We start from the raw sequence: 140,757 nt of genomic DNA, 5'->3' as shown, positions 1-140,757 counted from the left end.
AAAACCTTTTCCTGAGATCCAGCCTGAGCCTGCCCCGACTCAGCTGCAGCCCTTCCCTCCAGTCCTGTCCCTGGGCACCAGAGGGAAGAGGTTCCCACAGCCCCAGCCAGGGACCCGCTCCCAAGGCTGTTGCCATGGCCAACAGGGCTGGGACCAGCTGGGATGCTCGGTTTCCATGGACCAGGGTTTAGGAATGGGATTCTCCCCCACTCCCAAGGATGTTGCCATGTCCACCAGGGTTGGGACCAGCTGGGATGCTTGGTCTGCACAGGCTGAGGTTTAGGAATGGGATTCATTCACCCCAATGTGAGGAACGCAAGGCTGCTAGAAGTCCCACAGGAAGCCCAGCTCAAGTAGCTAGATTCCTAAATTAGTCCTGAATTCACAGGCTTGGAGACTTTGCCACATGTGAAAATCATAAGTGTCTTCGTCCCTGTCACCTTTGTCACAGCTATACAGAGTTTTTCCTTCCTTTTAATAATCTTGGGCCAAATTTCCATCTTTTTTTTTTTTTTTGGAACCTGCCAGCAGCTGAGCTGGAGCTGTACAGGAACCGATGAAACTTGGAATTGGCACAGAATTGCTTCCATTGTTAGTTTATTAATGTTTGGGATTTGTTTACATTTCCATCACAAGTGACTTGTGGCAAGAGCAAATGTTCCTCAAGGCATTTAACATGGTGTTAAGTTTGATTTCTGCCAAGTTTATTTTGTCCAGTGCCCAGGGGATGCTTGAGGGATTCTTGGGAGGGGCTTGGGGGGATTCTGTCCCTGTCCCTGTCACCTCAGGCCATTCTTGAGGTGGTGTCCATCATTCTCACCCCAGGGAATGCCTGGGGGTCTCCCTCCCTCTCACCCCCATGCCAGGGAGATGCTCGGGGCAGTCTCTGTCCCTCTCAGCCCAGGGGATCCTCGGGAGTCTCTGTCCCCTTGCCCTGGTGGTTGCTCGGTGGTCTCTCCATCCCTCTGGCCTCAGGGAATGCCTGTGCAGGGCTGGGGACCAGGGGCTCTGTGTCCCTCTCACTGCTGAGGGTGCTTGGGGCTGGGGGGCTCTCCGACCTTCCCATCCCTGTGGAGGCTGGGGGGGTCTCTGTCCCTCTCAGCCCTGGTGTGGCCCCACCCAAACATCATCGGGGTCAGAGGGACAGAGACATCCCAAACCCCCAGAAGGGCTGGACCTGGGATCATGCTCCTACCCACATTTGTCTGTTTAGCCCAGAAATGAGTTCTGCACATTTAAGGCTGGTTCTGAGAGCGAAGGGAGGGAGGGAGGAAGAAGTGAGCAGTTTGTTTTACAAACTGCACTCACTCCTCCACATTCCAGCTCCTGGAGGGACAGATGGTGGGACAGGGCTCTCCTTGGCTTTTAGGGGTTTTTTAGCTCTCTGAGGCAGAGAAGTTCCCTGGACTGTGATTTTTCTTTTTCTTTGGAGCTGTTTTAACCTGCTCTGGACTGAACACCCAGAAGGGCACTGGCAGCTCACACCTGTGGCCCATTGGGCTGAGTCTGGGCTGTGGCTTTTCCAGTGATGGAGGAACTGATAAGAGACAGATAAGAGACTGATAAGAGAATGAGTGTGCTGAGCTACAGCCCAGGGAGGAACTTGCTGAGTTTGTCATCTCTTTTGGAGTGGCAAGAGGTTTTGTTGTTTAATATGGGTCATTTGCTCTGCTCGTGAATCCCTTGCCTGTTAAATAAACAGGTTTTTTCTACTTTTCTCCAAGGAAATCTTTTCCCAAACTGGTTGGTGGAGGGGCCGCTTGAATTTGCTTTCTAGTGGAATCCCCTTTTCGAGGTTTTCTCCCAAATTTGCCCTAAACCAGGACAGGGCAGTGGGGAGAGGAGAGAGCCCCAAGTAACTGGATTGGCTGGAGGCTGGAGATGGGGACCCTGGGACCCCAAAGTGTGACATTGTCCCGTGTGTGTGTGGCCTTCTCAGGGTGAGGGTTTTACACCTGAGCCAGTTTGGGTAGGGGGGGTGGTGTTCACCCCCCAAGCAGGGATTACCCCACTGTTTCAGGTTGCAGTGCAAGATGTAACCAAATGCATGTTTTCCATCACCACCTTTAGAAACTGTTATAAACAGGCGGGGCAGTGTTCTTTATCTCTTCCATGACTCAGCCCTGATAACATCCCCAGGGGCTATCTTAGGTTAATGGGCCATTGAGTGTCCCTGCAGGACTGGTAAAATGACATCATCCCATTGTGGGATGCTCCACCCAGGGGGAGGAGCCACACATTCCTACCTGGATATAAGCTGAGACTTGCAGCACCAGGAGCACATTGGCTACTGGATTCCCAGAGGACAAGAGCTCCATCACCTCCACTGGACCTTAAGAGGAAGACCAGACCCTTCTACAGGATCACCGCTTCGACAGAATCACGTTCATCACTGCAACAGGACTGAGGCCACCATCTAATGGGACTGCTACCAGCACCCTGACCAACAGGGTGCCAGGTTATATCCTGACTGTCAGTTTAAGGCAGTGTTTCTGTATCATTGCCTTAATCTTAATTTTCTTCTTAAATTGTAATTCTGTCTTAGACTGTACCCCTTGTTTACCCTCAAACCTGTACATAACTCAATGCACTCATCTCTTGTTTTCCTCCCAAAACAGAACTTCCCATCTCAAAACCACTGCCAGATGGAGGAGAAGGCTGCGAGGAAGAGGAAGATGTCCCAGGACCATCAGGTAGGTGAGGAGGAAGTCACAGCCCCTTTCCCTCTCTCTCCTGCTCCATCTCCCTGCAGAGCACAGCCCAAGGCTGCAGGACAACCCTGCTTCCAAGGCCGTCCTGCCAGGGATGCACGGGGAGAATCTCCTTCCCCTTCCCTCTGGCATGGTGGGAAATCCCATCCTCTCCTTGCCCTGCCTTCCTCAGACAAGGAGATGAGGATGGAGACCAGCGAGGACAAATCTCCGCAGCAGAACCTTGTGGAAGAGGCCGTTTTGAGTGGCTCCATGGTACAGGAATCCAATGGGGAAGAAAATTCCCTGAGATCCTGCAGGAGGAGGTGCTCCAAACCCAGCCCAGGGTGCTCTGAGGAGGAAAGACCCAGCCTGTTGCAGGAAGGTGGACAGAGCTTCAGCCAGAGCTCAGAGCTGATGGTCCATGAGCAGCTTCATGATGGGGAGAAGCCCTACAAGTGCTTGGAGTGTGGGAAGAGCTTCAGGCAGAGCTGCCACCTGATCTGCCACCAGAGGATCCACACCGGGGAATGGCCCTACGAGTGTGGGGAGTGTGGGAAGGGCTTCAGCTACAGATCCACCCTTGTGACCCACCAACGCATCCACACCGGGGACAGGCCCTATGAATGCCTTGAGTGTCAGCAGAAATTTCAGACCTGCTCCACTCTCCTCAGGCACCAGAGGATTCACAGCAAGGAGAGGCCCTTCCTCTGCCCCAACTGCGGGAAGGGCTTCAAGCAAAACTCCCACCTTGTTACCCACCAGCGCATCCACACTGATGAGAGGCCCTTCCTCTGCCCCGACTGTGGGAAGGGCTTCAAGCAAAACTCCCACCTTGTCACCCACCGGCGCATCCACACTGGGGAGAGGCCCTACCAGTGTCCCCAGTGTGGGAAGAGCTTCATCAGCAGCTCTAACTTGACCCAACACCAATGGAGTCATCGGTAAAGGAAGCCCTGCAAATGCCCCTGCTGCAGGAAGAGCTTCATGAACTGCTCCAGCTTCATCCCCCACTGGATGACCCATGCTGGTCAGAGCCCTGGTGATCCATGTTTCCTGTGATCCATGCTGGGAGGACACCTGTCCCTTTTCCTGCCCCTGCCAATGACATGATGTGGAATCGAATAACATGAGGTTGTGGCCATGGCCGTGACATTTCATTCACTCCCACCTCTGGTCATTGCTAAGGGCAGGAAAGGGAGTCTCTCTCTCCCCTCGAGGAGAAGGGTGTCCTTCCCAGGCAGGAGGAAATTGTGGCCGGGAAGAGACAGTCAGCTGAGTTGTAGTTTTCCATTTTTCTTATCCCTTTTGTTATCAATATTGTTGCTGTTCCTGTTTGTTCCTGATCTTGTTGCTGTTCCCAATAAATTCTTCCTATCCTAGCCCAGGATCTTTGCCTTTTGTGCTTTCCATGGGAGGCAGGAGGGCAGCAATCGGCAGCGCGGTTTTAGGGGGAGCAGGAAATTGGGGAATCCCATTCCTGAACCCCGCCCTGTGGAAACCAAGCATCCCAGCTGGTCCCAGCCCTGGTGGCCATGCTAAGGATCAGATTAGTCACAGGCCCACAGAGGGGTTCCATGGGGACTTTCCAAGAGTCTCCAGGCTGTTCAAGAGCTGGAATGTCACAGGCAGAGATGGGGGCTCCATGGACACCTCCCAGGGCTTTCTGGGGATGGTAAAGATCTTCTGTGGTCAGAGACAGTCACAGCCATTCCACGGTGACCTCCCAGGGCACCTTGGGCTGCAAAGGCACCCATCTGTCACAGGCACTCACGGGGGCTCCACGGTGACATCCCAGTGGTCCTCAGGCTGCCAACGAGCCGGGATGTCCCAGACACTCACAGGGGTTCCTGTCATGGGCAAAGTGGGAGCTTCAGGCAAAAGCTTTATTTCTTTATTGGAGAAACTCCTGCTGAGTCATGAGGTGGAGAAATGACACCCAACACCCACCATGGATGCTCAAACCCCTGCAGGGCCTCTACTTCTAAAATTCCTTCTGAAAAAGGAGACTGGGAGCGGCTGGATAGAATCCCACGTCCAGACTTTTTCAAAGGTGTAAAAGATTGGACAGGTAGAATTGAACCTTAATTCAATTTGTCACACAGTATTAACGATGGAATACCAGATATATTTATATAAATATGGCTCTGATTGATTCTGATCATGATTAGATAACATGGCTTATTTACACCACAGAGTAAATTTAAAAAAAAACCAAACTAGTTATTACTCCACAATATGGGAACTATAACAATTATTCGAATATTCTGCTTCAGGAAGCAATTTTGAAGTCAACAATGCCTTGCTGGAGTTGTTGGAGCCCATGGCAGGCAGAGCCTCCTGCTCCAGCAGGAACTGCCTTTCCTGTGCCATCAGCAGGGCAGGTCCCACTGCAGGAAAAGCCCCAGGCCAGTCCCAGCACAGGGAAGGGCTCGGGCACAAGGGCAGAGTGCCGTGCTGGGAGCTGTGCCAGGCAGAGCCTGAGGCAGCAAAGGCACCTTGGCAGCAGCAGCTGCTTGCAGGGCATGGCCAGAAGCCTCCCTTGGCAGCCCGGCCTGGTGGCCAGCACTGCAGAGCTGCTGCCTCAGGGCTCATTTCTGCCTGGGCCCTGAAAAGCCACTTGTGCTCCAGGAGCCTGCCTGGGAAGCCATTGGCCCTAGCACCTTGGGCACAAGATATGAATGACAAAACTCTTCATGCCAGCAGAGACAAGGCAGGGACAGAGGAAAGAGGAGAGCCAGGCCCAGGGCTGCCATGGTGATGGCTGTGAGGTCACTGCCCCTGCAGCAGCCTGGCTGCCCTCAGCAGACATTCTGGCCAGAAGCGTAGTGAGGGCACCCAGCACATCAGAGAACTCACACAACAGGAATTCTGTCCTCGGGGATGAGAGGGTTTCACTGGGTCAGGCTGCACAAAGGTCCTGCTCTTGGAGAAGTCCTGGGGTTGGGAATCCACTTTTCTGGGAAAACAGTTGCAGTTTTGTGCCGCTCTCATAATTGTAAAATATTTCCTCCTTCTAACAAATGTAAATCCACCCTCATTCAGTTTAAAGACATTGACCCTTTTTCTCTCACTGTAGATTTGGGAGAAAATAATTTCGACCACTGTTCTTCTATTTTCACAGACCTTGGAGAGAACCCAAAAATCTCCCAAGATGGGGTTTGGAGGCCTCATCACATAACCAGCGGGAGGAGGCTGCAGGCTCTGGGCTCAGGGGTGTGGAGACTGAGGACAGAACAGGAGTAGTCCGGGAGGGAGTAAAGGGTGGTTTCAGAGAGGCTGGAGCTTCTCTTCATAGTGGGAATGAGCCTGAAGAAGAAATAATTGTGCTAAGGGCAGCTGGGGAGGCCCAGACTGGATAGCAAGAGAAAGGAGTTTCCCTGCCAGGGCAGGGCTGTGGTGCAACACATCCCCCAGAAGGAGCCTGGAGCAGTCCAAGGCTTTGTGTGGGCAGGCAGAGGCAGGCAGGAGGCAGAGCTGTCAGCAAAGGAAGGGGCCAGCCAGGTGGGGCAGCCAGGGGATGACAACAGCCTGCAGGGACAGAAGCGCAGGTTTGCTCAGCATCAGAGACATCTTTTCCTCGCTTCTCCCCCACCTGTCATCACTGCCTCCAGTGTTGTTCTCTGGCTGCAACCTGGGGACACTTTCTCAGTCCTGTCCCTCAGAAGGATTGGTTTAAAGTATGAGAAACTTCTGTGTTTCACTCTCTTTTTGAGTCCCTGAGAAGTTCTCTGAGCACACTCTGAGGGACTGAGTCTGATGCAAAGAGCACCAAAGCCCCAGAGGGTCATTAAAGTCCTGGTGCTGTGTCTGTGCTGCTGAGCTGGGCTGGGCTCCTGGCCCAGAGGCAGCTCCTGGCAAGGGCAGCGCTGCAGAGAGACAGCTCTGGCCAGGAGCAGCTCCCGTGCACAGCCCAGCAGGGCTGGGGCACTGCCAGGGCAGCTCAGGGACACCAGCAGGGCTCAGGCAGAACTGACAGGGGCTCAGCATTGGCAGGGGCTGGGGGATGTCCCAGAGGGGGCTGTGTGACAGCGGCACCTCTGTGGCTGTGTCCTAGAGGCACAGAGCAGCTGTGATGTCAGCAAGGGGCTGTGTGACAGCACAGAGTGGGCTGTGTGAGGTCACAGGTTGGGCTATGACATCACAGAGTTTGTTGTGAGAAGTCACTGAGCAACTACAGCATCATAGAGGGGATTCTGTGACATCACACAGCAGGCTGTTACTTCATGACATGGCTGTGTGATATCATAGATCAAGCTGTGAGGTCAAAGTTTGTGCTGTGACATTAGAGAGTGGCACTATCACATCATAGAGAGGTTTTTGTGACATCACTGAGGGGGTTGTGACATCACAGAGCTGGCTGTGATGTCATAGAATAGGGTGTGAGGCCATGGAGCAAACTCTGCCAACATGGAAAGTGGCTTTGTGACATCAGAGAGTGGGTTGTGACATCGCCGTGTGACTGTGTAACATCACAGAGCAGGCTGTGACATCACAGAGTAGGTGTGTTTCATCTCAGAGTTGCCTTCGACATCGAGGAGTAGGCTCTGTGACATAAATGGCTGGACATCATAGAACGGATTATGCCATCACAGGGTATCTCTCTGACATCACAGAGGGGCTGTGACATCACAGATCAGTTTGTGACATCATTGAATGGCTGTCTGACATCCCAGGACAGGTTGTGTGATATCACAGAAGAATGTGTGACATCATCCTGTGGGCTGTGACATCACATCACTGTATGACATCCCAGGACAGGTTGTGTGATATCACAGAAGAATGTGTGACATCATCCTGTGGGCTGTGACATCACAGTGGGCTGTGTGACATCACAGGGAGCTGTGAGACATCACAGGGGGCTGTGTGACATCACAGATCAGCTGTGTGACATCACAGGGGCTGTGTGAGGTCACTGGGGAGGTCACTCTGCTCCAGCCCCCCTCACAGTTCCCCCAGAGCAGTCCAACGCTGCTCGTGCACAGTGGGGTCCCCTGTCCCCCGGGTACCCCCGCCCCCCATGCTGCAGCCTCCCCCAGAGGATGTTCCACGAGATCGACCCCAGAGTCTGACATGGGGACGGGGGGTCGGGGCTCTGGGGGGTGGGACAGGGGGACAGGGACCCCCCGGCAGCGTCCCCGTGTCCCCCAGGGCCAGAGTCTCAGCGAGGGCTCTTTCATCCTCTTATGCACGAGCACTTGAGAGCGCGCAAAAAATCCCCAGCAAGGGATCAGCAAAAGACAGATTTAATATTAAGGGATAGCAGCCCAAAGTTCCTTGGCAATAGTCACTCTGTTCCTGAATGGGCAATTCAGGCACACAAAGGAAACAAAGAAACAACAAAGCCAAAACAAATCCAGCCAATCAAACCAGAAATGAAACAAGAACTCTCCCTGTGTGTGTGAGTGTGCCAAAAGGGCAGTGAAGGCAAGGGTAAATGGAATATGGCCTAAAAGCTTAACACAGCTCAAACCTAACAGGACTAAACCTTGACTTCTACCTCAAACTTCACAATTTAGCAAAAGAACAAAGATAATAGTATTTCACGTAACTTGCAACCTATGCCATACCAATTTAATAGAGAAATAACAGTATTTAACTCAGCTTATAACTTATATTAAACATAACAACATAGCAAAGGAGCAACTCTTAGCAGCATTTAACCTCACTTAGCCCTGGTGACTTAACCTCATTTACAGGTCTGACTGACTCAACTATCCAAGGCACTCCAACCCCTCTGAGAGCAGCATTTCTGCCACACTTCCCTAGCACAGGCACTCCTGTGTGCACACAGACACAAAGAGGCAGTGCAAGGCACCTGTGACAAATTCCCCTGAGGGCAGGAAATGCTCCCTCTGGATGCTTTGGCATCTCCCCAGCGGGTGAAGGGTTGAGCCTGGAGGAGTGGGGGGATCAGCCCAGGCTCCGTCGTTGTTCAGGATCCCCGAGTGCAGCAAACGGGAGAGTTCCCGGCTGGGAGAGGCCCCACTCAGAGGGAGTCGCTGGCCCAGGAGAGCTCCAAGGGGCTCCTTTTGCGGTGCTGTTTGTAGGGCCCCAAGAGAGGGGCTTCAGTCACAGCAATGGTTCCTCCTCGCCGTACTTGGCATCAACAGCTTTCTTTGGCAGTGTGAGAACAGGGATGTTGTGCCACAGAGAGAACAAAACCAGTTCCCAGGGCTGCTCCTCCAGAAACCAGGAGCTGGTTGGGCAGCAGCAGTGCCTGGGGCAGCCAGTGTTTGTGCTGAGCTGCAGAGGAGCTGAGCCCAGGGGCTGTTGGCCAAGGCCGAGGCCCAAGGAGCATTTCTCAGCTGGCAGGACGGTCTGAGAGCGGCAGCAGCGCCCGGGCCAGGCGGGGCTCCACGGCGCCGGGCCCGGATGGCGCTGCCGGGGCAGCGGGCGGGGCTGGGGCCGAGCTGCGGCGGGCCGGGGAGGGAGCCCGGCCTCGGGGCTCACCCATGAACCTGATGGCCGCCTCTCGCAGGGGCTCCTGGGGGCTCTCCAGGTAGCGCAGGGCCCGGCGCAGCTGCTCGGCCGCTCGGCTCGTGTCCTCTGCCAGCTGCAGAGAGCGGCAGCAGGGAAGGCTCGGCGCGGGCTCAGCCCCTGTGGCAGGCGCTCCCTGCGCCCAGCCCCGGCCTCCCCTGCCCGCACAGCCCTGAGGCGCGGCCAGCAGCCGCTGGCGCCGGGCTCCGCAGGGGGCAGAGGGCCGGCTGCTGCCCGGGGAGCCGCGGGGCCGCCCCGCAGCCCCGCCGCGCCGGGGCTCCATGGGCACCCGGCTCGGGCCCACAGCAGCCTGGAGAAGAGCCCACGCGGCCTCTGGCAAGGGAGCGGCGTGTGGGGTGGAGGCTGGCACCCCTGCATACAGCACTTTACATGGACTGACTCCAGACTTCAGACCTTACAGAACATGGTTTCACAGTTACATTCACACAATAACAGATCTCTAGAGCTTTGGGCAATCACACAGCAGGTTCTTGTTTCCATGTGGCAGGATGGTAGATGCCGGGGTCGGCTGTTACTTGTCTCTGCCCCAGCATGGGAAAAAGTGGTTCTGGGTAGGCCGCGCTCTCAAAGAAGGAGTCTGGACTTTTGCTTTTAGGTCTTCAGTCGAGTTTATTATTTCTTATCTACAAAGATTTTCTGTCTGTCCAGCCGAGGTCTGATCAGCAAGACAGCCAAAGGCACTCTCTCCCGCCGACGAGGCGGTTGTCTCTTTTATAGTGAAAATTACGTATTAGATATTTACCTTTAATTCCCAATACTTTCTGCCCTTGTTGGCAAGTGTAGTCTTTCTATGAACCAATCCACACATGCCAACATCATCCTGAACATGGATGCCAAGGAGAAGAAAGAAGAAGGACAGGGCACGCCCAAATTCTTCCATCTTGGGACTCCTGATCCATGCACAGAATTCTAGACCCCCCTGTACAACGCATAAAACCCCCCTGTACAGTTCATTCTAACTTAAGTTCTTATAAGTGAATAACATCTCCTCACCATTCAGACCTGAAATTCTCTCATCTCCTCACCTTCAGGTGTCATTTCTTAAAAGGATCAAAGTCAAGCCACCAGGTACTTTTGGCAACATTCCAGGGCCTCCGAGCCCCCCAAGGGTTGTCTCGGTAGCTCTGGACATCCGGAGTGATGTACTGAGTTCCCACATCTCCCCCTTCTGTTTGCACCAAAAGCACCCTCTTTGCAACTCGACTCATGACACCCCGCACACACAAAATAATGCATGGAATTACAATCAAGAGGACTATGAGAATCACCAAAATTTGAAACCCTATCTTTAAAAATTCTTTTCCCAAAGGTGAAAGATCAGAAAACTTTGCCATGTCCTCAATCCAAGATCCAGTGATCTCGCCAAGTTTCTTCACACTCTCCTCTATTTTTTCGATATTTTCATGAATTGACCTGGAATGGTCAGAGAGATTCATACAGCACATTCCTTCAAATTCTTTGCACCCATGGCCATGAGCGAGCAAAAGATAATCGATTGCTGCTCTGTTTTGCAGAGTTGCCTGCCTTACACTGTTCATGTCTTGCAACATGTCACTCAGTGCAAGAGAGACTGATTGAGCATGCTTGCTCAGCCAACAACCCATACGATCCAATTGAGTCAAAGCAACCCCTGCTGCTGCCTGAGGTGAGAAAATTGCTGTCGCAATTCTCCTTGCCTTGCTCCAAGTGTAAACCCTGTCATCACAATTCTCATCAAAATGCTGTAAAGATCTTTTTTCTTTATGTTTTTGTTCTCTCTGCATTTTTAAATCTGGTGTCAGCATTGAAATTCTTCCAATGCTGCATGGACCTCCCTTGGCATTCGCAGGAATACCATGCCAAATCCTGTCTCCACAAATCAAAAAGAATCCCCTTGGCAGTTGCACTGGAACTTGGAGTGACCCTTTGTCTGTCACCATGGTGTTGTTGCACCAGGCTGACGCATTTCTGTAGAATTCATGACTGGGAGTGACATCAGTAGTTTTGTTTGGCTTTGCTGTACCTGAATTCTCAAATTTCATGCATACATTCATTGTCATGGACCCGAAAATCTCCAATTCCTGAGGTTCGGAAGAAGCCACAGGAAGAGAATGTGTCCACGTACACCATTCATTCACAGGATCTTTAACAACCTGTGAGATCTCGATTGCAATGTGTCCTGGAATTGGCCATTCATTCACCGGCAATCCAATCATGCATGCTGAAAATGGCCTCCCTGGTCTGGAGTGCGTCAGGCAAATGCTATCTAAATCTGCTGCCTGGGCTAAAACTTCCCAAACATTTTTTCCTGGCTGATTGACTGGCAAATTTGCTTTGTTGTTCAAGACCATTGGCAATGAGACAAAACACATGAACATTGCAAAGTTCATCACCCCACCTTTCTGACTAAATATCACCATTTTTCACCCAAAGTTTCACAGAAAACCCCCCAAAGTCTTTTATTCTTCTGTTTCTTCTAGATTATTGCTTGTAGTTTGAGTCTCCTCCTCCGTCTGAGTACTTGTCTCTCTGTTTTTGGGATCTGTGTTCTTTTGTTCTTGCATTTGAAACGGCTTCACGTGTCGTGCTGACACCCACTTCGGACCTTGCTCTGTGGAAACACAAGCGAAACCCTTGCCCCAAGTGATTAGTTTGAAAGGACCTTCTATCTGTCCTGATTCTGGGTTTCTGATCAAAACTAAAGGATTCTCCCTTAGTCTTGCCTGTGAACTGTTTGAGAAATGTCTCAAAATTGGAGGATTGGGTTCTGAAGATGAACTATTTAGGAAATTCAACACATACAATGCTTTATTTAATTTCATGTGTGGTGTCGCCTCTGGCTCCCCCCTCCTCTGTCTATCTAGAAGGGATTTTAAGGTATGGTGTGTTCTTTCAATGATTGCTTGACCTGTGGGTGTGTGTGGAATACCAAAGGTATGTCTGACACCCCATTTTTTCAAAAATTTGTCAAGCACCCTGCCTGTATAAGTTGGACCATTATCTGTTTTTATTTCCTGAGGCACGCCCAACGACGCAAATGCTTGTAGAAAGTGTCAACAAGCATGGTCTGCCGTTTCCCCTGCATGTGCTGAAGCAAAGACTGCTCCTGAAAATGTATCTACTGAAACGTGAACATTTTTGAGCCTTCCAAATGAGGGATATTTCGTGACATCTGTTTGCCATAGCTGAAGACTTTCCAGTCCTCATGGATTGACCGCTCCTGTTGAGGCTGGCGGCTGTACAAGTTGACAATCTGGACAAGCATTGATGATCTCTCTTGCCTGAGTTTTTGTGAGACGGAAAGATTCCATCAATGCATGTGCATTCTGATGAAAAAAGCTATGACTCAATTTTGCCTGCTCAAAAATGTCTGGGAGTGTCTGTGAAATGGGCATTGTCAACCTGTCTGCTCGAGCATTCCCCTCTGCTAAAAATCCTGGAAGTGTTGTGTGAGCTCTGATGTGTGTGATAAAATATTCATGTTCCCTATTTTCTAACAAAGTTTTCATGCTCACCAAATATGAATACAATATTTCATTGTTGGCCTCTTTCAAGAGTGAACCTTCCAAGCGTCTGACTACCCCCGCGACATATGCGGAATCCGTAATCAAATTGAGAGGTTGTTCAAACAATTGAAATGCTCGAGTGACTGCGGCCAATTCCACAATTTGTGGAGAACCCTGAATCATCCTCACGTCTGAGTCCCATTTCCCTGTCTCTGAGTTCACCCATGTGATCACTGACTTGTGTGTCTTCCCTGAGCCATCAGTGAATACTGTGATCCCGTCCAGAGGTTCTTCACTTATTCTTGGCTTTGCTCTGTAACATATTTGTGACTGCAGCACTCTGTGTTGCGGAAAATGAATTGTGCAAGTTCCTGGGAAAGCTAACAATGCAATTATTAAGTCTTTTGATTTCTGCATTGCCCATTTAAAATAATCTTTTTTCAATGGTAAATGAATGATTGAAAATTCTTGTCCTGCCATTGTCAGCAACATTGTTCTCCCCTTGATGATGATTTGCACCATCATTTCTAGATCTGTAAGAATTGTTTTTGAAGGCCTGTATGGCAGAAAAATCCATTCTATAATTATCAAAGAATCTCTTTGGGATGAATCCCATTGAAAGATCAAACCGTGGAACTGTGTTTTCTCTCCCAGCACTGCCAACTCAAAAGGCAATGATTCAACGAACTGATGTGCTTGACGCTTTTGAATAGCATCTGTGATTTTTTCCAATTCCTTCTTTGTCTCTCGCATGAGTGTTCTGGGAGATCGAATGTCTGTGTCCCCTCTCAAAAGATTGAGCAACGCTGGAATGTCGTTGTTTGTGATCCCTAGAATTGGTCTCATCCAGTTGACTTCTCCCAAAAGTTGTTGCAAATCATGCAGATTGTTGACTTTTGTGCTGATCTCCATCTTTTGGGGTTTTATCATTCTCTCTGAGATTTTCTACCCTAAATATGTCCAAGGTGCAATCTCCTGAATTTTTGAAACACTGATTTCCAAGCCTGCCTTTTGCACCTCTGTGATCGCACAGTCACGAGCTTTTTGCAGCTCCTGTTGTGTTGACGCTGCAATGAGCAAATCGTCCATATAATGAATAATCTTCACCTGTGGGAATTTCTTCTGTGCCGGTGACAAAGCTTGTGCCATGTACCATTGACAAATTGTCGGCGAGTTTTTCAGATCTTGTGGAAGTACCACCCAATGGTATTGTTGCAACGGTGCTTCCTTGTTGATACTTGGAACGGAAAAGGCAAGTCTTGGTGCATCATCTGGATGAAGTGGAATGCTGAAAAAACAATCCTTGAGATCGATGATCACGAGTTGCCAATCTCTGGGAATCATCGAAACCAATGGAAGTCCCAAATGAAGAGGTCCCATATCCTCAATGACTTCATTGATCTTTCTGAGATCATGCAACAGCCTCCATTTACCTGATAGTTTCTTTTTGATGACGAACACTGGAGAATTCCAAGGGCTATTTGTTGGTTTGATGTGTCCCTTCTCCAATTGTTGTTGGACCAGGTTCTTCAACGCACTCAACTTTTCTCGTTCAAGGGGCCACTGATCCACCCAAACCGGATCATTTGTTTTCCAAGTCAGTTTCAGTGTGGCGAGTGCCGCAGTGACCCCAATTAAAAATCCACCTCGATCTTCGTCCCCCACTGAGCCAACAAATCTCTTCCCCAAACTGTGATTGGCTTTTGCACAACAAACGGACGAATGATCGCTGTTTTGTTTCCCGGTCCTGTGACAACAATAGAATTCTCACTCTGCAGACATAGAGAAGCTCCCCCTATGCCTGAGAGAGATCCCAGAGGCACAATCAAATTCCAATCACGGGGCCAAAAGATGTACGATATTACTGTGACATCTGCTCCCGTGTCAAGCATTCCTCTGACCGCTATTGTTCTGTCCCCACAAGTCAACTGACATGTGAGTGTGGGTCGATCTCGACCTATGTGTTTGATCCACGTGGCATGAATTTCAACATTCTCCCTCTTCCTCATCAAAGATTGACAAAACCTGCCCAATGGCATGTGGTGGCAATGCGAAAGCTCTCGCAACTTGAGTATTTTCCGCCACGATCAACGGTGGACGGAGGGCTTTTGCTAGAACTGTTAATTCTGTATTTCTGTCTGCTGATATAACTGATGGATAAACAATGAGTCCCAGGATACTACATCTGTCCTGCCCTACTATTAAAAAATCTTGGTTTTTGTCCGAATGTCCATGGACACCTGTTGGTACCCCCGCATGACTTTCGTTCAAGAAACACACTAATTTGGAAGCTGCCAATGTGCACTGCGCTCCTGGTGGAAGAAGGTCTGGGTCGCTGGAGAGTCTGCTGAGGACTTTGCTGAGGGTGTCTGCTTGATGCTCTCCGATGACTGTCCTGGCTGCTCTTGTGTCATCGCCATCACTTGTGTCGTTGCGCGCTGGCGATTTGTGTGCGCGCTCTTTTTCCCGTTTCCCGGATGTGGTAAAGGATTTCCTTCCACATCCGTCTGAGAATAACATTCTTTCACAGAGTGTCTTCCTCTTCCGCATCGTGCACAAAGTGGTTTTTGCGGTTTTTGCATCTGCGCTTGTGCGTGTGCTTGTGGGCAATTCTTCTTAAAATGTCCAAATGCTCCACATTTGTAGCACTGTCCTCCTGGTGGATTGTTTTTCTTTTGGATGGTTGCAAGAATTTCATTCTGCTGTTGAAATATTTTGTCCAGCATCTCTTCTTCTGATTGTTTTCCCGAGTGTTCTCTCAGCTGGTTTTCCCACTCTCCTCTCAATTCATCTCTCACGATTGATGCAACATGCTGAGGCGTTCCCACCTTGCTGCATGCTTCCACCATCTCTGCCAAGGATGGCCGTCCTGGCATTGCAGTGATGACCCGTTGACAATCCGGATTGGCATTGCCGAATGCGAGACTTTCCAAGAGTGGTCGCTTCGCAGCTTCGATGGTCACCTGCCGATCCACCGCTTGCGTGAGTCGATCTATGAATGATGAATATGGTTCCGTGGGACCTTGCCTGATGGTTGAAAATGGGACATCTGGAACTCCTGCTGGAGCGATCTGCAAGATCGCTTTCCGCGCCGCTTCCTTGATGTCATTCAACACTTGCCTTGGAAGACGTACCACTTGTTCTGCTGGATTGTCATCTGGAGGATCCCCTGCCAACTGTGCTTCAGTGAGGTTCGCGTTTGGCCCGCCTTGATAATTGTTCCTCAACTCTGTGAGATATCTTCGCCATCTTCTTTCCCAGATGAGATTCTGCGTGTCTGTGAGAATCATTGACACAAGGCTTCGAATATCAAATGGCGTCAGGTCATACATGTTAAATGTTCCCCTCAGGAGCTGTTTAAAGTATGGTGAATCCAGTCCATTCTGTTGAACAGCTCTCGCTAAGTCTTTGATCACATCGTGATTCAACCTTTCCCACCTTGGATTCTGCCCCTGCGCATTATATGTCACTGGCATTGTCAGATCTCCTGATCCTTGCAGCAAAGCTTCTTCTGTCAGTTCTTTTTTGACCTGTTTCCAATCCACCATTTTCATTGGTTGTTCCTCTTCCTCCTGTAGAAATTCTTTTGGCAATTGCATGCACAGTGGAGTCTTCGATGTCAACAGTGATTGTTTTTCAAACAGTCTTTGACTCGAGGTCTTTGGTCTCGCTCCTGAACTTAAATAAGGAATTTGAAATTCTTGTGTCTGCATCTTTTTCATCACATCAAATGATGGCATATATCCTTTTCTTGCTTCTGCTGCTGAAAACATCCATGCCGGAATTCCTTCTGATGCTGCAATTTGTATCACGTCTTCTTCTTGCCCTTGATCCTCGTATAATGTATCTTTGAGTTCTAACAGTGGTACTGTTTTCTTTGGCGTTGCCTTCCCTTTATATGTTGTTGGAAAAAACTGCTGCATTGTTGCAGTCCTGCCATGAGATAACGTTGTGGCTCTGCCCTGCATTTCGGTCATCCCCCCACTGGGTTGCCTGGACAGCTGCGATGACGTCACGAGCTCGATCGGCTCCTCAGCCGTATCGATTGGCTGCAGCAGTTGTGTTTGTGGAACCCGAGCCTGCACGGATTTTGGCTGAGCCAGCAATGGAGGTTGAACACCTGAGCACCGCCCTGAGATGGGAGAGGTCTGGACCACAGGGGTTGGAATCGAGGAAACCGGAACCGGAGAGGGGGTGGAGCCCCGGGACACGGAGCCCCGAGATCGGCCCCTCCTCGCCCGAGACGTCACGGAGGATCGGACCCGCCCCCGACCGCGTTCTGCCCGCATTTTCCATGCGTGCGCCTTCTCGGGAATGCCTCCCGTCTCCCCTAGACTGACGTCACTGTCTCCGTCCCGCTCCCCTTCTGATGTCTCCTCCCCAGTGTCTGTCCCTGACTCTCTCTCCTCCCTCTCTGATGCTGTGTCCACACCCTGTCCCCGTGTGTGCGATCCCTGCTTCGCCCGTGCCCGTATTTGCTCCGCGATGCGAGCAGACTGCCGCGGTTCTGTTTCCGGGTCCTGCGTCACCGCCGTGCGTCCCCTACGTGTACTTACGGGTGCTGCTCGGAATTCCGCGGCTGCTCCGAGCTTGTTCCCCGCGTCTGACGTGGACGCTGTGATCTGGGAGCCCTTCCCGGATGTCCCGCGTGTCTCACCCCCCGCGTGCGTCTTTGGCACGGCGCCCGCCAAGGCCGCCACCCCCGGTGTGGGTCCCCCAAAACCCGTGCCAAAACTCGTGTTCCCCACCGCTTCCGCGCCCCCCCCGCCGGTCGCGACCGCCGCCGTCACCGCCGCGCTGCCGCGCCCGCCGCGAGAAAGCGTTTCCCCATCCCCCTTCGATCCCCCTCGGACCCCCCTTCCTGATTCTTCTGCCTCCCCCGCCCCTTCGTTCCCCGAGACTCGAAATTCAGGAGCAATCGTCCCCGACTCCTCGATCTCACTGGGTGAAGATCTCAGCTCTTCTGGGGTTGGGATTGTGTTCGCGTCTGAATCGGAGCCTGAACCCCCCTCAGTTTCTGGGGTTTCAGGGCGTTTTGGAGGTCTCTTGGGACTTTGGGATGACGGGGCTGAAAGCAGTGCCTTTTCCCCTTGCTCCTCTCTCTCGGGAGCCGTCCCCCCCGGGCCAATTGGAACCAGAGCCAATCTCTGCACTGAGCCATGCTCTTTTTTCCCCACCCTTGTGGGAGTTGTGGAACCTAATTCCCTGGCTGATCTCCTACATTTTGCAGAGATAGCCTCTAACATAATTCTTGCTGGAGATAACAGCTTGAAAGCTGTCTCTTCCCTTCTGGCAGCTAAAAAATATAAATGCCTGTTAACTTATTGCCAAAAGCCCACCTCAAACAACACATGTGTTTCTGCAAATGGATAATTATATCTGACCCATAATAATAACTCTTTGAGCTCCTTTCTAGAAACCCCCTCTGCGTACGCTTCTGTCACGCCTTGTAAGGCTGACAATGTTTCTATTTGTTCCTGTGTGAGTGTGTTCCCCATGTTTCTTAATTTTGACCTTCTCACTGAATTTGTGTCGTCAGAGCAGTCTGGAGGCTCCTGGTTCCCATCCAGCAGGTCACAGGAGATGGCTTCGGAGGCGCCTTTCCGATTCCGATCCGGGCTGTTCTGATACGAGGTTTCTTCGGGAGAAGTGGAGTGCGGTGTTCTCTCTTTGGCTGCTGCTTCTTCAGACTCTTCTGGCTGCCTTCCCAAGGAGTTATCAGTGCTCTCCTGGGAACAAGTCCAGCTCCGGGAACTGCCCGCCTGGGAGCTGCCTGCTCGGGTGCTGCCCACCTGGGTGTTCTCTCTGCGGCTCACTCTTCGGCTCTCCGCTCGGGCTGTCCTTTTCGCTTGCCGCTCTTCGTGCTCACCTTCGGGCCCCCCTTCGTGCCCACCCAGGGACACCAGATGCCGGGGTCGGCTGTTACTTGTCTCTGCCCCAGCATGGGAAAAAGTGGTTCTGGGTAGGCCGCGCTCTCGAAGAAGGAGTCTGGACTTTTGCTTTTAGGTCTTCAGTCGAGTTTATTATTTCTTATCTACAAAGATTTTCTGTCTGTCCAGCCGAGGTCTGATCAGCAAGACAGCCAAAGGCACTCTCTCCCGCCCACGAGGCAGTTGTCTCTTTTATAATGAAAACTACGTATTAGATATTTACCTTTAATTCCCAATACTTTCTGCCCTTGTTGGCAAGTGTAGTCTTTCTATGAACCAATCCACACATGCCAACATCATCCTGAACATGGATGCCAAGGAGAAGAAAGAAGAAGGACAGGGCACGCCCAAATTCCTCCATCTTGGGACTCCTGATCCATGCACAGAATTCTAGACCCCCTGGTACAATGCATAAAACCCCCCTGTACAGTGCATTCTAACTTAAGTTCTAACAATTGAATAACATCCCCTCACCATTCAGACCTGAAATTCTCTCATCTCCTCACCTTCAGGTGTCATTTCTTTAAAAGGATCAAAGTCAAGCCACCAGGTACTTTTGGCAACATTCCAGGGCCTCCGAGCCCCCCAGGGGTTGTCTCGGTAGCTCTGGACATCCGGAGTGATGTACTGAGTTCCCACAGGACAGGGCTGCCATGGTGATGGCTGTGAGGTCACTGCCCCTGCAGCAGCCTGGCTGCCCTCAGCAGACATTCTGGCCAGAAGCGTTGTGAGGGCACCCAGCACATCAGAGAACCCACACAACAGGAATTCTGTCCTTGGGAATGAGAGGGTTTCATTGGGTCAGGTTGCACAAAGTTCCTGCTCTTGTATAATTCCTGGGATGAGGAATCCACTTCTCTGGAAAAACAGTTGCAGTTTTGTGCCACTCTCATCATTGTGAAATATTTCCTCCTTCTAACAAATGTAAATCCACCTTCATTCAGTTCAGAGATACTGGCCCTTGTTCTATCACTGCAAGATTTGGGAAAAAATAACTTTGAATACTATTTTTCCATTTTCACAGACCTTGGAGAGGACCCAAAAATCTCCCAAGATGGGATTTGGAGGCCTCATCACATAACCAGCGGGAGGAGGCTGCAGGCTCTGGGCTCAGGGGTGTGGAGACTGAGGACAGAACAGGAGTAGTCCGGGAGGGAGTAAAGGGTGGTTTCAGAGAGGCTGGAGCTTCTCTTCATAGTGGGAATGAGCCTGAAGAAGAAATAATTGTGCTAAGGGCAGCTGGGGAGGCCCAGACTGGATAGCAAGAGAAAGGAGTTTCCCTGCCAGGGCAAGGCTGTGGTGCAACACATCCCCCAGAAAGAGCCTGGAGCAGCCCAAGGCTTTGCGTGGGCAGGCAGAGGCAGGCAGGAGGCAGAGCTGTCAGCAAAGGAAGGGGCCAGCCAGGTGGGGCAGCCAGGGGATGACAACAGCCTGCAGGGACAGAGGCGCAGGTTTGCTCAGCATCAGAGACATCTTTTCCTCGCTTCTCCCCAACTGTCATCACTGCCTCCAGTGTTCTTCTCTGGCTGCAACCTGGGGACACTTTCTCAGTCCTGTCCCTCAGAAGGATTGGTTTAAAGTATGAGAAACTTCTGTGTTTCACTCTCTTTTTGAGTCCCTGAGAAGTTCTCTGAGCACACTCTGAGGGACTGAGTCTGATGCAAAGAGCACCAAAGCCCCAGAGGGTCATTAAAGTCCTGGTGCTGTGTCTGTGTTGCTGAGCTGGGCCGGGTTCCTGCCCCAGAGGCAGCTCCTGGCAAGGGCAGCACTGCAGAGAGACAGCTCTGGCCAGGAGCAGCTCCCGTGCACAGCCCAGCAGGGTTGGGGCACTGCCAGGGCAGCTCAGGGACACGAGCAGGGCACAGACAGAGCTGACAGGGGCTCAGCACTGGCAGGGGCTGGGGGATGTCCCAGAGGGGGCTGTGTCACAGCGGCACCTCTGTGGCTGTGTCCTAGAGGCATAGAGCAGCTGTGATGTCAGCAAGGGGCTGTGTGACAGCACAGAGTGGGCTGTGTGAGGTCACAGGTTGGGCTATGACATCACAGAGTTTGTTGTGAGAAGTCACTGAGCAACTACAGCATCATAGAGGGGATTCTGTGACATCACACAGCAGGCTGTTACTTCATGACATGGCTGTGTGATATCATAGATCAAGCTGTGAGGTCAAAGTTTGTGCTGTGACATTAGAGAGTGGCACTATCACATCATAGAGAGGTTTTTGTGACATCACTGAGGGGGTTGTGACATCACAGAGCTGGCTGTGATGTCATAAAATAGGGTGTGAGGCCATGGAGCAAACTCTGCCAACATGGAAAGTGGCTTTGTGACATCAGAGAGTGGGTTGTGAAATCGCCGTGTGACTGTGTAACATCACAGAGCAGGCTGTGACATCATGGCATGGCTCTATGACACCATAGAGCAGACTGTGAGATCAAAGTGTGTGCTGTGACGTTACAGATTGGCAGTATGACATCACAGAGAGGGTTTTGTGACATCACTGAGGGGGTTGTGACATCACAGAACTGTCTCTGATGTCACAGAGGAGGATGTGAGGCCATGGAGCAGAGTCTGCCATCATGGAGGATGACTCTGTGATATAAGAGAGTGGGTTGTGACATCACTGGTGACGGAGCGACATCATAGAGCAGGCTGTGACATCACAGAACAGACTGTGACATCACAGGGTGAGTTTGTGACATCACCGAATCTTCTGTGACATCACAGAGCAGCTTTATGATATCACAGACTGATATCCCAGCTCTGGCCCTGTGATATCATGAAGGGGCTTTGTGACATCACAGAGCAATTGTGTGTGTCATCAGTGAGTTGCCTGTGACATCATAGAGTAGGTTCTGTGACATCATAGGCTGGACATCATAGAATGGATTCTGCCATCACAGGGTAACTGTGTGACATTACAGAGGGGTTCTGACATCATAGAATGGCTGTGTGACATCCCAGGGTAGGTTGTGTAATATCATAACATTAAATGTGACATCATAATGTGGGCTGTGATATCACAAATGGGCTGGGTGTCATCACAGGGCCTTTGTGACATCACAGGGAGTGTGTGACATCACAGATCAGCTGTGTGACATCACAGGGGCTGTGTGAGGTCACTGGGGAGGTCACTCTGCTCCAGCCCCCCCTCACAGTTCCCCCAGAGCAGTCCAACACTGCTTGTGCACAGCGGGGTCCCCTGACCCCCCAGGTCCCCTCGTCCCCTCTGCTGCAGCCTCCCCCAGAGGATGTTCCACGAGATCGACCCCAGAGCCTGACACGGGGATGGGGGGCCGGGGCCCTGGGGTGGAACAGGGAGACAGGGACCCCCCAGCAGCGTCCTCATGTCTTACGAAAGAGGGCTTGAGAGCGCTGAAAAAATCCCCTGCAAGGGGTTAATATTAAGTGACAGAATGTCGTGGTTTGACCAGGAAGCGAGTTTCTGAGAAAGTTGTGCTCAAACCAATTAGTGGCCAGATTTGAAATTGTCACCTAGTGTGGCCACTGAGAACCTGGATACGCCTCTGTAAACACACAGGGAATAAAAGAAGAGTATTCCCAGAGGGGCTCTCTCTTTTGAGTCCGGCGGTGAGTGGAGTCTGACCTCTCCCCTGCACTTAATAGTATTAACCTAACTTACAACCTATGACTTTGTAATTTAAAAGAGGAATAACACTTAACAGTGTTTAACTTAGCTAATGACTTATATTAAACATAACAACTTAGCCCAACAGCAACTTTTAGAAGCATTTAATTTAGCTTAGACCTCATGATTTAACCTCACTTACAGGCCTGACTAACTTAGCTATACAAGGCACTCCAACCCCACCGAGAGCAGCATTTCTGCCACATTTCCCCAGCACAGGCACTCCTGTGTGCACACAGACACAAAGAGTCAGTGCAAGGCACCTGTGAGAAATTCCCCTGAGGGCAGGAAATGCTCCCTGTGGATGCTTTGGCATCTCCCCAGTGGGTGAAGGGTTGAGCCTGGAGGAGTGGGGGGATTGGCCCAGGCTCCATCCTTGTTCAGGATCCCCGAGCACAGCAAATGGGAGATTTCCCGGCTGGGAGAGGCCCCACTCAGAGGGAGTCGCTGGCCCAGGAGAGCTCCAAGGGGCTCCTTTTGCGGTGCTGTTTGTAGGGCCCCAAGAGAGGGGCTGCAGTCACAGCAATGGTTCATCCTGGCCACAATTGGCATCAACAGCTTTCTTTCCAGTGTGGGAACAGGGATGTTGTGCCACTGAGGGAACACAAACAGTTCCCAGGGCTGCTCCTAGAGAAACCAGGAGCTGGTTGGGCAGCACCAGTGCCTGGAGCAGACAGTGTTTGTGCTGAGCTGCAGAGGAGCTGAGCCCAGGGGCTGTTGGCCAAGGCCGAGGCCCAAGGAGCATTTCTCATCTGGCAAGGCGGCCTGAGAAGGGGAGGGGGGAATGCAGCAGCACAGGGCCCATGGAACCAAGGGACCATGGTGACACTGTGGGGCCCTGTGAGACCAAGGGACCATGGTGACACTGTGGGGCCCTGTGAGACCAAGGGATCATTGTGACACAGTGGGGCCTTCTGGAACCATGGGTCCATTCTGACACTGTGTGACCTCACTGAACCAAGGGGCCAGTGTGACTCTGCTGAACCCCATGGAATCAAGGCATCATTATGACACTGCGGGGCCCCATGGATTCAAGGCATCATTGTGACACTGCAAGGCCTCGTGTAACCAATGTGTCATTGTGACACTATGGGGCTCCACAGAACCAAGGTGACACAGAACAGCTCTGGCTGGTTTGGCCTCCTGTAGACTGCCTGACTGGTCCAGCTGACCTTGGCATGTCACATCTTATCTGCTGCTGAAACACTGGTGCTCTCTGTGGTAAAGAACTCTCCTTCTCCTCCAGGAACAGACAGCCACAATTGGGATTTCACCCCCAAATTTCCTTATATCTAGGCATTGTTCCTATAAGAATATTTCCAGGACAAGTCTGGCTGGCAATGGTTTCATGAGGGTCACCTCTCACCTGTCCCCAAAACACTGGGTAAGGCTCTGTGCTTTATCATAGCATGGGTTCCTGCTGGGTAATTAATAATTAGCATTCACAACTCCATTATTCCAGAAGGCTGATCAATCACTTTAGTATACTATACTACACTATTAAGAAAAACCCATCACCCTTGCAGGCTGTCCAATTCAGCTTTGACCAGATAGGTCAATTGAATTTGTTAAAACATTACCATCAAGTGCCCTCCCCCAACACAACTAAAACCAAACACCTACAAACTAGAACCCATACAAAATAACCCTACAACTAAAATTAAACACAAAAAACACCAAAAACCAACCATAAAACCAGTCCTAACACAACCCAAGCACAACTCCCACCAGAAGTTACCAGCAGGTCAGGTGTTAATCCTTTCAATACTTCAATCCTCCCTCGAGTAAAAAAAAACCAACAAAATACAAGTATATAAAAAAACAACATGAAACCATCAAAGTCAGTAAAGAAGAATTTAAATCCCAAATAAAAAAAAAAAATCCAGAAAAAATACCTTAATCTTAAAAAGAAAATAATCTTATAAACTATGGAGAAAAATCTCTTTTTCTTTATATCCACTTAAAATTTTAAACCTACTTTACCTTTCTCCTAATCCAATTTCACAAAAAATACATCAATAATTAATTGACAATAAAACCCACCACACTCATCAATACATTAACTAAGAAATCTCAAAATTAGAAAATCTTACATTAACAAACCAAAACAACTAATATATGATAATAAACCTTTTGCCAAAGTTTCTCTGATTTTCTAAAGTTGCTAGTAAAGGCTGTTTGGTTGTTTTGAGCTCCTGAGAAACTCTTGTTGGTATTTCTCCAGTGAGTCCAACTCAGAATACACAAAGAATTGTAATTCCTTTTGAATATCTCATTGAGAGAGTTGTTTGGGGGATGGAAGTCAGGGCTTGTCTGTCCTACTTGGCACAGCCCAGGCAGGGCTTTCCCAGCCACGTTCCACTCTCCATTGCCCAGCTGGAGCCGCTGGTGCCTCTGAGTTTTGCTGGCCCAGCCCCAGGGACGCTCTCCTTGTCTGCCCATTCCCCCACGGTCTCTGGGCAGGGATGGCCTCAGTGGGGGCTGCTGACATCCTCAGCAACTTGGAGCCTGCTGCTGGATTTCACTGCTCCAGAGGCTTGTTCAGCCTTCAGCTCTTCAGTGCAGGAATTCAGTGTCCTGGGGCTCATTAACATTCAGAACACCTTAACAAGCCAAGCCTCTGGGAATAATTTGATTTCAGATTTCAAATAATTTGTAGTTAATTAGACAAATTCCAGGAGTGTATTCAAACTGAATATATTCTATATAAAAAGACAGGGAGAAAAGTTTTTTAGGTCCTGTTTAGGTTATTTCTCCTGTAAATTCATTGATATATCCAATCTCCAATTGACATTTAATCCAAGTACCTCCTCATGCAGTTTGAATAGATAGGAAAATCAAGACCCTCCATGGCTGACAATCAATCAGACTCTGTCCCTACGCCCACCCCACCATTTCCCCCATCCAAGCCCTGGCACTCAGAGCAGCCTTGTGCAAATCTCAGCTCCCTCCAGACAAGGTTGGACCTGCAGCTTTCAGCTCCTTGGCTCCAACTCCCACCTGCTTTCCTTGGAGAAGGAGCTGCCCCAGACACAGAGGTATGTTCAGTCCTTGTCAGCCAACAAAGCCAAGGGAAGGCACAGCTCCATCAAATGCAAAAGTCATTCTTCTCCCTGGCTCTGCCCTGGCCCTGATCCCCACAGCCTGTCCTCTTTCCTTCATCCCTCCTTTGCCAGGCACTTTCTGGGACAAGGGAGCTCTGCTCTGGCTATGGAGGGAGGTCCAAGTGCAGCCACTGGAGTGGGAACCACAACTCATCAGGTTTGTGTCCTTTGAGGGACCAGGAATTGGTGAGACTCAGAGGCACAGAAGGGTTTCTCTTGATGGCCAATATAAAAAATGTGAACATGATAAAATTGAATAAATTTAATAAACATGAAAACCCTTCCCTGAGCTCCTTGTGACAGCAACATCTGATATGTCCACTATCGACAAGGGATTGCCATATGGGAAGGATTTAGACAGAGACATAAAGATATAAAAGAGAAAAACACAACTAAGATGCTGACTAAGAAGGTATTTAAAGTTTTGAAAAATTGGGCAACTCCCTGATGCTCAAAGCATGAAGACAGTCAAGGGAGACACATTGGAATAACCAGAGAACAGCTGCAGGAGGAAATCTGGGAGCAAGGGGAAGGGCATAGATCCAGCTGCTCTAAATGAAGAGCTGTCCTTAGGCATGGCCATTTAACCAGGAGAGCTGGAGACACCTAAAGGAAGAGGGGCGTGAAATACTAGACTGAATGTTGCTGGCAAAGGTAGAGGGGAAGATCAGTATTTTTTCTCCTGCCATCAGTAGAAGAATCCATGAGATCCAGGAAATTCCTGTTCCTGGTGGGAATACTTTGCCATTTCTTATAAGTACTCAAGTAATCCAGATAAGAAATATTTTCTGGTATATTGTGAAATTAACAGGTATTAAAACCTGTGCCCCTTTCCAGGCAGACATCAGCTGTGTGCCCAAGAACAGGCAATGCCACTTGTGCCCTGAGGGGCCCAGCTGGGATTGGATCTCTCTGAGAGCACCTGAGGGAGAGCAGAGCACCTTGCAAGCTGCAGGTCCCTGCCAGCCCCCAGGGCTCCTGTCCCATTAACATCTGCTCTGCTGCCAATCACAGCTGGGATAGCACCGCCCCTGCTGTGTGATTGACAGTTCTGCCAGGGCTGGGGGCGGGGCTCTGTCCCACCACAAACCAAGGCCTGACCCGGCCCTGGCCCCACACGGGCATTCTGAGCATCCCGAGGTGTCTCGGGACATCGATCTCATCCAGACTCTGACAGCAACCACGGTGACACTGCTGAACCTCATGGAGCCAAGGGTCACTGTGACAATGCGGGTCCAAGGAAACTATGGTGGGACTGTGGAACTTCATGGAATCAAGGAAACCATTGTGCAATTCAGGGGCCCTGTGGAAGCAAGGGTCAATGATCAAACTGTGGGGCCCATAGAAACAAGGAGCCATTGTGACACAGCAGGGCCGCATGGAGCCAAGGGACCACTGTGACTCTGTTGGAGCTCCTGAAACTAAGAAGCCATTGTGACATTGCCAGACTTCATGGAATCAAGGAGACCATTGTGATGGTGTGGGGACCCATGATATCAGCAAAACATGGAACAGGTCTGCCTGCTTTGGCCTCCTGGGTCCTGTCTGACAGGTCCCGCTGAATTTGACATGTCAAGGTCCACTTCTCATCTGACTGTGAAACACTGGGCTCTGTGCTTTCCTTCCTATGGAAAAGAACTGTCTTTCTTGTCTAGGCTCCCATGGCTTAAATTAGGATTCCACCTCTAAAATTCCCTATATCCAAGGCTTTCTCCCAGATAAAATCTGCCAATACAGTCAGGTCTGGCTAGCCTTGGCCTCTGGTGACTGCCTCTCATCTGCCCCTGGGGCTTGGCTGTTTTCTTCCTGTGGAGACCACTGAGACACTGTGGGGTGTTGTGGAGCCAAAGGGCATTGTTACACTGTAAGAATTTGTGGAACCAAGGGGATCATTGTGACACTTTGGGGTCTTGAGGAACCATGGGATCATTGTGACACTTTGGGGTCTTGAGGAACCATGGGATCATTGTAACACTTTGGGGTCTTGTGAAATGCAGGGCCATTGTGACACTGCAGAGCACCATGGATCCAAGGGACCCTTGTGACACTGTTGAGCCTCACAGAACCAAGGACATAATTGTGGTTCTGTTGAGTGGCATGGTCCCAAGGGGCCAGTGTGAAGCAGCAGGGCTTTGTGGAACCAAGAGGCCATTGTTGCATTTCAGGGCCTCGTGGAGCCAAAGGGCCGTTGTGATCCTGTGGGGCACCGTGGATCCATGGAGACCATTGTGGCACTGCAAGGCCCCATGGAATCATTGTGACACTCTGGGGCCCCAGGGAACCAAAGAGCCATTGTGACCCTGCAGGGCCTCATGGAGGGAAGGGGTCATTGTGACACTGTGGGAAGCTGTGGAACCATTGTTGCACTACTGGGCCCCAACAGAACCAAGGGACCATGGTGACACAGCAGGGCTTCATGGCACACAAAGACCATTATGACACTGTGGGGCCTTTTGGAACCATGGAGACCATTAAGATCCTTAAGGACTTGTGTAACCAAGGGGCCATTATGATGCCACAGGACATCATGGAAGCAAGAGAACCACTGTGATGTTGCAAGACTTCATGGAAGCATAGAGCCATTGTGACACTGCAGGGCCCTATGGAACCAAGAGAACGCAGAATAGGTCTGGCTGCCTTGGCCTCCTAGAAGTCACCTGACAGGTCTGGCTGACCTTGGAATGTGGAAGGCCGCTCCCATCTACCTCTGAAACACTGGGGCTCTGGGCTTTCCATTGTACAGAAAAGAACTGTCCAACTTTTCCAGGCATCCATGGGCAAAATTAGGATTCCACCTCCAAATTTCTGTGTATCCAAGGATTGCTGCCAGAGAAAAGCTGCCAGGACAGACAGGTCTGGATGGTCTTTAACTCCCGAGTGCCAGCACTGACCTGTTTTCCAAACACTGGAGAGGGCTCTATGCTTTTCTCTTTGTGGAAAAAATCCTCCTTCTCCAGGCACAAATGTCTGAAATTAGGATTCCACATTCATAATTTTGAATATCCAAGGGTTGCTCCCAGACAAACCTGCCAGGACAGACAGGTCAGGCTTGCCTTGGCCTCTGGTGGCTGCTGTTCATCAGCTCCTGAAACATGGGGGTTCTGTGGTTTCCTTCTTATGAAGACCAATGTGACACTTTGTGAAATGAAGGGGCCATTGTGACACTGCAGAGCACCATGGATCCAAGGGACCATTGTGACACTGTAGAGCCTCGTGGAACCAAAGACATCACTGTGGCTCTGTTGGGCCCCACGGTCCCAAGGGGCCAGTGCAAAGCAGCAGTGTGGGAGTTAGCCCGGCTGTAACTCAGAGTCAGCCAGATTTTACCCCAAAAGAGCCCAGCATGAGGTTCAAGCCCTGGGAGTCATTTGTTTAACTTAGGATGAGCATGTGAGATCTCCCGTAAGTCTTTAGCCTTGTTGTGCTAAGTTGTCCTAATTCTGCTTCCCTACTGGTTACTTGTTTCCCCTATATGGGTACTGTTCTAGTTCTCTAGCCCCAAGTGTATATGTTGTTGCTTCCCCTTTATCTCAGGTCCTTGGATCCTGCCCTTCGTACTGTGCTCAACTTCTCCATATTTATTGTTTTTTACCCCGTTATTGAAGTTCTTTTTGGGCAACTCCATTGAACCCGCTCCTTTTCCTATTTTGCTTACTTCACTCTTAAGTCAGGGCACCAGTGAGGTTTGTCGCAGCCACCCTCACTGCGACATTTGGCCTCTGAGCAGGGACCCTGACATTCAGTTACGTCAGCTGGGGTAAGCTGAGAGATAGGCCAGGCTCCCCGGGATTGTGGATTGTGCCTGGCCTGGTGGATTTCCCATCACTTCGAGGGACCTGAGCCAGCAATGGTGGGGACGATGACGGTTTCCTCCTGTGGAGGATTGCAGGTGGGTTTGGGAAAATGCAGGACATTTATCACCCATTTTGCCACCGTGTTTTTTAAAATACGAATCCACATCCCATAATTGATTTGGGGCGTTCCGCTGGCTGTTCCCCCCAAAGTGGAGAAGGAGAAAAATGCATGGCCAGTTGTCCAAAGTAGAAAGGAGCTTATATGAATACTTTAAGTTAATTTTCACTGATCATGACAAAATATTTTCAAAGAACAATTTAAAATCAGTTGTGAGGTTGATAATTAAAAATTTTCCAGACACTTATGCTGACGAAATCCATACTACCGAATTCTGTGACTCTGTGGGATTTAAATTGTACAACCTTTCAATCAAAAGGGACCCCATTGCACCCCGTATGCTCCCCTTCTTCTACACCATCCTTGAGACACTTCACCAGCAAGCTGTGTGTTGAAAACTTGATCCATCAGTCACTCCTAACCCGGGACCTCCCCTGAAACCTGCCTTTCTTGGACTTTCCATGATGGTCCAAGATGGCAATGGCCATGCTGTCTTGGAGAATTGTGCCCTGGAGACCCAAGATGGAAGAAGCCCGAATGTGGCTCGGGAGCCTGGCCATCCTCCCTCCATCTTGGCTCCTCCACTTCCTGCTACCACAACCTTCTCTTCCACTCTGAACGAACCTCCAGACTCCACCCCTGTGACTGCAGGTCACGCCTCCACTGTCATTCATTCCACCTCCATCCTGGGCCACAGCTCCAGAAAATGACAAAATGGCAGCGCCCTTTACTCACCCTCCGGCAACAATATAAACCCCATGGTCAAGGATACTAAGCAAAACTGTCACACTATTTCTAATCCAAGTGTTTCTGCTCCAAGTTATTCTTCCTCCCCAGAAGACAGTTTGGATTCCCCAGAGCCACCTCTCCCCTCAACCCTAGGAGATCCCTGGGAAAAGATCTGGAAGGAAGCAGTTCAGGAAGGAGACTGGCAAATAGTCTTGAAACTCCACATTACCCCAGGACATGATGAAAGAAGGGAGCAGAATCCCAGGTATCAGCCATTGGTTTATGGGGAAATCAAAGAGTTTTGTAGGGCAGCTAAAGACTATAGGCAGGACTCACGTTGTTTTAATGGCATAATGAGGGCCATGTTTACAGCACATGTAATCCCCTATGATTTAAAATATATTATGACCATGTTTCTATCACCTACAGAATACACCCTGTGGGAAAGGGGGATGGAAATGTTTACTAAATCAATTAATAGCAGACTATGCTAATAATGGGGCAAGGGCGCAATTGACAATCAACCACCTAGCTGTAAAAAGGACAACACAGCCTGCCAGATGATCAAGCAGCAGGTATCCCCAGAGAAGTATTGGACGATATAAAAGAGATGGCTTTGAAAGCTTTAATCCAGGTACCGGATGGTAGCACCCCCAGTTTGGACTATGTAAATATAAGACAAGAACCCAGAGAGCCCTGCATGGAATTGATTGATCGCCTTAAACAGGCACTAGAGAAACAAGTCCGGGATGAAAAGACTCAAAATGAATTACTAAACTCATTGGGGGTAGCCAATGCCAACCTGGAATGTAAGAAAGGGCTGCGTGTCCTTCCACTAGGGATGGAGCCCACACTCCTGCAGATGATTGAGGCTGTAATTGCCTCAGGACCACAAAAGACAGAGCGGCTGTACAAGCCCAGGCCATTGGGAAAGGAGTTGCAGAGGCCCTAGTGGCCATGCCATTCCCCTTTAAGGGGCCCTAGCAACAGTTACAGGGCCCAAAAATATGTTTCCAGTGTGGTCAACAAGGACATTTTAGAAAATATTGTCTCTGGGGTAGGGGGGTATCCGGTCCCTAACAGAAATCAACGTCAAACTAGGCAGAATTTCGCTTTTTGCAATGGCCCAGTGCAGGTTGGGATGATGATCCACCCTCACAGCTGGCCCAGGGCAGGCCAGGAGTGGCCTTGGTGGCACCTTGGTGGCACCTTGGGCTTGGCACAGCCTTGAGGAGGGTCTATGTTTTCAACAGAGAAACTCAAGAGATTTCGATTGCTTCAAAGCATTAAAAAGACAAAACCCCTCTTTGGCTGTGTGCAGTCAGATCTCCAAGCAAAGCAGATCCCAAGTGAGTGAGGAGAGAGAGGATGGGGTTGGGGAATGTGGAGCAAGGTTGTCCACACTGGGTCAGAGCTCAAGGCACAGCTTCTCTGAGCAGGCCAGAGCTCCTTAGGAGAGTCCCTGCTGGATCAATATCAGTCACTGAATGCTGCAATCACCTCTTGTGTAATAAGAACAGCAATAAAAGACATCCTTGAAAATAGGAATACATATTTCCTAGAAAATCTTTCAAATATTTCTCCAAGAGGAAAACTTCCTGATGAACAGCACTAGACCAGAGGGAAATCAAGGCAGAGCCATGGTTTGTCAGGACTTTTTTGATGTTAATAAGGCCCATGGTGAATTTAGAGCTGAGCACTGGAACCTCAGGCCCTGAGAGGAGATTGTACAAACCTGTCCAGAAGTCAAAGACAGAAGAAAACCCCAATGTGTGTCAAAGCATGAATGGGTCCCACTAAAGTCCATCCCCAACACAGGCTCCTCATGGACTCCTTGGAGGAGAGAATTGGAAGCCAGGATGGCACAAAAACTTCTCAAAGACTCAGTGTGAAAAGGAAAATTCCAAGTATTTTAAAAACCTTGAGTATCTCAAAGTATTAATGAGCCCCACTGAATGTCAGTACAAAGCTCTCAAGGGACTCATTAAAACAGATATTTGGGGCCATGATGGCACAAAACTCTCCCAGAGTCTGTATCAAAAGGGAAACACCAAGTACCTTCAAATAACTGAAGTACCTTGAAGCATTAGTGAGCCCCACTGAGTGCTGTTACTGACAAAGCCTCTCCAGGGACTAATTACAGCAGATAATTGGAGGCCATGATTGCACAAAGCTCTCAGAATCCCCAAGGCAAGAACAAAACCCAAAGTCCTTTGAAAAATCTGCAGTCCCTGGGAGCATTCAGGAGCCCCCAGGGCCATTGCTGAGCAAGGCTCCCCAGGGACTCCTTCCAACAGATCCTTGAGGCCACTGGGATGTGGGCTAGGGGGGGATGCTGAGGGCAGGACAAGGGGCTGACACTGCCCAGCCTGGCTGGGGCTGTGCCAGGAGGCCCCAGGGCCTCAGGACAAGGTGTCTCCTCCCAGCCCTTGCTGGCACAGACCCTGCTGTGCCCCAGGACACCAAGACTTGGCTTCTCTTTGTCCCCACCTGTCATCACTGCCTCCAGTTCTCTGCTCTGCCTGGGGCCTGGGGACATTTTCTCAGTGGTGTCCCTCAGTGGGATCCAGTAAAAGTCCAAGCAACTTTGGAGTTCGATTCTGACTTGGAGTTCTGGAGAGGTTTCTTCAGCTGCCTCTGAGGGACTGATGTTCAGGGCCTGAGCACAAAGCCCCAGAGGCTCATTAAAGTCCTTGTGCTGTGTCTGTGCTGCTGAGCTGGGCCAGGCTCCTGGCACAGAGGCAGCTCCTGGTAACCAAGAAGAGCTTCAAAAGCACATTTCTCTTGATGAGCAGCTCTTCTGCCAGCCCAGCAGGGCTGGGGCACTGCCTGCAGCCAGCCTGGGCACAGCCCAGAGGCACAGAGAGCTTCAATCAGTCAGGGCTGGGAAGGAGCTGAGAAGTGCCTGGGGCAGAATCACTGCCAGCCCTTGGCACAGGAACCTCTGGCTGCAGGACAATGCAGCTGCAGCTCCTGGAGTGATCTCCTAAAGCTGGAACATCCCAATGCCTACAGACTCTGTGAGTACATTCTCTGATTCTCTTTTGTGCAGAGCAGCCAGGGGTGCCCAGGGCTGTCCTGCAGAGCAGGCTCCTGCAGCCCAGGGCGCTGTGCTGGGGCAGGGACTCTGCTGCCTGCCAGGGACAGCTCTCAGCCAGCCCGGGGAGCTGCTCCCAGCACTGGGGGACAAGATCTGGGTGGAGGGAGACAGGTGGTAAGGCTTGGAAGTGTTCTCCTTGTGTGGGGAGGATGCTGCATTTTTCAGGGGTGCTACCAGAACCACATTTAACTGCAGAACATTTCCAATGTAGGTTATATAGAGAGCAGAGCAAGGGAGGGACTGCATAAAAGGGAAAATCCTGCTTTTTTAATCTACTGGTCTGGGTTACATGGATGGGAAATTGCACACAGATATTAATCTCAGTTCAGGGTGAGAAAAACTTTAAAATTTTTTTCTCAGATCTGAGAAAACCACGCAGTGACAGAAATCAGCACAGGACCCCTTAGAGACAGCATCAGTGATACTTTTCCAGCCTCCTCAATGTTGCTCTGATGTTGCTATCAGAGCCTGCAGAGCCAGAGCTGCCCCTGGGCAGTGCCAGAGCTGAGAGGGGTCTGCAGGGCAGAGCTGAGCCCCCAGGGCTGGGCTGGGCTCTTGCAACACTGTCAGGGCCCAGCCCTGGGCACAGGGAAGCAACTGCTGGCAGGGACAGCTCCAGGCAGCAGAGCCCTGGGCAGGCAGTGGGGGAAAGTGCCCCCACGCTGTGCTGGGATAAAGTCCTCTCCAAATGCAACTATTCCATGACTACTTTTTTTACAGATCCCCATGCCAAGGCACCACAAATGTCCAACAGCAGCTGCATCAGCCACTTCCTCCTGCTGGCATTGGCAGACACGTGGCAGCTGCAGCTCCTGCACTTCTGCTTCTTGCTGGGCATCTCCCTGGCTGCCCTCCTGGGCAACGGCCTCATCATCAGCGCCGTAGCCTGCGGCCAGCACCTGCACACGCCCATGTTCTTCTTCCTGCTCAACCTGGCCCTCAGCGACCTGGGCTCCATCTGCACCACTGTGCCCAAAGCCATGCACAATTCCCTCTGGGACACCCGCACCATCTCCTACAAAGGATGTGCTTCTCAGCTCTTTTTTTTGTATTTCTTCCTGTCAGCAGAGTATTTCCTCCTGACCATCATGTGCTATGACCGCTATGTGTCCATCTGCAAACCCCTGCACTACGGGACCCTCCTGGGCAGCAGAGCTTGTGCCCACATGGCAGCAGCTGCCTGGGCCAGTGCCTTTCTCTATTCACTGCTGGAAACAGCCAATTCATTTTCCCTGCCCCTGTGCCATGGCAATGGCCAGTTCTTCTGTGAAATCACCCAGATCCTCAAGCTCTCCTGCACCAAATCCTACCTTAGGGAACTTGGGCTCATTGCAATTAGTGCCTGTTTGATATTTGGCTGTTTTGTGTTCATTGTTTTCTCCTATGTGCAGATCTTCAGGGCTGTGCTTAGGGAGGGCACAAAGCCTTTTCCACCTGCCTCGCTCGCCTGGCTGTGGTCTCTCTGTTTGTCAGCACTGTTATCTTTGCTCACCTGAAGCCCCCCTCCATCTCGTCCCCATCCCTGGATCTCTCAGTCTCTGTTCTGTACTCGGTGGTGTCTCCAGCCCTCAACCCCCTCATCTACAGCCTGAGGAACCAGGAGCTCAAGGATGCCCTGAGGAAAATGATGACTGTATCTTTTCAGAAACATTAAACTTGTCTTCTCCAGAACCTTCAGAATGTAATTCTTGACAATCTTGGCCTTTTTTTCCTATTTGTCCATTTTGTCACTGGGAATTTTTCCTATTATTTTTCTGGTGTTATAATGCTTTTTATAAGATACTGCAGTACTACTCTGAGTATTTCTACATGATATTCTCTTTTTTAACACAAAGGCTTTTAGGTGGCTTGTTCCTTGTGCATGTGAATAAAAAGAAGTGGCTGTCCTGAGCTGTGTGCCCAAGGCATTTCCTCAGCCCTTCTCTGGCTCTGCAGGGGCTGTTCCTGCGAGCAGAGGTGGAGGGAAGGGGCTCCCAGAACAGCAGCATGTCCAGGGACAATGGCCCTGGCTCTTTCCACATCTGCTCCTCCCAGCTCCACACTCCCCTTCCCAGCCCTGCTGTGGGTGCAAGGCCGGAGTGCTCTGGCAGCTTGGTCACTGTCCTGCTGCGTGTCCGTGCTGTGCCCTCAGGCAGGGACAGGCCATGGGCACTGCTGGGACACAGCTGGGCTCCAGCACAGCAGCTCCACCAGCAAAGGGCATCTCCTGAGCGCAGGGCAGGAAGGCTTTGCTCCCCTCCAGAGTCACTCTCAGGACTCTCAAGAGGCTCCTTGTGTTCCTGGTTCTTCCAGGCCTCAGTGGGATGAGATCAGGGTCTCACTGGGGCCTTTGGGGGACTCAAGTCGGGGTCAGGTTTTGCTTGTTGGTGGTCAGTGCCCATCAGATGCTGAATGGTCTGTGCTGAACCTTCCTGGGGCTCTGCAGCTTGTGCCAGGGCTGATGGCAGGAGAAGGTTTATCTGGAGGGCCTTGGGAGCTGCCAGGAGAACACAGGGGACGTGCACGGACAGTGTGTGCCAGGGACCAGCAGGGAGTGGAGCTCACTGGGCACAGGCCTGGCCAGGCTGGGGTAACCCCGAGATCAAGGACTGAATGTCTGCTGTGAGCCAGGAGAGCTCTGCAGCCCAGGGACACAGCAGGCCCAGGGAAAGGAGTCTGGGCACTGCCTGGTCTGACCCTCAGGGAACTCCCCCAGGAGGATCCAGGGCAGCCCCAAGCCCCTCTGGCAGCCCTGGCACAAGGCAGGCAGCTCTGAGCCCCCTCCATCCCCGCAGAGCCTGTGTGGGAGGGGGTCAGTGCAGGGAGCACCAGCAGCTGCCTCTGTGTGCCAGGCTGAGCAGCAGAGCCCAGCAGAGGCAGCCCAGGGCCCCGGGCAGCACAGCCCCCGTGCTCTGCAGAGCAGCAGCCCCAGCTCGGGGCTCTGGGCAGCAGGGCAGGGGCTGCAGCAATGGCTGCTCGGGCCAGCCCAGACGTGTTCCCCTGGGAAGGGCTCTGGGGGCAGCTGGCATGGGCCAGGAGCAGAGCAGGAGCCCGTGGGTGTGCAGAGGAGCCCTGGCAAGAGGCTGCCCTGTCCCTGGGCCAGCAGGAGCTGCCTGAGGAGCCCCGGGGCCAACTCTGCTGCTGGGCTGGGCAGCGGGGCTGGCCCTGGGGCTGCAGGAGCTGCCCGAGCTGAGCATCTGCTGAGCATTCCAGACCCACAGTGGCTGTCCTTGACCTCCAGTGCCTCCAATTCCTGCCACAGGGCCAGACCTGACTCTGCTGCTCTGCTGGGCTGGGTCAGGGGCAGGGAAAGGCTGAACGGGGCAGGGGCAGGGAAAGGCTGAACTGGGCAGTGCCAGGGAGAGGAAAACAATGGACCCTTGTTGCCACGAGTCCCCCGCAGTGTCAGAATGGTCTCCATGGTTCCATGAGGCCCCAGTGTCACAATGGCCCCTTGGTTCCATGAAGCCCCACAGGGTCACCATGGTCCCCTGGTCACATGAGGCCCTGCAGTGTCACAAGGGCCCCTTGCTTCTGTGGAGCCCACAGGGTCAGTTTTGCCAGTGGGCAGGGTCAGCACCAAAGACACAGACACCAACTGAAAGAATTGTGTAATTTATATAAGGTAAATCTACAAAAATTACAAAAGTAAAGCACATAATTATTTGAAAATAATTAAAATAGGAGCAGCTTATCAATGCACTCAATCATCACCACCAAAGACCAAAGATTGCAGCAGTGATTAAGAAAGATCCAGCACCAGTTCCCCTCAGCCTTTACCATCCCCCAGATCCACACAGCAGCTGGGGGAAGCTGTCCCAGCCAAGGGCTGCAGAGCCACTCCTGGACACTGGGAATTCCTGCAGGTGCCTCCAGCCACAGGTGAGGCTCCAACCTCGCTGTGAGAGGGCCCAGCTCTGACAATGCTGAATGAACAAACTGACAGCACTTCTACTGCGGGAACATCTGGTTTCATCCTCCTCTTGGGTTCCTCCCAAAGCCTAGCCAGGGCCCCAGGAGGAACCAAGGAAGGTGACTTTGACCATTCATTCCCAAACAAGGCCAGATGGGGCCTTGTCTGATTTTTAAATACAGAAAGGTAAATTCACATTTCACCAATGAATAGATACAGAGATCATATTGCTAAAAATTATTCATTAATGAGCAGATACAAAGATAATCTTTGGTTGGAAGGTTTATCTAGAGGTCAGCTTTGGCCCAGGGCCTGTTGTTCAGGCCTCAGTCAGGGCCTGGTGTTAAGGACTCAGGACTTTAATTGGGTCCTTTAACCTGCAGATGAACTACAACCTTTATAACAATTCTTTCAATAACACAGTTTAGATTTAGATATTAGGCATACAGGCATTGCCTCTTGTTCTTCAACTAAGTGCTGTTCAAGTTATTTACTCAGAGCTATAATTCACATTCCTTTTAAAACAACCCTCATTAGTTGCTATTCTCCGTTAGTTTATCAAATCCCATTTTTTCTTGAGACTGTGTCTCTATTTAGACAAGTCTCAGTACTCCATTTCCAGCACACAACAGCTCTAACATGGAATCATAACACACCAAGTGCTCACACTGCAATGACAGACACTGTCACAAATTCATTTTGCAGCAGCCTCCAATTTGGCAGCCATGAAGCCAATCCCACCCAAAAGAATTTTCTTCTTTTTTCCCCTCTTCTACTGTTTTTTTCTGTCAAGGTGATTCCTGACTGTTTGACTTGAAACCCAGCACTGATAGCAGTGCAACATCCCTGTACCATTATAACCCAGGTTCCTCCTTGGCCATCAAGCAGATAATCCAAGGCCATGCGGTTCTGTGGAGTCCCCATTCGTGTTTGTTGGGGCTCACAGGATGTGCTATTGGATATTTTCATAGTATCATTTCCTATTTCTTCTAATAATCAATTTATCTTGTTACTGTAAACTCCGCAGTATAAGGCAGTGCCCATGGGGCAGAGCGTGAACTAGAATCTTTGGCTTTCTAGAAAACCAAGGCACTCCTTGGGGGGAAATTCTTCTCTGGGCCCCAGCTCTTCCTTGTGGTTGTTGCTGAAGGACCCTAAATGGTGGCCCTGCAGCTGGGAGTGGTGTGACACTGACATTGACCTGCCCCACCATCCCAAGTTCTACTGACATTGGGAGTGATGGTGAAGCACAGAAATCCTCTCACACTGTGGCCTCTGTAACTAGAACAGGCTTGGGTTTCTCCTGAAGGGAAATCTTAGTGAATCCTGTCAAACTGATCATTGTATTCTTGTGTTCCACAGCACAGTTTTCTGTAACCGTCCCTTGATTGACTCTGTTATGAGGCAGAGCCCATGGACAGAGTTCTGGCCACCCCACACAGTGGGCCCTCCAAGGGAGCCCCATTCCTCCCAGCTGCAGCTGAGAACATACTCAGCAATTAGCAACATTGAGTACTTTGGCTATTTTGATATTGAAATTTTCATAACAATTTTGATGACCAATCCCTTGGTGAAACTCTAGAGATGTTTGTGGCAAACAAAGATTCTGGCTGACTCTCAAGATACAACTTACAGACATCAGCAGTACTTCAGTGACATGGTTATTCATTCTTTTTCCTCAGTCTCATTTGGGATAAGAGCAATAATTCTGTTGTCCATGGAGCTGGCACCCTTTTAATTTCAGAATAATGCCCCCAAGTCCTTTGCTGTTCAGCTTTAGCACGGTGTCTGTGGGTAACAAAGCTTGGTGGGGCCCTTTCCCCTTTGGCAGGAAGGGGGCCAGATCCCAGTCCCTGAGGGCACCCAGGCTCCTGGATGGAATTTGTGTGCAAGTCCCTCAGTGTCACAGCAGCCTTCACATGGAGCCCTGTGGATCAGAGCATTTTCCAAAGGAGCCATTGGGGCAGACAAGGAGATTTGGTCTGGCAGCATGTGTAAAACAACATCATATAATAATATCTGCTTGTTCTCACACAGAATACTTGGCTGCAGGGACATATTCCCATTGTTCCTGCCCAGGTTTCAGGATTCAAACAGTGCTGTCTTTCCCAGGAGCTGTTATTCCTTCAGCTGCCTCAGGAGGCCCTTTTGGCCTCTGGAACCACACTCTGCCTCCATTATTAGGATTGCTGCATCCAAACCCTTTATCTCCACAAATGGTAATGACTGGAGGTGGATGTCCTTTTTTCCCAATTGTTTTAAAACCTGACAATATCAATAATTGTGCTACCCTGCCACAGGATTGAATAATCCAATTTTCTTCACTGTTGTTTAACACATTTCCTTTAATTTCTCCTTGACAATCTGCATCAGTTCCTTCTCCTATGACATGAACATTTTCCAAGGCCAAGGTGCAAGTGGGCAGTTACCAAACTAAAATGTCCTGGAGGAATCTGAATTCCTGTTCCTGTATGGATAACTCTCATTTTCTTCTCATTTATGCTAATTAATTCCAAAGCAGGAAGGTCCAGCCCTGCAGCCTCTGGGCTGGCCCTGCCAGGGGCCATCACACCCACAACAATTTCCCAGGCAGTCCAAGTCTCACTGTCCATGGTTGTAGTTGCAAATTGGGTGCAGCTGTGCACAGCCAGGGGGTTTCCATTTCCCCAGTGGGCCATTGTTAAGGGTATGGAGCACATCTGGGAGATGGGTTCTCCATGGGGACAGGTTCCAATCTCCTCATTTTTTCAACTGCTCTTTTAAGAACCCCTTCACCCGTTCAACCAGTCCTGCAGCTTGAGGATAGTCTGATTCATGAAAAACCCTGCAGGCTTAATCACGGTATTTTTCACAGTAACAGACAAAGCATTCTGCATCACAGTATCAGCAAACCCTGTAAAAATAGACAATTTCATCCCCTCCTCCTTTTTTCATTGTATAAAATCTCACAAAGTTTACCTCTGACATTAGGGTCCTGGCCAATCCTTTTCTGTAGAGTATTTAGTGTTACATCCCTGAGCAGCCAAAGCTACCAAATTAGTATTGTCAGCACTATTTCACATTATTACTATTTTATACATAGATTTAGGTACTGATATAGAAATATAAATATAGACAGATAGGTATAGGCATATATATAAAATATATATATCAATATATATATTAAGGTCTTATTATACTATAAATATGTACATAGTTATTTATGATATTAATATTTCACTTGCACAAATGCATCGAAGCTCAAGATTAAAACCTTCTTCTGTTGCTCCATGTGGGAACATTCCAACAAGAATTGTTCCTTCTGAAGGTTCTGTTTCCAATGTACTGTTAACAAATTCATCTTTGTCTGCCCAAACCCACAAGTTCTTTTCCTTTTCCATATGCAATTTTTGGATACATTTTAAGACATCCAGGGGTTCAGCTTCTTTTAACCAACTGCCCCACTGCTCACACAGTGCTGTGAACTTAGCCCACTCCAGAGCCAGCCAACTCCAGGGAAGGGCTTCCCATCTGGGAATTTCTGATGCCACTGATTCCTCACATTTACATTTAACAAGTGACATTTTGCTGTGATCTGGCCAGACTGTGCCAGTTTTGTTTTACCAGTGGGCAGGGTCATCACCAAAGACACAGACTCCAACTGAAGGAATCAGTATCATTTACTGCAGCTCAAAGCAGCAAAGAATCACAAAAGGAGCAGCTCAGCAATGCAGCCAATCGTCAGCACCAAAGATTGCAGCAGTGATTAAGAAAGATCCAGCACCATTTACCCTCAGCCTTTACCATCCCCCAAATCCACACAGCAGCTGGGGAAGCTGTCCCAGCCAAGGGCTGCAGAGCCACTCCTGGACACTGGGAATTCCTGCAGGTGCCTCCAGCCACAGGTGAGGCTCCAACCTCGCTGTGAGAGGGCCCAGCTCTGACAATGCTGAATGAACAAACTGACAGCACTTCCAGTGTGGGAACATCTGGTTTCATCCTCCTCTTGGGTTCCTCCCAAAGCCTGGCCAGGGCTACAAGGAGGAACCAAGGAAGGTGACTTTGACCATTCATTCCCAAACAAGGCCAGATGTCAGATTTCATGGCCTTGTCTGGCGTCTAAATACAAAAAGACCAATACATGTGTCACTAATGAGTGGCTACATCTATCACAGTGCTAATGACCATGCATATTTCATCAGTGAGCAGATACAAAGATAACCTTTGGTTGCAAGGTTCATCCAGAAGTCACCTTTAGCTCAGGGCCTGGTGTTCAGGCCTTGGCACTTCAGGGACGTGGTTTAGTGCTGGGCTTGGCACTGCTGGGTGAACAGCTGGACTGGATGAGCTCAGTGGTCTTTTCCCACAGAAAGGATGCTGTGATTCCATTATTATATCCGCTGCATTCAGCTAGGTCTATTTGAGCAGCATTACTTTGCTCCAAAAGTTCCCTCTTGTTCAGCTCCTGTGGCCTATGGCTGCAGCTCCTTCAGCTCCTGGTGCTAAGCTGCTCATGCTGAATGAGACGACTCAAAGAGATGAATACAGTCCATGCAATTCCTTCTGGGACACAGAGAGGGGAGGGTGTGGAAACAGGAGCATTTTTCAGTGTGGCCTCCTCTCTGCCTTCCACACCTTTCAGCACTTTGAACCAGCCAAAAGCTTTCTCCAAGAGTGCAGAGAAGCAGCTGTTCCTGGTGCTGGCTCTGGCTCTCTCCAGTCTCTGACCTCGCCTGGTTTTGTCCCTCTTGCTGTGCCCTCTGTTCCCCCAGGGCTCAGTGGCTGCTGCCCAGGACTGTGGGACTGGCACAGATCCAGTGGTCGAGACTCTCCTTTCTCTGCCCTGGGAGCTGCCTGGCCACAGCAGCCTTTCCATCTGGAAGCTCCCCATGGACAGGGAGTTCTCTGTTAAAAACACTGGACAAAAAAGAAAAGAAAAAAATATGAAAGATAAAACAAAAAAACAAATGTGTACTGAAAATCTTCGGTAAGTTTGGATTCAGAGGCAACTGATCTTTTTAAGAAGAGAAATCAGTTACTCTGTAAATGTTCTGATGGCATGGATTCATCTTACTGACCTCAGCATCCCTTTTTAAAAACATTCAGGGTTTTGTTTGCAATATTATGTTATTCTAAATTGTCATTGAATCAATAGGAAATTAAAAGATCTATTATGCATTTATGCATTACTGTGTCTTGAGTGTAAAAATATTGCAGTTTGAAATTTGGATTTAAAGTGTTGCAAATGAAAGTTATAAATCCCAATAGATTGTCTGACAACAGCTTTTCCTAGAGGATGTGCTGCATCACAAAGACTTCATCAGTGGGGTTTGGAGTGCTTGGATCTTTGTCCTGTGCCACTCTGGGATGTAATGGAATGGAACTTCACCTGCCACCAAAGCTCCTTGGACCTTGTGTCCCCCAGGCAGGCACAAAGTGTTTGTGCTGCTCCCCCTTTTACACAAACCCACAGAGAGCTGGGATTTTTCCAAGTCTCATGTCTGCATTGGGCCATATTCCTAGAGAAGCAGCAGCCCATCCCAATGAATATGGCAAGTTATATGGATGGTTGTGAGCTCCACTTCCGGCGTAGAAATCCTGAAACTGCTTCTGAATGCTGCTCCTTCAGCTCTGGGACACCTTCTCACACAGAGCTGGGGAAAAAATCCCCTGGTCTCTGGCTAAAGGGTGAGTTATGCCAAAGTTAGACCTCTGTGCGAAGTCTCTATCCATTCCTATCCTATTGATATACCAATATGTGGGGGTGTGCATGGATTTGTCTTGTGTACAAAGGAAGGAGTGTGCAAGCAACATGACTGACACTTTCACTGTCCATGTTCATCCCATACCCATGGGTACAGAGACATTATGGAAACCCTGGCACAGACAGAGCCTTCTGTCCATGGATACAGAGACATCCAAGAGCCCCTGGCACACACAGACCCTTCAGTCCATGGATGCAGAGACATCCAAGAGCCCTCGCACACACAGATCCTTCTGTCCCTGGATACAGAGACATCCAAGAGCCCCTGGCACACACAGAGCCTTCTGTCCATGGATACAGAGACATCCAAGAGCCCCTGGCACACACAGACCCTTCTGTCCATGGATGCACAGATATCCAAGAGCCCCTGGCACACACAGACCCTTCTGTCCATGGATACAGAGACATCCAAGAGCCCCTGGCACACACAGACCCTTCTGTCTCTGGAGGATGGAGCGTGGTGGGTGGGGGCGGTTGGTGGGCAGCGAGTCCCGGACAGCAGGCCAGACCCGGCTCCAGCCCTGCCAGGCCCTGCCAAGGCTCAGTGCCAGCTCCTCTGGAATGGGAAAGCCCTTCAGCATTGTCCCTGCCCAGAGGGGCAGTGCTGGCCTGGCAGCACAGGTTGTTTTCCCCTCAGGCTGCAGGAGATGAGAACACAACATTTGCCAACACTGAGCACGAGGCACAGCTCCGGGTGCTCCCCATGAACCTCAGCTCTGGGAGCACTGTCTGCCCCAAGCTCCAGGGGCTGCAGTGGGAGCCCGGCTGGGCTCTGCCCCGGGGCCATCCTGCAGGGACAGCTGGAAACAGGGAGCATTCAGCTGCCACAAACAGCCAAGCCAGGGCTGCAGGGCAGCTGCTCCAGCCCGGACTGCACTGCTGTGTGCTGTGCTCTGGGGCTGGGGCTCCCCACACAGGGGACTGGACTGGTGTGCCAGAGGAGACAGAGAAGCTTCAGCTTCAGCCTCACTGAGGTGGCTGCGTGGGCTGGGAAGAGTGGGGAGGCTCAAGGGGATTCACAGAGCTCATCCTGCTGCAAGGATGAAGAAAAGGGAGTGGGAACTCAGCAGTGAAAAGAGCTGAGGGCTGGAGAGTGGCTCTGAATGACACTAAAATCCCACTGGACCTCTGAGACATTGCTGCTCCTCAGCCAGTGACAGCACGAGTCCCTAAACCTGGGGTTCGGCCTTCCTTGTGGTCAGGGGCAACACGGAAGGCCAGCAAGTAAAGGAGACTGCAATGGGCTGGGAATTCACTGGGGGAAAAAAGGGAGCAGTTGAGAAGTAAAAGGCAGGTGGGGGAGAGAACTGTTCAGAGAAGGGCTGAGCTACATCTTGAGCAAGCTGAAAAATGTCATTTGGAGTCATCCCAGATTGATTTGATTTCAAAAGGTATTGAACAATTTTAATTTTTGGGAGGTGTCATGTTTTCCCTTGGAGGTGTCCACGCTGCAAACTTGAGCTGCGTTGTCAAAATGCTCAAGCAAGTCTGTGCTGCAGGTGACACCATTTCTTCTTTGGCTGATGCCAGCCCGGTGCTGAGCTCCAGCAGAGCCCTGGCAGAGCCCAGAGCAGCCTCAGCATCCGCAGAGCCCAGCTGCAAGGAGAGAAAGCAGAAACTGCCCGTCAGCTGAGGGCTCCTGTCCCCTTGTCCCAGCTGCCCGCAGTGCCCAGGCCGTGCTGGCTGTGCCCAGAGCTGTGCCCAGAGCTGCCCATCAGTGCTGCCTTGGGAAGCAGGGCAGGAGGGCAGGACATGTGCCCAGCCTGCAGCCAGCCATGGCACATCCAGCCCTCAGCAGCTGCCCAGAGACAAAAAGCAGCTGGGCAGTCAACCGAAGAATTTGTTGCATCCCTCCCAGCAAAGGGGGGAACCTTTGGTGCCCAGCCAGGCCATGCCATGCCCAGATCTGGGAGCATCCCCCTGGCTGTGGAACTCACCTGCAAATTGGGTGTGGAGTGTGTCTTTAGAGAAGCTGCCAGAATCCAAGTCCATCATCTTCAGCTGGCCAGGCCAAGGAAGAGATTGTCGTCCTTGAGGTTGTCCTTGCGGTCTCCAGCAGCAGCCCCACCTGGTACAGCTTCTCCAGGAGCTCCTTCTCCTTCCCTGGGACCAGACCAGGCTGTCAGGGCTCTGCCCAGGGCCCCAGCCATCCATGAACCAGACAAGCAAAACCAGGGGGGATGGTGGCCACCAGTGCTTGCCACACCAGATCTCCAGCTCAGCTCCAGCCCAAGAGCTGCATGTTCCCTTCTGCTGACCCCTGCTCAGAGCTACAGGCAGGACAAAACCAGTCTGGTTTGCTTTGCCACTGAGTGCCAAGAAATGTGTGGAGCTCCTACCTGCCAGGCCCCTGGATCCAACTGTGCACATGGATCTCTCCCATCTTCTAGGGCTGAGGAGCGCCCTGCACCCAAGGATGGCAGAAAAGCTCTTCTAATGATGGCCTGTCCGAGGGTTGCATGGACAAACACCTCTTAATGACATCTTGGCATTCTGGGGAGACAAACCAGAAATCACCAGTCACTTGGAGAAGTTTCCCCCTGTTCCTGTGCCCAGGCCATACTGGGTGTGCCCAGACCTGGGCCTAAACTTCCCCATGGATTCTCTGTTTAGAGGAGAGCAGGACATGTGCCACCTCCTCAGCAGCTGCCAGAGCAGGATGCCCATCAGCCCGCTGCTGTCTCCCAGCACTGGTATTCCCCCTGTGCCCAGAGATGAGGATCCACCTTGAGAGAGCCGTGGTGGGAACAAGATGCGCCCCCAGATGATCTCCTGGCCCCTCCTGAACGGGTGCTTCCCCACGACCAGCTGGTACAGCAGGAGGCCCAGGGACCAGATCGTCGCTGCCTCGCCATGGTAGCTTTGGTGCTGGGTCCACTCTGGAGGGCTGTAGGCCAGGGTTCCTGTGGAACACAGACACAGCTCAGCAGGGGGATGCTGCTGCTCCCAGAGCCTGGCCCCAGCATCCCTGGGCATGTGGGGGCTGCTCTAGCAACACACGGGGTGACCGCTGCCCTCTCACCATCACCTGGGACTTGTGTACAAACTCAGGGCTGGAAAAGAAGCCACTGGTGCTGGAAGAGGGCAGCAGAAACCCTGGGAAGGCCCAACCATGACACAGAAAGGAAAAACCCACCCACTGGTAGAGAAAACCCACTCTCCTCTTTGCCTGCATGGGCCCCCAAAAAATGTTAATAAGCCAAGGCAAACAAGGGGAGTGGAGCAGTCCAAGCCCCTCCTCCCCTGCACACCAAACCATCCAGGGCATGGGTTCAGACCCCCCTCTCCCATGGGGGAGAAAAACCCCCATGGGGGTTTTTGTCGGGCTGGCTGCACCAGCTCCAGCCCCAGCCCAGGCCACAGTGGGTACTGAAGGCTGTCAGCAGGGCTGGGAGCTGGCCTCCCTCACACCCCAGCCAAATGAACTTGGGTCCAGCATTAATCCCATCCCAGCTGCAGTAGGGGGAAGCCCCGGTGCTACACCCAGGCTGGGCCATGAGATGCCCAGGAGCATCCCCTGCGAGGGCTCACCTGCAAACTGGGTGTAGGCTGTGTCTTGGAGGAAAGCGCCACAGCCAAAGTCGATCAGTTTCAGCTGCCCGCTGGCCAGGTCAAGCACGATGTTCTCGGGCTTGATGTCCCTGTGCAGGACCCCACAGCTGGTGCAGTGCCGCACGGCCTCCAGCACCTGGCGGAACAGCCCCCGCGCCTCCTCCTCCGGCAGGAACCTCCGCTCCGCCAGGAAATCCGACAGCTACTGGCACCGTTCTGGACGCTCCAGCACCATCAAGAAGCTGTCGGGGAGCTCAAGCCACTCCAGGAGCTGAATGACACCAGCACAGCCACAGGACACCTTGGCCAGCAGCACGATCTCCAGGGGCGCGCTGGTGCCGTCGGGCTGCAGGAGGAGCGCGATGCCATCAGTGGAGCTGAGGCCGTGCCAGGGCTCTGGGACCCCTCAGCCAGCCTGGGATGCTCTGCATGCCCTGTTCAGCCCATGCCCGCTCTCCCCGCAGGTCTCCTGGTGGCTCCCACCATGCCAGGCCCCGGCTCCTCACCGCCCGGCACGGCCCGGCTTCTGCCGCTGGCCCTGCTCACTCACCAGCTCGCTCCAGTGCCGGATGCGATCCCGCGGCACGCGTTTGATGGCCACCTATGAGCAAGCGAGAGCAGCAGGCTGAGCTCAACGCCCGTCCCGCCGCACCCTGACCTTCTCCTCCTTGTCCTCCTCCTCCTACTCCGCCCGCCGCCGGCCCTGCCGCTCACCGGGGCACCGTCCGAGAGCCGCGTCGCTGACCAGACGCTGCCGAATCCTCCGCGCCCCAGCAGGGAACCCAGGCGGTAGCGCTCCTGCAGGGCCTCCTGCGCCTTCCCTGCGGGCAGGACGCGGCTGTCGGCGCTCAGCCCGGGGCCAGCAACGGCCCCCGAGCGCCCCTCACCCGCCCCGGCCTGGCCATCCCCCGGCGTTCGCGACACGGGAGGCTCGGGGCCGGCGGCTGCGCTGCCGAGCGGCGGAGCTCGGGCCGGGCAAGCCGCAGCGGAGGCGGCGGGAGAGGCAACGCCGCCTGTGTCCTCCGCGGGCCCCGGGAGGAGCCGGGGCCGGGGTCGGGGCCGGGACTGGACCCTGCGTCGGTGCCGGGGCCGGGCTCGGGCCAGGCGGAGCCAAAAGCCGGCGATGCCGCCCCAGCCCCAGGCATTGACGCCCGCCCAGCAGCGCCAGCGCCAGCACGGCCAGAGCCGGGCTGAGGCCAGGCGGCGGCGGGACGGCCGGGGGCGGGCATGGGGCAGCCCCGCCCGGGGCCGGGGGCGGGCCGGGGGCATGGCCCAGCCCGGCACGGGGAGAGGGAGGCGGGGAGAGGAGAGGGACGGCGGGAAAGGGAGAGAGGGAGAGGTACGGGACAGCGGGAGAGGGAGAGGAGAAGAGACTCTAAAAGTTTCTTCTGTCGCTGCTGCTGCCGCTGCTGCTGCTGCCGCTGCTGCTGCCGCTGCTGCCGCTGCTGCAACTGAAGCTCCGGGACCGTTTGTCCCCGTGTCCGTTTGTCCGTTGCCCGCTCGCCCCCGCCCCGAGCCCCACGTTCCCCGAGGGCAGCCCCTGAGCCTGTCCAAACACGGGAACTTTGCCGAGTTCAGCCCAGACCCAGAGTCTGGACTCCTGCACAGTGGCTCAGGAATCCCCTCGGTCACTGCTGTGCATTGTCCCTGCTGAGGGTCAAACACTCTCAGAGCGCATTCCCTGAATGCAGAATTTGTACCTGACCCAAGCACTGCACTTACCTCTCCAGCATTGATTTCCAAGAAAAACAGGGGAAGCCAAAGTGTGTCTAGGTCATGGTATCTTAAAATGTCTAAAACTTGCCAACTCATGGATCTTAGAAGTGAGATCTGTTTGGAATTAATGGGATGGACAACTAGTGCAAGATGGGAAAGGGGAGCATAAAAATAAATCGAGAAAAACGTCTTGAATTGTTTCAATTTTCATTTAATTTCTTAAAAGCTCTTTCAGTTTTTCCAGAGTCTTCTCCTCAGTCCTGTTTGTTTTTTCCAAGAACCTTTCCCGGAGAATGAGGTGCAGCTTCTTTCACAAGGTGTGCCACCAACTGCAGCTTTCCACACTGTGGGTGCAGCACAACACTTGCAGCAAAGCAGGAGAAATATTTGAAGAATTTGACAGCTTGTTCTTTTCTTTTCCTTGTGGGCTGGGCAGTTGTGCCATTGGTAAGGTTTTCATTGTTACTGTTCTACCCTAAGAAAACGTGAGAGGCTACCAAGAACTCTTAGGGAATGCAAGCCTGACTGAATACAGAGAAACAAACTCTAGAGCCTGCAGCCAGAAGTGGAGAGCTGTGTGATAATCATTCCAACACCCTCAAGGACATCTTGAAAATGATCTAGAAGATGAAAATGGGCTGACAGGGAGTTTGTTTCTGTCTTCAGTCCAGATTCTTCTACATCTGAAAACAATTCCACAGTCTCCATCTAAATCAAGAGTACAATCAGTTCATGAAAAGCACCAGAACAAACTGTAGCTCTCAGGAGATGACTGAAAGAATCTGAAAAGGGAAAATGCAGGAGAAATGCATTTCTCAGCACTGCAGTACTTGCCTACCTGAAACCCTCCTCCATTTCCTCTGCATGCCTGGATCTGTTGGTGTCAGTTCTGTATTCGCTGGTGCCTCCAGCCCTGAATGCCCTCATCTACAGCCTGAGGAACCAGGAGCTCAAGGCTGCAGTGAGGAAACTGATGACTGGACATCTTAGGAAGCATTAAAGTGATTGCCAATTTCGGCAAATCACTTGTAATAAAAGTCATCTTTTATAGCGCTTTCAGTTTGCTTCTTTGATTTCCCTGTCATTTTGCTTTTTTAATATTCTTCCTAAAGCTAGACAATTGTTTCTGCCATCTCTGACTTTGTTTCTCTCCACCTTCCCTGTGGCCACAGACTGTGCCAATGAGGGGCTGCAGTCTCAAAGGTTTTAAAGGAACTAAAGGATCTCCCAGCAAAGTTTTCTGCAGAGATCCCTCTATTCTTGCCTTCTCTGGAGCTGCAGCAGCAATGTCGGTGTGCAGAGCTGGGGCAGAGCAGTGCTGGCACAGCAGCTGTGCCCAGCAGCAGCAGCAGCAGCACTTGGTGTTGCCAGTGCTGCTGCCGTGGCCCTGCCCCGCTGCCCTGGTGGCCCTGGTGTTGCTGCAGGGCCTGAGTGCTCTCGGGGCCGGGCACAGTCCTGGGGGTGGCAGTGCCGGGGCTGCAGCAGGGACAGGCCATGGGCACTGCTGGGGCAGCGCTGACGCCTCAGGCCAGGCCCTGGGGGCTCCAGGCTCCTTGCCCAGGCTCTCTCAAGAACACGGCCAGGCCAATGCTCAGCACAGAAAAGCCCCAGGGTGAGCAGCCCCAGGCTGGCCGTGGGCAGGCTGAGGGCAAACAGCATGGCTGGGGCTCTGCAAGGGCCCTGGGGGAGACGGGAAGGAGCAGCAGAGCAGGGGCTGATCCATCCCCAGGGTGCTGCACAGCCCAGGGCAGCGTCCTAGTGCGTCCTGATGGAGCTGCCAACAACATCCCCCCTCTGCAGCCCTGGCCTCTCCCCCAGCTCACAGAGGTGCCGCATCCTTGCAGGCACAGCCACGGCAGCACTGGCTCAGGAGCCCCTGTTTGCATTGCACAGAGCAGGCAGGAGCACCCCCATGCTGGTGCTGTGGGGACATGAACCTGAGGGAGCACAAATGCCATCAGCCGCTGGGGCCAGGAAGAGCTGGGGGACAGCAGGGAAACCACTCAGCTTTGTCCTGGCCTCTGCAGTCAGCCAGAAACTTTGTTCCCATTAGCTGGGAGATTCCTGTCCCACTGCAGATGCTGTTGCTCAGAGTCAGGGCTGCCTGACAGCCACCCCTGAACTGCCCTGAGCATTTCCTTGGCTTCACCTTTGCTTTTTTTTCCCCCCTTTTTTTTGTACAAATTTCTTCTGTTCCCTCCCCTGCAAAAAGCCCATCCCTGTTTGCCCTTTCCTCTCTGGCCCCACACCCCATTGCAGTTCCTGACTTGGCACCATGGGAACGTCCCTTGGGGAGCAGGATCATCCTCCAAGTGCTGCAGGAATTGTCTGCAGGCTCCTGCAGTGCCTGGTGCTGCTCCCTTGCCAGAGGCACCACAGGCCAGGGGGGCACATCTGGGCTGCTGTGTCTGCCTGTGGGGCTCCCTGTTCTGGGAAATGAGGAGGAGCTGCAGAGGCTCTGCAGGACTGACAGGATGGGCTTTGGAGCTGGGAGGAGAAGCTGAGGCACCTGGGCTGCTGGAGCTTCTGAAGAGGGGGCCCAGGGCTCATCCTGCAACTGCTGCAAGGGTGGTTTCAGAGAATCCCAGAATCAGCAAGGTTGGAAAAGTCCTTGGAGATCATCAAGTTCAACCTCTGCCCTGACACCACCTTGTCTCCCCCGGGCCTCCTCTTCTCCAGGATAAACAACCCCACCTCCCTCAGCCTCTCTTCACAGGATTTTTGCTCCAGACCCTTCACCAGCCTTGTTGCCCTTCTCTGGACACACTCCAGCCCCTCCATGTTCTTGCTAAATTTGAGGCCCCAGAACTGGACACAGCACCCAAAGTGCTGCCCAACCAGCGCCCAGCACAGGGGAAGAATTGCTCTCCTGGTCCTGCTGGTGACACCATTGCTGGTCCATAGGAGTGCCAGGGGTTGGATGAGGGAAACGGTCGGGAGGGGGCAGGAGACACAGTCTGATTGACTCTCAGCCATGAAGGGTCTTGATTTTCATAGCTATTCAGTCTGCATTAGAAGGTGCTGGGGGTCAATATCAACTGGACATTGCTGATATCGATCTATAAACAGGAAAAAACATTAAACAGAACAAACTGTTCTCTCTGCATTGTTTTCAAGACAGTATATACACTTTGAATACACTTCAGATATCTAATTAATTAGAGAAAACTTGAAAACTTCTGTTATTCCAAATGGCTTTTCTGCTTTGGGCATGTTGAACAAATGTTTATGAGCTTTTCTCACTGAATTCCTGAACTGAAGAGCTCAAGAAAGAAGAGGCCTTAGGAGTAGGAAAATTCATCATCAACCTCCAAGTGGCTGAGGATCCATCCCCATCAGAGCAGCAATGAACATCAATGGGCACACCTTTGTGACTGCCCCAGCTTTGGGATGGGCCCTGGGCCTGGAGCAGGAGCAGCTCTTGAGGGCCCCAAGGCCGGGGCTTTTGTGCTGCCCTGGGCACATGGGATGGCAGCAGGGGCTGCAGAGCTCTCAGCACCTGAGCCAGAGGGGAGCAGGGCAGCCAGGGAGCCTCCTTTGGCCTTGGCCCAGCACCTTCCGCCATGGCTGGGGCAGAGTCCTGTGTGAGCTGCAGCTGCTGCTGTGCCCTTGGCAGGGGCTGAGGCCGTGGGGCCAGTGGCCAGAGCAGCCTGGCCTGAGCAGAGCTGTGGGGCCAGAGCCGGCTGGGCTGGGCTGGGGAGAGGCCCTTGGTGTTGCCCAGAGCTCAGGGCAGCTGGCAGAGCTTGCAGGGAGCTGGGCTGGGCTCAGAGAGCCTGCCCCAGAAACCATCAGTGTCCATCTCAGCCTGGCTGAGCGTGCAGGGGCAGGACTCGGGCCAGGCCTTGTGGGGCAGGGCCAGCGCCTGTGCAAGGCATTGAAAACAGGCAAGTGCCCCAGAGAGGAGGCTGCTCTGTGCCCTTGGGGGCATGGACAGAGCAGGGAGGGGGCCCAGGACATTTGTCACCGCCAGCCTCTGTCCCCAGGCCTTGGCAGCCCTGGCTGCTGAGCCCAGCTTTGCCCTGGGCTGAGTTTGGCTGTGGCCCAGCTCCATCATCCTGCGGGGCTCAGGGCCTGTTCCCGGCCATGGCCAGCCCTGGCCAGCCTCTCTGCTGGCTCAGAGGCCGGCAGAGCCCGGGGCAGGGCTGTCTGTGCAGGCCCACAGGTGCCAGGGCATGTGCAGGAGCTGGCAGAGGCTGCCCAGCAGGGAGGCCATGGGGCACAGAGCCCCAAGGCTGCTGTGGGCAGCATGGCACAGGGGCCGTTCCCAGCCGCAATGCTCCTGGCCTGGGCTGGGCCTGCACAGGGGCTGGGCCACCATGGCTGGGCCAGCACAGGGCCACCAAGGGGCCATGCAGCCGCTGCCAGGGCTGACAGCAAGGCCAGGCACACACAAGCAATTGCTGAGCATGGCCTGCGCTGGCCAGGGCTGACTGTGCCACAGGCAGAGCTCAGCTGCCCTTGGGGGCTGCAGGAACAGTCAGGAGCCCAAAGAGCCTCCATGGCTGTGCTGGAGACCAAGGCTGGAGCAGGGAAATGCAGGGCTGCTGCGGGATTGGAAGAGCATTGAATTCCAGCACACACCTCAGCTCTCTGATTATCCCAGCACCATGCTGGACCCCATTTCAGACTGGAGCAGAGCAGATGTTGATGGGACAGGAGCCCCGCGGGGCTCTCAGGGACGTGCAGCTTGCAAGGTGCTCTGCTCTCCCTCAGGTGCTCTCAGAGAGATCCAATCCCAGCTGGGCACCTCAGGGCACAAGTGGCATTGCCTGTTCTTGGGCACACAGCTGATGTCTGCCTGGAAAGGGGCACAGGTTTTAATACCTATTACTTTCATAATATACTTGCAAATCTTTTTTATCTGGGTCATTGGAGTTTTGAAAAAATGGCAAAGTTTTCCTGGGAGGAAGAGGAATTTCCTGGATCTCATGGATTCTTCTGCTGATGTCAGGAGAAGAAATTCTGATCTTCCCCTCTATATGAGCTACCAATATTCAGTCTAATATTTCATGACCCCGTCCTTCAGGTGTTTGCAGCTCTCCTGTTCCAATGGCCCTGTCTAAGGACATCTCTTCATTAGGGCAGCTGGATCTATGTTCTTCCCCTTGCTCCCAGATTATTTCCTGCAGCTGTTCTCAGGTCATTCCAATGTGCATCCCAGGCTTCATGCTTCAAGCTTCAGGGACTTGCCCAATTTCTCTGAAGTTTAAATACCTCTCTAGTCAGCACCTTAGTTGTAGTTTTATCTTTTCTATCACCTCTTCTTAAGTCTCTGTCTAAAATCCTTCCTGTATGGCAATCCCTTGTGAATGGTGGACATGTCAGATGTTGCTGGGATGTCTCAATGAGCTGAGGGAAGGGGTTTGATATTTCTTAAATTTTATCATGTTCACATTTTTTATATTGGCCATCAAGAGAAACCCTTCTGTGCCTCTGAGTCTCACTAGTTCCTGGTCTCTCAAAGGGCACAAACCTGATGAGTTGTGGTTCCCACTCCAGTGGCTGCACTTGGATCTCCCTCCATAGCCAGAGCAGAGGTCCGTTGTCCCAGAAAGTCCCTGGCAAAGGAGGGATGAAGGAAACAGGACAGGCTGTGGGGATCAGGGCTAGGGCAGAGCCAGGGAGAAGAATGACTTCTGCATTTGATGGAGCTGTGCCTTCTCTTGGCTTTGTTGGCTGACAAGAAATGAACATCCCTCTGTGTCTCAGGCAGATCCTTCTCCAAGGAAAGCAGGTGGGAGTTGGAGCCAAGCAGCTGAAAGCTGCAGGTGCAGCCTGGGCTGGAGGGAGCTGAGATTTGCACAAGGCTGCTCTGAGTGCCAGGGCTTGGATGGGGGAAATGGTGGGGTGGGGTAGGGACAGAGTCTGATTGATTGTCAGCCATGAAGGGTGTTGGCTATATCTATTCATATCTATTCAAACTGCATGAGGAGGTACTTGGATTTAGTGCCAATTGGAGATTCTACATATCAATTTATCATCAGGAAAAAAAAAAATTAGGACCTAAAAAATGTTTTCTCACTCTCTTTGTAAATATTCATTCAATTATACATTCACTTTGAATACACTTATGAAATGTGTTGAATTAACCACACAAGATTTGAAAGCTAAAATCAAATTATTCCCAAAGGCTTGGCTTGTTAAGGTGTTTTCAATGTTAATGAGCCCTGGGACACTGAATTCCTGCACTGAAGAGCTGAAGGCTGAACAAGCCTCTGGAGCAGTGAAATCCAGCAGCAGGCTCCAAGTTGCTGAGGATGTCAGCAGCCCCCACTGAGGCCATCCCTGCCCAGAGACCGTGGGGGAATGGGCAGACAAGGAGAGCGTCCCTGGGGCTGGGCCAGCAGAACTCAGAGGCACCAGCGGCTCCAGCTGGGCAATGGAGTGTGGAATGTGGCTGGGAAAGCCCTGCCTGGGCTGTGCCAAGCAAGACAGACAAGCCCTGACTCCCATCCCCCAAACAACTGTCTCAAGGAGACATTTAAAAGGAATTACAATTGTTTGTGTCCTCTGAGTTGGAGGCACTGGAGAAATACCAGTACAAGAGATTTTGAGGAGCTCAAAGCAGCTTTTATTGGCAACTCTAGAAAATCAGAGAAACGATGGCAAAAGGTTTAATATGACATTCAATCAACAAAAAAACATTTCTGAAGCATTAACTTGGCCATTCCACTTGACAAACTCTAAGCCTGATAAACTTTAAGTTCATCAAAATTCGCCAGAGGAGAGAAATAGAAGTAGACATAGAAAGAGAGAAAAATAAGATTTAAGAAGCACACACAGAGATACCAACTCCTGGATTCCAGCAGCATTCAGACAGAAATTCCAAGAGGCTGCAGGGTCAAGATGTGTGCTTGCCTTGTGGTCAGCCTTCAATACCCCTTGGTCTTGCTGGGCCCTTCCCCCAGGTGGGACTTGGGCTCATTTGGTCACTCAGGAGCTGGGCGGGGGCTCCAGAGGTGGCTGTGGAGCATTGCCTGTGCTGTGCCAGGGACTGGCAGCCACTGCTGGGCTGGGATAGAGGCTCTGGGGGGATTGGGGTTCCAGGGCAGGGCAGCGCTGGGGTTTCAGGGCAGGACAAGGTGGACCTGCTTCTTCCTCCCCCACACACAAGATGTTTCCAGCCAACAATCTCCTCCAGCCTGTCACAACAGGGAATGTTTGAGGTGAAACTTCAATTTTGGCAATGATCACCTGGCCAAGAGGGACAGTTCTTTTCCACAGGATTGAAAACCACCTTTTCCATAGGATTTGTTACTCATTTATGGTTTGATTGCCTGGGTTTGGTTTGGTTTTGTTGTTGGATTGTTTCCTCGGTGTGCCTGCAGTGTCCAGTCATGAGCAGTGTGACTCTTGCTGAGGAATTTTTGTGGTGCTGTCACTTAATATTAAATATGTTTTTTGCTGATATCTTTCCTGGGAGTTTTCCAGTGCTCTCATTTGTAACAGGGTGAAGGAGCCCTGGCCCAGGCTCTGGCCCTGGGGGACACAGGGACGCTGCCGGGGGGGTCCCTGTCCCCCTGTCCCACCCCCCAGGGCCTCGGCCCCCCATCCCCGTGTCAGGCTCTGGGGTCAATCTCGTGGAACATCCTCTGGGGGAGGCTGCGGCGCTGGGGGTGGGGAGACAGGGGTCTATTGAGAGTCTCTTGTATCATGTGGTGGAAACCCAGAAAAATAATGGTCAGGAGAAGCCTGGTTTATTGAGAACATTCCTGCATAGCAGACAAGATATAGCCTTGTGCAAATGACTCCATGCAGCATTCACATATTTAATTCCTTCTTTTCCTCTTCCAGGGGAAGCAGAGTTGCTTTATTTACTCCAAGCAATATTTTCTCCCTCCTCCCTGGCAAAGAACAAGCTCCCATCCTGACAAGTGCTCACAGGTTTACTTAAGGCTCATCACACCCATGCTCAAGAGAGTGGAGCAGCTTAATTTATCACTTGTTCCAATGATTAACTTGCCCAGCTGCCAGGTTCAAGAGCCCCAGAGTGCTGCCTCAGGTTGTACGGGATCACAGAAGGAAAAGCTCCATGGAATTAAGCTGCTGCCACACTGGCCCTCTTTGCCTGTCAAACCCATTCAGCTGCTCTTGCTCTGCCCTGTCAAAATCCTCCATAAAATACAAGTGAAAATCCCTCCTCACCTGTGAGAAAAAACAGTTGGGTTCTACTCAGGGCATTTCAAATTACGTGGGGTAGTTGTGACCTCCCCTTACAAAGGCAGCATTTCAGGAAAACCAAAAGTTTCTTTTCAGGGACTCACCAGACTCAGGACACCTTCCGCTAATAAGGTTGCTCCAAGCCCCATCTAACCTGGCCCTGAACACTTCCAAGGGTGACACAGCCACAGCATCTCTGGAACCTGTTTTGCTCCTCCCAGGTCTAAAATCGCACTCAACTTAGCAGCCTCAGAGGTAGATTTCTATTCAATAGCTGCATTTTTCTAGGAAAGAAATATGGCAAACCTTGTTTGCATCTGACTTGGCAAAATCAACACAAGCTCTGAAGAAAGGGCTGCGGCCCACTTTTCTTCCTTTTCCCCATTTGGTGGAAGATTTTCATTCTGTTGTTGTTTGGAGCAGTATTTTAATCGATCTGGCTGAGGATGCTGAAAATAGTACAGCAAGTTACTTGTGTGAGGGGTGGAAAACTGAGCTCTTACACATCCAGTGTTTCTGTTGTTGGAAGTCTTCAATCCCACCCCTCTGCTGGGATGAAATAGGTGCTACTCATCCAATTTCTAAAGTATCACGCATCGAGCTGACACTATTTGAAGACTTAAAAATAAGCGCAAATTTAAACAAACCTCTGATCCCTTCCATTTCCTCTGTTCCACAGTTGATGACAAAAGACAGGAGAGAAAGATTGTTTTGGGAACAATGTTTTCAGGAGTCTAAAAAGAATATCAAACCTGCTCTGCCACACTCTCAGCTGTTACAGCCCCAAAAAGCACCGGCTGTCTTTGCTCACAGAGTCACAGTTGTGATGGGATTTCTACCACACCACAGCACAGCCAATTTTTGGTTGTTTTTTTTTTTTTTTTTTTTTTTTTCCCTGGGAATAACTACAGCACTTCTGGGGAGCAAGGCAGACATGTGCCTCTTCTAATGGCCCTTGAAAAAAGTGGATGTGTGAAATGAGGTAGACAAAGCCAAAGGCCAGCTGAACCTGGGATCTCTGAATGGGTCTTGACATTCTTCCCAGAAAGATGAGTGGCAATCACTGTTCTGCCAGGGAAACGGCATCTGCTGGCAATGTGGTCTAGAAAATATGCTTTCTGCTCCTCTCAGAGCCAAAATTCCTACCCATTTCTTCGAAGTCCTTCTTAGATAAGGACCATGTTCAGCTGAGTGACAGTGAAGCAAAATGGCAAGCCAGGAATACATTGCCCTGCACACAACATCCTCCATTCCCATGGATGGTTTCTCACTGGCACACAGGAGGAAGGGAGGAACCCAAATGCATCGTTGTACACCAAGTCAGACGTGTTGAGGGATGAACAGATCTCACGGGGATATGGAAACCTGCCCTGAAAAGCAGTTCAGAGAAATCCTGAGCTGTTTTGTGCTGCTAGGCATGAAGATGCTCAGGATCTTCCACAGGTGCTCAGCAGGCAGCAGGATTGTGCCTGGATGTCACTCTGGAAATGCCAGTGGCTCTGCTGAGAGCTCTGGGAGTGAGTGACACTGCACTGAGAGGGGCCACAGTCCTGCAAGGGTCTTTCATCAGGAGCAAAGAGCAGCCTGGAGGGTGGGCAATGCTGGATCTGTACCACTGCGTGCTCATCCGTCACCTGAATGTGGAGCTGCCTCCAAAGTTGCCATGGATCACTTTTTCTTTTTCTCCTCTTGGGTATATTTTGGAGCAGCTGTTCTATGTGGCTTTTGATGATGATCCTGTGGGAAGCAGCCATTTGCCTGCTGTGCTATCCTCACAACTAGTACTAACTCTTCATTCCCTTTGGTTTTATTTGGGGTTTTTTTATATATTTGTTTGATTGGTTTGCTGCATGGGTTTGTTTGTTTGTTTGTTTGTTTGTTCGTTTGTTTGTGTTTATGTCTGATTTGGCTTGAGTTTTTTGTTTGCTTTTTCATAAATGACTGGTGAAGTTGGCAAAGCCAAACTCAAGATAATGTAAACCAGGATCAGCTTTTCAGAAATTCCTTTTGGCTGGGTTTAGCTGCATCCCCTAGGCTCAGGATCACTAGTATATTTTCAGGTTTTGCTCTGCATCATCAGCCTGCCCAGACTCCGCGTGTTGTTTCACAAATGGAGAAGACAATGGACATTGTGCCAAGCTTCCTTTCAAACAGAAACACCTGGGGCAGCATGACAGAAAAGAAGAAAAAAAAATCACCAGTTAGAACAGAACCAGTGTCCCACCATCTTCCCATCCACTGTTATTAATTTTGTACATTTAGAGGCAAACCTGGGTCTAAAGCTTGCATCTCTCAGTTCCTGATGCTATTTGCTACCCTTCAGCCTGGACTGGCCCTGATGTGACTGACTGCTGGGCAAGTGGGGCTGGGGATGCTCAGCCTGGAGAGAGGAGACACTGGGAGGCCTCCCTGTGGCTGTGCAGGACTGGAAGGCTCCCACAGGAAAGAAGGGGACAGAGTGTTCAGCAGGGCCTGTGCTGACAGGACAAGGGGGATGGCTTTCAGCTGCAGCAGGTTGATTGAAGCTGCATCTAAGGAAGCTGCTCTTTTCCACTGGGGGTGGTGGGGCACTGGCCCAGGCTGTGCGCAGAGGCTGTGCATGCCCCATCCTTGGGAACAGGGCTCTGAGCAGCCTGCTCTGGGGGAAGATTGCTCAGCTTGGAACAAGATGTTTCTTCAGGCTCCCTTCCAAGCCCAACTGTTCAGGGACTCCATCATTCCATGGTCCCCACTGTCCACTTCAGATGGAGCCTGGGAACTGTGATGTCACAGCCCACGCTCCAGCTGGAACGTCCAGCGCCCAGCAAAGGGCACAACACAACCCTTGGCCGCTGTGTTGACACGCTCTGCACCTTGCTCCTGCCCTCGCCTTTCACTCTTCTTATCCCCCCGATACCCCGATCATTCCTGACAGCTCCTGAGTGCCTGGATTTCATCATCCAGCCCTGCAGGATGCTCCCATTTGTCCTGAGGAAGGTATGGTGCCATTCCATGGAGGTGGACACCCCCCACCTGCCCGGGTGGGCTGGAGCTCTGTGGGGATGGAGTGGGACAGGGAGCCCACTCTGAGGTTTTGCTACCTCTGCAGGCTGTCCCAGACGGAGAGGAGGAGATGGAGGTGGATACAAAGATTGATATGGATGAGGAGATGGAAATTGACGGAGAAGACTCTGGAGAGGAAGAGATGGACGTGGATGTGGATGAGGAAGAGGAGATGGATGTTGATATGGAAGAGTCCATTGAGGACATGGACATTGATTGAAAAGGTGAGGAAGAGGTCGTGATCTTGGGCTGAAGACCAATGCCAGCAGCAGGACAGGCAGAGTGGGTCTCCTGCTGCCAGGCTGGGGCTGGGCTGGGTGCTCCCTTCTCAGGGACATTGTACCCAGGGCACTGGATTCTGGTGGTCATCCACAGCCTGTCCTGTGCCTGCTTTGCTCCACACAAGCTCCATCCCAGACCCAGCCAGGCTCAGTTCTGCTAGCAGAGTCCTGCTGCTGTGCCAGTGTCTGCCAGCCTGGGGGCACATGCAAGAACCCTCTGTGCCTGACTGGAGTGACCGTGGCACTTGCTTTTCTTCCAGGAACAGTGGACATCACAGACAGGGACACCTGCAATCAATAAAAGGTTTTTTTCCATTTTCTCAAGCCACGCGTTGGGCGCCACTAACTGTATTTGTCCTGGTTTAGGGCAAGTTTGGGAGATAACCCCCAAAGGGGCTTCTCTACAAAAGCAGATTCAATTGCCCCTCCCCCATCCAACCATTTCGGGAGAAAATATCTCCTTGCAGAAAAATGGAAAGAAACCTGTTTATTAAACAATAGAACCCAAACAATATTAAACAATAAAACTTCTCACTGATCCAAGGAAAGCAAACTCAGAACAGTCCCCTCCCCGGGTTGCAGCTTGGCTCACTCAGTCTCTGATCAGTCTCTCTGGTGCTGGAAATGCTGCTGCCCAGGCCCGGCCAGGGGCCACAGGTGGAGCTGCCGGTGCTCTTCTGGGTGTTCAGTCCAGAGCAGGCTTGAACAGGTCCAAGAAAAAAGGAAAAAATCACAATCCGGAGAACTTCCTTGCCTCAGCTAGCTAAAACTAACTAAAAGCAAGAAAAAGGGAAAAAAGGAGCTCTGTCCGGCTGTCTGTCCATCCGCAGACAACACAGTCCAGGAGCAGGAATGTGGAGGACTGAGAGCAGTCTGAAAACAAACTGTGCGCTTCTTCCCTGCCCTCCTCACTGTTTGGAAGAGAGTCTTAAAGGTGTAAAACTTATTCTTCAGTATAAAGAGAACAAGACGATTGGGGATTAAAGCGTCATATAGTCAACCCAGGACATTCCACCCCTTATCCCCATATCGTCACCTTACTACTAAAACGAATATATATTTTAAGTCTACAAACACATACATTATACATCTAATATACAGCTATACACAGACAATGGTGGCAACATTCAGCAAACAGTGATATTTATACATGGTTCTCACCCAACAATCAGATCTCCCTGAGGTACACATCGTGTTCTTCCATCTTTTTGCATTATCCACCATGTGCAACCTGGTCCCTGAGCAAAAACAACCCTGCGAATGGGTTTGTCTGTACTCGAGGCAGGATTGATCCAAACTGTCTTCCCTAACAAACCCCTGACATGTACCACTGGGACTTTGTTTCCATCTATACTGTGCAAAGGCTCATATTGGGCAGGGCCCACTCAGTTAGTAGAGCCTCGGGTATTAACTAACCAGGTGGCCTTTGCCAGATGCTGCTCCCAATTTTTGAAAGATCCCCCACCTAAGGCTTTTAAGGTGCTTTTTAGCAGCCCATCGTACCTTTCCACTTTGCCCGAAGCTGGTGCATGGTAGGGGATACGGTACACGCACTCAATGCCATATTCTCTGGTCCAGGTGCTGATAAGGCTGTTCTTGAAATGAGTCCCATTGTCTGACTCAATCCTCTCAGGGGTACCATGTCTCCACAGGACTTGATTTTCAAGACACAGGATGGTGTTACGGGCAGTAGCATGAGGCACAGGATAGGTCTCCAACCATCCCGTGGTGGCTTCTACCATTGTGAGCACGTAGCGCTTGCCTTGGCATGTCTGGGGCAGTGTGATGCAGTCAATCTGCCAGGCCTCCCCATACTTGTACTTGGACCACCGCCCACCATACCATAGGGGCTTCACCCTCTTGGCCTGTTTGATGGCAGCACACGTCTCACAGTCATGGATTACCTGAGAAATACTGTCCATGGTTAAATCCACCCCTCGGTCTCGTGCCCACTTATAGGTGGCATCTCTACCCTGATGACCTGAGGCATCATGGGCCCCTCGAGCTAGGAATAACTCTCCCTTGTGCTCCCAGTCTAGGTCTATCTTGGACACGCCTATCTTTGCAGCCTGGTCTATCTGCTCATTGTTTTTGTGCTCCTCATTGGCTCTACTCTTGGGGACATGGGCATCTACATGGCGGACCTTCACAGGTAGCCTCCCTACCCTGGTAGCGATGTCTTTCCACTCTTCAACAGCCCAAACTGGTTTTCCTCTACGCTGCCAATTAGCCTCTTTCCACCTCTCCAGCCATCCCCACAGAGCGTTGGCTACTATCTATGAATTAGTGTAGAGGTAGAGCTTTGGCCACCTCTCTCTTTCAGCAATGTCCAAGGCCAGTTGAACAGCTTTGAGTTCAGCAAGTTGGCCTGATCTACTTTTTCTTTCAGTTGTCTCTGCAACCTGTTGTGTGGGGCTCCATACGGCTGCTTTCTACTTCTGATTCATTCTTACCATGAGACAGGAACTATCAGTAAAAAGAGGATATTGTGTTTCTTCCACTGGCAGTTGGTTATATGGAGGAGCTTTTTCAGCACGTGTCACTTCTTGTTCTTCTTCATCAGTGAGACTGAAGTTTTTACCTTCTGGCTAGTTTGTAATTATTTCCAGAATCCCAGGGTTGTTCAGCTTTTTAATACGGGCACACTGTGTTATGAGAGCAATCTACTTATTCCATGTAGCACTGGTGGTATGGTGGGTAGAGGGAACTTTTGCTTTGAGCATCCACTCCAGTACTGGTAGTCGGGGTGCCAGGAGGAGTTGTGCTTCAGTGCTTATTACTTTTGAGGCAGCTTGGACTCCTTCATAGGCTGCTAAAAATTCTTTTTTTGTTGGAGTATAGTTGGCTTCAGACCCTCTGTAGCTTCCACTCCAAAATCCCAGTGGTTGGCCTCGAGTCTCCCCAGGCACCTTCTGCCACAGGTTCCAGGACAAACCATGGTTCCCGGCTGCAGAGTAGAGCACATTCTTCACATCTGGTCCTGTCCTGACTGGGCCAAGGGCTACTGCATGAGCAATCTCCTGCTTAATCTGGACGAAGGCTTGCTGCTGTTCAGGGCCCCAGTGGAAAGTGTTCTTCTTACAGGTGACTAGATAGAGAGGGCTCACGAACTGACTGTACTCAGGAATGTGCATTCTCCGAAAACCAATGGCGCCTAGGAAAGCTTGTGTTTCCTTCTTGTTGGATGGTGGAGACATTGCTGTGATCTTGTTGATGACATCAGTGGGAATCTGACGCCCTCTGTCTTGCCACTTCACTCCCAGAAACTGGATTTCTTGAGCAGGTCCCTTGACTTTGCTCTTCTTGATGGCAAAGCCAGCTTTTAAGAGAATCTGGATGATTTTTTGTCCTTTCTCAAACACTTCTGCTGCTGTCTTCCCCCATACAATGATGTCATCAATATATTGCCGATGTTCTGGAGCTTCACCCTTTTCTAGTGTACTCTGGATCAGTCCATGGCAGATGGTAGGACTGTGCTTCCACCCCTGGGGCAGCCGTTCTAAATGTACTGCACACTTCTCTAGGTGAAGGCAAACTGAGGCCTGCATTCTGCTGCCAGCGGAATGGAGAAAAATGCATTGGCAATATCAATAGTGGCATACCACTTTGCTGCCTTGGACTCAAGCTCATACTGGAGCTCTAATATGTCTGGCACAGCAGCGCTCAGTGGTGGAGTCACTTCATTCAATGCACGGTAGTCCACCGTCAGTCTCCATTCTCCTTCAGATTTACGCACAGGCCAGATGGGGCTGTTGAAGGGTGAGTGGGTTTTGCTGACTACCCCTTGGCTCTCCAGCTTTCAGATCATCTTATGGATGGGAATCATAGCATCTTGAGTGGTTTTATACTGTCGACGATGCACTGTGGAAGTGGCAATCGGTATCTGTTGCTCTTTTCTCTTCAGAGGCTCTATTGTAGATGGATTCTCAGACAGTCTAGGCAAGGTATTCAATTGCTGGACGCCCTCTGTCACTACAGCTACTATCTTAAATGCCTACTTCAGTCTTTTTGGGTCTTTGAAATACCTACTTTGGAGATAATTTATGCCCAAAATACATGGGGCTTCTGGGCCAGTCACAATAGGGTGTTTCTTCTACTCATTTCTAGTCAAGCTCACATCAGCTTCTACTAAAGTGAAGTCTTGTGATCTCCCTGTTACACCAGCGATAGAAACGGATTCTGTCCCCACGTGTCTTGATGGAATTAAGGTACACTGTGCACTAGTGTGGACAAGCTAAACTCTTGTGGTTCTGATGTGCTAGGCTAACGAATCTACACTGTCCAGAAAACACGATTTTCCTTAGCCTCTACCTGGTTAGAGGCAGGGCTCTTCTAAGCTTGGTTATCTTTCTTTTCTTGGGCATATATCTTAGAGGTTCCTTCAAGGGGATCGGATATGTCATCATCATCATCATACCTGGCAGTTCGGCTATGGGCAACTGGAGTTGCTTTTCTTGTGGTGGAACTTCTTCTCTGAGCTCTGTCTTCTTTCAATTCATGCACCTTTCGGGCCAGAGCAGCGGTGGATTTTCCATCCCACAGCCTCAAGTTTTTTCTATAATCGCGCAGGAAAAACCACAGCTCAGCTGGTGGGGTGTACTTTCTCTCTCTATCTGGGGAACGTCTGTGTTGGGTACCAGAACTTTTGATCTGTACTGCTGAGATTTGGAGAAGGTCTTCTTTAATCTCCTCTCTGAGCTTCTTATGATTCTCCTCTATCTTATCCTCTAATCTCTGCAGACGTGTTTCCACTGCTGCGATTCTGGCATGTGTTGGGCCGTGTACAGCATCTGCATAAGCTCGGAGCTTCTTTGCCATGTTAAGCATGGTCTCATCCCTGTCATCCCACTTCATGATAGCTAGAGCAGAAGCATATTCATGTGGCCCAAGTCCTACCAGTTTTCGCCACATCACAGATGTGCATGGTACCAAGTCTGGATTCCTAGTTGTTATGTCATCTGAGAAGATAATCTCAGCCACTGCCATTTCTCTCAGGCATTGAATCCCTTGTTCTGTGGTCTTCCACTGTGTTTGCTGCATGTAGAGATCATCGGCACACAGGTATCTTTGCGCTACACTGTCCAAGACCCGTGCCCAGAGGCTGTGAGGGTTAGCCCCCCTCATCATGCCTTGGTCGATGACAGGATCATGTGACAGGGATCCCAAATGCCTCGCTTCAGTGCCATCCAGAATTGTAGCCTCGGCTGCAGCATCCCAAAGACAGACTAACCAGCTAATTCTGGATTCATCAGATGGTCGGGTGTATACCCTTCCTTAGGCCACGCAGGTCCTTCAGGGAGAAGGACTCAATATTGGCTTCTGATCTTGTGGCAGTTGCTTTGACTCCTGATTTTATGTCAGGAAATGTTGATGGTCCTTCTCCTGCATCATCATCATCATCATCCACTGGTCGATCGGTCTTGTCTGTGCACTTCCCACTTCTAGTGCTAGTAGCAACAGCCATTGCTTGAGGCTTATTGTCTGGTTTAACTGCTGGCTTTGAGCCTGGGGTGTTGGCTGGAGCCTGAGTGACTGGGATAGCTCTTGATGTATCTCTCTGCCCTCTTTCTTCTGTCTGCTGCCCTAGAGTATCTAGCAGTGTGTGATAAGCATATGCTAGGGCTTAGCTCACTGCAATGATCTTTTTCTCCTTAGGGTCATTATGATATTTCTCTTTCAGATATTTCTTCACCGTAGCTTGGTTCTGAATTTGTTCATGGGGAAAGTCCCAGACTATAGGGTCAGAGAATTCTTTCAGGATTTGGCCCATATTTTCCCATTCTCCACCCCACTCAGGATTCTCCACATGTGGGTCTACTTCTGGGTCAGGGGTCTCATCAGCCCTTCTAGACATCTCAGCCCTCATTCTAGAGAAGCTGTAGACCATATAGAGGAAGCTTACCAGATTAAATACCAGAAAGATGGTGTCTTTAACATTCAGGGGAAACTGAACATTCTCCAAAAGTGACGTAACAGATTCAAAGGAGAAGAAGGAAAGGAAAGGCTGGAAAGCCTCATTCCCCGCTCCTCCTCTAACTAGCTGGGTGTAATTACTAATAAATTCTCAAAACATACTGTTAGAACTGGGATGCAGGGTAGGACAAAGAAACCATAAACCACACATATCATAAACAGACGCCAGTATCTTTGTAAATGCCCTATAAAGCATTATCACCAAGGCCAGCACAATAGCTAATCTAATCCGTGTCTTTTTACTGGAAAAACTACATGATAGGGACAATAATTTTAGTGACCAGAAAGGTATTGAAACCTCAAAAAGGTCTAGAGACCAGAGCCACATAAAGGCCTCCCCAAGAGACATTACAAATTCAAACAACATGGCTACTGGGTACTTTAACTTAGTACACAGCAAGCATAACCAACCTGCGATCAATAAAGGGTTTTTTTCTACTTTCTCAAGCCGCACGTTGGGCGCCACAAACTGTATTTGTCTTGGCTTAGGGCAAGTTTGGGAGATAACTCTTAAAGGGGCTTCTCTACAAAAGCAGATTCAATTGCCTTTCTTTTTTCTAACTGGTTCGGGAGAAAATATTTCTTTGGAGAAAAAGTGGAAAGAAACCTGTTTATTAAACAATGGAACCCAAACAATATTAAACAATAAAACTTCTCACTGCTCCAAAAAAAAAGGCAAACTCAGAACAGTCCCCTCCCCGAGTTGCAGCTCGGCTCACTCAGTCTTTGATCAGTCTCTCTGGTGCTGGAAATGCCGTGGCCCAGGCAACTGCCGTGGCCCAGGCCCGGCCAGGGAGGCCACAGGTGGAGCTGTTGGTGTTCTTTTGGGTGTTCAGTCTAGAGTAGGCTTGAACAGGTCTAAGAAAAAAGGAAAAAAAAATACAGTCTAGGGAACTTCTTTGCCTCAGCTAGCTAAAACTAACTAAAAGTAAAAAAAAAAAAAAAAAGGAAAAAGGAGTTCTGTCCGGTTGTTTGTACATCTGCAGAAAACACAGTTCAGGAGCAGGAATGTGGAGGAGTGAGAGCAGTCTGAAAACAAACTGTGCGCTTCTTCCCTCCCCTCTTCACTGTCTGGGAGAGTCTTAAATGTGTAAAACTTATTATTTGGTATAAACAGAACAAGATGATTGGGGATAAAAGCATTATATAGTCAACTCAGGACATGTAGTTAAAAACATTTTGTGGATTTTAATTGTAATTTTTTTTTGTTTTGCTTACATTTTCATGGTTTTTACGCTGTTGTAAAAAAGCCATGGGAGAAGCCTTTTTAATGAATAAAGGTAGTGGAGTTGTGAAGGCCAGTGGGCCAACAGGTAAAAGTCTACAACTGTCCCCTGGATGGAAAACCCCTCAAGCAATAACCACTCTTGTCAAGGTGAGAAGAAAGGCTTCTTCCAGCATGCCTTGCTGTGATATGCAGATTCAATGTATCCCATTGGCCCTTCCCACTCTCTCCACCCCTGTGCCCTCATCCCATTGGCCCTGGTGTACTGTCCCGCCCCTCAAGAACCCTATATAAAGCTGTGCTTTCCCTGCCTGAGTGGCTCCTAGTCCCCAGACTTTCCTGAAGAAGAAGCTCAATGAAGGCTCTCCTTGGAACCCCACACAAAGACCCCATCTCTCTTTCTGTGTTGCCTGGATCTCAGAAGAGCAGAAATCACCCAGCATGAGCGCAGTCGTGCCTTGTGCTCCTGAGGAGTCTTTTCCAAGACACTTCTTTGGGAAGGTACTCTAGACAGCCACCCACCACGACAAGTGGTGCCCAACGTGAGGCAGCAATGCTAAGGGCCCTGAGGCCCTGATGATCATTGGTTGCCAGGGTACCAGACACGCTCCCCTTGGTAAGAAAGGAGAAGAGCTGAGCATCAGAGGCAGCAGAGAGCGGGTCAAGACCAACAGCCCCGTAAGTCTTTTTTTTAAAAGTGCTGTCAAGCTAGGACAATTTTATAAAGAAGACCCAGGTCTCATCCCCAAGAGCTTTCAGGCCAAGATTGCAGGAACCCCCAGTCCTAGTGTTGCGTGGGGGAAGGTTTACAGGGACAAAGATAAAGATGGGAACAATAATTACAAAGGAAGAACAGGTCATTTATAAATATTTTAATTTATTTTTAGATTCTTAAGGGACAGAGTTTTCTAAATGGGATCTGAAAAGAATTGTTTGGTGGCTTTACAACACTTTTCCTGGTGCATCTGCAAGACTCCATATTTACCATCAACTTTTGGGACCTAGTTTGTGTGAAGAACACTCACTATGGCACCTGAATTGCTGCCCATATCCTCTGCCATCCAAGAGACCTTACACCATCATGCAGCACATCGAGGCCTCCTGCCTTTGGTCATGTCTCCCATAAAACCCCTTCTAGCTTCTGTGAAGCTCCCCTTATTCTGCCCCTCTCTGATTTTCCCATACCCTCCCCAGTCCCTGATCTGGAGTAGTGTTGGCCATGCCATCCCAGACCCTCCTTTTCAAGATGGTAATGGTCACACCACCTTGAAACTGTTTTCCAGGTCTTCACCTTCTCTTCCTGGCTCTGATCTCGCCTCTGGCTCTGCCTCTTCTCCCGAATGCACCACCTCTGGAGGCTCTGACCGTTCCATCATAGGGCACGCCTCTTCTAGGGAAGATGGAACCAGAGACCCCGCTCTGGAAACCATTCTTTTTTTTACTCCGCCAAAATGGTGGCGCCCATAACCCCCCGACTGGACCTCCAGACAACTTGCTACAGTTACCCAACATACAACATCAGGGCTTCTACTCCCTCTCCTGAGAGGGTCTCCCCCTTAGTTGCCTCCACCAGCACCATACAGCCCCTCTAAAGCCAGGCTGATCCATCAGACAGTTTGGGACATGTGTTCCAGTTTCGAGAGCCTCCTTTAAATGCAGCCATTGCCATCCGGACTCCCCAAAGAAACTTCATATTCAATGAATTTGTGCCTGCGCCAGTGACCACCACCATGGATTGCAGTGGCAGGCATGTCCAGCATGCTGTGGCAAACTGCATTCAACAAAGTTTGACACCTAGAGCTCCCAAGCGCCGCCAGCAGAGGAGAAATCATCACCAAGCCTGCTCCAGACAGCAAATTAATGTAACTGTACAAGTTTTCTATAGAAATCATAACACTTCCCCTTTTATTCCTCCTTCCTGGTAAATATATTTTCAGTTGTATTTAGATAATTTTAAGTTTAACCAAGTTCTAGATCACCTTGAAGATGTGTTTGTTTGATTAACCTTTTACAGCTCCCCAGTCTTCATTAAAAAGGAGTAACTTGATTTAATAGTATTAATTGAAGTGATGTAAGCTATTCAATACCAGTATTATTATTTTGTTGGTTAAAGTTGATTTAGTTTTTACAGACTGTTATTATCTCTTTCAATTTTAATATATACAAAAATGTAAATAGTTCTCAACTAAAGTTACAAGAATTTAATATGACAGAAACAATCCTAACTCCCATTATTCATGTTAAATCTTTAAATGCCTCTATTTTAATTAATTGGAAAAATTGAGTTTTTAGAATGCACTCTTTATACCCTGTCTATTGTCCTTTCTGCAAGGAACCCCGCAGAAAGACAATATCATATTGTAAAAGTATGTGTCTGTCATAGGGTAAGAAGGAAGTGAGTTTTTTTGGGAAGCTGTGATTAAAGCAATCAGTGCTTAGATTTGAATATTGGCACTTAGCTTGGCCACTGAAGGTATGGAGTGCCTTTGAGAACACCAGGGGTGAAAAGAGCAGAGAACTCCTAAGAGAACTTTCTTGGTCCCAGTCCGTGAAGCAAGTCAGACCTTCCCTACCCAGCCAGGGCTGGGTGGGGGAGGCGAAGCCTTGCGGCTGGGTGAAGTAGGCCGGAGCTTCAGGCAAAGGAGGGGAGGTGAAGGCCTTGTAAGATGAAAAAGTGGAACAGCCCTGAAAAGCATTGAGCCACCCCCTACTCCGCAGGAGAGAGAGAAAGCCAGTGCCTGTGCTGCCTTAAAATTCAATATCACAGCCTGACAGCACAGCTGGCCAGAAGGAGAAGTAAGGGATGTGGCACAAAAAAAGTGCCCAGCAGCCGTGGGAGTTCTGATTGTAAGACAAGGAGTGATAGTATAGAATACTTGAAAGACTTAAAGGGAAGAGAAAGAGGAAAAAAAGGAAAAAGAAAAGAGAGACAGTGAGAGTGAGAAAAAAGGACTAGTTTACTTAGATTAATGGCATTAAGTTGAGAACAAAGAAATGAAAGAAAAGACTTTCCTTAAGTGTTACTTTGATTATTACGTTAAACTTATTTTCTTACCTATACCTTTCAATCTTTACATATGTCAAAATTATTTTCTTGTATGTACCCCTTTCATGTTTAATCTTTCCATTAAGATTCTTTATTGTCTGAAGTTTAGCTAAAATTATCAGTTCTATAATTGTCATTTACTTGTTAATAGTGTTTCACTGTTCATTCTTATGTCCCCGGGAATCCCTTTATGAGTTGTCCTAATGCCTCTAGAAGTTACTCCATAAGTATGAAGGAATTTAAGTTGAAGAGTATTCTGGGGCCATAACTTAAAGATTGTTCTCCTGTTTCTAAAAGAAATAAAAAAGGGGGAGTTGTGTAGTGCCCCCGCCCCAGGTGGCAGGGATTCTACCCAGACAGACAGCATGGGTTGAGGGGTGTGATTTAAAGAAGATTCCACCCCTCCACCCTGTGGGGCATGTCCCTGGAAGTCCGGAAAAAGGCATTCCACTCCATCTTGTCAAAGAAGGAATGGCTCCAGAATGTTCTTCCTTTCCTGTACCCCCATTGGTTTCAATTCTACTGCAATGTCCTCACCTTAGTTTTTTCCATTGGTTGTCCTCCTTGATCCACCCATTTGCGGTCCCCTGCTCCTTCTGCTATTGGACCCTGACCCTAAATGCCACCCCTAGCCTGTCATATAAAACCCATGACTACCCCCTTGTTTCTTGTCTTGGTCGCTGGCACAATAAAGGATTGAGACTTTTGCTAAAGCAAGAAGCATCCTGTTGCCTGCCTTTCCCTGTTGGTCATCGGTGCCTGCCTGAGGTCTGAGACTCCAGGGCCCAGGGGAGTTGTTGCAGCACAGGCCCCATGCCACTCAATTTGGAATTTTAGGAGGTGGCAGGCCATGGAGGGCCACAGGCCCCTGGGCTGGATGCAGGTCCCTGGACACGAACGCCAGCCGTTTTTCATGGGCAACAAAACTGACCAGGCCAGTTTGCTGATGTCCTTTCCAGGAGGTGCTTCCCACTGCCAGGGCAGCCTGAGCTTTAGGTGGTACCAGGTTGCCTCTGGGAGACATCCTGCGCCGTCTGGGATTTCAGGAGGCAGCAGACTAGTTGGGGCCACAGGCCCCTTGGCTGAACGCAGGCCATTTTCCATTGGAAACAAAACTCACCACCCCAGTTTCATGGTGTCACTTTGCAAGAGGCACTTGGCACTGCCAGGGCAGCCCGAGTTGGAGGTGCTGGCAGCTTGGGTCTGGGAGACATCCTGTGGCATTTGGGATTTTAGGAGGCAGCAGCCCACTTGGGGTCACAGGCCTCTGGACATGAATGCCAGTGGAGGAAAGATATAATGTTAAAAGCATGGCCCAGGCAATGCTCCTTTGACAAGTTCTGCCCTGAGCTTTCCTCAGGAAGATCTGAAATGTTTAATGTCACCAGCAAAAGCTCCTGCAATGGCTGCTCGCCATCAGAGCAGGGCTGTCAGCTGTGAAACAAGTGCTGCCACAAGCAGCACCTTACCCAGGGCAGCAAATCAAGAGCTAGGAAGGAGCTGATCTGAAGGCCAAACTTCCTTAGCTCCTTCTAAAAGAGCTGGAACAGTTCCTCATTCCAGTGCGGTGGAATGCTGGGCACCACAGTTCTCGGTGAGAACTGGGCACAAGTTTTCTCTCACTGAGTGCTGTGATGGTTTCTGGAGGAGCTCTGGGCTCCTGTGCGTGCTGGCCACAATGAGGAGAGAAGGAATCAAGTGCACTGACACTCCTTTGCCTTGAGCATAACCCAGCCTGGACCAAACACACTGAAAGGTTTCCCCCTGTCTCAAAATGGCAGGTCCACTGTTTGACAACTCAGGTTGGTTTGGTGTCAAGGAATTTCCCTGAGAAATACTCAGTTTGTCTTCCTCTCTGCCTTTCCCTCAGCAGCCTTGGGGATGCTCCTATGTGAAGCCATCTGTCTCACAGAGTTTGAGACAACTTAAAACAGGATACTGTGCAATAAGTCGTCTCCTCTAAACTGTTCCAACAATCCCTTTCCTGCAATAGGAAATTATTACTAATAGATGAAAGTGGAAAAAAACCCCAACATTTTATTAACAAACAGATCCCCCTATGACACGTGTTACAAGGTGGAGCCGGGATCTCTCTCGGGAAGAACAGGAGCTGTCATGGAGTAGTTCTAGCAGCTGATGAAAGCTCGGTGGCTTGTCTGGCATCGACTTTCTGCCAGTGGCAGAGCTCCATGGAACAGTCACAGCAGGTGAAGCAGCTGGGCTGGAGCCCCTCAGTGCCTTTTCTCCCTGGCGTGGCTCAGCTCACAGACTCTTGGGCTGGGAGCGGGGCTGCTCCACTTCTGCCAGCACCATGTCCCTGGGCTTGGACAAACAGTTTTCTGCTAGGAGAGCCCTGCACTCTGTTCCACAAATCTTTCATAAAGGCCCAAACCAACTCCAAACACTCAGTCTACAGCAGCTTTTCACAATGGGCTTCAGAAATCCAGGACTGCTGCAAGTGAGTGTTGGAAGGCTCTTGTTTTGTTCCTGCCAGCAGAATTCCTGATGATCTTATGCAATTTTATTAAGATGTAACATAAAAGCTGTGGTTTTTTATTGTAATATTCCATAATGAGTAACAGGCCTTGGGAGCATGAGGTACAGAACTGACATGTGAAAGCATGAGCATATCCTCCAAAGTGGCCAGTTTAATTGTCCATTTTATTACTCTTCTATTTACTCTACACTTAGAAGGAAACGCCAGCTTTGCTTGGAGGCAAAGCAGGCATGGGATACACTAGGATCCCTCGCAGGCTCACCAGGGCTGGCAGTGACAAAGCAGGCAGTCTGCTTCACTGAGAACCACTACAGAGCTACATCCCAATGCGCTTTTAAGTAGCATGGTATTATTAAGAGCTCCTTTTCTGCATGAGATGCAAAAAGGAGGTACCAAATGATCTTCATGCAAGCATGCAGTAAAGACCTGATCCTGCTATCCTAATGAGGCTTTTGCTTTGGCAATTACACTCTTCCCATTCATCTTTTGAGGCAAACACTTGTGGTTTTCCCCTACACCCTTGCAAGGCTGGCAGTTGCTGCTTCCCATTTCCTGTTCTTCCCTAGAGCCAGTACAGTGGCTGCTTTGAAACAAAAAGCCCTGAGATCTGGATAGCTTGAAGGAGCATGAAATGCTAATTGAGTGTTCATGGTGGTCATACCCAGGTCTGCACTTCCCAGTGCTCTGAAGCAGCAGCAGGAGGACCGTGCATCATTCCTGTTGGTGGATGTTCATGTTTCTGGTGTGCAAGAGCAATGACTTGAGGAGGGACAAAAATGCCCCAATTCAAACAGTGGCTGTGCAAGGAGATGTGAAGTTTCACTGCCTTTTCTAGGATATTTTAGAAAGATCTAAGAGAATATTGTGGCATGGAGTAGGTACCTAATTTTGTCTCCAGAGAAATCCCCAAAGGCCACATTCACTCTGCTGGTGATGGCAACCCCACAAGCTCACGGGCTAGTTTTCCCTGCAACATGCCACCCTGCCTGGGCTTTACTAGGCCAGGACTAGACCCATAGCTAAGCAAACACATGCAGCCAGGTGACATAGAATTTTTCTTTCAGAAGACCTAATTAACACAATCCCATGCCGTTTCTTCTGTAACATCAGAAGCTGGCAACCATGAGAACTTTGCTGGCAAAAGGTTACATTTTGCACTGGGCCTAGAAGTGTTTTTCCCTAAGGCAAAGCAAAGTGAAATGTGAAGTTCAAAAGCTTCAAATGCCTATAAAAGGAAACTGTGGAATAATTTCTGGAAAGGCAGCGTTGTCAATGATCATGCAGCCCACCCACAGCTGGAGCTGCATCCAGAATTGCTTCTTCCACCTGTGCAGGAATTCATTTCAGTGGCAAGCACTGTTCCATGATGAACAAATTGTCCCCTAGCTCGGGCTGAATGGCACCCAGGCTGCAGTACAGATTTGAGGAACCCTTGTCACTTGTTATTGGCCTCCCAGTGCACTCATCCTTCTGCAAACAAGGTGCAAACAACACAGCTGGGCTGCTGTCCTGGGTAAATATACATACAGACGGTTTTTCCAAATCAGTGCATCTTTTCCCAGTGAAAGACACGAATTCTTCTTACCTATGAAATTGTGATTGAAGACACCTGTGAGCCAGATCTGTGTGAGACTGCAAAGGAGCAAAACTTTGGGGTTTGGACACACTTCTCTTTGTTTCTTTTCTCTGGCCTTTTCTGAGCACAGAACACACCTATGTAGAAAGCTTTTGACTATACAGGATCTTTTGGATCCATTGTCCCCCAAACAAGTCAACAGGTGGCCCTGTCGTAATGCCAAGTAGCAAAGAGCAGCACAAATGACAGCAAGAAAACATGGCCAAAGAGGAAGAGGAGAGGCCCAGTGAGGAGGAAAGGATGTGGTGAGACACCGGCTCATTGAGTGAGCTGCACTCCCATAATCTCTAGGCTAGCAGGACCTGGTCTCACATTCTTCTCCTGGTTTATTTAAATTTGATTTATTTATTTACTTTTTTTTCATCATCAGTATAAAATCTATACAATTAAAAATATGTAATCAAGATTTAAAGATACAATCAAAACACATTTATTCAAAACTACATCTAAGGATCAGAACATATATGCATCTGTAACTACGAAACCTAACACGTAAATCCTATTCTTCAAACAATCTTCATACAGGCAGCAGCTTCTTCCTGAACTTGGAGAAAAGAGATCTCTGTACAGCAGGCAAGGACTTTGTGGGTAAGGCACCATGGGAATTGTCCAGAGGAACCTTCTCGGTAAGACTGTAAACAGTCCGATCTGCAAAATGGAGACACAAAATTTAACAGGGGCCACAATGCAAACCTAAAGCAGCTAAAGCTCCATATCTCATGGGACAGACTTCCTGCAAACTTCTAAAGAGCTGCACAGGGAAACATGCTCCTGCTGGCAGATACTTGAGGCAGGCCAAGGGAAAACCCTGGCCCACTTCCACAGGGCTGCCACAGGAGCACCCTGGCCTCTGGGCTGCCCTGGGACAGCAGGGAGCCCAGAGCCCTGTGCTCTCCAGCAATGGCTCAGCTGCACATGCACCCTCCTGCTCCTCTGCCTGCCCCACAGCTGAGCAGCCCTCCAGCTCCACGGGGCACTGGCAGCAGCACAGCTCATTGCAGGGGCACATGCAGGGCACAGCTGTTCATTGGCAATGTGCACAGGCTCTCTGGGCTGCCACAAGACCCTTCCTCCCACCAGAGATTGGCCCAGCTCCCCCTCACCTCTGTGTGAGGCTGAGCCATGATCAGCCTTCACCTTGTCCTCAGTCTGGAGTTGCTTCAGGCCCCCCATGCCATGACTAGGAAGGGCGATGGAGAGAGAGGGGGCAGGTGCACACCCTTCCTTAGCATTTGGTCTCTTTTGGCACAGCTAACAAGGCAGATCTGGAGGTGTCCAACTCAGCACGTTGTCATCTCTCTGGAGAACATCATGCCTTCACCAGCCCAACATTTTGGAGAGGTTTTCCCGCACATGTGGAGGCTGGCTGGCAGCACATCTCTTCAGCTTGGTGCCCATCACCTTGTAGAGGGCAGAGGCAAGCTTGGTGGCCACAGTGCGGACATTGGCGCTTCGCACCGGCAGCGCCTTGTTCTCCAGGAAGGACCAGAGCACGAGCAGGGCGTCGTGCTGGACCACTTCAGGGCTCCTGGCATAAACCCACTCCACAAGCACTGCCGGGAGAGAGACACAGCTTCTCAACCATCAGCCTCAATGCAAACAGGGATCTACCTCTGCATTTGCTAATTGGAAGCCTTCTGGCTAAGATCAGCAAAATAGCACAGAGCCCCATGATCCAGAAACGGGCAAAGCAGCTGATCATCCTGGAAACAGAACCACCAACCCCTCAGGACTAATTTCTCCAACCACAGCCTTGTCCCTGTGGCAGACTTTGTCCCTTTACTAAATTATTTCACATTATCTTTCTGCATGAGCAATGAATGAAATGTCCAGTTGCTTTTTATTTCCATTAAGAAGTTGTCTAAACCCACACTGAAGATTCGGAAATGCACCGTGGACAGAAAATTGAGAGATTTCTAATAAAAGGGATGATTCCATTTTCATAACTTTGATGTCAAGTGCCAAACGTTTAATCTGGCTCTTCCCTTTGCTCAATGGCACACAGCAAAGGGCAGGATTAGAACACATCTCAAAACTCCTGCCCACCAGAGATGGCTGCTGCTTGACAGTTGGATTGGAAACATCAGTGACTAGCTGGTGTCTTTGGCAGAATGCTTCTGGGGCTTCCAACAAGCAGCTGTTTCAAACCTCAGGGCGTCTTAGAGAATTAGCTAGACCCCATTGCTGTGGCATTTGAGCATCTCCACATTTTAATGCCATTTCCCCTCCCAATCTTAATAGCATTTTTTCTTATAATGTCCACTGACGTAGGGGCATAGAAAGAGCAAAATGCTACACAGGGGACTGAAATTCATCCAAAACACGAGTGTTTTCTCATATTGTCTCTGAAATCTGCTCTCTGCTCATTTTCTGAACCAAACTATATCACAGACAAAAATTTACTACCAACAGGCTCCTTGCATGGCAGATTTGGCTGAAAGATCAAATCCTGAAAAGCTCTGGAGACCATTCTTATTTTCTGATCAGGCAAAATGTTATCTAGTAGCCATTTATTATTCTGTGGTGGAAGAGACTTTATTTTCTCTAAGCTTTTAATCCACTGGCAGTCATCAATATTAAAACAGCTCCTGAAAGTACCCAAACCCCAATTGTGCTAAGCAGGAAAAGGGTTATGGTACCCATTTTAACATGGGAATTCACTTGAGTTTAAATACAATTAAAGATATTGGTGACTATTGAAGGTAAGGAACAGCTGTCTCTTCCTACTAAATCTCAGAGAGAACATCTACTTTTTCTAAAGTAGTCCTAATTTATGTTTCATTCTTTTATTTGAAAAAGAGATCAAAAGATCTGTAAAACTAAATTCCCTGTTGCTGGAGATCTACTTTTTTCAAAGCTCTTTAAAGGGCCTTTGACATTCCCAATCGCTGAACATGCCCTTTTGAAATTCCTAATGGAGACACAAAGTGTATTAAACCTTGCATTCAAAGATGTTGGCCTAATTAGCAGTGGCTTTAGCCCCAGATATAGCAAGACTGTCAATCGTCTGTTCTACTATATATTGGGATTATAATTTTCCCATTCCTTGGCTATTGCTGACATAGCAAGCCCCTCTGAGGAATCAATTATCAGCTGCATTTGTAACATTTGGGACAGTGCTGACACAGGCAGACACTGTTTGCACACCCAGAAATGCTCAGTCCAGGGCCACTTTGACAGCACAGGCAGGGAGCCTCAGCACTCTGCTTCTGCCCCTCTGCCCCCAAAGGCTGCCTTGCACTAAATCCCTGCCTCTAATACGTCTGTTGAGTTTTGACCTAAGCTGTGACCCCAGGCTCTGCACAGTTCAGCCTCAAAGCTTTCCAAGAGAAAAACAAGAGTTCTGTGAGGACAAAACAAACTGATCCCCTGAAACAGCATTTGCCACCATTTTCCCTAAAAGATGACAGATGTCCCTGAGCTTCCAAGAGAGGGGCCAGCTGGGGTATTTTGAGCCCCTCCCTTTCCTGGAGCTGGGTTCTGAGATGCCCCAGTGGGAGCTCAGCCCCGAGGCCGAGCTCTGCCCCCATCTCAGATGCTGCACAGCTCTGCAGCAGCCAGGGAAACCTGCCAAATACACCTGCCTTGGGCACTGGGCTGGAGGGACAAGCTCAGCACCTCCTGGTTTGGAGGAGCTACTCTGCTGTCTGTTCACAGGCATTGCCTGTAAATACTCCCTGGGAAGACCTCTTGGCCTAGAAGGGGAGGCCATACCTGTGATACACTCCGTGACATCCAGCAGAGCTTGGCCACTCAGGTGATTCCAGTGGTAGCTGAACTCTTTCAGCAGTGATACTTTATCTACAAGTGAAACACATGTTTCTGCTCACTTTTCTGAGGCCATAGGACAAGGGACAGTGCAGAGGGAAAGGGCAGGGGCAACCCCATTCTATAAAATAAAGTACATTTCTGCTGGTTTTTGAATCCTTTTCTTCATTCCTTCCAGCCTGCTTGGCAGGGTTTTAAATTGCAAAAGAAAAGCTCTCCTTTCACATTTGTAAATGCAAAGTTGTCTGCTGTATCAGGAGCTATGTTAAAACATTGCCCATCAGGGACATCAAGAGTTCAGTCACATGTAAGTAGTGAAATGGTTTTGCATCCCAGAGCAAAAAGGAAGAACCCCATACTTGGGACACAGAAAGGCACCGAGTCAGGCAGTTCCTGAGTTCACAGAGCAGCTGAGGAGGAGAAAGTGGCAACTCCCCTTGAACACCTGCCTCTTCAACACTCCTATTTTCAGGCACATTTCCCCAGTGTGGCATTTTCAGAGCTGACATAAATCTGTGTGGCAAAGGAATTGAGAGCAGCCTTTGCCTATGTAGTTAACTGCTGTAGACATCTTGCCCCATGCAAAACAACATGTGGAACAAGGCACCATTGACAGCTGGGTTTATACCTATTTGTTATAAAGAAATGAACTTGGCGAATCCTAAGTTCCCCTTTGAAAATAGAAGACAAAGAAGAAAAGGGGTAAATAGGCAGCTAATGCCTATCATGTAGAGCATTCCCGGTGGCTGCTCTGCAGGAGCTCTGATGGGTCACTCTCCCTTCATGCCAAGAGCAAAGCTATTCATTTTGGGAAGTCAAACGGGGCCCAATCAAACTCCAAACCCCCTTTGCCTCTGAACTGCAGCAAAGCTGTAGTCTGGGACTTGCTCTTCAGACAGGCAGCACAGAGCCAAGGGCTCCTGGGACTTTTGGGAAATGCTGATCACGTTCAAGCCTGTTGGGGGACTGGTGCATAAGGACTGCACCTGCACAGCTTCTGGGGGATGCCAGCTGGAGCTTTCCACAGACAACAGCAGCTATCAAGGCACTCAGCACTCTCTTGTGTCGGAGAGACAGAGACACAGGTGAGGAGAGTCCATGCCAGGGCTCAGCCTTACCTAAATGAGCAATGGATTCTTCCAGCGCTTTCACAGCTGCAGCACGAACCCTGGGGTCCTTGGAGTTCAGGTTCTTCGTTATTCCTTCCACCAAATCAATGATCACCGGGTTCAAGGCATCTTTCAGGACGCCTGTGATTTCAGCCAGCACGTCCAGCGCCTTCTGCTTCACTTTCTTGTGGCTGTCAGATATTCTCAGGACAAAATATTCAAAAATCTGTGAAGAGAACAAAGAACATGAAAGCTGGATTCACATGTCCTTGTTTGAAGAGTGGATGTAGCAGTCAGCAATGTAAAAGATGAGAGTGATCCTTTCTGTCAGGTCAGCACTTGCTTGCACAATTTCACTCTTTTCCTGTGGGCCACTCACTGGAATGGTGGCGCAACCTCATGCTGCTAGAAAGATTTTCTTCTGTTTTTAAGAGGTTTGGTTGGGGACAGAATAGTTCCTATGGTATTTCTCTCCATCTAGAAATCATTAAATCCATTCCATTTCTTCATGCTAAAGACTACCTTTGCTTTAGAAGTATGGAAGCAGATGTTTGCAATGCCTGGTTTTCTACACAGTTGCCTCAAGTACTGAGGGCAATTAGGATTTTGCCAAAACTATGGCTGGAGGAGATCTAAGTTTTCTTTTGTTTGTCTCAGCAGCAGTATCTGGAGAAGTGCAGGGCTCTGATCAACTCTTCCAGGATGCAGACCATTTCTCTAAGCAACAGGTAGACTTCTGGAATTTAATGAGCTGTACAACCCTCATTAGAGCAGGTTCAGTCCCTTGACAGACACATCATCAGGCACCTTTTCTTGGAGAAACGGGAATAGCAGCTACTGGGAGGAGACGGCAGAGATGAGTCCTTAGCTGTTTTCCTCCTTTTCCAAACAGAAAAAAAGACCCCTCAAGAAGGGTGAGAACTGTCTTTACCAAGAGGAATAGGAACAAGGGTGGAAATGAGAGCCAGAGTTGTGCCTGTGCAAGACTAGATGGAGTATATGGAAGTATTCTTAAAAAAAACCCTGGGTTTAAACCAACCCAGTCTGATCTTCTCTTCCCTAGGTAAACCCATTTTTGGTCTAGAGAATAATTGCCATGCTTTCAGTGGCTGGATTGCCTTCATTTAACCCAACAGGGAGTAGGAGAGAGCAGCAGTCACACCAGCAGAAAATTCTGTCATCATCTGATGAACAGCATCAATAGGCAGCTGCCAGACGTATACAGCTGGACTGAAATAACTTGTCCTGAAGCCTGGACCTGAATTAAATTTGCCTGGGTAAGAGGGACCAGCATGTCCCAAACAGCCAGGATGGAGTGCCAAGACACACTGAATTAACTTTACTGCTACAGGCTTAGGAAAGGAGCTAAAGGAAAGGAGCAATGAAGATACACTACATACTTGGACAATGTTAGTGGAGATGAGCTGGGGGCTAGTTTTGCACAAGTCTTGGAGGAGTGCCACTCCTTCCATGCGCGTCTGAAACCCCTTGGCCTCCAGGAGATTGTAAAGCTTCTGGAGCAGCTCCGTTTCTTCCTCAACCGGAGGTAACGTGACCTGGGCTTGTGCACGGTGTAGGAGGCATCCATCAGAGGTAGATTTCACCCTGGAAAATAAAACCAAATGAGGACCTGTTGGTGATAATACCTTCAGTAAATTGTGAGCAAAACATCTTCAGTAGCTTTTCTAATGATGTGATTTCAAGCTGGAAAGTCATGAGGCTCTGAAAAACAATGTGGACCTCATGACAATCATTTTGGGAGACAATCTGCAAGGAACATTCTCGCCAGTGCTCACTCAGGAAAAGCAAGGATGAGATGCATCTGATCTATCTTCAGATGGCTGCCAAGGCACACAGGTCACATTGCTTTGTGGAGAAAGAGAGACACTACTTCCAAGTTTAAGTGGCTCCTCATATGGGATGTTTGTGTCTCATAATAAGGAAACTCATCACTCTGGAGAAGTGTCTCTACAACCAGGCATGACAATCTGCAAAAATAGCTCAGGTGCACCTGAACAGATGAACAGGGTCATATGTGAAGGATTCAGAAAATCAGTCACAGAGATAAAAACAGAAGCCAGACACCCCAGAACTATGCTCACATTTCATTTGCTTCCCTAGAGACTAGATCCACAGCTTAACAACCCCCCTGGGAACAATTCTCCTGGATCAACCTGTCTCTTGCATGAGCATGGAAAGATGCTAGCTATGCTACTGAGGCATGTGGTCACTTTCCTGCCACTGCTGAGCGTGACAGAGCTAAATAAATCCCCTCTGTGATCAGAGGAGAACAGGTACAAGTAGCTCTGCAACTGCCATGAAGAGACAGCAAGGACCAAATTCCTGTCTTAAATGCTGATTGCAGCACAGGATGAAATAAACCAAACATGCTGTCCATCAAGCAAATCATATGAAGGACAGGAATATCAAGACAACAGGTGTCATTGAGACACCTGTTGCCTGAAGTTGATCAGGAATTGCATTGCTACTTACTACTCAAACTTGATACTGTTTCAGGGTAAGAAAACCATGATTCAGCCAGGCCAAACCACATGCATGAGAACTGCATCTTTGTGGAATGGCATCCTGCTTCTAGACTGGGACTTCTCATCAAAACACCCATGTGGAAAAGACTCCACTCAGATGAAAAAAAAGCCCTGGTTGAATTTCCTTGTCCCAAGTCAGGCAGCAGAAACTTGGCCCTGTCATAGCCTCCATACCACTGCCCTTGCCACTGCACTGGATCGTCTGAGCTGCAACCAATGGGGTCTTTTTGTCTCTCAGTTGTGAAAACCCCTCCAAAGAAGTTGTGTTCAGTGTAATGCAGAAGTAGACTTTTTTTATCATAGAGCATTTGTAGGGAAAGAGAACAATCTGTGTCACTGGCCATCTCTGCCATAAAGATTTTCCTGAGGAAGAGACATGTACAGCTTGTCATGTGCTTTGTCACATCTGAATAAAGTGCTCAGTACTGTTTGCTAGAAGACAATGTGGCCTGGGGGTTCTTGGAGCCATCGTTCCTCTTCTTCACCAGCTCCTTGACAGATGGGCGTTCAGCCTTCTGGTTTTCCATCCCCTACAAAGACATAGAGAAACCCCATCAATCTTTAGAGTATAAAATAGGAAATTCCCTGCTTAAAACACAAGTTAGAACCAGGATCACTGCTACCAAGGCTTAGGGAAACATTTCCTAACTTACAGATGGAAACAGCCCAGGGATTCAGTGATGCCAACTCTTTGCTTTCAATAGCCCAAGGCAAGGCTATGGGTGCTACTAGACTGAGTAGCAGTCTAAAATCCCAAATTCATTAGTCTTCAGCATAAATGGGAATAATGCAAACTGGCAGGCAACGAGTGTTCGTAAACAACAGAAGCAACAGAAAAAAATGGACTCTCTGGGGATTGGCCCATTGTGTTGGAAGGATTTGGTTCAACACTCACTCTCCCTGTGCCTGAACAAAGGCATGCTCCCTTCTGTAATGTTGATAAAAAAAATAAAATCCCCGCCCCCCCCCCCCCCAAAAAAAAACCCCCCAAAACAAAGGGGTTTCCACTGGATGCTGCTGAATTCACCAAGATTTTTCCAGTTCCACAGAGCTTGACAGCAGGGCAGTATTCCCAAAAGACTGTAATTGTAGTAACTAGGATTGACTTGGCCATCTTTTGTAAATTTGGAAATTTTTAGTACTACTACTTCCAGTATCTTTTGCAAAGACTCTGTTCTCTTCAGAAGCACTATTCTCACTTAATTGCTTTACTGGGCAGAGGAGGGAGAGCATGGTGGGGCCTTACACTTAAATGTAAACCCATTTGCTCTCTTTCCCTTTCTTCTTTGTGAATGATATTGAAAATATTCAAACCCCACTTTTTCCCTAATAACATCAATTTCTTTGTGGTCTGCAGATGAACAGGCTGAGGATTAACAGCTCATTCCCAGGAGAAAAATGATTCAGTAGTAGAGGAATGAGATCAAGACAGATTGGGGATGTTTGATCTCATATTAGCAGTGGCAATACTTGCACCAAGGAGCCATTTCTCCTGCCAAGCACTTACTTCCTTCTTCATTCTTGTCAGAATATCTTCCAGGTCACTGGTGGAAAGAGATCGTTCCAAAAGCATTTTAAATTTTTGATGATTGAGCAACATCTTCACCATCTCCTGTCCATAATGCCTAAGGAAGGAAGGGAGGGAGGGAGGAAAGGAAAGAAAAGTGAACAAAGAAAGGAAGAGTGTGAACAGAAGAGGCTTATACCTTAAATTCATCATGTGCAATCCTTGCACAAGAAGGCATTACCTACTCAGCAAAGAGGGAGATTTACCTCCAGTTGATACTGCACAGTGCTGTCAGATGAACACAGGAGGCAAGAGGAGAATGTGGGGCAACAGAAAAATACCATTTCACTCTGAAACTGTGGGTGTGCTCCTGTGGGATCAAAGGATCCCAGAGAACAAGCAAAACACATCTGCTTTGTTGTCAGAGCCTATTAGCAGTGTCTTGCTGCCATTGCACAATAAGTTGCCTTTCTTTAACTGGCAGGGAAGCCAGGACAAAACACCTCATGCATCCTATTGATTATTCTATACTTTATGTATGCACAGGGGCAGTTAGTTGCTCTGGTGTTCTTGGCAGCTATTAATGGGAATTTCATCATCAGAGTAAGGGGACTTTGGTGGTTTGGGTTGATTTTGCCACTAGGAAATCACAGCTTTCTTCAAGAAGAAATTTGGAGGTCATTGAGCCACAGAAAACAGCATTCTAGAAATCTGCAGACCAAGTTCAGAAAGACTGAATATGTTGGCTAAAGACCCCTGAAATATTTCTAAGAAAGTCTGAAGTTAAGGAGAAATGGATGTTTGGAATCCTTCAGTGATAAATATTAGCCAACACTTTGGCTTTGTGTTGTGCACCCAAGGCCAAAGAAAACTGTTGGACTGGCTCATCTGAGCTCTTTTGATCTCAGTAAAGAATCCTTCAAGCCACAGGAAGCTGGCAATGCTCCTTTCTGCTAGCCAACCTCAGGTTACCCAGTACAGCCATTTGCCCAGGCAAGCCAGAGCAATAGTCACAGCACCAAGGCTGAGAGAGCTCCAGAAGCCTTTGGACAATGCTCTCAAGCACATGCAGTGACTCTTGGGGTCACTGCACATGGCCGGGAGATGGACTCGATGACCCTGATGGGTCCCTTCCAACTCAGCATATTCCATGCTTCTATGAGCCTTATTCACACAGTGAGGGAACTTGATATTTCCCTTAGTTTCCACTCTTATGGGGTTTTACCTTTATAGCCAGGCACAAAAGGCTTTTCCTGTTTTAGGAGGTGAAATGAAGATCATTACCTTGTGTCCTTGTGACAGTCCTGAGCAAGCTTCCCTGCCACGTGTGCCAGCCTCTCAGCCCTGGCTGTGCCTGCCAGCTTTGTGACTCCAATTCTCTCCATCAGGGACAGGAGGAGCTCGGCCCCACACTTCCGCACCTGGGCGTGACGGCTCCTGGGAAGGAGAGAGCAAACCCTGGGGCACAGGGAGAAGGAGCAGCAGCAGCACAGGCCTTGGCCAGAGCCTGCTCCCTGTCCTTGCTGGGGGAAGGAGGCCTGGCTTCTCCCTGCAACTTTAGACACCGCTAGAAGGTTCTGAACTCAGGTAAACACAAAGCTAGCATTGTACAGAAGGACTGCCTGCAAGGCAGAGGGAGGAATTCAGTCTCCCTGCACTCTCTGATACCCAGCTCCTTTCTCAGTATTTACTCTGAGAAAGATTAAGGAAATAGATTACATATGAATGATTTAGAAATTAAAGACAACTCATGCTGACCCATCAGAGGGCACCCAGTACACAGAGCTGCAGCAGGATTGAGGCTCTTTCCACCCATGATCCCCAAATCTGCAGACCTCTGGGAAGAAACAAATGCAGGGAAAACACATTGTGGGCCATGAAGTTGCAGAATATCCAGCAATGCAGCCTGTTTCTTCTGTGAGGCTTGGCAACAGATACATCTGAATGTTTTACCCTATTCCAAAGCTGAGGAAAGGAGGGACAGGCAGTTTAGCCAGGCTGTCCTGTTCTAGAGAGTGTCTCTTGGGAACTACCAGGCCCAGCACCAACATTTAAGGCAGCATGTGCTTCAACTGTTCCATGGCAGTCAGGCTGTGAAGGTGCCTTTAAAGTGATTCATCATCCCAAGGCTAACATGAAACATGAGTTTGAATAGAAAGTAGAGTTCTATGGCCAGGACAGTCATACAAGAGTCCTTTTGGCAGGAGCTGCACCTGCTGTGCAGGCTGTGCCACACCCAGCAGATTGTCCCCCATGTGCTCCACACCCCAGCAAGTACCCTCCTCATTTCTCAAGCTAATGGCATCATGAGGAGACATGGCTTTCCCAGGGCCCCTGTGGTTAGTGCTGTGAAATACCAAACACCACTCACAGCTGCAATTGCAATTGTCCCTCTTGCCACAAAAGCACAAGGCTCTATCCTCAGCCTTTGCAGGCACTTTCACTTCCCCACCAGTCACCACAGCTAGGAAAATCTGACAGCCTGGGAGAACTCCAGGAAGCAGCAGGAAGCTGAGTCAGAGGAGCTTTCATTTGGGTATCAGGAAAAAGGTTTTTCACCCAGAGGGTGGTTGGGCACTGGAACAGGCTCCCCAGGGCAGTGGTCACAGCACCAAGCCTGACAGAGTTGAAGAAACATTTGGACAACAATCTCAGGCACTTGGTGTGACCCTTGGGCTGTTCTGTGCAAGGCCAGGAGCTGGACTCAATGGTCCTGATGAGCCCCTTCCAACTCCCCATATTCTAAAGTTCTGGGATTCTGAGAACTAATAGGCTGCAGGAGGGCAGAAACAGGTGACAAGAAGAGAGAAATGACGTTGATTGGAGAATGAAGTCACTGAGTTCACAGAAGATGCAGCATACAGGACCCTTCCCTCCCACCATTCCCATTCTCTGTCTCATCCCTTCTCCCTCCCACACACTAGAAGGTGAAGAATATCACTAAAAGAAGAACAACCTACTTGACTCCCATGTCCATGAGAGCAGTCATTGCTCGTGCAGGAGTCACATTCTCCACCATGATCCCCAGGGTCTGACTGGCTGCTTTCTGAACAAATTCTGGGGAGTTGGACACCATCTGCAGAAGGACCCGAGCAACCTCATCTACCTCAGAGTCCATGTTCTTCTTCAAGGTCACAAAGAGCTCTCCCAGAGTGACAATTGCAGAGTAGGACACCTTGGAACGGAGGTTGGCCACCTGGACAAGTCATGAGGGGAAACATAAGAATCACCTTGAAAAGAAAACCAGTTGCCTGCAACAGAAGTCCCAGAAAATGACAACACATCCCACTGTGTCCAGAGGAACATCAAAGTACAGTAAGAGCAGGAGAGCACAAGCACAGAAAGGCTTTTACTCTGGCACCAATTTCTGGTCTCACACCTGCTTACTGCAGGCCTAAAAAAAAAAATTTCATTCAAGTGTTCTACTTAACTCTTCTAAAATGTTCACAGCTTTGATTTTAAGCCCTTTGACTAGAAAACTGAAGCAAGGGCTGCTTTCAAATCATAAAAGCACAAATCATAAAGATAGAAGAGTCAGGTGCTCCTGTTCAAAAAACAACACCAGCAGCTGAAGCACTCAGCCAGGAAACAGAAAACACAGGCTCAGACCCAGAGACCAATTTGCAGTGTTGAATTACAGCTTGGGCAGAGACTGGGACTCTGGCAAATAACCTCATTAGTGTCTCAGTTTCTGCATTTGCACATTGCATTATAAAGGCACCACACTCAAAGACACGTGTCAGATACCCGACCTACCAGTAAATACAGCTACATGTACCCACAGATCCTACAGATAGCTGACAGAAATTAGAAATAGAAGGTCTAAAAGCAGAAATGAAGGCAGACCCTGAGCACACATGGAGATGAACAAGCACATACCTACTCTACACACCATGTATGAAGTATGTGGGACAATTCAGAACAATGTTCTCACCTCGCTGGTAACTGCCAAGCAAACGTCATGAAGTCTACACAGCAGGACCTCTGAATGGGACCCAGCCAGGTGTTTGATGTTGTAGAGTCCCTTCTCCTTCATCTCCCTGAAAGGCAGAAGATTGATTTTTTCTCTCCACCAAGGCAGCACCCTCTGAGATTATCAGGCTGGCAGCTCAGTCAAACAATGGGAGGTGCTTTTCAAGGAGTACTTAATTTAGTTGTGGAAAAGGTTGCCACAGGATGATGTGGCTGTCAAAAGCCTACACAAATCCAAGAGGTGAATAGAGGGGTTTCAGAGTGGCCATTTAAGCAGACAGCCTTTCTGAAATCTCTGGCACATGATGCCCCCCTGGCACTGCTTCCTAGAAGCTGTAGACCAGACCAAACTGCTGTTTCTTGTCACCTCCCTGTGCCTGTCCCTGAGACACAGTCCCACCTGGCTGTTATTGGGGCATTTTCCTTTTTTGTCAGCCCCAGCAGGCAGTTCAGCACTGAGAGTCTGCACTGGCACTCTGGAGCTGAGTTTCCCCTCTGCCATCTAGGCCTCTCTCTGTCACCCCCTCCACTCCTCCTCACATATTCCCCAAAAAAAGCACCAGGATGTCCCAGGAGATTCCCCCCCTGAGCAAGAACTGTTGAAACTCTGGCTTTTCCCAAAACCCCCTACCTAAAACAACCCCCACAACAGCAACGTGTTATTTAAAAGGTGCAAACAACTCTGTCTCTCAGCACTTTGTGCAGGGCCTCAGCTACAGGAAGGAATGTGAGGCATCAGGGCTGCAGCACAGGGCTGGCGACTGATCCCACTGGCACCCCTGAGCATCATCTGGACCCCCTACACCTGCAGAAGCTCTCTGCACCTCACAGGGCACCCATGAGAAATGGGGAAGAGAAAGCAGAAGAGAAAGGACAAAACAAAGGTGACTGCACAAGGAGATGCATCGTGGCAGATTTTTCATGCTCATCCCAGTGTGTATGGAGTCCTTACCCCTGTGTGAATGAAGCATCTACCAGGGAGTGATCAAAAAGACATTAAAAAGAAAACCAATATCACCTAACATTTGTAGGGTTATCACCTCTGGGCCTCCTTCTGCCTGTGTATAATTTTGGGACACATGGTGAGTATTGACAAAACATCTCAGGCCCATATGAAGCAGTGAGAAGGAAAAAGTTGAATTCCAAAAGTGCAAGATTCCTAGAGGATTTCATTTCTTTTTCCTTCTCTTCTGCCATGAGCCCTTCAGGAGTAATGACAGGCTGAGGGACTGGACAGCACAAGTCCCTGGAGGAACTCCCTGGAGCTGCTTCTGGGACTCCCATGCAGGAGGTCACAGGGAGACGCTGTCACCTGCCATTGCTGTCAGCAGTGGGGGCAGAGAGGAATCTTACTCAGTCCCACTGGGCCAGTGGCCCAAGGCACCCAACTCTCTACACTCAAAACTTCTGCCATCCCCTCAAGGTTTCCTTTGCAGCTCCATGGAACAACAGGCAAAGCGAGGAAGCAGCACGGAGCTGCTGCAGCTGGAGCAGTGCTGCAGAGCAAGGCCAAGAAAAGGCTGCTCTCAAATCTTTATCCTCTCACTGCTCTGGAGTGCCCTTTGTCCACTCTGGGCTCTCGGGGGCTCAGAGGTACTAGCAAGACACGATTCTAACCTACGTTAATGCCAAGAGGGACACAGAGTGAACAAGGCCTTTCTTACCAGTCATCGCTGCCGAGCAAGGAGAGTGCCTCCAGCAAGGAGTGCTGTGGGTCTGGAGAGGCTCTGTCCTTCTGCCCATGCCCACGGAGCGGCTCCTCTCGGCACTGGGCACCAGTGGCCGTCTGCGAGGTCACTGCAAGGAGAGGGTCGGCCATGGGCGCTGCGGCCCGGGCAAGGCACCCCGCCATGGAGCGGCCTGCAGCCCCATCTCCCAGCCAGGGTTCCCTGTGGTGCCAGCTGGCACTGGCTCAGAGACTTCCCTGCTCTCTGGCTCCTGGGGCTCCTTGCATCCTCCCAGCCCCCCAGCTGGGCACAGCTCCAGGCTAAACCTGACAATTGCCCCGCAGCCCCAGCTCCCCAGGGCCACAGGTGCCACGGCCAGCGGCAGGTTCCTGCGGCCGCAGAGCTCCCGCTCCCTGCCAGACAGCGCTGACCAGCAGCACTCGCTGCCCAGGAGGGAACCCCTCAGTGCCCCTCTTGTCTCAGCACCCTGATTTCCCCAGCCCTGAGGACAGGGGCCCTCTGCAGCTCCCTGAGGAGAGACCTGCAGCTGCCTGGAGACAGCACCAAGCCAAGCCTGAACAGGCCAGCCCTGCTGGGCCCGGCTCAATCCTCACGGAGCAGCTACCAGGGAACAGCCATACCTGACCCTTCCCACCTGACAGCGCCTCTGTTCCCACGGACTGCAAATATTCTAGACAGCAGGCAGCTGAGTGCACATACATTTTAGTATCCCTACTATTGGGAAGGGAGTACTTTATGGATGTTGTTCTTTCCAAACATCATCAATCTGTACTCTTTCAGAGGTGCACACTGCCTGTATTTCAAAGATGCTGAGGTGAAATTGGTCATCTAATGGATGTGTTTGCAAACTCAGTAGGTTCTAAGCTTTCTCTTGTGGAAAAATGTAATTTCCAGACTAGACAGTTGATTAAAAAGGTTTCCAAATGCACTCTGAGGATAAAAATATGCAAATACAGATCCACATTGTTGGCAGACACACTCTCTTGTTGATCAGTTGACCTGGGTTTGCCTTAATTAAATTTTATGGTAAGGAAAAAAACTTACAGGGTATGAAGAAAATCAGATGATAAATGCATTTCTTAGGAAACCCATTTGTCATCAAAAGCACTGCCAATCAAAAATTTCATGTTGTGCACTAAAAAGCTCATTTTCTAATGTGTAGATGAAAACATTTCAACTGTCTACAATGATGGAGTATAAATATTGCACAGAATCTTGATGAACTGCCCTAGACTTTATAGGGTTTTTGTGCTACCTTGCATGCTCTCACAAAGTATGGAGGAACCATAACAAGAGAAATATTCAGACAGGAGCTAATCTGGATGTCACTGAGGTACCCCAGCCACTGACACCAGTGATGTCACTGCAGAAGTATGTAGGCATACACATCTGCATTCAGTATGAATGGAGAGACACCTCAGGCTAGTTCTGGTCAATTCTGGGCATGGAAGCAGCATCACTAGAAAAGAGCATTGAAGTATCACTCCTAGCTGCCATCTTCTTATCTCACCCTGCTTGGGATCACAGCACAGGCAGGCTCCCCACAAAGGAGAGACAGGAGCCACTAGGGACTATCTGCTGTGTATTTCCTGCAGGCAGCAAACAGCCTGGGAGCAGCAGGCAGCCCCTCCTGGTGTCATCGGCTGCACATGGCCGCTGTATTTGCTGGGTGACACAGGAGGCACTGCTTGTTCCCTCTTGGCACTGCAGGCTGTGGGATGGCAGCAGCGAGGAGCCTTCAGGCACTTCTGGGAGCAGCAGCAGCACGACTGCACCAAGCTGCTGACTGCCCTGCAGAGACAGCCCTTGCTGGGATAGCAGAAAAGCTGGCTGCAGAACTGGACAGCAGCACAGGCAGAGGGCCAGATGGTGAGTGAGCAACTGATGGTGGTGGTTCTCGCAGGTGCACGGTGAGCACACCCTGGCAGACTGCCCTGCAGCTCACCCTGCAGCCACCAGTGCTGCCTCCTGGCACCAGTGCTGTAGTTTGGACTATCAGGATGGGCAAAAGCCAGAGCTTAGGCCTTTACACTACTTGATTCAGCTCAGCTTTCCAACAGAGCTCTAAGAACCACTGCTCCAGCACTCCCAAGCTGGAGTAACTCAAAAGTAGATTTGCTGCTCATTCTCAGGACAGACTACGGACCCAAGATCCCAGCTGTGCTGGCTGAGGCAGGAGGCAGTTTGTACTCCTTGTGCAAGGAAAACCCTGTGTGGAAAAAGCTGCCATGGAGCAGGCTTACCTGAGGAGCTGCGTGGGAAGCTGCCATCCCCATGGATGATGGGCCTATTGAGCAGTAGGGACACATTGTCCTGCTTCTTCAAGACCTTCTTCTTCAAGGCACTACCAGGGTGTTTTCTCTGCACTCTAGAAGCTGTGCCATCAACAGGTGGTAGGCTAAAGTCTGCAGGGACCAAAGAGGAGCTTCTAAGTGCAAGGCACTAGATAAGGTAATGATGGAAAGGGTGAGAAAACTTGCCAGAGCTGGGTAACATCTCTTTGTTATCCCAAAGAACTTCACATATAACAATGGCACACTAATATGGGAAAAAGAATCACAGATTCCTAGAAGAGTTTGGGTTGGAAGGCACCTTTAGGCACCATCTAGTCCAACCCCTGTGAGCAGGGACATCTTCATCCTGATCCGGTTCCCCAGGGCCCCATGTAAGCTGGCCTTGAACACCTTCAAGGATGGACCAACAACAGCTTCTCTGGGCAAACCCTTCCAGCTTTTAATCCCCTTCCTTTAAAAAAAATATCTCTAATATCTACTTTAAATCTACTCTCTTCTAGCTTCAAACCAAATTGCAGCAATGCTTCCCCTAAGAAACAAGGAAACCCAGTACTGCTTTGTTTTTGTTTTCCTGTTCCAGAGGCTGGCAGGGGAAGTTACCAGAGAAAGTGCAGATAACCTTGCGTGCTGCCCTGGGGCTGAGTGCTGCCTCCTGAGGGCCCTGCTGCCGCCCTCGGCAGCGCTCACAGCCCTGCAGGCAGAGCCCCTCGGCCAGGATTCAGTCGGGAACACTGCTTGCTCCCGGGGCTACAGCAGAAGCACTGCCTGGGGGCTTCAGCACAGCTCTACAGCACCAGCTCCTCAGCAGGGAGTGGCAGGAGAAGGATCTCTGGTGTTTTCATGAGAAGGAGTTGCATTTTGTTTCTTCCAGGTTGCACCCTGGTTGAAAAGCATTCTTTTGGACTCACCTTGCCTGGAGGCTGCTCTCCAGGAGAGAGTCTGAAGCTCTAGTGTGCTTTGCAAGACAGAATTTTCTACTCTGAAAGACTTTCGAGGTGAAGGGGGGAAACTGATATTCTGTTACTGACTCACTGAGGCCATGGGCAAGACACTTCATGCTCCTGTATTTTTCTTTCAGAAACAGAATTAAATCCCAAGCAAGCTTCCACTCAAATGCAAGTGGAACAGTCCCCCAGTCTGACTGCAACACTGTGCAAAGGGCAAGCAAGTGGTCAAAAAGGACCACCACAAGTGTAGCCACCACTTACTTGCTTCAGCTTCATCCCCGGGCTCAACTATCTCCAGAATGGGCTGCAAGGATGTTTTCCTTTGCCTCCTTTTCTTCATCTGTCTCTCCAAAATCTCTGTGTCCTTCCGCTCTAAGTTCTTTTGAGCCAACATGCACAATGCAGCACGGATCTAGGTGCAATGAAAATGTATCATAGACTGTAAGGAGAGACACACAAACCAGACACAACATCTCCTCAGGAGCACAGAGTCCACAGAGTGCCATAGGTTTCAATGCAGCTCCATATCCATTCCAAAAGTTTCAGAGGAATGTCTCCCGTCCTCACCTTGGCAATTACAAACAGCCAGGTGGAACACTTCCGTGCCACAACCTTACACTGCTCCAATTGCAGCCTATGTCAGGAAGCCCTGCTTGAAGCATGAAGGTCATAGGAGTGCTCCAAGACAGAGGAAAAGCTGACACGGCCAGTGAGCAGGCAGTTCAGTTCCTACAGGCCATGGCAGGAGAATGAAAACCATGTGCAATATCCAGCAAGGAGGGGTAATTAGCTGTTGCTTAACACTCATGGCCAGGAATTGCAGCTGTTTCTCACTTCCTGGCTTCTGAAGGACTCAGCTCTAAAGGACTCTGAAGGACTTGGTCTCTGACATCAGGAGACCAAAACGAGGAGTCATGTGAAAACAAGCTGCAGAAACACTGCTGTTAATGAGCAGAAAACTTGAGAATGAGAGGGCCGTGACATACAGCCAGAAAGGTAACCAGGAAAAATCAAACTCTCCCATTTTCTTTTGCAGACTTGCTTACACACAACATTAGAATCTTTGCTTCTCTGCTTCCGAGGATGCACTTTGCCCACTTTCACTGATGTGTAGCTTGTTCTGTCATTCAGAACTTCTCTAAAACAGCCTTTGCACATAAAGAATGCTTCTGGCATGACCTTAGCACCATCTGCAAACCAGACACCTTGGCACCACTGGAAATAGCCAAGCAATTGCTCTCTAGTTGTCAAATATATTCCCAAGAGAATCCACATTGCCCAGGAGAGGAAGACCATGATTTTCAGTGACATTTTGGGCCAAGCACTAAACCGCCACTGGAAAGGAAATCTGCTCATCCCTGTCCTTCTCTCTTACCTTTCCAAACCCTTCCCTCAGGTCTGTGTCACTCGTAAGACCAGGATCAGTGTGATGATCCATCTCCTTGGCCTGGCTCAGTGGGAGGCCTGGAAATGAAAGCAAAGGTTTGTGTAAATCTCTGGCAGATGTCAAGCCCCCAAAACCACAATGCTGGGCAACAGGCAAGACAGGTTCCAGGATTGCAGAGCCCTCAGAAGACACAGACACTGTGACTGAGAGCAGCAAGGTACAATGCCTAGACCCTCTCCCAAGGGATGGGCTACTGGCAGCAGACATGACATTACTCTGCTGGCCAGCAGACTGAAACCTGCTGCATGATGAAGGCCCCAGCCCCTGGATCCTGGAGAGCCTCTGTGTCTGACAGAGATGGGCAGAGATGGAGATTGCTCTTGACAGCAATTTTTATCTGCTCTTATTCATGCTGATATTAGTAAACATCTTCTTTTGGTTCCTAAAAGTCCCAGGTTCTAATACCTGGATGCATTTAGATCAACATTTTCTTCTCTTTGTTGGAATATTTTAGAGGACATGCAAAGAAAAACTTAGCATTGCAGGAGTGTTACCCAAACATGAACTGTGTTCTTGGCACTAGATAATTCATTTTCCCCAAGGATTTTCCTTCTGAACTGTATGAGAGTGGGCCAATTTTGGGCCAGCCTGACTAAAGGCTGATTTTCTAATTGCAAGAAGAACAATGGAGCTCATTCTGAAATACTCTCCAACAGAGCTGTTAGAACTAAGAGAACTAATTCTTTACATGGCTTCACAGAGGGTAAATTAATACAGCAGCCACGCAGTTTGAGAGGAATCCCTGTCCTAAAACTGGATTCCTTCACCCTGTAGAATGCTTCAGTCAGTAATAAAAGTGAGACAGCTAAGGATTAATGTCATAGGTCATTTCTAGTCCAGAATGAGTCCAGAAAAAATGTCACCTTCCTTACTGAGCAATACTTCTTCCTAGCTGCATTAAGCATTCCAGCTGCACATCAGCAATTAAGGAGTCATTCCAAAGGGGCCGTACCCAGGATTTGCCAGAACTAACCCGGAGCAAAGGGACCAGGGCTTCTGATCCATTCTTCTGCATCAGCAGAATTATTTCTTCAAGTCTTATCTGTCCCATCATGACACACCCAGAGATGGCAGAGGAACAACAACAGTGTCATTGAGGCTTTCAACTTGAAAGCATTGGCTGAGCCAGATGCACCAGAGAGTGCATTTTGTCTGGCACAATTCCACTTGTCAGGGATCAGGCAAGGCAGGGAGGGAGGACAAGGCAGAAGGCATCTCCTCCCCCAGCCTCAGTCTGCAACACTGACACAGGCAGAGAGAGCCAGGGAAGAGATTTGTCATGGTGAACCTGCCATAGGTGGCTTTGGGCCACTCCTGCTCCTGCCACTCAACAATTCACACTGCAGGAATTTTCACTGCACCACCAGAGAACACTCCCAGTGACTGGACTCTGGGAGAGTCCACTGAGCCCGTCAAGCAATTGAAATGCATTTAAAGAAATTTAAAAAAGAATGGGTTTTAATCAAGCTTTCCAAATGTCACCTCTGAGTCAAGACCACAATGGTCATTTTTGGACAGACATGCCTTGTACCTACCTGCATGTTCAGAGCTCTCCTCCTTGCTTCTGCTGTTGGATCTTGGCCTGCAGAAAATGGAGGACAATGAACATGTGAGGAGGTAGAAAGAGAAAGGTGGGAATGCCTGTACCATGAAAGAAGGAAAACCGCCATAAGATGGGCACTCTGATGAAGGAGGAAATGCAACACAGAAACACACCAGGATGCAAAGCTGATTAATTTTCCTTAAGTTTTCCATTGCGGGAGTCACAGAGAGCTGGCCAGGCTCTGTGTGAAACAATAGCCAAGTGCAGCAGAAGACTCATCCTGAGGTGCTTTGAAGCCCTGCCTCCTCTTCCCCACCACCACCTCTGCTCTTGGCACATTGGTGCTGGCTTTGACATTGTGCTGGGTCATCATAGATGGGCAAAATGCCTAAATACATGGGACACCTGGCTGTGCAAAATAACCACACTTTGGAACGGGAACACACAGGTGAACAGCACACTGCAGCAGCAGCAGACACCTTGGCTTACCTCATCTCCTGGGACTCCTGGGATTCCAGCTGCCGAGAGATTTGCAGAGAGCCCACAGCACTGCCAAGAGAGGGACTTACTGCCTTGCCTATGGGGGGGATCAGAGGTGGTCCCAATAACCCCTTCTTCATATCCCCTCCACTGGAATACAGCAAGGAAGCCTGCAAAGAGTAGAACACAGTGCTCAGATCAAGCATGCAGCCTTGTCCCCATTCATGCCTCAAGACATTTAGATATGCATTTAACTGTGTCCTGGCAGGAAAAGACAAGGCAAACTGATGGAGCAGCTTGGCCCAGGATGGGGAATGTTGACCTAGGAAAGGTAAGTGGTGAAGGAGATCCCAGGACACAGATTTGGCACCTCTCCCCTTGAGCTCAGTTTTCTACATTCCCTGCTGTCATTCACATATTTGACATCAAAATGTTCTGAGGTGCCACTGCCTCCACCTGGAGGATGGGGTGTCCTGGGAATGGGTTTAGATCACTATTCTCTCCCTGCCCCTAAGGTACCTCACAGCCAGTGCTGATCTCCAGTCATGTCCCCACAAGGCCATTCTGCAGGAGGCCAAAACCTGCTCTTCTCAAGCCCCTCATTTCTTCTGCTGCTGCCCTTCCCTCCTACACTTCCCCAGCAGTCTTTGAGCTCAGATGCTGCTGCTGAGCTCTCAGGATGCTCGCTGCTCTCCAGCCCCCACACATCCACCATCTCAGCCTCACTGGCATTTAGGATGTTCAGCAGAGCTCCCTGCCCTGCTGCTCTCTGCAAGGTCTCTGCCTGCCCAAGTTCCTCCAGGGCCCCCATGCCATGGCCAGGAATGGGAATGGAGGCAGCAGGGGCAGATGCACACCCTTTGTTTGTATCCCATCATTTCTAGGCCAGCTAAAGAACCAAATCAGGACCTGTTCAACTTCAGTGAGAGGGTCAATTCCTGTCAGGAAGACACTGGGCCCTTTCTCAGCAAGGCTGACATCAAGTACCCAAGCCTTTGATTGGACATTTTGTCTACCAAAACTCTTGTTCATCTGCCTCCTCCTGCACCCCATGGCAAACCCAAAACAACTGCAGCTCCTGGTCCTGCTGCCAAGGCAATTGTGTGCCTGGGCTCTGGGCTGCTCTCCCCATGGCCACCTCCCACCCCTTCCCTCTGGACAAAGCCATGCCACAGCACACAGCTGCCCAGAAGCTGATGAAGTCTAGAAATAGCAGCAGAGACAACTGTGCAGAGGGCATGGCTGTACAAGTCAAAAGCTGAGACAACCTGGAACTGACTTTGCAGGACTGCCTGCTCCAGCAAAGACCTTGTTCCATCCCAACCAGACACAGCTGACCAAAAACACCACCAAGACATAGACATGGCTCACAGATACCCATAGGTTACTAAATCTAGGACAGCTTGTCCAGATTGGACAACTTTAGCTGCTCTGACTGCTTGTTGGTGTTTTCTTAGCCACGAGACAGAGGAAGAACCACAACAGAGCCCAGAAACCATTCAAAGACCTCTCCTGTTATTGACACATGCTGAGGATATGAAGTCTGCACTCCACATCCACTGCAGAGACAGCCTGAAGCACAGTGTCCAGCTGAGCTCTTCTTTGGCTCAGCTGCTTCCCTGAGGTCACACCACAGGAAAAGATCTCCAATCTCTGCCTCCAGCACATAAACTGAAAATCTACTGCACAGGACATAGTTTGGTCTCCTTACCTTATAACTTTTTCCTTCTGAACTCTGCTCCTGGTGTTTTCTACTGTCATTATCATAGCCAGTGCCACTTTGCTTGTTCTCTTTCTCCATGCTGTACATTTTATTATTGTTAGAAGAAGGAAAGCTGATCCTGATGGGAGGCAATGGCTTTGAGGGAAGGAGCGAAGAGGGACATGGTCGGAAAGACTTGGAGAAAATGAACCTAGTCATGCCTGCAAAGTGGAGGAATTTTCACTGCACCACCAGAGAACACTCCCAGTGACTGGGCTCTGGGAGAGTCCACTGAGCCCATCAAAAAACTGAAATGCATTTAAAGAAATTTTTAAAAGAATGGGTTTTAACCAAGCATTCAAAATGTCACCTCTGAGTCAAGACCACAATGGTCTTTTTAGGACAGACATGCCTTGTACCTACCTGCATGTTCAGAGTTCTCCTCCTTGCTTCTGCTGCTGCATCCTGACCTGGAGAAAATGGAGGACAATGAACACGTGAGGAGGTAGAAAGAGAAGGGAGGGAATGCCTGTACCATGAAAGGATGTAAACCTTCTTAGCATGGGCACTCTGATGAAGGAGGAAATGCAACACAGAAACACACCAGGATGCAAAGCTGATTAATTTTCCTTAAGCTTTCCATTGCGGGAGTCACAGAGAGCTGGCCAAGCTCTCTGTGAAACAATAGCCAAGTCCAGCAGAGGACTCATCTTGAGGTGCTTTGAAGCCCTGCCTCCTCTTCCTCACCACCATCAGTCATTCCTCAACTTGCATCCTAACTCCCCAATTCTGCTGTCTCTCCTTTTGGAGCCAAGTGGTTCCTACAGCCACACTGAAGCAGCAAGAGCTGCTCAGCTGAGACACGAGACTGTATGGAGGGCAGCTACTTTTGTACAGGTGCCAAAGCTTGACTTTGCCTGCTCGTGCCTTAACCTGGTGACAGTCTCATGCTACATGTGGTCAGAGCACTGCTGTCTCCCGAGAATGCTATGACACCTCCTGGCTCTTTCAAGAACAAAAAGGCTTTTTCCAACTCAGCTGCTAGGGGAGGATATTCAGGTTGCACTTTAAAAGCCCTCCCAAAGATTTCCAATTCAAATTATACTTCTGTGTCTCCTTCTTTATTGTTATCACTTGGATAAGCTTGACAGCTACATTTTCTCTCCCATATCCAAGCCAATATCTTTCCATCAGGTACGGTCCTATAACTCTTGTCTACCACCTTGCCCTCTTTGATCTTAAGCCCAGATCAAAATATTAAACATTGATCAGATTATACATCTATACCCCAAAACTTCTCTGGCATCTCATTTCACAGTGGAGGCCCAGGCACAGAGAAATTATTCCTAATGTTTACAGAAGCAGCACCTGAATTTGCAGACCCCTCTCCAGTAGCCAGTATTGGCCCATACATAATCTCATGGGTGCAGAAGTTAACAGTCAAGAATGACAGAATTCAAATATCTGCAGGACCCAGACCCATGCAATTCACTTCCCAAATAAGAGCACACCATTCCAAAGGGAATCAATAGCCAAGTGCAGCAGAGGACCCATCTTGAGGTGCTTTGAAGCCCTGCCTCCTCTTCCCCACCACCACCTCTGCTCTTGGCACATTGGTGCTGGCTTTGACATTGTGCTGGGTCATCATAGATCGGCAAAATGGGGAATACACAGAGGTTTGCCTAAATACATGGGGCACCTGGCTGTGCAAAATAACCACACTTTGGAACGGGAACACACAGGTGAACAGCACACTGTAGCAGCAGCAGACACCTTGGCTTACCTCATTTCCTGGGACTCCTGGAATTCCAGCTGCGGTGAGCTTTGCAGAGAGCCCACAGCACTGCCAAGAGAGAGACTTACTGCCTTGCCTATGGGGGGAATCCGAGGTGGTCCCAATGACCCCTTCTTCATATCCCCTCCATTGGAATACAGCAAGGAAGCCTGCAAAGAGTAGAACACAGTGCTCAGATCAAGCATGCAGCCTTGCCCCCATTGATGCCTCAAGACATTTAGATGTGCATTTAACTGTGTCCTGGCAGGAAAAGACAAGGCAAACTGATGGAGCAGCTTGGCCCAGGAGGGGGAATGGAAAGGGAGATGGTGAGGGAGAGACCATGGCACACATTTGGCATCTCTCCCCTTGTGCTCAGTTTTCTAAAAGAGTGGCTGCATTCCCTGCTGGCATTCTCATGTTTTACATCAAGGTGTTCTGAGGTGTCACTGCCTCCACGGGCATTTTGGATGTCATGGGAGAGGCTTTAGATCTCCTTGCCCCTAAGGTACCTCACAGCCAGTGCTGATCTCCAGCCATGTCCCCAGAAAGCCATTCTGTGGGAGGCCAAAACCTGCTCTTCTCAAGCCCCTCATTTCTTCTACTGCTGCCCTTCCCTCCTACACTTCCCCAGCAGCCTTTGAGCCCAGATGCTGCTGCTGAGCTCTCAGGATGCTCGCTGCTCTCCAGCCCCCACACATCCACCATCTCAGCCTCACTGGCATTTAGGATGTTCAGCAGAGCTCCCTGCCCTGCTGCTCTCTGCAAGGTCTCTGCCTGCCCAAGTTCCTCCAGGGCCCCCATGCCATGGCCAGGAATGGGAATGGAGGCAGCAGGGGCAGATGCACACCCTTTGTTTGTATCGCATCATTTCTGGGCCAGCTAAAGAACCAAATCAGGACCTGTTCAACTTCAGTGAGAGGGACATTTCCAGTCAGGAAAAAGGTCTGAGAGCTCTGCTGACAGCACAGAAACTGAAAATTGACCACACTGCACTTAGCTTGGTCTCCTTACTTTATGTCCTTGTCCCTCTGAACTCAGCTCCTCTTCTTTTCTCCTGTCCTCAGCATAGCCAATGCCATCTTTCCCATTTTCTTGCTCTCCGCTGCATATCAGGCTTGGCTTGGTAGAAGGAGAGCTCTTCTGGATGGGAGGCAATGGCTTGGAGGGAAGGAGCATAGAGGGACTTGCCAGGGAAAACCTCTTGGCAAGAGGGTAGCCAGACAAGCCTGCAAAGTGGAGACACAAAATATAAGTGAAACCAAAATGCAAACCTAAAGCATCTGAAGTTCCATATCTCATGGGACACATTCCCTGCAAACTTCTAATTAGCTGCATAGGGAGATATGCTCCTGCTGGCAGGCACTTGAGGCAGACCAGGGGAAAACCCTGATCCACTTCCACAGGGCTGCCACAGGAGCACCCTGGCCTCTGGGCTGCCCTGGGACAGCAGGGAGCCCAGAGCCCTGTGCTCTCCAGCAATGGCTCAGCTGCACATGCACCCTCCTGCTCCTCTCCCTGCCCCACAGCTGAGCAGCCCTCCAGCTCCACAGGCACTGGCAGCAGCACAGCTCATTGCAGGGGCACATGCAGGGCACAGCTGTTCCCTGGCAATGTGCACAGGCTCTCTGGGCTGCCACAAGACCCTCCCTCCCACTTGAGATTGGCCCAGCTCTACCCCCTCACCTCTGTGTGAGGCTGAGCCATGCTCACAAGGGAAAGAGTTAGGTGAATTCCCACCTTTATCATTAACACATCTAATGGGTGTGGCAGTCAAGGGGAAGAATTTTTAATTTTAGAGAAAATTTATTTGGGTTCATTTTTCATGGAACTAGCCTGCATTTAATTCCTATGAACAGTATGAAGCTGGCAAGTCAGAAGGGAAAAGGCAAAGGCTCCAATGATAAGAGGAGAAAATATTCCTTCTTCAGTCTGGCCTGTGAATCGACAGGAAAAACCCACACAGCTGTGACTGCTATTTCTGTAAACCACCAAGTCCTGTCAGCAACAGGCAGGCCTTATTGGTGTTTCTGTAGCACTGTAATACCATCCTCAGGGTTGGACCTGACCAGCAAGCAGAGGAAGAATGGGAAATTTATCTGTAGTGAGACCCGACATTGATGGCAAGGAAAGCAACAGGACTTGCATCTCATGACCATGTCCAGTCTGTGCTCAGCTGTGGCCACAGTCCCTGTCCTGGCTGACAGTATGAGTGATTTGGCTGCTGTCAAAAAGGAGAAAGCAGAGTAAACTAATGACAGAATGTTGTGATGCCATGGGCATCCTTGCAGGATCATCTCTATCTGTCAGCCACCTACTCTGGCCCATAGCCAGCACTGAGCACCATGGAGCAGTTTTCCCTGAAATATGGTGGGATTGTTTTTCCATTTGGCTTCAGCCTTTCAGCTCCTTCCTATCCTCACCTTTTCCTTCAGAGGTTTTTCCTTTTCCAGTAAACTCCATCTTTGAACCCGTGCTTCTGCCTGGCAGAAGGATCTGGGTTTGAATTTGGGAGCACTCTCAGTGTAGCCAGCGACAGGAGCTTGGTGCCCAGCCTCAGAACAAGGCCGGGTGACTCCGATCGCCAGCGCTCGGCACAGAGAGGCAGAGCCAGACGCGTCTGCTGCCGCTGCGGCCGTGCCAGCCACAACCTTCACAGCCTTCACAGCCCCAGCGTGGGGCTGCCCCTTGGTGACACAACAGCCCATGGGGCTGCCCCTTTGTGATGCACTAGACCGTGGTTCTCTCATTTCCATGGCTGCAAAACCCCACCCCAACTCCATCCCTTTCCCTTCCCTTCCCAAGGGCAGCCAGCCTTAAGCCCAGCCTGGCCACGCCTGAGGGTTTCACACTGTCTGGGAAGTAAACCCTCTCCAAAGCTATTTTTCAAGTCCTTTATTTCTGGAATTCCCACTCAGTTCTGGGTTGCAGCTGGTTGGTGTGGGAATTGGTTAATTTCTCTTCACATCAAACAAAGTGCTGGGACACAAACAATGGCACCAGGCGGTGGAAGTAAAAGCAGCTCTGCACTCCCCAGTAGATGAGCCCACAATTCAGCTGGCCGATAGCTTTAGGGAACAAATTGACCATCCAAACATTCCACTTTTGCTCTGCTTCATTGTTCCAGGGGTTTATTTCCTGCTTTCTTGATTGCAGAGACATCCAAACCCAACATAAACATCATCTTCCTCAAAACATTTCTGACCCTGGCAGTTCCTGACAATTCAAAATTTTCTTCATAGAAATAGCACTTGGCAGGTCATTCTAAAATACTCTCCAACAGAGCAGATAAAACTAATCATCCTTGATTTGGCAGAACTAAGCCTGACCCACGGGACACGTGGGTCTGATCCCTTTTTCTGCATCTGCAAAATTATTCTTCAAGTCTCATCTCTCTTATCTATTCAAAGATCTCTGCATTAGATGCCCCCAGTGTTCAGTGGGCCAACATGACCAGTGTACCTGTAGGGTGTAGATTGGCCATGAAAAGTTCACCTTCATGGTGGCAGGAGTTTATTCCTGCTTTCTTTCCTGCAGACACACCCAAATCCAACATTACAACACCTGCCTCAAAGCAATTCTCATTTGGACTGTCCCTGAAAATTCAAACCTATGCTCAGAGTGTTTCCCTGTCCCCAGGGACAGGCTCCAAGGCTGGGCTCTCACCTGCATGGAATGAAGAAGAGCTGCTGCCCTTGCCAGCGGCTCCGGGGTCTGGCAATCAGCGCTTTGAATGCAGCTTTTGTACACACACTGCCTCTCTGGGCCAAGCGGCATTCCTGGACATTGGCAGCACCTCTGCAGGCCAACATCCTCCAGGCACAGCTGCAGGAATGAGATTGCAGCAAGTGATGGCTGAAGGAGTCTCCAGGCTGCAGCAGCCCTTCACCTCCAGCGGAATCATCTTGTGCTGCCGTGGGAGAAAGCAAAGGGAGTGACAGGCTCTTTGCATATGAGGGTCTCCTCCAAGTGCTGCTGCTCTCTGGGCTGATACAGCTGCTGGTGCCCTCCCCTGTAGATGTACCAGGAGCCTGTCTGGAAAAATAACACTGCCAGTGCCAGTGCCAGCCACCCATCCCTGCCATGGCTCTGCCCGCAGGGCATCCTGCCTACCAAACTGCTCCAGTCAGGTGATGTCAGACACCATCAAAATACATTCAAACTATGCATTTTACACATTCTTTCCAAATTGTGGCCATGCAGTCCACATGCTGGAGGCAGACTGCTCTTGGCAGAATGGGGGAAGCCCCAGCAGCTGCTCTCTCCATGGCTGGATGGCCATGGCAGCAGAGCCAAGTCTCTCACCGTGCCCACTGCTGTTGGGTCCCAGTGATTTGGACATGTTCTCACTGAACTCAGGCTTCTGCTACAGCAGTATTGTGCCTTCACACATTTGATAACTAAGAGTTGGAATGGTAAGGACTCGTTACAAGAGCTACCAAATAAAAGGGGAGGGAGGGGGTGAGTGAGTTAGAATACTTTGCTCCTTTTTAATACAGGCATACCTGGATTGAAGCAGGGACACTGGGCTAATCGTACTGGGGACTGGTTTGTAAGCCTTGTCTCTAGCAATTCCCACCAGTCTGCAAGCATTTTTTAGTAGAAAGGGGTAGATAAGATTTTACCACACATCCATGAGCAAGTCGGAGCCAGAACTCCAAGTGCAAGACAAATACTCCCAAATCGGCCACCCATGGGGAAAGGAAGAAGAAAAGCAGGTGAAACAAGTGCCACTGCAACTGAATTGCTTGCGTTCATCCCATGGTCCAACTTTTGTGGACAAAAGCTCTTCAATTCAAACACATAGCTTAAGAGCAAGGATTTCAAGTGTTTTGAGAGCATTTAAAGCCTGATTCCTATTACTTTCAAGGAAAGGTAGATGCTAAATTCCTTAAAAACTGAAATATGGGTCTAATTGGGACTGCATCCTCCAAATCAGGAATGGAGGTTTAGAATTGCAGAACTGTTTCCATTGGAAAAAACCTTTAAGATCATAGAGTCCTCCCAATAACCTGTGACCACTAACACAGCCAAGGCAACCACAAAAGCATATCCCAGGAAATGTTGGGAGATGAGACATCTTTCTTGTCTCCTTTGTTTCTCCAGGAGCCCCTTGGCAGGAAAAATACCCACATGGGCTTTATCTGACTCCTTTCCAACCAGCCTTTCCCTCACTCCCAGGTCTCATTTGCTCTGCAGGCTTCACTAGCTCGCTCAGCTCAGAGGAGCTCTCAGAGGAGAAAATGCTGCCTGGCGTGGGGCTGTCTGATCCCTGTCCCATCTTGATTCCATCTGCCTCCTTCCCTCTCCCATCAAAGAGACCGAAGGATCCCCCACAACCCCACGGTACTGCAGCAGATCCCGGGCACGTTCCCTCCTCCGCTCCTTGGTGGCCCTGGGGAGGCTCCAGAGCCCTCCCTGTGTGCGGGACAGCTGCTGCAGCACCGCTGCGCCTGCGGGCCAGCAGCGCCCAAGGAGCAGCTGCGCAAGTTCAGAGTCTGAAACAGAATCCTCAGTGCACACAAATGACAACTGGCATTTCAGGGGCTGGCAGGAAAAACTAAATCCATCTGCTCGCTGCCCCTGCTAGCCATGGCCACGGTGATGCAACTGGAAGAATTGCCCCTGCCCAGGAAGCTCTCAGGTAGAAGAGAGGAGCAAAAGCCACGCGTTTCTGAGCTGCTAGCTCCCAGTGCCTCAGGTTTTCCTTCCAATTTCTAAAGGCTTTGGACTATTTTTACTGTTTCAACCCTTGTTATGTGCTCCTGTGAACAAGTAAGCACTACAAAGCCTCTCCCTCAAAGCCTTGAGGGACTGTCAAAGCAGAACTTGTTCATGCTCTTTTCTCCTGGTGATTTTATAATCCCATACAGACTCTGACAGCAAACCCGTGCTAGAGGAAAGATTGACCGTGGAATCATAGGGTACTTTCTGGGTGGGTGTTTTAATCTGCTTTTCCAGGGCCTTGGGCTGAGCAGGGTGAGGATCTGGGGGATTTCACAGAAGAACTGGCACAGGACATTGCCATGACACAGGGGCAGGGAAAATGTATTGGCCGTTTGCAGCAGAGAATAGAGAAAGGCACTGGCCCAGGCAGCTGCTGCCATGTGGGCACAAGCTCTGCTGCCCAGGAGGGTCCCGTAGTGCAGGGGTTTGCAGATGGACACGTAGCGGTCGTAGCACATGATGGTCAGGAGGAAATACTCTGCTCCCATTAAGAAGATAATCAGGAAAACCTGAGCAACACCTCCTGCACAGGAGATGGTTGTGGTGTCCCAGAGGGAATTGTGCATGGCTTTGGGGACAGTGGTGCAGATGGAGCCCAGGTCGCTGAGGGCCAGGTTGAGCAGGAAGAAGAACATGGGCGTGTGCAGGTGGTGGCCGCAGGCTACGGCGCTGATGATGAGGCCGTTGCCCAGGAGGGCAGCCAGGGAGATGCCCAGCAAGAGGCAGAAGTGCAGGAGCTGCAGCTGCCGCGTGTCTGCCAATGCCAGCAGGAGGAAGTGGCTGATGGAGCTGCTGTTGGACATTTTTTGGGGCTGCACATGGGGACCTGTTCATGGAGAAAGGACAGTGAAGATTTAGAGGAGATACCTGGAACCAAAATCAAAGGCATTTCCCAGACACCCTCCTCGGTAACACACAGACACACCATTTCGTGTTCAAGAATTCTGCTGGTTTTTTTGCTAAGATCCCCTGTATCTTTGCTGCTGTTCTTGGATATCAGAAACCCTCAGCATTTCTGCTGCCCTCAGGTGGAACAGAGCAAGTTCTGTTAGGTTAAGTGATGAGTGAAGAGTAAGGGGAGATGGTCTCTCCTTCTGACCTATTGAGATTTTCTCTGGGCTTTAGCCTTTCTCAGGTGGAGGGTGATCACCTTCCCATGCTTCTCCTAAAATGTCACCAGGTACTGCTGAGAGGAGATGGATCCACCACAGCCCAGCTCCATATCTGTAGCCAAGGACTCACAATGCTTGTTTCATGAACCCAGCAGCATTTTCAGTGTCAGAACACCTCTGCATTTCCTCATTAAACTTATAACTCAGAGATGCTCTAGGACAGTTTTGCACCCTGGGTTGAAGCTCCCAGCTTGGACTGCAATCTCAGGGAGACTTCCAAGTGTCTTTATGCTGGCACTGGATGAAGGGAGATGCAGCTCTTTGCCTGGCTGCACTGACATCATTGCCCAGAGCCGGGCACTGGGCACAGCGTCACCCTGAGCCAGCTGTGCCCCCTCCCAGAGCCCCCAGGGCCAGGCAGCTGCTCCCAGCCCTGTGCTCTGCAGAGGGAACTGGGCCCAGGGCTGCAGAGCTGCCCCACGGCTCTGCTGCAGCTCTGCCTGCACAGGAGGGGCTTCACACCTTGGAGTCCCGGCCCTGAGGGCAGAGGCTTGGCTGGGGGACAGGAGGGAGGGGGCTTGTTCAGAGGGAGGGGCTGCACTGCAGGGGATCCTGAGGGCATCTCTAAACTCTCCCTGCCACAGCATTGCTGGCTTTTGTTTCCTCCCATTGCCTGATCATCTCTGCTTCCTGGAGATTTTCCTCCTGCCAGTGTTTCCCTGTGCCTGATCTCTCCCTGTCAGCAACCACAGACCCCAAATCTCTGTGCACTCTCCCTGGCCCTACAGAACCCTGCCTGTTTGCAGGACACTGGCTGGGGGCAGGTTCTGTTTGCAGCTTGGAGAAAGGACAGCTCAGACTGAGCCTGATGGCTCGAGCAAAGGTGATGCTGGTGCTGTCCATGGGCAGAGTGGATGAAAGCACATTAGGGATCTCCCGTGAACCTAGTGATCACTCAAAGAAACAGTTCAGATGTCTCAGACAATTTTCAAATTTCATAATTAATAATTCATAATCATCCTATATTGTTCATTCTCCCTCCTTGCCATTATTCAGTAGTAGGAAACTGAATACAAAGTCTTACGAAAATTTCTGCTTTTTTACAAAAACCCTTATTTTGGAAATATTCCATGACTGATCAGAAGCTCTCAGCATGTCAGAGTTTCATGAGCATTTCACCTCCCCTGCACCAAAAATACTCAGAGTTGTACTCACAGGGTCTGTAGGCATTGGGATGTTCCAGCTTTAGGAGATCACTCCAGGAGCTGCAGCTGCATTGTCCTGCAGCCAGAGGTTCCTGTGCCAAGGGCTGGCAGTGATTCTGCCCCAAGCACTTCTCAGCACCTTCCCAGCCCTGACTGATTGAAGCTCTCTGTGCCTCTGGGCTGTGCCCAGGCTGGCTGCAGGCAGGGCCCCAGCCCTGCTGGGCTGGCAGAAGAGCTGCTCATCAAGAGAAATGTGCTTTTGAAGTTCTTCTTGCTTACCAGGAGCTGCCTCTGTGCCAGGAGCCCGGCCCAGCTCAGCAGCACAGACACAGCACAAGGACTTTAATGACCCTCTGGGGCTTTGTGCTCAGGCCCTAAACATCAGTCCCTCAGAGGCAGCTGAAGAAACCTCTCCAGAACTGCAAGTGAGAATCCAACTCCAAAGTTCCTTGGACTTTTAATGGGTCCCACTGAGGGACACGACTGAGAAAGTGTCCCCAGGCCCCAGGCAGAGCAGAGAACTGGAGGCACTGATGACAGGTGGGGACAAAGAGAAGCCAAGTCTTGGTGCCCTGGGGCACAGCAGGGTCTGTGCCACCAAGGGCTGGGAGGGGACACCTTGTCCTGAGGCCTTGGGGCCTCCTGGCACAGCCCCAGCCAGGCTGGGCACTGTCAGCCCCTTGTCCTGCCCTCAGCATCCCCCCCTAGCCCACATCCCAGTGGCCTTAGGGATCTGCTGGAAGGAATCCCTGGGGAGCCTTGTTTAGGAATGGCCCTGGGGGCTCCTGAATGCTCCCAGGGACTGCAGGGTTTTCCAAGGACTTTGGGTTTTGCTTTTGCCTTGGAGTCTTGGAGAGCTTTGTGCAATCATGGCCTCCAATAATCTGCTTTAAGGAGTCCCTTGAGAGCTTTCTACTGACATTCAGAGGGGCTCATTAATGCTTTGAGACACTCAAGGTGTTTAATGTCCTTTGGATTCTCCTTTCCACACTGAGTCTCTAAGAGGCTTTTGTGCTATGCTGGCCACCAATTCTCTCCTCCAACTAGTACATGAGGAGCCTGTGTTGGAGAGGGACCTCAGTGGGACCCGTTAATGCCTTGAGACACTTTGGGTGTTTCCTCTGACTTGGACTCCTGGAAAGGTTTGTGCAATGTCCTCTTAGGCCATGAAGTTCCAGGGCTCAGCTCTAAATGCACCACAGGGCTCATTAGGATAAAGCAAGTCCTGCCAAACCATGGCTCTGCCTTGATTTCCCTCCGCTCTAGTGCAGTTCATTAGGAGGGTTTCCTTTTTCAGTTATGGAGAAATATTTCAAAGAGCTTCTAGGAAGTATGTATTCCTATTTTAAAGGGTGTCTTTTATTGCTGTTCTTATTACACAAGAGATGATTGCAGCATTCAGTGACTGATATTGATCCAGCAGGGACTCTCCTAAGGAGCTCTGGCCTGCTCAGAGAAGCTGTGCCTTGAGCTCTGACCCAGTGTGGACAACCTTGCTCCACATTCCCCAAGCCCATTTTGTCTCTCCTCACTCACCTGGCACCTGCTTTGCTCAGAGAACTGGCTGTACACAGCCAAAGAGGGTACAGTTTCTTTTATATTTTGAAGCAATCTAAAACTCCTGACTTTCCCCATTGAAAACAGACATCCTCCTCAAGTGTGTGCCAAGCCCAAGCTGCCACCAAGGAGGTTCCCCTTCCCTAAGGCAGAACCCTGGAAGGAATGTTTTAGACACACAGGAAGTTCTGCAATAAACACAAATCCAGAGTTTGCTCAGGGCAGAATTAGACCAACTCCTGACGGACAGACCAGCTTTGAACTCCTTGCAGCTGAAAGCTCTGAGCTGGGAGGTGTGGGAGAGACCCAAGAGTGAGGGAAGGGAAATGCAGAGCACCCAGCAAGTGCTTCTGTGCAGACAGGCTGTGGGGAAGGGCACTGCAGAGCTGCCCTGGGCCAGCTGGGAGGGTGGATCATCATCCCAGTCTGCACTGGGCCATTACAAGACACTGTTGGATGGACACTGCACCGACCCCAGCGCGCCAGCCCATTGCTCAGGGCTGCTGTCACTGCCCAGAGCCAGAGGGGATCCCTTGCTGGGGGCTTGTGCCATGGCCACCTGCCCTGTGCCGCGCTGGCCGCTCAGGCACCAGGAACCAGCAGCAAAGGGCACTGCCAGGGCTAAAGGCCAGCTCAGCCAGACAGAAAGGGGCAGTGCTGGCACTGTTTCCATGGCAGCCCTCACTGGGGGTGACACCTGGGTCACCTGTCCTGGCAGCTGCCATGGAAAGCCCTGGCAGGGACTGAGGGCGCAGACACTGGCACTGAGACACTGCTGGGCCGGGTGCTGAGCACATGGCTGAGCACGCAGAGATGGTTTTGTTCTTGCTGAGCTGCAACAGAGCCAAGGCTTGTCCTGCCCCTCCTCCAGCCACGCTGGGCAGGGGCTGGGGCTGGGGGGGAGCTTGGCAGGGGACACAGCCAGGACAGGTGACCCCAACTGACCCCGGGGATACCCCAGACCACAGGACATCATGCTCAGTGTATGAAGTGCGGGGAACAAGGAGGAAGGGGGGAATTTTGGAGTGAGGGTTTTTGCCTTCCCAGGTAAATCTTAGGCAACAGGGAACCCTGTTTCACCAGCGGGCAGGGTCAGTACCAAAGACACAGACACCAACTTCAGGAATCCTGTAATTTATATAATGCACAGCTGCAAAGAATTACAAAAGGATAATCTCAGCAAAGCACATAATCATTAGCAAAGAATTACAAAAGAAGCTCAGCAATCCATCCAGTCTTTACTAACAAAGATTGCCTGCAGTGATTAAAGAAAGATCCATCACCAGTTACCCTCAGACTTTACCATCACCCAGATCCACACATCAGCTGGGGAAGACAAGGACTGCAGAGCCACTCCCAGACACTGGGAATTCCTGCATGTGCCTCCACCTTTGCAGGCAAGGAGTCTCCAAGCCTGCTGTGAGAGGACACAGCTTTTACACTGTCAAACAAACAAACTGACATCACTGCTAGGGTAGGAACATCTGGTTTCATTCTCCTGTTTGGTTTCTCCCAAAGCCTGGCCAGGGCTCAAGGAGGAATCAAGGGAGTTGACTTTGATCCTTCACCCCCAAACAAGGCCAGATGGGGCCTTGTCTGGTTTCTAAATACAGAAAGAGAAATCCATGTTTTATCAAGGAACACATCCACTGATCATGTTGTTAATAATGCTTTGTTAGGGAGTGGATACAAATATAACATTTGGTTGGAAGGTTCATCTAGAGATGAACTTTGGGCCTGTTCAGGCCTTGATCCCAGCCTGTTCAGGCCTTGCTACTTGGATGGGTCCGGAGAGCTACAATGAACTACTAGCTTCATAACAATTATTTCAATAGCACAGTTTAGATTTAGATATTAGGCATAAAGGCATCTCCCCTTGTGCTTCAATTAAGTGCTGTTAAATTTCATTACTCAGAGCTATTCACGTTCCTTTTCAAACATGCCTAAAGAGTTGCTGTTATTCTGTTATTTATCAAATGCTCTCTTTTCTTGAGACTGTCTCTTTTAAGACAAGTCTCAATACTTGACTTCCCAGCATAAAGTGTCACAACAACTTGAACATGGAATGTTAGAGTGCACACCAAGTGCACACACTGCAATGATGAGGGACACTGCCACAAATGCATTTCACAGCAGCCTCCAATTTGGCAGCCATGAAGCTAATCCCACCAAGAAGAATTTTCTTCTTTCTGCCACTCTTCTCCTGCTCTTTCTGTCAAGGTGATTGCTGACTGTTGGCCTTCTAACGCATCACTGACAGCAGTGCAACATTCCTGTCCCATGACAGCCCAGGCTCCTCCTTGGCCAGCAAGCAGATAATCCAAGGCCATGCGGTTCTGTGGAGTCCCCATTTGTGTTTGTTGGAGCCCATAGGATGTGCTTATTGGACATTTTAACAGCATCATTTGCTACTTCTAATAATCCATCCAGTCAACTCCACAGGACGGGGCAGCACACATGGGGCACAGGATGAACCAGAATCTTTTGCTTTCTGAAACCCAAGGCACGCCTTGGGAGGCAAATGTTCTCTGGGCTCCAGGTCTTCCTTGTGGTTGTTGCTGAAGGACCCTAAATGGTGGCCCTGCAGTCAGGAGTGGGGTAACACTGACACTGACCAGCTCCAGCAGCCCAAGTTCTACTGACATTGGGAGTGATGGTGAAGCACAGAAATCCTCTCACACTGTGGCCTCTGTAACTAGAACAGGCTTCGGTTTCTCCTGAAGGGAAATCTTAGTGAATCCTGTCAAACGGATCATTGTATTCCTGTGTTTTCTTGAACTGTCTCTTCACTGACAGTTACGAGTCAGAGCCCACGGACTGAGTTCTGGCCACCCCACAGGGTGGGCCCTCCAAGGGAACCCCATTCCTCCCAACTTCAGCTGAGAACAAACACAGAAATTAGTGACATGGAGTACTTTGACTACCCTGATCTTGAAATTTTCAGAACTAATCATTAAATTTTGATGAACTAATCCCTTGGTGAAACACCGGAGGTGTTTGTGGCAAACAAAGATTCTGGCACACTATCAAGGTACAACTTACAGACATCAATAGTACTTTAGTGACACTGCTCTTAATTTTTTCTCAATCTCATTTCAGTAAGGAACAATAATTGTGTTGTCCATGGAGATGGAGCCTTTTCAATTCCAGAACAATGCCTCCAAAGTCCTTTGCTGGTCAGCTTTACCATGTTGTCTGTGGCTAACAAGGCTTGGTGGGGCCCTTTCCCCTTTGGCTGGAAGGGGGCTGAGTCCCAGTCCCTGAGGGCAACCAGGCTCCTGGATGGAATTTGTGTGCAAGTCCCTCAGTGCCACAGCAGCTTTCACAGGGAGCCCTGTGGATCAGAGCATTTTCCAAAGGGGCCGTTGCGGCAAACAAGGAGATTTGGTCTGGCAGCATGTGTAAAACAGTATCCTGTAATATCTACTTGTTCTCACACAGAATACTTGGCTGCAGGGACATTCCCATTGTTCCTGCCCAGGTTTCAGGATTCAATATTGTATTTCCTAGGAGCTGCTCCTTCAGCTGCCTCAGGAGGGCCTTTTGGCCTCTGGGCCCACACTCTGGCTCCATTGTTAGGACTGCTGCATCCAAACCCTTTATCTCCACAAATGGTAATGACTGGAGGTGGATCTCCATTTTTCACAATCGTGCTTAAATGTGCAATATCAATAACTGTGCTACCCTGTCATGGGGTTGAATAATCCAATCTTATTGACAATTGTTTAACAGAATTACTGTAATTTCTCCTTTATATTCAGCATCAATGCCTCCTTTCCTCCTGCCATGACATGAACATTTTGCAAGACCAAGCTCCAAGCGAGCAGTTACCAAACCCAAGTGTCCTGGAGGAATCGGAATTCCTCTCTCAGTATTGATAGCTTTCATTTGCTTTGGATTTATCCTAATTAATTCCAGTGCATGAAGGTCCAGCCCTGCAGCCTCTGGGCTGGCCCTGCCAGGGGCCATCACACCCACAACAATTTCCCAGGCAGTCCAAGCCTCACTGCCCATGGTTGTAGTTGCAAATTGGGTGCAGCTGTGCACAGCCAAGGGTTTCCATTTCCCCAGTGGGCCACTGTTAAGGGTATGGAGCACATCTGGGAGATGGGTACTCCATGGGGACAGGTTCCCATCTCCTCATTTTTTGAACTGCTCTTTTAACAACCCCTTCACCTGTTCAACAAATCCTGCAGCTTGAGGATAGTCTGGTTCATGAAAAACCCTGCAGTCTTAATCACGGTATTTTTCACAGTAACAGACAAAGCACTCTTCATCACAGTATCAGCAAACCCTGTAAAAATAGACAATTTCATCCCCTCCTCCTTTTTTCATTGTATACAATCTCACAAAGTTTACCTCTGACATTAGGGTTCTGGCCAATCCTTTTCTGTAGAGTGTTTAATGTTACATCCCTGAGCAGCCAAAGCTACCAAATTAGTATTGCCAGCACTATTTCACATTATTACTATTTTATACGTAGATATAGATATTGATATAGAAATATAGATATAGCTAGATAGGTATAAACATACATATAAAAATATATATATCAATATATATATTAAGGCCTTATTATACTAGAAATATGTACATAGTTGTTTATGATATTAATATTTCACTTGCACAAATGCATCGGAGCTCAAGATTAAAACCTTCTTCTGTTGCTCCATGTGGGAGCATTCCAACAAGAATTGTTCCTTCTGAAGGTGCTGTTTCCAATGTACTGTTAACAAATTCATCTTTGTCTGCCCAAACCCACAAGTTCTTTTCCTTTTCCATATGCAATTTTTGGATGCATTTTAAGACATCCAGGGGTGCAGCTTCTTTTAACCAACTGCCCCACTGCTCACACAGTGCTGCGACCTCAGCCCACTCCAGAGCCAGCCAACTCCAGGGAAGGGCTTCCCATCTGGGAATTTCTGATGCCACTGATTCCTCACATTTACATTTAACAAGTGACATTTTGCTGTGATCTGGCCAGATTGTGCCAGTTTTGTTTTACCAGTGGGCAGGGTCATCACCAAAGACACAGACTGCAACTGAAGGAATCAGTGTCATTTACTGCAGCTCAAAGCAGCAAAGAATCACAAAAGGAGCAGCTCAGCAAGGCACCCAACCATCAGCACCAAAGATTGCTTGCAGTGATTAAGAAAGATTCAGCACCAGTTCCCCTCAGACTTCACCATCCCCCAGATCCACACAGCAGCTGGGGAAGCTGTCCCAGCCAAGGGCTGCAGAGCCACTCCTGGACACTGGGAATTCCTGCAGGTGCCTCCAGCCACAGGTGAGGCTCCAACCTCGCTGTGAGAGGGCCCAGCTCTGACAGTGCTGAATGAACAAACTGACAGCACTTCTAGTGTGGGAACATCTGGTTTCATTCTCCTCTTGGGTTCCTCCCAAAGCCTGGTCAGGGCTCAAGGAGGAACCAAGGGAGCTGACTTTGATCCTTCAGCCCCTAACAAGGCCAGATGTCAGATTTCAGGGCCTTGTCTGACATGCAAATACAAAAAGATCAATACATGTGTCACTAAGGAGTTGCTACATCCATCACAATGCTAATGACCATGCATATTTCATCAGTGAGCAGATACAAAGATAACCTTTGGTTGGAAGGTTCATCCAGAGGTCACCTTTGGCTCAGGGCCTGCTGCTCAGGCCTCACTCAGGGCTGTTATCCAGGCCTTGGCACTTCAGGGACATGGTTTAGTGCTGGGCTTGACACTGCTGGGTGAACAGCTGTACTGGATGAGCTCAGAGGTCTTTTCCAACAGAAATGATGCTGTGATTCCATTATTCTATCCGCTGCATTTAGCTAGGTCTATTTGAGCAGCATTACTTTGCTCTAAAAGTTCCCTCTTGCTCAGCTCCTGTGGACTCTGGCGGCAGCTCCTTCAGCTCCTGGTGCTAAGCTGCTCATGCTGAATGAGACGACTCGGAGAGTTGAATACAGTCCATGCAATTCCTTCTGGGACACAGAGAGGGGAGGCTGTGGAAACAGGAGCATTGTTTGGTAAGGCCTCCTCTCTGCCCTTCATGCCCTTCAGTGCTTTGAACCAGCCAAGAGGTTTTTCCAAGAGTGCAGTGAAGCAGCTGTTCCTGTCCCAGGTCTGGCTCTCTCCAGTCTCTGACCTCGCCTGGTTTTGTCCCTCTTGCTGTGCCCTCTCTTCCCCCAGGGCTCGGTGGCTGCTGCCCAGGACTCTGGGACTGGCTCAGATCCAGTGGTCGAGACTCTCCTTTCTTTGCCCTTGGAGCTGCCTGGGCACAGCAGCCTTTTCCATCTGGAAGCTCCCCATGGACAGGGAGTCCCCACCTCTGTTCCTTGCAAAACCTCCAGGAGCCCAGGGCTGCCATCTCAAGTCCCTGCTGGCACTGGGGGCTCCCGGGTGCCTCAGGCTGCTGTGACACCGCTGCACACAGGAGGGAAGAGTGGCAGGGGCTGTGCTGAAAGTCAGCTCCATGTGCTGCTGCTGCTGTGGGGTCATTTGTCCAGCCCTGGCCCAGAGTCAGGGATCAGATCCAGGCCCTGCTGCTGCTCCCTCGGGATCAGTCCCAGTTTGGGTGTTGCTGTCAGGGCCAGCAGGAGCGGTGGCTGGAGCAGCAGGTGCTGACAGTGCCCCAAGCCCTGGGGCTGGAGGGGTCCCTGGGCTGGGCTGGGAGGGAGCTGCCCCTTGTTCTCCCTCTGCCCCAGGCAGAGCTGGGCTGGGCACAAGTGGGGCAGCACAGCCAACAGGGAGCCTGCGAGTCTCTTCCAGCCCTGGCTGCTCAGAGTTTGGGCCTTGGAGCCTCAGGTGGCCAAAGGCAGCTGCTCCTGGTCCCTCTGTGTGCCCCTGTGTTCAGCAGTGCTGCTCCATCAGTCTGTGCCCAGCAGTGGGGAAAAGCCTCAGCCCTGCAGGGCCAGGAGCTGCCGGGCTCTGCCTGAGCAGCTCAGCCAGCAGGAAGGGAGCTGCTCCACACGGGAACCAGGAGCAAAGGGCTGCAGCACCTCGTGCTGGGGCAGAGCCCAAATTCTGAGAGGGAATAACAGAGTTATTCATGTGCATTGGTGTGTCAGCACTGCAGGTGCTGTGCCTGCAAACACAAGGTTCGAGATCTGCAAAAGAATTCTGCAGCTCTTGACTAGATCAGGATGTCAGCAGTGCTGAACTCCAGCACAGTCCAAATGAAACACATCACACCTCTGCTCACATCTGCTAGATATTTTTCTTCAGGGTATCCATAGAAAAGGAAACAGAGGAGGAGCCTACATTTTCATTGTTTATCAGAAATATTTCTCATTTTGCTGTACATTCCTTTCGTAGGACGAGTTCTCTGTTAAAAACACTGGACAAAAAAGGAAAGAAAAAATATGAAAGATAAAACCAAAAATACAAATGTGTACTGAAAATCATCAGTAACTTTGGATTAAGAGGCAACTGATCTTTTTAAGAAGAGAAATCAGTTACTCTGTAAATGTTCTGATGGCATGGATTCATCTTACTGACCTCAGCATCCCTTTTTTAAAACATTCAGGGTTTTGTTTGCAATATTATGTTATTTTAAATTGTGATTGAATCAATAGGAAATTGAAAGATCTATTATGCATTTATGCATTACTGTGTCTTGAGTGTAAAAATATTGCAGTTTGAAATTTGGATTTAAAGTGTTGCAAATGAAAGTTATAAATCCCAATAGATTGTGTGACAGCAGCTTTTCCTAGAGGATGTGCAGCACTCTAAGGACTTCATCAGTGGGGTTGGGGGTACTTGGACCTTTGTCCTGTGCCACTCTGAGAATGTCATAGAATGGAACTTCACCTGCCACCAGCCCAGGTCACCCTCTGCCACCAAAGCTCCTTGGACCTTGTGTCCCCCAGGCAGGCACAAAGTGTTTGTGCTGCTCCCCCTTTTGCACAAACCCACAGAGAGCTGGGATTTCTCCAAGTCTCATGTCTGCATTGGGCCAAATTCCTAGAGAAGCAGCAGCCCATCCCAATGAATATGGCGAGTTATGTGGATGGTTGTGAGCTCCACTTCCTACCTAGAAATCCTGAATCTGCTTCTGAATGCTGCTCCTTCAGCTCTTGGACGCCTTCTCCCACAGAGTAGGGAAAAAATCCCCTGGCCACCAGTTAAATGGTGAGTTATGCTAAAGTTACTGCACTATGGGAAACCCCTATCCATCCATATCCTATTAATATATCCATACCTGGGGGTGTGCATGGTTTTGTCTTGTGTACAAAGGAAGGAGTGTGCAAGCAACATGACTGACACTTTCACTGTCCATGTTCATGCCATACCCATGGGTACAGAGACATTATGGAAACCCTGGCACAGACAGAGCCTTCTGTCCATGGATGCACAGACATCCAAGAGCCCCTGGCACACACAGAGCCTTCTGTCCATGGATACAGAGACATCCAAGAGCCCCTGGCACACACAGACCCTTCTGTCCATGGATACAGAGACATCCAAGAGCCCCTGGCACACACAGACCCTTCTGTCCATGGATGCACAGATATCCAAGAGCCCCTGGCACACACAGACCCTTCAGTCCATGGATACACAGACATCCAAGAGCCCCTGGCACACACAGACCCTTCTGTCTCTGGAGGATGGAGCGTGGTGGGTGGGGGCGGTTGGTGGGCAGCGAGTCCCGGACAGCAGGCCAGACCCGGCTCCAGCCCTGCCAGGCCCTGCCAAGGCTCAGTGCCAGCTCCTCTGGAATGGGAAAGCCCTTCAGCATTGTCCCTGCCCAGAGGGACAGTGCTGGCCTGGCAGCACAGGTTGTTTTCCCCTCAGGCTGCAGGAGATGAGAACACACCACTTGTCAGCACTGAGTGCGAGGCACAGCTCCGGGTGCTCCCCATGAACCTCAGCTCTGGGAGCACTGTCTGCCCCAAGCTCCAGGGGCTGCAGTGGGAGCCCGGCTGGGCTCTGCCCCGGGGCCATCCTGCAGGGACAGCTGGAAACAGGGAGCATTCAGCTGCCACAAACAGCCAAGCCAGGGCTGCAGGGCAGCTGCTCCAGCCTGGACTGCACTGCTGTGTGCTGTGCTCTGGGGCTGGGGCTCCCCACACAGGGGACTGGACTGGTGTGCCAGAGGAGACAGAGAAGCTTCAGCTTCAGCCTCACTGAGGTGGCTGTGTGGGCTGGGAAGAGTGGGGAGGCTCAAGGGGATTCACAGAGCTCATCCTGCTGCAAGGATGAAGAAAAGGGAGTGGGAACTCAGCAGTGAGGAGAGCTGAGGGCTGGAGAGTGGCTCTGAATGACACTAAAATCCCACTGGACCTCTGAGACATTGCTGCTCCTCAGCCAGTGACAGCACGAGTCCCTAAGCCTGGGGCTCGGCCTTCCTTGTGGTCAGGGGCAACACGGAAGGCCAGCAAGTAAAGGAGACTGCGATGGGCTGGGAATTCACTGGGGGAAAAAAGGGAGCAGTTGAGAAGTAAAAGGCAGGTGGGGGAGAGAACTGTTCAGAGAAGGGCTGAGCTACATCTTGAGCAAGCTGAAAAATGTCATTTGGAGTCATCCCAGATTGATTTGATTTCAAAAGGTATTGAACAATTTTAATTTTTGGGAGGTGTCATGTTTTCCCTTGGAGGTGTCCACGCTGCAAACTTGAGCTGCGTTGTCAAAATGCTCAAGCAAGTCTGTGCTGCAGGTGACACCATTTCTTCTTTGGCTGATGCCAGCCCGGTGCTGAGCTCCAGCAGAGCCCTGCCAGAGCCCAGAGCAGCCTCAGCATCTGCAGAGCCTGGCTGCAAGGAGAGAAAGCAGAAACTGCCCGTCAGCTGAGGGCTCCTGTCCCCTTGTCCCAGCTGCCCACAGTGCCCAGGCCGTGCTGGCTGTGCCCAGAGCTGTGCCCAGAGCTGCCCATCAGTGCTGCCTTGGGAAGCAGGGCAGGAGGGCAGGACATGTGCCCAGCCTGCAGCCAGCCATGGCACATCCAGCCCTCAGCAGCTGCCCAGAGCCAAAAAGCAGCTGGGCAGTCGACCGAAGAATTTGTTGCATCCCTCCCAGCAAAGGGGGGAACCTTTGGTGCCCAGCCAGGCCATGCCATGCCCAGATCTGGGAGCATCCCCCTGGCTGTGGAACTCACCTGCAAATTGGGTGTGGAGTGTGTCTTTAGAGAAGCTGCCAGAATCCAAGTCCATCATCTTCAGCTGGCCAGGCCAAGGAAGAGATTGTCGTCCTTGAGGTTGTCCTTGCTGTCTCCAGCAGCAGCCCCACCTGGTACAGCTTCTCCAGGAGCTCCTTCTCCTTCCCTGGGACCAGACCAGGCTGTCAGGGCTCTGCCCAGGGCCCCAGCCATCCATGAACCAGACAAGCAAAACCAGGGGGGATGGTGGCCACCAGTGCTTGCCACACCAGATCTCCAGCTCAGCTCCAGCCCAAGAGCTGCATGTTCCCTTCTGCTGACCCCTGCTCAGAGCTACAGGCAGGACAAAACCAGTCTGGTTTGCTTTGCCACTGAGTGCCAAGAAATGTGTGGAGCTCCTACCTGCCAGGCCCCTGGATCCAACTGTGCACATGGATCTCTCCCATCTTCTAGGGCCGAGGAGCGCCCTGCACCCAAGGATGGCAGAAAAGCTCTTCTAATGATGGCCTGTCCGAGGGTTGCATGGACAAACACCTCTTAATGACATCTTGGCATTCTGGGGAGACAAACCAGAAATCACCAGTCACTTGGAGAAGTTTCCCCCTGTTCCTGTGCCCAGGCCATACGGGTGTGCCCAGACCTGGGCCTAAACTTCCCCATGGATTCTCTGTTTAGAGGAGAGCAGGACATGTGCCACCTCCTCAGCAGCTGCCAGAGCAGGATGCCCATCAGCCCGCTGCTGTCTCCCAGCACTGGTATTCCCCCTGTGCCCAGAGATGAGGATCCACCTTGAGAGAGCCGTGGTGGGAACAAGATGCGCCCCCAGATGATCTTCTGGCCCCTCCTGAACGGGTGCTTCCCCACGACCAGCTGGTACAGCAGGAGGCCCAGGGACCAGATCGTCGCTGCCTCGCCATGGTAGCTTTGGTGCTGGGTCCACTCTGGAGGGCTGTAGGCCAGGGTTCCTGTGGAACACAGACAGAGCTCAGCAGGGGGATGCTGCTGCTCCCAGAGCCTGGCCCCAGCATCCCTGGGCATGTGGGGGCTGCTCTAGCAACACACGGGGTGACCGCTGCCCTCTCACCATCACCTGGGACTTGTGTACAAACTCAGGGCTGGAAAAGAAGCCACTGGTGCTGGAAGAGGGCAGCAGAAACCCTGGGAAGGCCCAACCATGACACAGAAAGGAAAAACCCACCCACTGGTAGAGAAAACCCACTCTCCTCTTTGCCTGCATGGGCCCCCAAAAAATGTTAATAAGCCAAGGCAAACAAGGGGAGTGGAGCAGTCCAAGCCCCTCCTCCCCTGCACACCAAACCATCCAGGGCATGGGTTCAGACCCCCCTCTCCACTACCCCCATGGGGGTTTTTGTCAGGCTGGCTGCACCAGCTCCAGCCCCAGCCCAGGGCACACTGGGTACTGAAGGCTGTCAGCAGGGCTGGGAGCTGGCCTCCCTCACACCCCAACCAAATGAACTTGGGTCCAGCATTAATCCCATCCCAGCTGCAGTAGGGGAAAGCCCTGGTGCTACACCCAGGCTGGGCCATGAGATGCCCAGGAGCATCCCCTGCGAGGGCTCACCTGCAAACTGGGTGTAGGCTGTGTCTTGGAGGAAAGCGCCACAGCCAAAGTCGATCAGTTTCAGCTGCCCGCTGGCCAGGTCAAGCACGATGTTCTCGGGCTTGATGTCCCTGTGCAGGACCCCGCAGCTGGTGCAGTGCCGCACGGCCTCCAGCACCTGACGGAACAGCCCCCGCGCCTCCTCCTCCGGCAGGAACCTCCGCTCCGCCAGGAAATCCGACAGCTCCTGGCACCGTTCTGGACGCTCCAGCACCATCAAGAAGCTGTCGGGGAGCTCAAGCCACTCCAGGAGCTGAATGACACCAGCACAGCCACAGGACACCTTGGCCAGCAGCACGATCTCCAGGGGCGCGCTGGTGCCGTCGGGCTGCGGGAGGAGCGCGATGCCATCAGTGGAGCTGAGGCCCTGCCAGGGCTCTGGGACCCCTCAGCCAGCCCGGGATGCTCTGCATGCCCTGCTCAGCCCACGCCCGCTCTCCCCACAGGTCTCCTGGTGGCTCCCACCATGCCAGGCCCCGGCTCCTCGCCGCCCGGCACGGCCCGGCTTCTGCCGCTGGCCCCGCTCACTCACCAGCTCGCTCCAGTGCCGGATGCGATCCCGCGGCACGCGTTTGATGGCCACCTATGAGCAAGGGAGAGCAGCGGGCTGAGCTCAACGCCCGTCCCGCCGCACCCAGACCTTCTCCTCCTTGTCCTCCTCCTCCTACTCCGCCCGCCGCCGGCCCTGCCGCTCACCGGGGCGCCGTCCGAGAGCCGCGTCGCTGACCAGACGCTGCCAAATCCTCCGCGCCCCAGCAGGGAGCCCAGGCGGTACCGCTCCTGTAGGGCCTCCTGTGCCTTCCCTGTGGGCGGGACGCGGCTGTCAGCGCTCGGCCCGGGGCCAGCAACGGCCCCCGAGCGCCCCTCACCCGCCCCGGCCCGGCCATCCCCCGGCGTTCGGTTTTTGGAACGCAGCACGGGAGGCTCGGGGCCGGCGGCTGCGCTGCCGAGCGGCGGAGCTTGGGCCGGGCAAGCCGCAGCGGAGGCGGCGGGAGAGGCAACGCCGCCTGTGTCCTCCGCGGGCCCCGGGAGGAGCCGGGGCCGGGGCCGGGCTCGGGGTCGGGGCCGGGGCCGGGACTGGACCCTGCGCCGGGGCCGGGGCCGGGGCCGGGCCAGGCGGAGCCAAAAGCCGGCGATGCCGCCCCAGCCCCAGGCATTGACGCCCGCCCAGCAGCGCCAGCGCCAGCACGGCCAGAGCCGGGCTGAGGCCAGGCGGCGGCGGGACGGCCGGGGGCGGGCACGGGGCAGCCCCGCCCGGGGCCGGGGGCGGGCCGGGGGCATGGCCCAGCCCGGCACGGGGAGAGGGAGGCGGGGAGAGGAGAGGGACGGCGGGAAAGGGAGAGCGGGAGAGGTACGGGACAGAGGGAGAGGGAGAGGAGAAGAGACTCTAAAAGTTTCTTCTGTCGCTGCTGCTGCCGCTGCTGCTGCCGCTGCTGCTGCCGCTGCCGCTGCCGCTGCTGCTGCTGCTGCTGCCGCTGCTGCAACTGAAGCTCCGGGACCGTTTGTCCCCGTGTCCGTTTGTCCGTTGCCCGCTCGCCCCCGCCCCGAGCCCCACGTTCCCCGAGGGCAGCCCCTGAGCCTGTCCAAACACGGGAACTTTGCCGAGTTCAGCCAAGAGCCAGAGTCTGGACTCCTGCACAGTGGCTCAGGAATCCCCTCGGTCACTGCTGTGCATTGTCCCTGCTGAGGGTCAAACACTCTCAGAGCGCATTCCCTGAATGCAGAATTTGTACCTGACCCAAGCACTGCACTTACCTCTCCAGCATTGATTTCCAAGAAAAACAGGGGAAGCCAAAGTGTGTCTAGGTCATGGTATCTTAAAATGTCTAAAACTTGCCAACTCATGGATCTTAGAAGTGAGATCTGTTTGGAATTAATGGGATGGACAACTAGTGCAAGATGGAAAAGGGGAGCATAAAAACAAATCGAGAAAAACGTCTTGAATTGTTTCAATTTTCATTTAATTTCTTAAAAGCTCTTTCAGTTTTTCCAGAATCTTCTCCTCAGTCCTGTTTGCTTTTTCCAAGAACCTTTCCCGGAGAACGAGGTGCAGCTTCTGTCACAAGGTGTGCCACCAACTGCAGCTTTCCACACTGTGGGTGCAGCACAACACTTGCAGCAAAGCAGGAGAAATATTTGAAGAATTTGACAGCTTGTTCTTTTCTTTTCCTTGTGGGCTGGGCAGTTGTGCCATTGGTAAGGTTTTCATTGTTACTGTTCTACCCTAAGAAAACATGACAGGCTACCAAGAACTCTTGGGGAATGCAAGCCTGACTGAATGCAGAGAAAGAAACTCTAGAGGCTGCAGCCAGAAGTGGAGAGCTGTGTGATAATCATTCCAACACCCCCAAGGACATCTTGAAAATGATCTAGAAGATGCAAATGGGCTGACAGGGAGTTTGTTTCTGTCTTCAGTCCAGATTCTTCTACATCTGAAAACAATTCCACAGTCTCCATCTAAATCAAGAGTACAATCAGTTCATAAAAAGCACCAGAACAAACTGTAGCTCTCAGGAGATGACGGAAAGAATCTGAAAAGGGAAAATGCAGGAGAAATGTATTTCTCAGCACTGCAGTACTTGCCTACCTGAAACCCTCCTCCATTTCCTCTGCATGCCTGGATCTGTTGGTGTCAGTTCTGTATTCGCTGGTGCCTCCAGCCCTGAATCCCCTCATCTACAGCCTGAGGAACCAGGAGCTCAAGGCTGCAGTGTGGAGACTGATCACTGGACATCTTAGGAAGCATTAAAGTGATTGCCAATTTCGGCAAATCACTTGTAATAAAAGTCATCTTTTATAGCTCTTTTAGTTTGGTTCTTTGATTTCCCTGTCATTTTGCTTTTTTAATATTCTTCCTAAAGCTAGACAATTGTTTCTGCCATCTCTGACTTTCTTTCTCTCCACCTTCCCTGTGGCCACAGACTGTGCCAATGAGGGGCTGCAGTCTCAAAGGTTTTAAAGGAACTAAAGGATCTCCCAGCAAAGTTTTCTGCAGAGATCCCTCTATTCTTGCCTTCTCTGGAGCTGCAGCAGCAATGTCGGTGTGCAGAGCTGGGGCAGAGCAGTGCTGGCACAGCAGCTGTGCCCAGCAGCAGCAGCAGCACTTGGTGTTGCCAGTGCTGCTGCCGTGGCCCTGCCCCGCTGCCCTGGTGGCCCTGGTGTTGCTGCAGGACCTGAGTGCTCTCGGGGCCGGGCACAGTCCTGGGGGTGGCAGTGCCGGGGCTGCAGCAGGGACAGGCCATGGGCACTGCTGGGGCAGCGCTGACGCCTCAGGCCAGGCCCTGGGGGCTGCAGGCTCCTTGCCCAGGCTCTCTCAAGAACACGGCCAGGCCAATGCTCAGCACAGAAAAGCCCCAGGGTGAGCAGCCCCAGGCTGGCCGTGGGCAGGCTGGGGGCAAACAGCATGGCTGGGGCTCTGCAAGGGCCCTGGGGGAGACGGGAAGGAGCAGCAGAGCAGGGGCTGATCCATCCCCAGGGTGCTGCACAGCCCAGGGCAGCGTCCTAGTGCGTCCTGATGGAGCTGCCAACAACATCCCCCCTCTGCAGCCCTGGCCTCTCCCCCAGCTCACAGAGGTGCCGCATCCTTGCAGGCACAGCCACGGCAGCAGTGGCTCAGGAGCCCCTGTTTGCATTGCACAGAGCAGGCAGGAGCACCCCCATGCTGGTGCTGTGGGGACATGAACCTGAGGGAGCACAAATGCCATCAGCCCCTGGGGCCAGGAAGGGCTGGGGGACAGCAGGGAAACCACTCAGCTTTGTCCTGGCCTCTGCAGTCAGCCAGAAAGTTTGTTCCCATTAGCTGGGAGATTCCTGTCCCACTGCAGACGCTGTTGCTCAGAGCCAGGGCTGCCTGACAGCCATCCCTGAACTGCCCTGAGCATTTCCTTGGCTTCACCTTTGTTTTTTTTTTCCCCCTTTTTTTGTACAAATTTCTTCTGTTCCCTCCCCTGCAAAAAGCCCATCCCTGTTTGCCCTTTCCTCTCTGGCCCCACTCCCCATTGCAGTTCCTGACGTGGCACCATGGGAACGTCCCTTGGGGAGCAGGATCATCCTCCAAGTGCTGCAGGAATTGTCTGCAGGCTCCTGCAGTGCCTGGTGCTGCTCCCTTGCCAGAGGCACCACAGGCCAGGGGGGCACATCTGGGCTGCTGTGTCTGCCTGTGGGGCTCCCTGTTCTGGGAAATGAGGAGGAGCTGCAGAGGCTCTGCAGGACTGACAGGATGGGCTTTGGGCCTGGCAGGAGAAGCTGAGGCACCTGGGCTGCTGGAGCTTCTGAAGAGGAGGCCCAGGGCTCATCGTGCAACTGCTGCAAGGGTGGTTTCAGAGAATCCCAGAATCAGCAAGGTTGGAAAAGACCTTGGAGATCATCAAGTCCAACCTGTGCCCTGACACCACCTTGTCTCCCCCGGGCCTCCTCTCCTCCAGGATAAACAACCCCAGCTCCCTCAGCCTCTCTTCACAGGATTTTTGCTCCAGACCCTTCACCAGCCTTGTTGTCCTTCTCTGGACACACTCCAGCCCCTCCAATTCTTGCTAAATTTGAGGCCCCAGAACTGGACACAGCACCCAAAGTGCTGCCCAACCAGCGCCCAGCACAGGGGAAGAATTGCTCTCCTGGTCCTGCTGGTGACACCATTCCTGGTCCATAGGAGTGCCAGGGGTTGGATGAGGGAAATGGTCGGGAGGGGGCAGGAGACACAGTCTGATTGACTCTCAGCCATGAAGGGTCTTGATTTTCATAGCTATTCAGTCTGCATTAGAAGGTGCTGGGGGTCAATATCAACTGGACATTGCTGATATCAATCTATAAACAGGAAAAAACATTAAACAGAACAAACTGTTCTGTCTGCATTGTTTTCAAGACAGTATATACACTTTGAATACACTTCAGATATCTGTCTAATTAATTAGAGAAAACTTGAAAACTTCTGTTATTCCAAATGGCTTTTCTTCTTTGGGCATGTTGAACAAATGTTTATGAGCTTTTCTCACTGAATTCCTGAAGTGAAGAGCTCAAGAAAGAAGAGGCCTTGGGAGTAGGAAAATTCATCATCAACCTCCAAGTGGCTGAGGATCCATCCCCATCAGAGCAGCAATGAACAGCAATGGGCACAGCTTTGTGGCTGCCCCAGCTTTGGGATGGGCCCTGGGCCTGGAGCAGGAGCAGCTCTTGAGGGCCCCAAGGCCGGGGCTTTTGTGCTGCCCTGGGCACATGGGATGGCAGCAGGGGCTGCAGAGCTCTCAGCACCTGAGCCAGAGGGGAGCAGGGCAGCCAGGGAGCCTCCTTTGGCCTTGGCCCAGCACCTTCCGCCATGGCTGGGGCAGAGTCCTGTGTGAGCTGCAGCTGCTGCTGTGCCCTTGGCAGGGGCTGAGGCCGTGGGGCCAGTGGCCAGAGCAGCCTGGCCTGAGCAGAGCTGTGGGGCCAGAGCCGGCTGGGCTGGGCTGGGGAGAGGCCCTTGGTGCTGCCCAGAGATCAGGGCAGCTGGCAGAGCTTGCAGGGAGCTGGGCTGGGCTCAGAGAGCCTGTCACAGAAACCATCAGTGTCCATCTCAGCCTGGCTGAGCGTGCAGGGGCAGGACTCAGGCCAGGCCTTGTGGGGCAGGGCCAGCGCCTGTGCAAGGCATTGAAAACAGGCAAGCGTCCCAGAGAGGAGGCTGCTCTGTGCCCTTGGGGGCATGGACAGAGCAGGGAGGGGGCCCAGGACATTTGTCACTGCCAGCCTCTGTCCCCAGGCCTTGGCAGCCCTGGCTGCTGAGCCCAGCTTTGCCCTGGGCTGAGTTTGGCTGTGGCCCAGCTCCATCCTCCTGCGGGGCTCAGGGCCTGTTCCCGGCCATGGCCAGCCCTGGCCGGCCTCTCTGCTGGCCCAGAGGCCGGCAGAGCCCGGGGCAGGGCTGTCTGTGCAGGCCCACAGGTGCCTGGGGCTGTGCAGGAGCTGGCAGAGGCTGCCCAGCAGGGAGGCCATGGGGCACAGAGCCCCAAGGCTGCTGTGGGCCCCACGGCACAGGGGCCGTTCCCAGCCGCAATGCTCCTGGCCTGGGCTGGGCCTGCACAGGGGCTGGGCCACCATGGCTGGGCCAGCACAGGGCCACCAAGGGGCCACGCAGCCACTGCCAGGGCTGACAGCAAGGCCAGGTACACACAAGCAATTGCTGAGCATGGCCTGCGCTGGCCAGGGCTGACTGTGCCACAGGCAGAGCTCAGCTGCCCTGGGGGGCTGCAGGAACAGTCAGGAGCCCAAAGAGCCTCCATGGCTGTGCTGGAGACCAAGGCTGGAGCAGGGAAATGCAGGGCTGCTGCAGGATGGGGAGAGCATGGAATTCCAGCACACACCTCAGCTCTCTGATGATCCCGGCACCATGCTGGGCCCTGTTTCAGACTGGGGCAGGGCAGATGTTGATGGGACAGGAGCCCTGCGGTGCTGTCAGGGACCTGCAGCTTGCAAGGTGCTCTGCTCTCCCTCAGGTGCTCTCAGAGAGATCCAATCCCAGCTGGGCACCTCAGGGCACAAGTGGCACTGCCTGTTCATGGGCACACAGCTGATGTCTGCCTGGAAAGGGGCACAGGTTTTAATACCTATTACTTTCATAATATACTTGCAAATCTTTTTTATCTGGGTCATTGGAGTTTTGAAAAAATGGCAAAGTTTTCCTGGGAGGAAGAGGAATTTCCTGGATCTCATGGATTCTTCTCCTGATGGCAGGAGAAGAAATTTTGATCTTCCCCTCTATATGAGCTACCAATATTCAGTCTAATATTTCATGACCCCGTCCTTCAGGTGTTTGCAGCTCTCCTGTTCCAATGGCCCTGTCTAAGGACATCTCTTCATTAGGGCAGCTGGATCTATGTCCTTCCCCTTGCTCCCAGATTATTTCCTGCAGCTGTTCTCAGGTCATTCCAATGTGCATCCCAGGCTTCATGCTTCAAGCTTCAGGGACTTGCCCAATTTCTCTGAAGTTTAAATACCTCTCTAGTCAGCACCTTAGTTGTAGTTTTATCTTTTCTATCACCTCTTCTTAAGTCTCTGTCTAAAATCCTTCCTGTATGGCAATCCCTTGTGAATGGTGGACATGTCAGATGTTGCTGGGATGTCTCAATGAGCTGAGGGAAGGGGTTTGATATTTCTTAAATTTTATCATGTTCACATTTTTTATATTGGCCATCAAGAGAAACCCTTCTGTGCCTCTGAGTCTCACTAGTTCCTGGTCTCTCAAAGGGCACAAACCTGATGAGTTGTGGTTCCCATTCCTGTGGCTGCACTTGGATCTCCCTCCATAGCCAGAGCAGAGCTCCCTTGTCCCAGAAAGTGCCTGACAATGCAGGGATGAAGGAAACAGGACAGGCTGTGGGGATCAGGGCCAGGGCAGAGCCAGGGAGAAGAATGACTTCTGCATTTGATGGAGCTGTGCCTTCCCTTGGCTTTGTTGGCTGACAAGAAATGAACATCCCTCTGTGTCTCAGGCAGATCCTTCTCCAAGGAAAGCAGGTGGGAGTTGGAGCCAAGCAGCTGAAAGCTGCAGGTGCAGCCTGGGCTGGAGGGAGCTGAGATTTGCACAAGGCTGCTCTGAGTGCCAGGGCTTGGATGGGGTAAATGGTGGGGTGGGGTAGGGACAGAGTCTGATTGATTGTCAGCCATGAAGGGTGTTGGCTATATCTATTCATATCTATTCAAACTGCATGAGGAGGTACTTGGATTTAGTGCCAATTGGAGATTGCACATATCAATTTATCATCAGGAAAAAACAAATTAGGACCTAAAACATGTTTTCTCACTCTCTTTGTAAATATTCATTCAATTATACATTCACTTTGAATACACTTATGAAATGTGTTGAATTCACCACACAAGATTTGAAAGCTAAAATCAAATTATTCCCAAAGGCTTGGCTTATTAACGTGTTCTGAATGTTAATGAGGCCTGGGACACTGAATTCCTGCACTGAAGAGCTGAAGGCTGAACAAGCCTCTGGAGCAGTGAAATCCAGCAGCAGGCTCCAAGTTGCTGAGGATGTCAGCAGCCCCCACTGAGGCCATCCCTGCCCAGAGACCATGGGGGAATGGGCAAACAAGGAGAGCGTCCCTGGGGCTGGGCCAGCAGAACTCAGAAGCACCAGCGGCTCCAGCTGGGCAATGGAGTGTGGAATGTGGATGGGAAAGCCCTGCCTGGGCTGTGCCAAGCAGGACACACAAGCCCTGACTCCCATCCCCCAAACAACTGTCTCAAGGAGACATTTAAAAGGAATTACAATTGTTTGTGTCCTCTGAGTTGGAGGCACTGGAGAAATACCAGTACAAGAGATTTTGAGGAGCTCAAAGCAGCTTTTATTGGCAACTCTAGAAAATCAGAGAAACGATGGCAAAAGGTTTAATATGACATTCAATCAACAAAAAAAAAACATTTCTGAAGCATTAACTTGGCCATTCCACTTGACAAACTCTAAGCCTGATAAACTTTAAGTTCATCAAAATTCGCCAGAGGAGAGAAATAGAAGTCGACATAGAAAGAGAGAAAAATAAGATTTAAGAAGCACACACAGAGATACCAACTCCTGGATTCCAGCAGCGTTCAGACAGAAATTCCAAGAGGCTGCAGAGTCAAGATGTGTGCTTGCCTTGTGGTCAGCCTTCAATACCCCTTGGTCTTGCTGGGCCCTTCCCCCAGGTGGGACTTGGGCTCATTTGGTCACTCACGAGCTGGGCTGGGGCTCCAGAGGTGGCTGTGGAGCATTGCCTGTGCTGTGCCAGGGACTGGCAGCCACTGCTGGGCTGGGATAGAGGCTCTGGGGGGATTGGGGTTCCAGGGCAGGGCAGCGCTGGGGTTTCAGGGCAGGGCAAGGCAGGACCTGCTTCTTCCTCCCCCACACACAAGATGTTTCCAGCCAACAATCTCCTCCAGTCTGTCACAACAGGGAATGTTGGAGGTGAAACTTCAATTTTGGCAATGATCACCTGGCCAAGAGGGACAGTTCTTTTCCACAGGATTGAAAACCACCTTTTCCATAGGATTTGTTACTCATTTATGGTTTGATTGCCTGGGTTTGGTTTGGTTTTGTTGTTGGATTGTTTCCTCGGTGTGCCTGCAGTGTCCAGTCATGAGCAGTGTGACTCTTGCTGAGGAATTTTTGTGGTGCTGTCACTTAATATTAAATATGTTTTTTGCTGATATCTTTCCTGGGAGTTTTCCAGTGCTCTCGTTTGTAACAGGGTGAAGGAGCCCTGGCCCAGGCTCTGGCCCTGGGGGACACAGGGACGCTACCGGGGGGGTCCCTGTCCCCCTGTCCCACCCCCCAGGGCCTCGGCCCCCCGTCCCCGTGTCAGGCTCTGGGGTCGATCTCGTGGAACACCCTCTGGGGGAGGACGCGGCGCTGGGGGTGGGGAGACAGGGGTCTATTGAGAGTCTCTTGTATCATGTGGTGGAAACCCAGAAAAATAATGGTCAGGAGAAGCCTGGTTTATTGAGAACATTCCTGCATAGCAGACAAGATATAGCCTTGTGCAAATGACTCCATGCAGCATTCACATATTTAATTCCTTCTTTTCCTCTTCCAGGGGAAGCAGAGTTGCTTTATTTACTCCAAGCAATATTTTCTCCCTCCTCCCTGGCAAAGAACAAGCTCCCATCCTGACAAGTGCTCACAGGTTTACTTAAGGCTCATCACACCCATGCTCAAGAGAGTGGAGCAGCTTAATTTATCACTTGTTCCAATGATTAACTTGCCCAGCTGCCAGGTTCAAGAGCCCCAGAGTGCCTCAGGTTGTATGGGATCACAGAAGGAAAAGCTCCATGGAATTAAGCTGCTGCCACACTGGCCCTCTTTGCCTGTCAAACCCATTCAGCTGCTCTTGCTCTGCCCTGTCAAAATCTTCCATAAAATACAAGTGAAAATCCCTCCTCACCTGTGAGAAAAAACAGTTGGGTTCTGCTCAGGGCATTTCAAATTACGTGGGGTAGTTGTGACCTCCCCTTACAAAGGCAGCATTTCAGGAAAACCAAAAGTTTCTTTTCAGGGACTCACCAGACTCAGGACACCTTCCGCTAATAAGGTTGCTCCAAGCCCCATCCAACCTGGCCCTGAACACTTCCAAGGGTGACACAGCCACAGCTTCTCTGGAACCTGTTTTGCTCCTCCCAGGTCTAAAATCGCACTCAACTTAGCAGCCTCAGAGGTAGATTTCTATTCAATAGCTGCATTTTTCTAGGAAAGAAATATGGCAAACCTTGTTTGCATCTGACTTGGCAAAATCAACACAAGCTCTGAAGAAAGGGCTGCGGCCCACTTTTCTTCCTTTTCCCCATTTGGTGGAAGATTTTCATTCTGTTGTTGTTTGGAGCAGTATTTTAATCGATCTGGCTGAGGATGCTGAAAATAGTACAGCAAGTTACTTGTGTGAGGGGTGGAAAACTGAGCTCTTGCACATCCAGTGTTTCTGTTGTTGGAAGTCTTCAATCCCACCTCTCGCTGGGATGAAATAGGTGCTACTCATCCAATTTCTAAAGTATCACGCATCGAGCTGACACTATTTGAAGACTTAAAAATAAGCCCAAATTTAAACAAACCTCTGATCCCTTCCATTTCCTCTGTTCCACAGTTGATGACAGAAGACAGGAGAGAAAGATTGTTTTGGGAGCAATGATGTCAGGACTCTAAAAAGAATATCAAACCTGCTCTGCCACACTCTCAGCTGTTACAGCCCCAAAAAGCACCGGTTGTCTTTGCTCACAGAGTCACAACTGTGATGGGATTTCTACCACACCACAGGACAGCCAAGTTTTGGTTTTTTGGTTTTTTTGTTTTTTGTTTTTTTTCCCCTGGGAATAACTACAGCACTTCTGGGTAGCAAGGCAGACATGTGCCTCTTCTAATGGCCCTTGAAAAAAGTGGATGTGTGAAATGAGGTAGACAAAGCCAAAGGCCAGCTGAACCTGGGATCTCTGAATGGGTCTTGACATTCTTGCCAGGAAGATGAGTGGCAATCACTGTTCTGCCAGGGAAACAGCATCTGCTGGCAATGTGGTCTAGAAAATATGCTTTCTGCTCCTCTCAGAGCCAAAATTCCTACCCATTTCTCCGAAGTCCTTCTTAGATAAGGACCATGTTCAGCTGAGTGACAGTGGCAAGCCAGGAATACATTGCCCTGCACACAACATCCTCCATTCCCATGGATGGTTTCTCACTGGCACACAGGAGGAAGGGAGCAACCCAAATGCATCATTGTACATCAAGTCAGACGTGTTGAGGGATGAACAGATCTCACGGGGATATGGAAACCTCTCCTCAAAAGCATTTCAGAGAAATCCTGAGCTGTTTTGTGCTGCTAGGCGTGAAGATGCTCAGGATCTTCCACAGGTGCTCAGCAGACAGCAGGATTGTGCCTGGATGTCACTCTGGAAATGCCAGTGGCTCTGCTGAGAGCTCTGGGAGTGAGTGACACTGCACTGAGAGGGGCCACAGTCCTGCAAGGGTCTTTCATCAGGAGCAAAGAGCAGCCTGGAGGGTGGGCAATGCTGGATCTGTACCACTGCGTGCTCATCCTTCACCTGAATGTGGAGCTGCCCCCAAAGTTGCCATGGATCACCTTTTCTTTTTCTCCTCTTGGGTATATTTTGGAGCAGCTGTTCTATGTGGCTTTTGATGATGATCCCGTGGGAAGCAGCCATTTGCCTGCTGTGCTATCCTCACAACTAGTACTAACTCTTCATTTCCTTTGGTTTAATTTGGGGTTTTTTTATCTATTTGTTTGATTGGTTTGCTGCATGGGTTGGTTTGTTTGTTTGTTTGTTTGGGTTTATGTCTGATTTGGCTTGAGTTTTTTGCTTGCTTTTTCATAAATGACTGGTGAAGTTGGCAAAGCCAAACTCAAGATAATGTAAACCAGGATCAGCTTTTCAGAAATTCCTTTTGGCTGGGTTTAGCTGCATCCCCTAGGCTCAGGATCACTAGGGTGATATTTTCAGGTTTTGCTCTGCGTATCAGCCTGCCCAGATTCCGCTCGGTGTTTCACAAATGGAGAAGACAATGGACATTGTGCCAAGCTTCCTTTCAAACAGAAACACCTGGGGCAGCATGACAGAAAAGAAGAAAAAAAAATCACCAGTTAGAACAGAACCAGTGTCCCACCATCTTCCCATCCACTGTTATTAGTTTTGTACATTTAGAGGCAAACCTGGGTCTAAAGCTTGCATCTCTCAGTTCCTGATGCTATTTGCTACCCTTCAGCCTTGACTGGCCCTGATGTGACTGACTGCTGGGCAAGTGGGGCTGGGGATGCTCAGCCTGGAGACAGGAGATGCTGGGAGGCCTCCCTGTGGCTGTGCAGGACTGGAAGGCTCCCACAGGAAAGAAGGGGACAGAGTGTTCAGCAGGGCCTGTGCTGACAGGACAAGGGGGGATGGCTTTCAGCTGCAGAGGGTTGATGGAAGCTGCATCTAAGGAAGCTGCTCTTTTCCACTGGGGGTGGTGGGGCACTGGCCCAGGCTGTGCACAGAGGCTGTGCATGCCCCATCCTTGGCAACAGGGCTCTGAGCAGCACGCTCTGGGGGGAAGACTGCTCAGCTTGGAACAAGATGTTGTTCTTCAGGCTCCCTTCCAAGCCCAACTGTTCAGGGACTCCATCATTCCATGGTCTCCACTGTCCACTTCAGATGGAGCCTGGGAACTGTGATGTCACAGCCCACGCTCCAGCTGGAACTTCCAGCGCCCAGCAAAGGGCACAACTCAACCGTTGGCCGCTGTGTTGACACGCTCTGCACCTTGCTCCTGCCCTCGCCTTTCACTCTTCTTATCCCCCCGATACCCCGATCATTCCTGACAGCTCCTGAGTGCCTGGATTTCATCATCCAGCCCTGCAGGATGCTCCCATTTGTCCTGAGGAAGGTATGGTGCCATTCCATGGAGGTGGACACTCCCCCCCTGCCCAGGTGGGCTGGAGCTCTGTGGGGATGGAGTGGGACAGGGAGCCCACTCTGAGGTTTTGCTGCCTCTGCAGGCTGTCCCAGACGGAGAGGAGGAGATGGAGGTGGATACAGAGATTGATAGAGAGGAGGACATGGAGATGAAGGGAGAAGGCACTGGAGAGGAGGAGATGGAGGTGGAGGTGGAGGTGGAAGAGGAGATGGAAGTGGATATGGAAGAGTCCATTGAGGACATGGACATTGATTGAAAAGGTGAGGAAGAGGCCGTGATCTTGGGCTGAAGAGCAATGCCAGCAGCAGGATAGGCAGAGTAGGTCTCCTGCTGCCAGGCTGGGGCTGGGCTGGGTGCTCCCTGCTCAGGGACATTGTACCCAGGGCACTGGATTCTGGTGGCCATCCACAGCTGTGTCCTGTGCCTGCTTTGCTCCGCACAAGCTCCATCCCAGACCCAGCCAGGCTCAGTTCTGGTAGCAGAGTCCTGCTGCTGTGCCAGTGTCTGCCAGCCTGGGGGCACATGCAAGAACCCTCTGTGCCTGACTGGAGTGACCGTGGCACTTGCTTTTCTTCCAGGACCAGTGGACATCATGGAGAGAGATGCCACCCTTTTGTACATATGTTTTAGGCTTTGTTGTTGTCTTTAGGATATAGGTTTTAGGGCTTTTTGTCTTCTGAAAATATGTTTTCTTTCTTTTTTTTTTTTTTTTTTTTAGATAGGTTCGTCTCTATATATGTTCTATCGACTGTTGTGGTTGTTACACATATTCTTACAATGTAAATATCTTCTGTATTTTTGCTACTGTTCTTCTGTAATAAACAAACTTTACTTTTCACACCCCAGTTCTCTTTGCATTTGCTTCAGGCACAGGCAGCATTTTGCAAAGTTGTGCTTTCCACTGGCTCCAGGTTGCCAGGGCTGGAGGTCCCTGGCACAGCCTCCCCAGGAGTGGGGGTCCCTGTGCACAGAGGGGTCCCACTGACAGAGGTGAGCCTCTCCTTGCAGTTTCTCTGGACACACTTGGGAGCTGTAGGGGCAAAGCCCAGCGTGCCCTGGCCCATGCATCCCATGTTGGAGCAGGGCTGAGCCTGTGTGCTCCTGCAGAGCCTCAGCCATGGCTCTTCCCTGGGCAGCCCCAGGGCTAAGGAGGGAGCACTGGGCTGTGGGCAAGCCCTGCTCCTGGGCACCCTGAGGGGCTGGAGCCAGCCTGGAGGGAGCCTCAGCCCCACATGGACCAAGATTTCCTTTGGAAACCAGACTCTGCTGAGCACAACAAGAATTGATCCTCCTAGTTCAAGGTGTGAAGTTCATTGGCACAAATTTGTCCCTTGGACTTTGTCCTGGTTTAGGGAAAGTTTGGGAGATAACCCCCAAAGGGGCTTCTCTACAAAAGCAGATTCAATTGCCCCTCCCCCCTCCAACCGATTCAGGAGAAAATATCTCCTTGGAGAAAAGTGGAAAGAAACCGGTTTATTTAACAATGGAAACCAAACAATATTAAATAATAAAACTTCTCACTGCTCCAAAAAAAAAAAGCAAACTCAGAACAGTCCCCTCCCTGGGTTGCAGCTCGGGTCACTCAGTCTTTGATCAGTCTCTCTGGTGCTGGAAATGCTGCTGCCCAGGCCCGGTCAGGGGGGCCACAGGTGGAGCTGCCGGTGCTCTTCTGGGTGTTCAGTGCAGAGCAGGCGTGAACAGGTCCAAGGAAAAAGGAAAAAATCACATTCCAGGGAACTTCTTTGCCTCAGCTAGCTAAAACTAACTAAAAGCAAGAAAAAGGGAAAAAGGAGCTCTGTCCGGCTGTCTGTCCATCCGCAGACAACACAGTCCAGGAGCAGGAATGTGGAGGACTGAGAGCAGTCTGAAAACAAACTGTGCGCTTCTTCCCTCCCCTCCTCACTGTCTGGAAGAGAGTCTTAAAGGTGTAAAAATTATTATTCAGTATAAATAGAACAGGACGATTGGGGATAAAAGCATCATAGAGTCAACCCAGGACATTCCACCCCTTATCCCCATATCGTCAGCTTACTACTAAAACTAATATATATTCTTACTCTGCAAACACATATATTATACATCTAATATACAGCTATACACAGACAATGGTAGTAACATTCAGGAAACAGTGATATTTATACATGGTTCTCACCCAACAATCAGATCTCCCTGAGGTACACATCGTGTTCTTCCATCTTTTTGCATTATCCACCACGTGCAACCTGGTCCCTGAGCAAAAACAACCTCGCAAATGGGTTTGTCTGTACTCGAGGCAGGATTGATCCAGACTGTCTTCCCTAACAAACCCCTGACATGTACCACTGGGACTTTGTCTCCATCTACTCTATGCAAAGGCTCAGATTGGGCAGGGCCCACTCGGTTAGTAGAACCTCGGGTATTAACTAACCAGGTGGTCTTTGCCAAATGCTGCTCCCAATTTTTGAAAGATCCCCCACCTAAGGCTTTTAAGGTGCTTTTTAGCAGCCCATTGTACCTTTCCACTTTGCCCGCAGCTGGTGCATGGTAGGGGATATGGTACACCCACTCAATGCCATGTTCTTTGGCCCAGGTGCTGATAAGGCTGTTCTTGAAATGAGTCCCGTTGTCTGACTCAATCCTCTCAGGGGTACCATGTCTCCACAGGACTTGCTTTTCCAGGCGCAGGATGGTGTTCTGGGCAGTAGCATGAGGCACAGGGTAGGTCTCCAACCACCCTGTGGTGGCTTCTACCATTGTGAGCACATAGTGCTTGCCTTGGCGTGTCTGGGGCAGTGTGATGTAGTCAATCTGCCAGGCCTCGCCATACTTGTACTTGGACCACCGCCCACCATACCATAGGGGCTTCACCCTCTTGGCCTGTTTGATGGCAGCACACGTCTCACAGTCGTGGATAACCTGAGAAATACTGTCCATGGTTAAATCCACCCCTCGGTCTCGTGCCCACTTATAGGTGGCATCTCTACCCTGATGACCTGAGGCATCATGGGCCCATCGAGCTAGGAATAACTCTCCCTTGTGCTCCCAATCTAGGTCTATCTTGGACACGCCTATCTTTGCAGCCTGGTCTACCTGCTCATTGTTTTTGTGCTCCTCATTGGCTCTACTCTTGGGGACATGGGCATCTACATGGCGGACCTTCACAGGTAGCCTCCCTACCCTGGTAGCGATGTCTTTCCACTCTTCAACAGCCCAAATTGGTTTTCCTCTACGCTGCCAATTAGCCTCTTTCCACCTCTCCAGCCATCCCCACAGAGCATTGGCTGCCATCCATGAATCAGTGTAGAGGTAGAGCTTTGGCCACCTCTCTCTTTCAGCAATGTCCAGGGCCAGTTGAACAGCTTTGAGGTCAGCAAGTTGGCTTGATCCACCTTCTCCTTCAGTGGCCTCTGCAACCTGTCGTGTGGGGCTCCATACAGCTGCTTTCCACTTCCGATTCATTCCTACCATGCGACAGGAACCATCAGTAAAAAGAGCATAGCGTGTTTCTTCCCCTGGCAGTTGGTTATATGGTGGAGCTTCTTCAGCACGTGTCACTTCTTGTTCCTCTTCATCAGTGAGACTGAAGTTTTCACCTTCTGGCCAGTTTGTAATTATTTCCAGAATCCCAGGGCAATTCAGCTTTCCAATACGGGCGTGCTGTGTTACGAGAGCAATCCACTTACTCCATGTAGCACTGGTGGCATGGTGGGTAGATGGAACCTTTGCTTTGAACATCCACCCCAGTACTTGTAGTCGGGGTGCCAGGAGGAGTTGTGCTTCGGTGCCTATTACCTCTGAGGCAGCTTGGACTCCTTCATAGGCTGCTAAAATTTCCTTCTCTGTTGGAATATGTTTGGCTTCAGACCCTCTGTAGCGTCTACTCCAAAATCTTAGTGGTTAGCCTCGAGTCTCCCCAGGCGCCTTCTGCCACAGGCTCCAGGACAAACCATGGTTCCCAGCTGCAGAGTAGAGCACATTCTTCACATCTGGTCCTGTCCTGACTGGGCCAAGGGCTACCGCATGAGCGATTTCCTGCTTAATCTGGATGAAGGCTTCTTGCTGCTCAGGGCTCCAGCGAAAAACGTTCTTCTTACGGGTGACTAGATAGAGAGGGCTCACGAACTGACTGTACTCAGGAATGTGCATTCTCCAAAAACCTATGGCACCTAGGAAAGCTTGTGTTTCCTTCTTGTTGGATGGTGGAGACATTGCTGTGATCTTGTTGATGACATCAGTGGGAATCTGACGTCGTCCGTCTTGCCACTTCACTCCCAGAAACTGGATTTCTTGAGCAGGTCCCTTGACTTTGCTCTTCTTGATGGCAAAGCCGGCTTTCAGGAGAATCTGGATGATTTTCTCTCCTTTCTCAAACACTTCTGCTGCTGTCTTCCCCCATACAATGATGTCATCAATATAGTGCAGATGTTTTGGAGCTTCTCCAGGTGAAGGCAAACTGTGGCCTGCATTCTGCTGCCAGCGGAGTGGAGAAAAATGCATTGGCAATATCAATAGTTGTTGGGAGCTTTGTAACAAGCTAGCTCCGAGCTAAAGGTCACAGTGAGATTAATTTGACTGAGATAGAGAATGAGGGGAGTTGCCATTCCAATTAAACTGTGTCCTTGGCCCACAGATCAAGAAATGCACAGAAACAGGTGGTAAAGCAAAACAGCTTGGGAAAAGTAGTGATAGTTACACCAAAACAGCACGTAGATAGCTGATAACTAATTAGCCAATGGTGAGCTGGATTTTGCACTATGCATGAGCTAATTAAAGGGTGTATAATAATTGGTGATTCGGGAATAAAGACGAGACTTGTAGATCATCATCTGGTGAACGAGTCTTCCTTCTCCATCAAATGGCTGACCCCGACGTGAACCCGTAAGACGACTACGGACGGACACGGCTGCCACGGATCGGGAAGTAAGAGCGGGTCCCTCTGAAGCAAGGGGGGGGACGGCAAACGAACCACTGCGAGGTCGCGGCCCTGGGAGCTATATAGATAGTCCCAGCCTACGTGCTTCCGGAGTCTGAAAGCCTTGCAACAGCGCTGATTAGAAATGGAAAGGCAAGCAGCATATGATTTATTTACTTGCTTTTTAAAAAAGCAGCAGATTAAGGACATAGACTTGCAGAAAGAGCTCCCCCAGTTGTTAGCTTACGAGTATGCACAAGGAGTTTCTCAAAATCCTTATATAGTACATGAATTAACAGAGTGGCGTAAGTTCGGGACCAGGAAAGCGACAGGGGCCGCGGGAGAGCCCGGGGCGGACGCGGCGGCGAGAACGTGTATGGTGGCGGCAGCATGCTCGGTGCTGGCGGCGGTCCCAGCGGTGCAGTGGCGGAGCGGACCGAGCGCTGCGGAGGCGGCATGCTCGGTGCTGGCGGCGGTTACGCGCACCATGGGTCCAGTGACACGCACGGTGACAAAAACTCGCACGGCAGCTGTCCGTAGGGAAAGAGCACAGATCGCGAGGGAAGTGCCAGCCGGGGCCGGGCCAGCCAAGGCGAGACGTGGGGGCCGAATACGCGGCAGCGTCAAGCGCAGTGCCGGTGGTAGCGGCGGCGGACGCGCACCAGTAACGCGAAACCCGAAAGCTGGAGCTGGGAGGGCTTTTTCACTTTTTGCAACCGCACAAAAGCACCAGTGGTGTGGGACATGCTCCCGCAGGCTGCGGGTGTTGGCGCAGAGCCAGGGGGAACCAGCCCGAGCGGAAATCCAGGCAGAGCGGAGCCCAAAGGAGATCACAGCTGCGCGGGTCTGGGCGAGGGCGTTCCTTTCCGCACCCCCGAGGTGGCGCAGGCTGAAGCTGTGCCCAAGCAGGGGGGGACGGGCGTGGGCAGACATTCCTCAGGGCACCACCCTGTCACAGCTGCCTGGCAACCACAGCAGCCAGCCCATCGCAGCAATTCAAACAAGTGTCTGAGAAAAAACAGGTCAGGAATTTTCTTCAAGATCAGGATGGAAAACTTCTGCAAATTCACACAGTGCTTCATCATGCAGCAGATGTTATATGGGGCATTTCACCCAACTGTTCCACAGGCTTTACAGTTAGTTTCCCAGGTTTTTTTGTAAATGTGTTTGCTTTTCTAAAAGTGATTGAGTATTTGGGTTTGATAGCTTTAAGTTTGATGACTTCATTGCCTTTCCCTTGCCTGAGGCGGGAGCAACCTTTTAGGCGGGCAGAGTCTAAGTAAACTTCCTAGTTTCTGTTTGGACTACATGTGAGAAGATTTAAACTGTAATATTTCTGTATACTATAGTCTTTATGGTCTTTGCTCTCTTCTATTCATTAAGAGATGGCATTAGATAAATGGATGTAAATGTGCTAATTGTTTTTGTACTGTCCTTATTTTAAGTGAAATTATTTGTGTTTAAAATTATCTGTCATCTTTCTCAGTTTTGTTTTTAAATATCTATGCAAACTGTCCAGCTTTACCAGCCTGTTATCCTTCAGTTAATGATTGTTGTCAATCAGTAAGAAATCTCAGTGTAACAAAATGCCAGAGGAACTGCTTTTATTGTAAAAAATTATTCCCAGGGAAACAAAATGTCATGTAAAGATGAAAGTATTAGTAAGGATTCAATTACCCAAGGTGTCTTGGAAGACAGAGCATTTGGAAAAGGTCAATCAGACCCTGTTATGGGGTCATCAGTCGATTCCCCAATGATTCAAAGTTTTAAGAATTATTTATATTAAGTTTATAACCTTTGTTATTTTTAGTTTTTATAAGTAATGCTGATAGTGATTGTTGTTAATATTACATGAATGCTTAGAAAAGGGGTTGTCTTAACTTCCTTGAACACTTGCTGTTGATAAATTGATTACATTATGTGAATTCTCTGATTTTTGTGATAAGAATTATTATTAAGGTATTGTTGTAGTATTTACAGCCAGCTTTCATGTGTTTTTCTATTTTTTTTGTGTGATCACCTGCAAGACACGTGTCTCTTCAAGATCCTGTCTTTTATTTCCTAACTATTTAGATGTTTCTGAAAGTTTTTATCCAAATTGCCAGTTTTGTGGTTCTTTTAATTATTATTACAGGAATACTCCAGCAGAGAATTCAAGAAGTTTGCTGTGTTTGGAAAATCTCTGTCTTGACAGAAACTTCAGAAAGATTCAATTGTTTGATAGTTTGATTAGTTTGTAACCCTAAGGTTTCTTGTTTATAACAGTTGTTTTTAAAAAGTCCTGTTTAAAAAATGTGTTAAGTGACACTCACCAATTAGATTTTGGGCTCTGGCCAAGCTCTAGCTCTATTTGGATGGAGTGACTGACAATCAACCCAGATGTTTTCTGCATCAAAAAGTATTCAAGTTCTTTTGACTTGGCGATTTGACCATCTATGATAGCTGAGCTATTTTCAGAAGGAGTTGGGGGAAACATGAATCCGGACATGATTTCTCCAATTCTCTGTCATTTTAAGGTTTATCAGCTGTCGCAGACTCTGGGATAAAAGTTCAGTGTTGTAGTGCTTAGTAATTTTCTGATCTTGTATATGTTGTTGATTGTGTGTATTATCTAAATTGATTCCTAATTACTCTTATCTTAACATTTCTCTATGTAACATTGCAAAATGAAACCAGGACCCATTCTTCACCTCCAGGATTTTGAGAAGATTCTTCAGTCCTGCAGGGACGTGGGATTTGTTTGTGTTTTAACAGGTGCAAAGTCCAGATGGATTTCAATGAAGAATGTGTAACTCTATCAAGAGCAAGAGAAACGTTGACCATTCAACAAGCAAAGAAGACAGACAGATATTGGACATGCTGTCTCAAGATGTACAAAGTGTAAATCATGCAGTATTGCAGAATAGAGCAGCAATGTATGCTATAGGGATATTAGGTGTAATAGTATTGCTAATGCTTGTATTACCATGCTTGCTTAATTGCGTACAAAGAATAGTGAGTCAGATGATGGGAAGGGCTTGGAAAA

General features: G+C 50.4%; 2 protein-coding genes, 5 long non-coding RNA genes and 1 pseudogene across 11 annotated transcripts in view; 2 read left to right on the top strand and 6 right to left on the bottom strand.

Annotated features, from left to right (window-relative positions):
- Window positions 1–44,570: 44,570 nt before the first annotated feature.
- LOC135278297 (serine/threonine-protein kinase pim-1-like) lies at window positions 44,571–53,525 on the bottom strand (annotated as a pseudogene).
- A 2,151-nt stretch (window positions 53,526–55,676) lies between these two features.
- LOC135278361 (uncharacterized) lies at window positions 55,677–58,947 on the bottom strand. The gene is made up of 2 exons (XR_010345875.1): window positions 58,432–58,947; window positions 55,677–58,321 (listed from the first exon to the last, which is right to left on the bottom strand). It is a non-coding gene; the product is annotated as an uncharacterized LOC135278361 (long non-coding RNA).
- A 42-nt stretch (window positions 58,948–58,989) lies between these two features.
- Window positions 58,990–74,627, top strand: LOC135278359 (uncharacterized). Of its 4 annotated transcripts, none has more exons than XR_010345871.1 (3): window positions 58,990–59,137; window positions 59,250–59,427; window positions 74,387–74,627. It is a non-coding gene; the product is annotated as an uncharacterized LOC135278359 (long non-coding RNA). The 4 variants fall into 4 exon arrangements; XR_010345869.1 differs by lacking the exon at window positions 74,387–74,627 and adding an exon at window positions 67,966–70,422; XR_010345873.1 differs by lacking the exon at window positions 74,387–74,627 and adding an exon at window positions 61,519–61,617.
- Window positions 74,268–83,067, bottom strand: LOC135278360 (uncharacterized). Its single transcript, XR_010345874.1, has 5 exons — window positions 82,792–83,067; window positions 80,139–81,814; window positions 78,748–78,964; window positions 74,965–77,662; window positions 74,268–74,509 (listed from the first exon to the last, which is right to left on the bottom strand). It is a non-coding gene; the product is annotated as an uncharacterized LOC135278360 (long non-coding RNA).
- A 5,356-nt stretch (window positions 83,068–88,423) lies between these two features.
- LOC135278296 (uncharacterized) lies at window positions 88,424–101,263 on the bottom strand. Its single transcript, XM_064384854.1, has 11 exons — window positions 101,062–101,263; window positions 99,653–99,867; window positions 98,648–98,808; window positions 97,288–97,334; window positions 96,874–97,085; window positions 95,172–95,332; window positions 94,675–94,721; window positions 93,068–93,156; window positions 91,954–92,104; window positions 90,695–90,856; window positions 88,424–88,560 (listed from the first exon to the last, which is right to left on the bottom strand). Exons 1-11 carry the CDS (start codon window positions 101,099–101,101, stop codon window positions 88,424–88,426), a joined length of 1,422 nt encoding a protein of 473 aa, XP_064240924.1. The 5' UTR covers window positions 101,102–101,263.
- Window positions 101,264–118,152: 16,889 nt separating this feature from the next.
- Window positions 118,153–122,674, bottom strand: LOC135278295 (serine/threonine-protein kinase pim-1-like). Its single transcript, XM_064384853.1, has 6 exons — window positions 122,668–122,674; window positions 120,637–120,899; window positions 120,473–120,523; window positions 119,902–120,268; window positions 119,108–119,284; window positions 118,153–118,875 (listed from the first exon to the last, which is right to left on the bottom strand). The coding sequence occupies exons 1-6, from the start codon at window positions 122,672–122,674 to the stop codon at window positions 118,769–118,771; spliced, it is 972 nt and encodes a 323-aa protein (XP_064240923.1). The 3' UTR covers window positions 118,153–118,768.
- A 6,692-nt stretch (window positions 122,675–129,366) lies between these two features.
- Window positions 129,367–132,561, bottom strand: LOC135278357 (uncharacterized). Its single transcript, XR_010345866.1, has 2 exons — window positions 132,102–132,561; window positions 129,367–131,991 (listed from the first exon to the last, which is right to left on the bottom strand). It is a non-coding gene; the product is annotated as an uncharacterized LOC135278357 (long non-coding RNA).
- A 98-nt stretch (window positions 132,562–132,659) lies between these two features.
- Window positions 132,660–140,757, top strand: part of LOC135278358 (uncharacterized) — an 8,244-nt gene continuing 146 nt past the window's right edge. The window contains exons 1-3 of one of the 2 annotated variants that reach the window (XR_010345867.1): window positions 132,660–132,811; window positions 132,924–133,101; window positions 140,487–140,757. The exon at window positions 140,487–140,757 is cut by the window's right edge and continues 146 nt beyond it. This is a non-coding gene — a long non-coding RNA (uncharacterized LOC135278358). Of the gene's footprint in view, window positions 132,812–132,923; window positions 133,102–133,419; window positions 133,743–140,486 lie in introns of those variants that run through there. The other variant, XR_010345868.1, reaches the window with a different exon arrangement.

This window comes from Passer domesticus, chromosome 11 (genome assembly GCF_036417665.1).
Source record: "Passer domesticus isolate bPasDom1 chromosome 11, bPasDom1.hap1, whole genome shotgun sequence".
Classification (NCBI taxonomy): domain Eukaryota; kingdom Metazoa; phylum Chordata; class Aves; order Passeriformes; family Passeridae; genus Passer; species Passer domesticus.
The sequence above is the reverse complement of the archived record's forward strand: the minus strand, read 5'-3'. Positions and strand labels throughout refer to the sequence as shown.

Excerpts from the sequence above, each read along its gene's own strand:
- LOC135278296 (XM_064384854.1), bottom strand. The coding sequence starts at position 101,101 with ATGGAGTTTACTGGAAAAGGAAAAACCTCTGAAGGAAAAG. Across the intron at positions 97,086-97,287 it reads GGAGAACTCTGAACATGCAG|GCATGACTAGGTTCATTTTC; the intron begins GTAGGTACAAGG and ends TCCACTTTGCAG. Across the intron at positions 88,561-90,694 it reads CTTCCCACGCAGCTCCTCAG|TGACCTCGCAGACGGCCACT; the intron begins GTAAGCCTGCTC and ends CTCTCCTTGCAG.
- LOC135278295 (XM_064384853.1), bottom strand. Across the intron at positions 120,269-120,472 it reads TCCGGCACTGGAGCGAGCTG|CCCGACGGCACCAGCGCGCC; the intron begins GTGAGTGAGCGG and ends CTCCTCCCGCAG. Across the intron at positions 119,285-119,901 it reads AGCCTACACCCAGTTTGCAG|GAACCCTGGCCTACAGCCCT; the intron begins GTGAGCCCTCGC and ends TGTGTTCCACAG.